This window comes from Ananas comosus, linkage group 8 (genome assembly GCF_001540865.1).
Source record: "Ananas comosus cultivar F153 linkage group 8, ASM154086v1, whole genome shotgun sequence".
NCBI lineage: Eukaryota > Viridiplantae > Streptophyta > Magnoliopsida > Poales > Bromeliaceae > Ananas > Ananas comosus.
In genome coordinates this window covers 11662057-11802469 of record NC_033628.1, presented here as the reverse complement: position 1 = coordinate 11802469, position 140413 = coordinate 11662057, and the positions used below count along the sequence as shown (strand labels likewise).

The 140413-nt window shown below is 36.3% G+C and overlaps 15 protein-coding genes across 32 annotated transcripts in view; 6 read left to right on the top strand and 9 right to left on the bottom strand.

Moving 5' to 3' along the window:
- LOC109714471 (probable phospholipid hydroperoxide glutathione peroxidase) overlaps positions 1 to 2537 on the top strand; it is a 2740-nt gene extending 203 nt beyond the window's left edge. The window contains exons 1-6 of the mRNA XM_020239112.1: positions 1 to 70; positions 433 to 509; positions 938 to 999; positions 1363 to 1481; positions 2034 to 2201; positions 2286 to 2537. The exon at positions 1 to 70 is cut by the window's left edge and continues 203 nt beyond it. Of these exons, the coding sequence (XP_020094701.1) occupies positions 1 to 70; positions 433 to 509; positions 938 to 999; positions 1363 to 1481; positions 2034 to 2201; positions 2286 to 2318 (529 nt within the window). The 3' untranslated portion in view covers positions 2319 to 2537. The remainder of the gene's footprint in view (positions 71 to 432; positions 510 to 937; positions 1000 to 1362; positions 1482 to 2033; positions 2202 to 2285) is intronic.
- Positions 5368 to 8589, bottom strand: LOC109714659 (AT-hook motif nuclear-localized protein 9-like). The gene is made up of 5 exons (XM_020239355.1): positions 8166 to 8589; positions 7525 to 7592; positions 6858 to 6989; positions 6303 to 6458; positions 5368 to 5571 (listed from the first exon to the last, which is right to left on the bottom strand). The coding sequence occupies exons 1-5, from the start codon at positions 8587 to 8589 to the stop codon at positions 5368 to 5370; spliced, it is 984 nt and encodes a 327-aa protein (XP_020094944.1).
- LOC109713599 lies at positions 12244 to 16666 on the bottom strand. Of its 5 annotated transcripts, none has more exons than XM_020237728.1 (3): positions 16492 to 16666; positions 13405 to 15321; positions 12244 to 12866 (listed from the first exon to the last, which is right to left on the bottom strand). In XM_020237728.1, the coding sequence occupies exons 2-3, from the start codon at positions 15304 to 15306 to the stop codon at positions 12534 to 12536; spliced, it is 2235 nt and encodes a 744-aa protein (XP_020093317.1). In that variant the 5' UTR covers positions 15307 to 15321; positions 16492 to 16666; the 3' UTR covers positions 12244 to 12533. The 5 variants fall into 5 exon arrangements, with proteins under 5 accessions (XP_020093317.1, XP_020093316.1, XP_020093320.1 ...); XM_020237727.1 differs by having other exon boundaries at positions 13405 to 15318; XM_020237731.1 differs by lacking the exon at positions 16492 to 16666 and adding an exon at positions 16348 to 16485 and having other exon boundaries at positions 13405 to 15318.
- On the top strand, positions 22949 to 28230 carry LOC109713772 (pectin acetylesterase 9-like). Of its 2 annotated transcripts, XR_002217160.1 has the most exons (14): positions 22951 to 23306; positions 23455 to 23537; positions 23854 to 23983; positions 24559 to 24638; positions 24771 to 24857; positions 25005 to 25129; positions 25214 to 25274; positions 25384 to 25440; positions 25532 to 25609; positions 25869 to 25974; positions 26383 to 26528; positions 26654 to 26764; positions 26882 to 27007; positions 27987 to 28230. XR_002217160.1 is itself a non-coding variant. In XM_020237962.1 (13 exons), exons 1-13 carry the CDS (start codon positions 23156 to 23158, stop codon positions 28071 to 28073), a joined length of 1302 nt encoding a protein of 433 aa, XP_020093551.1. In that variant the 5' UTR covers positions 22949 to 23155; the 3' UTR covers positions 28074 to 28230. The 2 variants fall into 2 exon arrangements, 1 of the variants encoding a protein (XP_020093551.1); XM_020237962.1 differs by lacking the exon at positions 26882 to 27007 and having other exon boundaries at positions 22949 to 23306.
- Positions 28422 to 35024, bottom strand: LOC109713908. Of its 4 annotated transcripts, XM_020238193.1 has the most exons (11): positions 34596 to 35021; positions 33832 to 33918; positions 33426 to 33581; positions 32446 to 32534; positions 31921 to 32009; positions 31316 to 31419; positions 31092 to 31191; positions 30937 to 31012; positions 30726 to 30840; positions 29780 to 30311; positions 28422 to 29180 (listed from the first exon to the last, which is right to left on the bottom strand). In XM_020238193.1, the coding sequence occupies exons 1-11, from the start codon at positions 34882 to 34884 to the stop codon at positions 28688 to 28690; spliced, it is 2130 nt and encodes a 709-aa protein (XP_020093782.1). In that variant the 5' UTR covers positions 34885 to 35021; the 3' UTR covers positions 28422 to 28687. The 4 variants fall into 4 exon arrangements, with proteins under 4 accessions (XP_020093782.1, XP_020093779.1, XP_020093780.1 ...); XM_020238190.1 differs by having other exon boundaries at positions 32446 to 33581; positions 34596 to 35024; XM_020238191.1 differs by having other exon boundaries at positions 32446 to 33581; positions 33832 to 33929; positions 34596 to 34734.
- LOC109714658 (SKP1-like protein 1B) lies at positions 37177 to 37826 on the bottom strand. The gene is made up of 3 exons (XM_020239353.1): positions 37713 to 37826; positions 37451 to 37636; positions 37177 to 37317 (listed from the first exon to the last, which is right to left on the bottom strand). The coding sequence occupies exons 1-3, from the start codon at positions 37824 to 37826 to the stop codon at positions 37177 to 37179; spliced, it is 441 nt and encodes a 146-aa protein (XP_020094942.1).
- On the top strand, positions 41382 to 45068 carry LOC109714192 (rop guanine nucleotide exchange factor 3). 2 transcript variants are annotated; one of them, XM_020238683.1, is made up of 8 exons: positions 41382 to 41724; positions 42256 to 42548; positions 42637 to 42753; positions 42961 to 43115; positions 43233 to 43307; positions 43516 to 43803; positions 43996 to 44331; positions 44538 to 45068. In XM_020238683.1, the coding sequence occupies exons 2-8, from the start codon at positions 42290 to 42292 to the stop codon at positions 44652 to 44654; spliced, it is 1347 nt and encodes a 448-aa protein (XP_020094272.1). In that variant the 5' UTR covers positions 41382 to 41724; positions 42256 to 42289; the 3' UTR covers positions 44655 to 45068. The 2 variants fall into 2 exon arrangements, with proteins under 2 accessions (XP_020094272.1, XP_020094273.1); XM_020238684.1 differs by lacking the exon at positions 41382 to 41724 and adding an exon at positions 42057 to 42140.
- LOC109714191 (mediator of RNA polymerase II transcription subunit 12) lies at positions 45382 to 60813 on the bottom strand. 4 transcript variants are annotated; one of them, XM_020238680.1, is made up of 14 exons: positions 60696 to 60773; positions 60502 to 60603; positions 59407 to 59998; positions 57904 to 57963; positions 57430 to 57535; positions 56848 to 56919; positions 55194 to 55247; positions 54960 to 55067; positions 54527 to 54676; positions 54052 to 54405; positions 51378 to 53674; positions 48232 to 50823; positions 47244 to 47577; positions 45382 to 46531 (listed from the first exon to the last, which is right to left on the bottom strand). In XM_020238680.1, the coding sequence occupies exons 3-14, from the start codon at positions 59532 to 59534 to the stop codon at positions 46082 to 46084; spliced, it is 6705 nt and encodes a 2234-aa protein (XP_020094269.1). In that variant the 5' UTR covers positions 59535 to 59998; positions 60502 to 60603; positions 60696 to 60773; the 3' UTR covers positions 45382 to 46081. The 4 variants fall into 4 exon arrangements, with proteins under 4 accessions (XP_020094269.1, XP_020094268.1, XP_020094270.1 ...); XM_020238679.1 differs by lacking the exon at positions 60502 to 60603 and having other exon boundaries at positions 60696 to 60813; XM_020238681.1 differs by lacking the exon at positions 60502 to 60603 and having other exon boundaries at positions 45382 to 46522; positions 60696 to 60813.
- Positions 63681 to 70190, bottom strand: LOC109713788. Of its 2 annotated transcripts, none has more exons than XM_020237980.1 (7): positions 69355 to 70190; positions 67848 to 68072; positions 67649 to 67707; positions 65656 to 67189; positions 65429 to 65565; positions 65065 to 65317; positions 63681 to 64728 (listed from the first exon to the last, which is right to left on the bottom strand). In XM_020237980.1, exons 2-7 carry the CDS (start codon positions 67987 to 67989, stop codon positions 64163 to 64165), a joined length of 2691 nt encoding a protein of 896 aa, XP_020093569.1. In that variant the 5' UTR covers positions 67990 to 68072; positions 69355 to 70190; the 3' UTR covers positions 63681 to 64162. The 2 variants fall into 2 exon arrangements, with proteins under 2 accessions (XP_020093569.1, XP_020093570.1); XM_020237981.1 differs by having other exon boundaries at positions 65429 to 65556; positions 69355 to 70180.
- On the bottom strand, positions 80272 to 86552 carry LOC109713953 (protein PAIR1). The gene is made up of 13 exons (XM_020238269.1): positions 86451 to 86552; positions 85638 to 86102; positions 85406 to 85556; positions 84718 to 84862; positions 84469 to 84603; positions 84227 to 84279; positions 83931 to 84125; positions 83290 to 83352; positions 83151 to 83209; positions 82590 to 82731; positions 82321 to 82402; positions 81656 to 81765; positions 80272 to 80719 (listed from the first exon to the last, which is right to left on the bottom strand). Exons 2-13 carry the CDS (start codon positions 85694 to 85696, stop codon positions 80504 to 80506), a joined length of 1410 nt encoding a protein of 469 aa, XP_020093858.1. The 5' UTR covers positions 85697 to 86102; positions 86451 to 86552; the 3' UTR covers positions 80272 to 80503.
- Positions 86838 to 94353, bottom strand: LOC109713954 (branched-chain-amino-acid aminotransferase 5, chloroplastic-like). Of its 4 annotated transcripts, XM_020238270.1 has the most exons (10): positions 94148 to 94353; positions 92532 to 92617; positions 91596 to 91770; positions 90991 to 91167; positions 90774 to 90905; positions 90477 to 90575; positions 89747 to 89863; positions 88735 to 88830; positions 88257 to 88369; positions 86838 to 87096 (listed from the first exon to the last, which is right to left on the bottom strand). In XM_020238270.1, exons 1-10 carry the CDS (start codon positions 94292 to 94294, stop codon positions 86979 to 86981), a joined length of 1260 nt encoding a protein of 419 aa, XP_020093859.1. In that variant the 5' UTR covers positions 94295 to 94353; the 3' UTR covers positions 86838 to 86978. The 4 variants fall into 4 exon arrangements, with proteins under 4 accessions (XP_020093859.1, XP_020093860.1, XP_020093861.1 ...); XM_020238271.1 differs by lacking the exon at positions 90477 to 90575; XM_020238272.1 differs by lacking the exon at positions 92532 to 92617 and having other exon boundaries at positions 94148 to 94351.
- LOC109714160 (UDP-N-acetylmuramoyl-L-alanyl-D-glutamate--2,6-diaminopimelate ligase) lies at positions 94708 to 99781 on the top strand. Of its 2 annotated transcripts, none has more exons than XR_002217251.1 (5): positions 94708 to 96628; positions 97752 to 97868; positions 98018 to 98182; positions 98509 to 98654; positions 99280 to 99781. XR_002217251.1 is itself a non-coding variant. In XM_020238623.1 (5 exons), exons 1-5 carry the CDS (start codon positions 94738 to 94740, stop codon positions 99296 to 99298), a joined length of 2349 nt encoding a protein of 782 aa, XP_020094212.1. In that variant the 5' UTR covers positions 94708 to 94737; the 3' UTR covers positions 99299 to 99781. The 2 variants fall into 2 exon arrangements, 1 of the variants encoding a protein (XP_020094212.1); XM_020238623.1 differs by having other exon boundaries at positions 98018 to 98193.
- Positions 102448 to 107391, top strand: LOC109714159 (U-box domain-containing protein 33-like). The gene is made up of 9 exons (XM_020238622.1): positions 102448 to 102850; positions 103358 to 103479; positions 103698 to 103819; positions 103949 to 104053; positions 104203 to 104653; positions 104761 to 104901; positions 104997 to 105524; positions 105871 to 106635; positions 106976 to 107391. The coding sequence occupies exons 1-9, from the start codon at positions 102613 to 102615 to the stop codon at positions 107168 to 107170; spliced, it is 2667 nt and encodes an 888-aa protein (XP_020094211.1). The 5' UTR covers positions 102448 to 102612; the 3' UTR covers positions 107171 to 107391.
- On the bottom strand, positions 110640 to 112718 carry LOC109714161 (cytochrome P450 86A2-like). Its single transcript, XM_020238625.1, has 3 exons — positions 112464 to 112718; positions 111491 to 112377; positions 110640 to 111407 (listed from the first exon to the last, which is right to left on the bottom strand). Exons 2-3 carry the CDS (start codon positions 112367 to 112369, stop codon positions 110697 to 110699), a joined length of 1590 nt encoding a protein of 529 aa, XP_020094214.1. The 5' UTR covers positions 112370 to 112377; positions 112464 to 112718; the 3' UTR covers positions 110640 to 110696.
- Positions 130905 to 139268, top strand: LOC109713790 (myosin-2 heavy chain-like). Its single transcript, XM_020237983.1, has 8 exons — positions 130905 to 131210; positions 131723 to 131920; positions 132081 to 132203; positions 133207 to 133244; positions 133331 to 133499; positions 134172 to 137528; positions 137900 to 138039; positions 138716 to 139268. Exons 1-8 carry the CDS (start codon positions 131130 to 131132, stop codon positions 138951 to 138953), a joined length of 4344 nt encoding a protein of 1447 aa, XP_020093572.1. The 5' UTR covers positions 130905 to 131129; the 3' UTR covers positions 138954 to 139268.

Below are 140413 nucleotides of genomic sequence, written 5' to 3'. Positions count from 1 at the left end.
TCGCCCAGTTCGCTTCGCGTCCTCCATGGCCAGCGCGTCCGCGACCTCGGTCCACGATTTCACCGTCAAGGTTGGTTCCTCTCCCTCTTGCTCCTCGGTCGCCGTGGATTTGTTCTGTTTTCGTGGTTAATTCGATTCGATGGTTTCTGGGTGATTTGGTGATTGGGGTATTTGAAAAGAGCGGATCTTGTTGGTGATATGTTGCTCGATTTGATTCGAATCGATGCTCTCGTTCTTCCTTTCTAGGTTTGAGGTGCTTTTCTGTGATCTGGTTATTATTCGGCAAGATTTTGATATTTATATGCTAAATTTGTCATCTTTGGAAAATTAGGGTAGGGAATTTTTTTATTTTCGGGTGGGAAAAAATTATGTTTTTTGAAGTTATACAATTCCTTATTTGCGAGGATGTGATGAGTAATAGTTTTCTTGCAGGATGCCAGAGGAAATGATGTGGACCTCAGCATTTACAAGGGGAAGGTTCTGTTGATTGTGAATGTTGCATCACAATGGTACACCTTTTTCTTATTTTGCTTTTTTTTTTTTTTCTTGCATAATTTGGATATAAAAACATTCCATATTAACTTTCTTAGGCTTAGTTTGGGATCTTATTGTGGCCAAATTTTTTTTTTTTTTATAAAGTGCTTTCAATCTTTCCTCTAATACTGTGATTATGATGGGAACTGCAGAATGTATGTAGCTACTTGCTTTTCTGGTAGAGGTTCTCACATAATTTTATAGCATTGGAAGACAGAAAGATTAAAAGCACTTTTGGATTTTTTGAGCCTTCCAAAATATGAAAGCCGGTGCTTTTAACCTAACTTGGGCCAGCTTATTGAAGTTTTTCTTTCTGTTTTTATAACTTATTATTATTGTTTTTAAACTTATTGTAGATGCATATGTTATCATGTTCTGACTCATCTGTAAATTCTTGTTTCAGTGGATTGACCAATTCGAACTATACGGAGCTGAGTCAGTTGTATGAGAAGTACAAGGATCAGGGTATACATCAATTTGTCGCCTTCTCTTTTCTAGTTTTTGTTTGAATCTAATTTGTTCTTCTAGTTCTTCTCTCATGATTTATACATCATGCATTTGTCCTCACATTCTTGTAGGTCTTGGAACATTTACATCATATGTTAGAGCTGTATTATCCTTAATTTCTCTTTTGAACTAATTATTTAGGAGCTGTTACTCTTTGTTAGTTCGTATGAGTACAAGGTTTGTACTTAAGACTGTGTATGTACTTTCAAATTGAGTAATCATAGAATGTATCACTTCTAATGGTGTCATTTTTTGTTTCACATCGATTTTCTGTCGAACTCATTATTATTTTCAATTTACGTAGTACAATGCATGATGCAGGATTTGAGATTCTAGCATTTCCGTGCAATCAGTTCGGTGGACAAGAACCTGGAAGCAATGAGGAGATTGTCGAATTTGCTTGCACTCGCTTTAAGGCTGAATACCCAATATTCGACAAGGTAATCTCTAATCAAACTATCGAGTTTCATTGCATTGGTCATGTCATATGTCATTGTTACACTTAAATAAGCTATTTCATAAGATGAAAAAATATACTACTACAAATCATCTGGGCAAAAAAAGGATGCTTATATGTTGATAGTCGTGGCTTCTCCCTGCTATCTTCATTGCTTCTCCTTCACTTTCTTGTATGTTTGCATGGGTATGTGTTTGTGTTTTCCAATCTATGAGGCGCTTCACACGTATAATTAAGTTTCAGTGCTGGTCCAGAAACTTGTAGATCTTTTGATATCTGAAAGCTGTTGAGTTGTACTACGAAATAAACCATTTTGCAACTGTTTAATGTTTAAGCCTGAAGCTGCCGAGTTCAAGGGGGAGATGTGAAACTTTGTCCACACAAAACACAACATGGCCCTTAATAGCTTCTTACTCTTCAGCATATGGCATCAAATCATATCTACTAGTTAATACTAGTTTGTTTATCATGCTTATGAGATCAACAATGCCCTTTAACTTGTACCTTTTTTTGTGTTTTGCTATTTTTGGCTCAGGTTGATGTGAATGGGGACAATACGGCCCCTCTATACAAGTTTCTCAAGTCCAGCAAAGGCAGTCTCTTTGGAAACAGCATAAAGTGGAACTTCTCCAAGTTCTTGGTGGACAAGGACGGCAACGTCGTTGACCGCTATGCCCCAACCACCTCCCCACTGAGCATTGAGGTAAAATTAGTTTAGTCCGACATTGTTTTCAGCTTCACTTCTGAGTGATAAGACTGTTAAAAACGCTTTTGTGTCCGCTTGCAGAAAGACATCAAGAAGCTGCTTGGAATTTCGTAAGCACTCTCAACCAGGTGTTGCGGTCTGTCCATTTGGCCTTAATATATCTGCAATAAGACTGTGTTGAGAAGTATAATTGTACACTCTTTTCTGTTTTGTCGAGAATAAATGTAGTGATCGTGATGTTTGTTTACTGTATGCTTTGTTTGCTTTGCAATCAGTTGTCATGGTTGTGTATTGGATGTTAGTGTTTAAAATGCAGAGTTCATCTTTACCTAATTTTGTTGCTTTTAAGCTGTTCTATATCAACATTGTAGCTTGCATCTGCTTGTCTGTGGGTGAGTGGGTCTTCTAGTTTCCAACACCTTAAAAGATGTGATGCTTAATGTGGTGAGGTGATATGATGAATTGCTTCCACTAGAGGTAGCGAAAGGAACAAATTTTGTGGCATGTTCATTTTATTTTCAGCAGTGCAGCAAGATTAGATGAGTACTTGATGTTAGACTTTAGAATGTTCAGCTGTGCACTGCACTGATGACTTTCTGCATCCAAATTCTGTTCAACTCTTGTATGTATAAAAGGAAAATGTTTGCTTACAAATAAATCGTATAATATCTTACAAACTCTACAAGTTAATGATTGGATTTCAACTTTGAAATTATAAATCATGCTTGCCTTCTTGTGATTTATAATTGTTCACCAATTTTGCTGTAAAGCATCAGTAAAATTTGTTTGTAGGTATATAGTATTACTCATGTATAAAATTAGCTTATATCCAAGCAAAGGAAAAAAAAGAATTATAAATATATGTGTCAACATAGTCACAAAACTACTGAGAAAAATTGAAGGCTACATCGTGTATACTGTGCTACCCTAATAATTCTTTCTATCACATGCTTCACCTGAGGTGGTGATGAAATTGAAAATTTTGATTTAGTAACCCCTCGGTTTGCATCTGATGTAGGATGGAATTAGGATCCTACATTTTTAGAGGGCTCAAAAATATAATTTATGAATTTAAAAATTTTTTAAAAATTTGAAAGTTTTTGAAATACTTTTTTAGAATTTTTTGTAATTAAAAAAATTTAAATAAAATAAAAAAAGAAAAAAAAATAGAAAAGATAATCATGACTCGCTATAGAACATAACTCACTTCGGGACACTTCGGGACTCGACTCACTATAGGACGACGCATTTGCAAAAGATAATCATGACTCACTATAGAACAGAACTCACTTCGGGACACTTCGGGACTCGACTCACTATAGGACGACGCATTTGCAAAAGAAAAAAGATTTGCTTGTGCGCCAAAGCTCCGAATTATCTTCATTAATTTTTTGGACAATAAAGATCTACATCTTATTTATACTATCATTAGTCTTAGATACACATAATCAACTTCGGATCTGATCTTATCCCATATGACCAACTAAAACAATCTTATTTAAAGATTAACTAAACAATAATTCTTATTTAACTAACGGAAAGATATGCTAAACTAATCTAATCTTTAAGTTAAAAAACGATGAACTAAATCGATTTAATCCGATCAACATTGGTTTATATCTATTCTGCATCATTCGCTTCCGCTGCGCAGGATCTCGTTCTCGAGATTAATTGGATTTGTAAGAAGATAGAAAACAACTAAGCATACAGAATAAAGTGATGCAGTCTAATGCTTGCATGTCGAACCGCTTGTATCATTTGAGTTTTTGGTTTGGTATTGAAGTAGGAAGAATAACCGATAAATTCATGAGATTTTGTTAGGTTTGATGCCAATAAGAAAGATGCTTTCGATGCAATCTGAAGCTCTAGTGTAGTGAACTCATATTGCTTGGGCAACAAGAATAACTCAATCAAATCTAGAACTTTTTTGCAATCAGATGGTATAGATGGAACCGAATCAGAATTGTCGACTCCCAACTGTGCTATAGGTGGCGTACTCTGTTGAGAATTAGGTTCTCCAGTTGAACTTTCAGTTGGATTAATTGATACTCATATCTGACCTTACCCATTCATCGAAAATTATCTTCAGCAATTTTAGCACCATTTTCAATATCTTTCAACCTTCAATCTTCTTCCTCTAAAAATATTATGTGATATTTGGTTTTGTCTATACCACCATCTCAAGTCATCTAGTGTTTCCATTCGAATATCATTTTTTTTCCTCTCAAAATATGACCTCTGATCGTACAACCATTCATCAAACTTGATTCTTGTCATCTCACATATTTTTTTCAATAACTCAATATGAATTCCTTTTCTTCTACCATACTTTTGAAAAAAAAATTTAAGACATTTTTTTACATTCATGATATTTTTCCCCTTTTTTTCTTTTTTTCTTTTTTTTTTTTCTTTTACACCATCTCCATTTTTTTTCCCAGACACTTTTCTTTCAACCTTTTTTTTTTTTTGTCACTCCACTCTTTTTTTTATAATACTTTTACTCACTTTTTTTTAAAATTTTTATCTTATTTTCTTCTGTAAGCTCAAAACTTTTGACGAAATAAAATCGTCAAAGCTTTGATACCAAAGCTGATGTAGGACGGGATTAGGGTCCTACGTTTTTAGAGGACTCCAAAATATAATTTATGATTTTGAAAGCTTTTTGAAAATTTGAAAGTTTTTTAAATACATTTTTTAGAAATTTTCGTAATTAAAAAAATTAAAGAAAATAGAAAAATTCAACAAAAATAGAAAAAAAATTAGAAAAGAAAATTAGCACTCACTTTTGAACCGAACTCACATCGGAACTGGACTCACTTCAGAACGACGCATTCGCGAAGGAAAAAGATTGCTCCTGCACCAAAGCTCTGAATCATCTTTATTAATTTATTAACATCATCGTCTTCTCCATACAACGAAGGTCTACATCTTATTTATACTACCATCAACTTTAGATACACATCACCAACTTCGGGTTTGGTCTTATCCTATACGACCAACTAAAAAAAAAAAAAATTCTCATTGAACTAACTGAAAGATATGCTCCACTAATCTAATTAAATTAAAAAGTGATGATTTAATCCAATCAACACTGGTTCATGCCAGTTCTGCATCAGCAGCATCAGGTGGGGATATGAAAATGTCTGCCAAAATCTGAAGATCTCTATCCGCGAGTCGAGTTGATTCCAATGTTACCAGTGTGCTTAAGATTAGACCAGCCCTCTCTTGAATGAGCAAAATTTTTAGGAGGAACTGTACTGAATGCTGTTCTTGAACTGTCTCCCACAAACTCAGAACCTGCTGCCTGCTTGCCTTTTCCTTTCTCCTTCATCCTCGTTCCGCCATAAATGAAGCTTCCAACAATAAGCTACAAGGATTAAGTAATATGTTTAGTCACAAACTCTTGATCTTATGCTACTGCAAGGAAAAACTATGAATATGCGACCGAGGATTAGTTTTTGTTCATTCGGTTCTCTACACATGTAAGAACATGAAAATGTCAGATCGTTGGCGCTAACCATTAATCCTAAAAGCTCGAGCTGTTAGAAATACACAACCAATTTATTTAAAGCGTAATGATACAGCGCCCACGAATCTCGATTGTGACTTGGCCTAATCAACCTGACGCCACTTCAAACATGGCTCGACCCACCCAGTCTCACGCCATTTCGAATATAACTCGGCCCAACATGGCCTCCTGTCACAAGGCAGGATGCTGGCCCATTTAAGCCAACAATCTCCTCTCCAGCACCTGCACATATTTACAGCAAACGAGAATCGAACCCGTGACCTCTGACTCTGATACCACTTGTCGAATCGTTGCGCTAGTCATTAATTCCAAAAGGTTAGAAATACACAACCAATTCACTTAAAGTGTACAGATATAGCGCCCACGGATCTTGATTGTGACTTGGCCCAACCAGCCTCAGGCTACTTCGAATATGACTCGATCGACCAAGCCTCACACCATTTCGAATATGACTCGACTCAACATGGCCTCCCGTCACAGGGCAGAATACTGGCCCATTTAAGTCAACGAAAAATATAACAAACATCGAGTATTGTGCAATATCTCAAAGTGTAGGGCTTAACATCTACCTGAACAGGGGCCGCAGCTATTATTGGTCCACGAACAGGACCGCCGAGCAACATACCATTAGAATAGGTGAGAAAAATGCTTAAACTCCCCGTCGTAGCTTGCGATTCCTCTGTCGATAAATAGGAGCCTGATAAAAAAAGTATGTCGAAAGGACCCTGCAAAAATGCTATTAGAACAAGTTCTTATGAAGAAACTGACAAATATACAAGCATGTTTATGTTTATCTACATTATTATGTATCTTGCGAATCAATTCATCCAGAAAATTCCTTCTGCAATTTGACTATGTTTTCTGTAATTCTGACAGAAATTTTCTGCTTCCATTCTCTGAACACTCCAACATCTAGGTGTGAGGTTAAATATAGTAAATGTAAATAATGCGACGTTAAAAGGAAACAAAACAACTAAGGTTCTTCAAAAAAACAACCATCTGGGCACATGTCAAGCAACACATTTCTGAAACAAATTAATACCAGGGATAAGTCATAGTTGGCGGTTTGGCACAACGTAAAAGTTGGATTGAAAAATATAGGATAACAACAGATGAAATCAAACCTCGTAAGTTGCAGCGTGATTAGGGGCTTCTCGGCACTGGAGAGTCGCTTCGGCGACGGAACCACTCGCTGACATAACAAAGATAGCTCTACGACTCTGTTGTGAGAATTGCGATATCTTCAATGCAATATCCTGCGTGATAAAATCACAATTCTGCAAATTATCACCATATTGCAGGAAAAGAAAAGAGCCATTGTTTTATACAATGATATATGCCTGTGCTTTGCCTTTCTGCGACACTGTCGAAAACTAGTGCTGATTCAAAATTCTCCTAATCAAAAACAAAATTGAGTAAACATTTCCACCTTGTTGAAAGAGAAAATGCGAACTCACTATCCAGCACTTGTTCAATGCATTGGAATTATGGAAACAATAAGATTGGTAAGAATATTTAAGATCTTTTCACTGAATTATAAGCTGAAACCATTTAAAGGTGTATAGGTACAGATGTATAATCTCACCCTGTGTAATTATATATTACAATACAAATACAGATGATTTAGATTTGGAAACTTGGTAACTAGAGAAGCTGCTAATGCACTTGGTTTGTAATGCTAATGGGGAAGGGATTTAGAGAAATCTAAGATCAAGATGAACTTATCTTGGTATTCAAGCCCAAAAACAAATAAATAATTTTTTTATTGAAAAAAAAAAAATCAAGTCATACCTCTCCTTTTGGAACTGTGATTACATGTGGAGTGAAGCCTATTCCAGCTGAGCTTTCAACCCATTCTCCTGTAGAAGAAGAGCATTACTCAATGGAGACAGTCGATCGACATAGTTACTTAAAGAATTCGATGTTGGTGGAGATTGCAATAAAACAAACAGCACACTGATACTTCAGATAACTAGAAAGGCCATTTTGAGAAGATGCGAAAGATGTATCATTTGGTTTTCTTTCTTGTGCGAACGCCTCGTTGATGTCTTGTTTGATTTGAAATGTACATACATTCACTGTAACACTACAACAATATTCAACTTCCTTGGCACAAATTTTGATCTCTCAAGGATTCAGAGCATAAAGTAACCGAAGTAAGCTCAAATTGGATAAACTCGGCAAAAGCAAGGAGAGACACCCCACCTGGGCTCTCCCAACTAGGTTGCGAACTCAAACATATTTACCACCAGCTCCTAGATCGATTTAAACACTAAAATTATTGGATCTGAAACTATATTGGCAGGAAAAGATCAATACTTAAAAGTACTGTCAATCACAATCAGTAACAAGATAACGCGAATTACAGTAAGAAAGAAGAAAGCAGAAAGAGTTGCTGCTGAGGTGCAACTAGTCTGCAATAGTTTGCTCACCAAGCAGTGCTAACCGCTGCTTTCTTCCTGAACCGGGCGGTCGTCCTCTTCCTCGCTTCTGACTTTGAGCAGGCGTGTCAGTCGCCTCTTGTGCTGAAACCATGTTCGCTGACAAGGAAGCTACTGTTCCATCCGATCCGTATTTCCGCGGCCTTCCGCGCCTCCTCTTTACAGACTCTTTAGGGGCCACATTGGCTGGCCCGCCACCTACATCGCTGCCATGGGCATTGCAGATCGGTACCGACGAAGACTCTGCATTAAATGCAGATCCTGGTGAACCGCTAGTATCACTAATACAAGCTAAATTCACACTGGGATTACGCAGCATACGAATCAACTTAGGATTTTCACATAAAGCGGCTGACGGGCAAGGTCTATTGGCACTTGTTCCTTCTCGCGTGAAGGGCGATGCTGATCCCGACATTGTCACTGATTCAGCTCGAAAGTTTAAGTTTAAAATTCTGTTAGCGATGTGTAACACTAACGAAACAAGTTGGGGAAAATAAGAAAATATTTAGAATAGGCTGCAAGAGCCTGTTTGGATGACAAAACAAGTTATCTAGTGATGTTTTCCGTAGTAAGAGTACTTTGTTTTGTTATTGCGATATTCTCGCGATCTTATATGTCACAAGAAATACTCTCCTTGCACAGATGTCTTAATTATCCCATTACACAAAAGATTACATAAATTTTTAACTCTCTACTTTAAAAATGTCTCGAAAATGTTCAATATTTTGAATTAATTCTTGAATTCAAATGTAAAACGTTATGAAAACAATGTGAAATATTGTTATTAATGTTTTAAGATATTAAAATATTTTGTAATAAATAAAAAGGTCAACTTTAAATACTACCCATGTGGTTTCACACTTTCTCAGTTTAGTACTATATATTTTAAAGTGTATTAATTTAGTACTTCTAGATGTATATGATGATATCTAGACAGATGGATCTTATATGAATCGTATGATGAAGTACCACATGAGTGGATATATAGGAATCCAAATCTGCCAAATCACTTGTTATGATCTTCTACATCCTAGGTCTCCCTGTTCCATCATCTTCCCATCCCGTCATCTGGCTTATGTTCTTCATGTAGCATTTAGACCGAATGACTCAATGGTTTTATTTTTCTCTTTTCATCATCTCTTCATTAACTTTTCATTAAATCATATACAAAAAAACTTCAGATTTTTACTTTAGTATCTTTTAATTTTAACCTTGTCACTGATTTAATGAAAAACTTAATGAAGAAGATAATAAAAAGAAAAAAATTAAAATCACAGAATACGAAAGTAATGCGCTTTAAACTACAGAGTAATAAAGTGGGAAAATACAAAACCACATAGATGGTATTTAAAGTTTTCCCTAAATAAAAATATAAACATCACATTATTATTATTCATAATATTTGTAAAACATATAAATTGAGGATTGTGTATGAAAAAAACAAGATTAATCATCTCGAATAAAAATTTTACCTTTTCTTCTTCTTCCGATTTTTGTGGGAGATAACCAAGAAATCCAAAAAACCCTAAAAATCCTTATGAAGTAGAACACCAGATCAGAAAAGAATGGTACCATTTACACCCTAATCGAAGGTCGCAAATAAAAAATGGGGGAAAAAAAAGAGCGCTAATTATTATATTTTTAAGTATATATATGTGTGTATATATATATATATATATATATATATATATATATTAGTTATATTTGTATGTACATACATGCAAAGTTTATTAGAATAAAATCTTGCTAACAATATTAACAAAAAAATACGATATACAGAGCGTATCTATATACGTACGTATAGGGATAATTTCGTAGGTACCACTCAAAATCTTAAAAATATCTCAACTGCTTCTAAAAATATCACTTAGACCCTGCAAATGGAACGAGTTATATAATAAATGTCAATCCCGTTTTCTCATGTCACGGAATTTAGTTGGAGACTAGTTTAAAGTAGTGAATTTTAAAATGCCAAATTTATCCTAAATAGTTTCAAAGTTTACACTTAGATTTTTTTTTTAATTCAATTTTCAATTTAGATTTTTATCTTAGATTAGCCCAAATTTAAAATTAATTTGGGCTTAAATTTTAAATTTAAAGTTTTGTTTTGGATTGGAATTTTAATTCAAATTTAATTTCTAATTCAAATTGAGATTTTGTACTTGATTTTACTTTCAAATCTAGATTTTGAGTTAAATTTATATTTAATTTCAAACTTTCATTTTGAAATTCAAATTCAGAATGTGACTTTGAATTTAAATTTCAAATCCAAATTTAGATTTGAAACCGACTTACAATTTTAAAGTTAAATTTTGAATTCGAATTTAAATTTAAAATTCAGATCTTGAATTTGATTTAAAGTTTTAAATTTTAAATTTAAATTATTCATGTAATGTATGTGTGACAATGAAATTTACTGATAAAAAACTTAGCGACTGATTTTGAAGTTATGAATAAAAGGCATAAGTAATGATATAATGGATAAGGGTAAAATAATTATTTTGTAAACTATGTCAATTATTTTGGATAGAGACTGATTTTTTTTTATTTTTTATTTTTTTTGTTTGAGAGATAGGTAGCACGCTACCCGTTTCATTTATTTCATTTAGAAATAAACTTAGCTAGAAATGTGAATTAACTAGGATTCGAACTTGGCTCTCGGATACCAACCACCAAGCCTTTCGTTAGCGTTATGTATAAGTAATGAAAGATTAAGAAAAATTATATGCATAGTATTTTATCAGATATAAAATTATTGCATTTGATTTAACACTAAAAGAAAAAAAAAAAAAACATGAAAATGATCATTTGAAAAAAAAACTATCACCGTGTGGTCATGAATACATAAGAAAGGAGAGGGATAAATAATATGTTTTCCATTTTATTTATTTCATTTAGAAATAAATTTAGCTGAAAATGTGAAACAATTAGCATTTGAATTCGGGACCCCGAGACTCAACCACCATTACTACTTGCGTCGGGGACGGTCGGTAACGTGCAGCCTATCTCAGATAGTAAAAATATATAAGATAAGAAAGGAGAGGGACAGAGGAAAAAAAAATACCTATTATTATAGATGAAGAGAGAGAAGAACGACAATGAGAAATCCAGAAGAATGAAAAATAAAACGAGAGGATTTGCAGGGCCGAAAGAGAAATTTGGAAATGTATTTATGTAATTATACTATCATTCGCGTACGGCGTACCCCATCTCCTTTCTATGAATATCGTAACGTAATAACTGCTACCTAGAAAATATCCAATAGCAAGTATTCTATAGCATAATTGTCATCGTAATATGGTGTTAATCATCGTAACGTAATTTTCACCTTTTATTTTTGGGATGGATTTGTATGAAGTTATGGTGTTAATCGTTCTAAACAGGATTGAATTGGGCCAGGGCCTAAACGAGATTCGGCCCGATGGACCACGTATATGGGTATATATCCGTATAAAGAATAGATGATATATCAGGGCCTAAAGTTTCTGCTGAAGAGAAGCTGTTGCAGAAACTTTAGGCTACCATTTCGGATCTTCTATGCTGTTGATAATCCAGAAAATTCCAGGGGCTAATCCAAGACATTGATTTCATGGCAAGAACTCTTAAACACAATTGTAGTTGAGGAACATTTCGTGTTATTTCGTCCATATCGAACATAAAAATAAAGATTTAAGAGTCCATTGGCATGGGCTGTGTCCAGTCCATCGTATCATACGGCGGCAACAAAATATCGACACGATACAACCCCAAAAAGATATCAGCATAATGCAACTTCGTGTGCCGATGGCATGACTCAAACCTTCTTTTTTTTTAAAAAAAAAGTAAATAGTTATCTCAACAAAGTACTAAAAAATTTAAAAATACATATTATAAGCAATTTGATTTCAAATATTGATGCTAAAACAATATTTATTTTATACTAATATGTATCAACACAAGTATTTTTTGATCGGCACAGCACGATGTATACTATGTAGTATCGTGCCAACAATAGTTCGGCACGATTCCTTACTAATGCACTTAAATTCTTGCACAAAATCTTAGAGAAAAATAAATAGGAGAAGGTGCAGAAATCTGGAACTGATAGGCATAATAATTCTATTTATTTCAGAAGATGGCTTCTGGCTCCAAAGTGCCACATTTGCGCACCATTCATAGAATGTAACACCCTTTTTCTCACTACAAGCTACAAAAACATATGGACGCTGCTGCCTGTGACCACTATAAATAATATGAACAGGAGTTGAAACACAAAATTCACATGAACAAAGGATACAAAAAATAATTTGAGCACCCATATCCCTCGCTAATTCTCTTCGATTCCCGCAATAATTCTTCCTCCATATATCCGTTCGTTCTCTAGACTCTTCCCATCGGAGAAAAGGGCGGGTCGAGCAAGAAAGCCGGCGGGATCTGCTCCGCTTTCTTTTTGGTCTTCTTCTTTTCTTCGAGCGCGACTGCTTCGATCAACTGTCTCACTTCTTCCTCGAGGAGCAGCTTCAGCGAATTCGAGTACAACTTGTGCTTGTTCTTCTCTTGACCAACAACAGCTGAAGAAGCTTCGGAACAGTGTAACATGGCGATGCAGATGGAAAACGCTTGTAATGCCGATAGTTGCGCATGAAAGTAAATCGAATATTGTCCTTTTCCATCGGCCATTATGGATAGTGCAGGTATCTTTTCCTTGCTTCCCTGTAGCAATTCATCAGACTGAGCGTAAAAATCAACGGAACTGAATATGATAATACACTCGTGCTTCCCTGTAGCATTTCGTCAGATTGAGAATAAAAAGCAACGAAATTGAATATGATAATACACTTAAAATGGTCCGTAAGTTCGTTCTAGTGTCACAAAGTGTTGTCGGTATAGATTGAGAATCTAGAACAGAAAAGGAAGATGATACATTCAACAAATGTTTCTATAGAACGAATAGCATATATTGATATAATTACTACGCATTTCAAAAGTTAAAGCATAAGTATCAGAGACTAGAAATATTGCACAAACCATGAATATCATAATTTGTATAAGAGCACGGCTTCTTTTAAGGGTCGTACATATATATATGCGTTGCAATTACCACTGCAAAGCTTCCAGGCACAAACACATATACAAACTTTGCAGGGGTATTTACACATTATCCATATTTGCAGAGGAAAAATATGAGCAAAAACCCTTTTGACATATACAAGAAATCTAGGAAATAATATGCTGTAATAGGAGTATTTACCTGAACAAAAAGCTCCAATGGTTTCTTGCTCTCCATTGTCAAGCAGTTAGCCCAATCATCATCACATGGATTCTCAAACACAACAACTGGACAGGACATGTCCCACCCACCACAGTCACAGCCTCCGCCGAATCTCCATCTATCTAATAACGAAGAAGGACCCGCATCGTCACCATTAGGCAATCCGTGAGGCCCGCTAGGAGTAACCACTTTTACCACATTAGGACACGAGATATTCGTGGTCGTCTCCCTTCTCTGATCAACAGAAGTGGCATTTGGTAAATTGACCCCTCGTCTCTTCAGTTCTCGTAAGCAGTCTTTTTTGTTAAAAGGTATTTGAATAACAATAGCCGCAATTTCCAGATGCGGATGTAAATCTGATTGTGACCATGGGTAAGAGGTAGAGGCAGGATAATCACAGCTACTATTTAAAGTGTCTCCTAAGTGGTGTTGCTGTTCCGATGTGCCCAAGTTTTCAGCAACACTAGATGTGGAAGGGTGAACTGAACTTGATGAGTACTGAGTTCTCTCTTCAACAGCAAAGCTCCGTCTGGCCTGAGCAATGTCGTATAAAACAAACTCGGTTACAGTGGAGTTACTCAAAACTCCATCGTCTCTTACTTCTGAGCACAGATAACAGGAGACCTGCATTTGGCCAACAATCGGAGGTGAATGCCCATGCTTATCTTTGCTAGATCGTCCCCCGCTACTAATCCTCCTGTTATAACTATGGAAGGTGTAGACCCAGTTATATGCATTTCCTGTTTTCCATGCTTTTGCAGAAAGAACATCTTCTGGGTACTTAGTGGAGAACTCGAAAGATGGGACGCCGTTGTTGAAGTCCAACTTAAGAACAGCATGTAGATGAGCAGGTGAAGAAGCAGTTGTCATGAATCGATCTTCCCCAACAGACTGATGAGTAGACTCCAAATTTTTTGTTGCCTTCGAGAAGTCGTTCAACAAAGATTTACGAGAGATTCCGTTCCTCCTGACGTTCACAGGATCAGTCAAATTAGCTGATTCCGGTTCAAGGAGAGATGAGCTTCTCATAGATTTGGACTTCATGATTGGGTCCAACATCCTCTTGAATGGGCTTGGTCGAGCTTTTGAGGTTGCATTTTTAATGACGACCTCCGGTTGGCTAGGAGAATCAACTAGTCCTACCTTGGTCGAAAATGACTTGGGAAGAGCACCTACTGTGTCTGTTTCAGGAAAGCTTTTGCCAGGGGCTGCTCTTCTGCAATGACTTTTAGTCTCCTCATAGTCAAGAGAGATCTCCAACAGTTCATCTAATAAGTGCATTTTCTGAAAACTGAAATCTGGGCTTGAAGTATCATCACCTTTCAAGCGCTTCTCAGGAAGATCACGGAATGAAAGATCAAGAAATTCCACGGATCTTCCAGTGATTGGGTGAGCTGGGTCAGAAGAAGATGACTTTGGTTCAGCATACAAGGCGACGAGAGGCGATCTGTTCTCCTTGCATAGCGGAAGTATTTCGCTTGTGCTGGGTTGAGACACTGAATCGACAATCTTAAAGGAGAGAAATGCGCCTTCATCATAAGCTGAATCTATTTTCCTCCTTCCCTCCTTGAGCTTTCTCATCCTCCTTACTTCTCTGGAGCTCTGATACATAGAGCCACGTTTTAGCACTGCGTTTTCTTCCAGATTCGGTTCGAAGGTTCTGGAAGGTAAGCTTTTGCAATGGAAATTTGGGATGCGGTCAAGGGGTAATTCTCTAAAGTCGCCATCTGAACTTTTCAAATGGTAATATCTGCTAGTTGTTTGTCTTTTTTTCTTACAATCTTCTGCTTTTTCCTTGCTGCGACAAGAGGGTTGAACAATTTTGCGAGTATGCCTTGATTGGGAATGATTCTCAAATTCCAAAGTCACATCCTGTCCCATAGAAAAATTGACCTGCTGAAGCATAAGCAAATCAAGTCAGATCCCACATAACCATCTCTCCAAATCGACAAATAATGCTCATATAATTCAGTATTTTGAACTCCTATGTACCAATACTACAAAGTAAGAAAATGAAAAATTTACTGTAAGAGTACAAAAGGTGAAGAGGAGACATGAATCGAGAGACAGTAATCTAATCTGCGTCAACCACATAGTTGGAATATGGTCTAGAGAAATAACAAGATACCCAGATATACCACACAAGGATCGCATGTTTCGAATTTGCATCAACTTCTAGAGACCGAAAATTACACGATACGAAGAAGAGAAGAGCAGTTTCTACAAAATGAAGGGGTCTTTATTCTCTAGTTACATTTTGAACAATCTACACAATGCCATTCACATGATTTTTCATCTGCTCATCCCAGCTACACCAAAATACAACAATGCAACATTGTAACATGTAAAGGGGAGTTTAGTAAGAAAACTGGGTAATATTTTGTTTTTCTTTTTTCCCTCTTTTTCTTTCCCCATCAACAAACCTGCAAGTTTACCTCTTTTTTGACAATTACCACAAGATCAAAGGCAAAATACATTCATCTCTATCACAATTAACACCATCAGAGGAGGGGCAAAAAAAAAAAGTACCCATTTTTGCACATGAAGAACGCAAAAGGCACAAATGTTGCTGTAACAAATAGCCCAATTCCTTGCCTATAGAGAAGAAAAGATATATTTCACACACATACATACACACATTGTGGCTAAATGGGAAGAGAACCCAATGAGTAAAAGCCCCACAAGGAACAAGATCTTCTCGAATCCTCCGCAATTAAGGAAAGAAGGTAAAAGTTGGGGGAGAGAAGAGCAATCAATGCCCCAAATCGTATACGTACTCATCATTCGAAAAATCCGATATGACTACTAAAAAAAATCACATAAATTCCAACCAGAATCGCCCGTACACCACCAGATCTCCCCCAATCTAACCCTAATAAGCTACCCAAAACAACTGAAAAACAGTAAAGACGCCATTTTTACCCGCAAAAATCACCATTTCCACCTCCAAATCAACTCGGGACGAAGCACAATCCCACCTACCACTATGAGCACCTCGATCCCTCGTATAAACCTCAAACAAATCGATTTGAGCGAGCAAAGCACGGAGAGGGTAATGCCAAGTACCTGGAATCGCCCAAAAAGCAATCAATCCCTAGCAATCGAGGGTTTTTGCGTCGACAAAAGAGAGAGAGTGTGTAATGGTTACTGAGGAAGAGGAAAAGCTATGGAGAAGGAGACACTATTCAACATTGGGAGTCGCTATAATCTCTCTCCCGCTTTTCTTAAAGAGAAAAAAAAAAAAAAAAAAAAAAAAGAGAAATTGGTAATTTGGGGAATAATTATGTCGATTTATTGGACCTAATTATTATTTATTATTATAAAAAATTAAGCAATCTCTCTCAAGCTTTTACTTCCTCTAGCTGCTAAGGAAAGCAGCTAATAATTAATTAGCTACAATTAATAATTAATTAATGGGGAGAGAGTGAGGTTAGAGGTAATAATTAATTATTTTTTTCAAAGCGGGTTTTGTCCTCACCAGGGGCTCTACTGGGACTGTGGAGGCCGAAATTACCGGAATACCCTTCCTGGAGCAATTGTGTGGATTTGCTAATTGCGAATTTGATTGGTGATTTAGTTTTAAATAAATAGCATTATCAGAGATAATAAAAATAAATGTGGGATAATACTAAATTTGGCAATAGTTTTTTTTTTTTTTTCAATTTTCATCGGTTAGAGAAGTTTGAATGCATGATCTTAATCATCCAATTGGTAGAAAATCAAGATAAAAATTAGAAAAAAAAAGAAATAACTAATATATATGAATTGCTGAGCTTTCAAATTAAAAAAATAATATTTAAATTCAAATATGAGAAATTTATGTTGAGTATAAATATTAAAAATACCGTTCTTTTGTAATTTAAATTTTTAGAAAAAAAACTATTATTTCATACTCTTTATCTCTGATTTTAGAGCAAAAAATTCTCAGCTAAAATTTTAAATTTATATAATTTAATAATTTACTGGGTAAAAATATTAAGTAGAATGTGTTTTTAAACTTTTTAAATTTTTGTACTGACTAGTGATTTAATTATATTAAATGCTCACTCATCTTTTAATTTTCCTTTTTAAGCATTGCTTTAGGTTTTAATCATACTTTATTACAACACACAAGTGTAGTAGTAGTCCAAAGCCGCCACAGCAGTCACTGGTCAAACATTGAAGAGGAGTTGAGGGCATAATTGTAATTTCACGTTGGGTGCATCGTCTCGTGTCGGTCGCTGTCAGCACTCAGCATCCGAGTCTCGGTGCCTTCTGACTGCGGCCGAACATAGACAATCGCGGCGAGTTGGGCCAGATTATTTGGCTGCACCCGGTGCATAAGCACATCTTGTGCACCACAATTATTTTTGTAATTTTTTTCTTTTAATTTAATGTCGAGCTTTTATTTCCACCATCGCTGATTCATAACTTGTAGCTACTTTGATTTATAACCATTTGTTGAACTTCGCATTACGATGCTGGCTTGCTATATGTAAATCGCAAAAAATTACTAATGAATTTTCAAATTTTGAATAAATTTTGATTTCGTCGGAGTTATCAAATTTATAAAAAATAAATAAATATCTTGCGGTATATTATATCAAATGCCATAAGGTATTTGAGTTCATAATTTTTTTTCTATCCCTCTTAGATGTCTTACTATTTAGATATCAATAATTTAAGTACTATAGCATACACAAGTTAGTATTTTCTATCGATATTTAGATATTTTTTTAAGAACTTTCTAACTAACTAATTTTATTAACTTTACTAAGTATTAATAAATTTAGGCTGAATCGAACTTTCATTTAAAGCCAACTCCAAATTTATTAGGCAGCGTTTGGCATGGGGATAAGAGGTGGAATAACCCCTTATCCCCCTCTTTATATCCAAACGCTAATTTTTTATCCGAGAATAGTAGTTCTCGGTTACTTATAATAACCGGGTATAATCATCCCTACCAACACCTCCATTTTCTATATATAACTATCCACTATTTTTCTTATTTCTTATTATCTATCCAAACGTTATTTTTCTTATCCCCTGAAACAACTCAATTTTCATCCAAATGCTATTTTTCTTATTCCAATATTTGTACTTATCCCTATAATAGCTAATTCTTGCTTATACCCAAACCAAACGTTGCCTTAAAGTATAAATATAGATACAAGTTTCAGATGAACTTTAACCCAAAAATTATTCAATTTGAGCTAAGACATAGCTAGAATAACATATTGTTTTCATTATTATTATTATTATTATTATTATTATTTTCAGATGAACCTGGTGCAGCGAACAATTGCAGTAACGTCACGGTCACATGACATGCACGTGGGACCCATCTCTCCCTCCCAAACAACAAGCCCCCCAAACTTTAAAAAGGAGTCACCCTCGGAGTTTGGTGGGAGCCTCTCTTTTTTTTCTTTTTCTTTTTCTTTTTTTTTTTTATTCTTTTCCGACAATCTCATTACGCATTACGTATACTCGAATCTATCTATCCCGCGGAGCTCGATCTCCCCTTTAAAAAATAACAATAATATATATATTATATTTATTTTTGTAAATAAAAGCATGTTGCTTAGATCACAATGATTTAATTAATATAATAATATAAGTTCTATAATTCTATTAGAAAATTTTTAAAAATATATAATTTTACATGCATTCGTCGTAATTACGTAGTTTTATTCGAGCAATAGTATGCTCTTATGAACATCAATAGGTCTCTTCTATGGAAAGTTAAAATGCATCGCTTATCACATTTTTTTGCACTTTTATTGCAAATTTATATTTAATAATTTAATGTAAAATGCTTGCTACCTTTATCCCTCAAAAAAAAAAAATCATATACTATAGAGTAATAAAATGATTATTTTATAACAACGTTTAGGGACCAATTAAAGTGTTCATATGAAGAAATGCAAAACTACAGTACTACAATAATGAAATAACCGAAGCGGATAGCATACTATCTTTCTCTCAAAAAATAATGAAAAAATATAAAGAAAATATGAATTCAGCTACTATATATACTATAAATAATAGAAGAACTGTGTTTATTATAAACTTTTTAACCTTTGAATGCTTAGGATTTATTATTGGTGATGGTACTAGTATGTATCAAATTAGATCTAGTTAAAAAAAATTGTAGCAATACATATTTATATATGTTCTACTTGTCCTATATGGTCAAAAAGATCATAGGAGAGGGGACCATGCATCTATATATAGTGGCTTCTTTAATTTGGGTCCATTAGAAATGCATCACTTAATTTGATTCCCTAGCCCTAACTAACTAATAATGGATCATGTTCTCACTCCCATAGGCAATGACACATAACCAACTAATAATTTAAGCTTTGTTTGTCCCTAATAGAGCTTCTGTGGAAATGCTATGAGCGTGGTACTGATACGTTACTAGAGAAACTATATATAGTATGTTATAAATAAAGCACGAAACAGAAGCTTTAGGAGTCTTTGTCGTTGTCGCGACTTTTATACAATTAATATTATTGGAATAGTCTCATTTATTTTATTTTTTTTCTGACAAAGCGGGAGATTGAGTTAGGAACTCTTATGAGTAAAACTTTTCAAACCTTTTTTTGTTCACGAAAAAACGCACACATCAAGTTAGAAAAATTAAATAGTGTGTAGCTTAAACTAAAACTAAAAAGATACTTTAGTTTCATTTTAAATTTTTGCTGTGTAACTCAATTTCTGTTTCTTAAGAAGGTCTTTAGAATTGGAAAAAATGCACTTAATTTTGCTCACTTTTTTTGTAACATTAGAGCTACCTCTATCTTTCTATAAATGTGACAAATATTGGGACTTTGTTAATTGGAACCCTAGATAATGTAACGAAGATGCATCTTCGTTTTCCCTTATCTTATAATTTGTGTTAGTTATTGTTAATTAAAGCTAAAGCTATAATTGACTTAACATCCTGAATTAATTAAACATATCTTTGTTGGGTGATCCTTTCCCTTCCAAGTGTAGTTTGACCCTAAAGAGTTTTTAAATTAGATTTGCTTGCTTTTTTTTGTTTTAAATAACAAGTAATAATATTTACTTCTCGGTATCAACTTAAGCATAGTTGCTTCATTAACTAAATACACCAAAATATTATAATATTACCTCCATAACTACTCATCTCATCATCCTATTTCTAATTATAATTTGTTACTTGCCCATTCATTGTAGTAACATTGTGAACGTCAAAACATACAGAACTTACATAAATTATTGACCATTTTGAATTAGCTACTCAATCTTTCAAAATTTGTATTTTACTATATATTTAATCTTTTACTTTGTTTGATTAATCAGCAAGCAGTGCTACGCTTCAAAGTTTAAACTAATTATTTATTTTAATAAATTTATAGTTGCGAGAATTAAATAAAATATACTAAAACTCAACATCTATGTAAAGATAAACAACATATTAAAATTTTAAAATTAAAATATCATTAATTTATTCAAATCAAATAAATTAAAATGTTGAATGATAAAATTAAAATTTTTGAGAGGTTAGATAGCCGACTCAAAATGCTCCATAATTTTTCTGAACAACTAAAAATTTGTCGTTGATGGAACGTCCATCAGAGATCCCGGCCGTTCATTAGATTGGGCAAACTGAGTTTCTCTGAGGCTTTAACTTTTATTTTATTTTCTGCAGTGGAATAATTTCCATCAAATAACTTAAAAATTTTATCAAACGAAACTAATTTAATTAGCAGCTAATGGCTAATAGAGCAGTTTAATTTGAAAAAAAAAACACTTAACTAACTTGGAAAACTTAAATCGGAAAAATTGAAGATAAGGAGTATTTAAAGACTCATTTTGGTATCGAAAACTGCTTATATTTTCTCCTGTTTTTTGACGGAACAGTAGAATTTATATTCAAATTGATGAGACCATGGGCCTCCAAAATCGAATATGTTTGCAAAGGCCCACTATTTAACCATCAAAGCTTAAATCCAGTTATTATTGTTATTACACCAAACTAATCTGTCACGCCCTGAGCTACAGCGAAAGCCCGCCGGGTGCGTGCACAGACCCGCCGTGCACACCAAAAATCACAATACACACAAGGTGTCTACAACAATCAAAGAGAATGGTAGTATAATCCATCCTGAAATATGATAATCAGAGCGAGAACATACAACGGCTAAATATAAAAATTCTTAACTAATATTTCAAGATTACAACAATTCTAATCAATGGTACAATTAATATGAATATATAGAATCTCACTCAAAATACTAATACATCACAGCACTAAACCACTAAATAAATTTATTGGTTCATCTATCACACATTGTGAGGCTCTAGTTAGTCGTTACCTCTCTTGCCCCGATCCCTAAACTTTCCTGCTGCGAAAGGCTCTGAAACAAAAACAACCAACCAATAGGGGTGAGAATTATTAAACAATAGTTCCCAGTCGGTAAGCCACCGAGAGTGGTAAAATACACCACTAGGACAATGAGGCATGATAAAATGCAATAAACTTGAGCATAAAGTTAATAACAACTAAACAGTTTCAATAATAGTTATGTCTCTACATGATATATCATCTAGCATGTATGCGAATTCTACACTATCACATGCACAAATATTTATATAAGAAATCATATATGCTTTTCCATGTTTAAGCTAAACGCCACAGATTGAATAAATCTTTCATTAATATCCCCTACATAATGTCATCATGTAGCTATAGTTCCATACTATCCAACATATTCTCATATATTCTAAGCCCTGGCGACGTTCTCACACTTCTAGTTGATATTCCGCTTTTAGTATCTGATCTGCCCAAAATATTTAAGTTAAAATTATAATTATTAGCATGTCGATCTCATATATTCTAAATAAAATTATTTTTTTATTTGACATGGGACTATTGGAGCGTTATATCACCTATGTAAACTTCTCAAATCAACCAATAATTCTTATTTAAGCGGGCCACTTTTAGGGCTTTTTGCTTTTTTTGTTTTTTGCGTTAATAGTTTTAATTTTCTTTTTACACCCGCTAAGCTTTGTAGTTACAAAATAAATAACATAATTTCTGTCAAAATCAGAGACAACGAGTTCTCAAAGTGGACGACCGAAACAAACAGAATATCTTTAACTTTTGTTCGACTTAAGCCGATTTTTGGGACAAATTTTATGGGTATAGTCCCCAAATTAGTTTGGGGACTATGCGGATCGGTACCACGTGGCCGATCCGACGGCACGGATCTCAATTACTTTTTCGCTCTCTCTCTCTCTCTAAAAATATAATTTTTTTTTCTTTCCATCCGTGGCCGTCGAATCGGGCACGTGGCGCCGATCCGTATAGTCCCCCAACTATTAGTTTGGTAAACTATTAGTTTGGAGACTATGCCCATAAAATTTTTGTCCTGATTTTTGGGCACCCGTTTTGAAACCAACCCAATTTAAATGCATTATTATCCCTAATTATTTCCGATAAATGCATATTATCCCAAATTATTTGAGATAAATGCAACTAAATTTGTTGTTACTCTCTCTCTCTCTCTCTCTCTCTTCTTAAAAACCCATAAACACTAATCCGTTCCCTTCCGTATCAGTGCCCTTTTTCTCTCTCCTCTCCTCTCTCTTTCTCTCTCGTTCTCATATTCATATTTTTTCTCATCATTTTCCCTACCCATTTAAATCCGTTTTAATCTGATCTCCATCCTCTTTTCACACCATAATAATAATATATCAAATCTTCAATTCCTCCCCGAAAATGGCGAAACGCGATTCGATTTGGATTTTATTCGCGCTCGTAATTTCGCTCCGATTCGATCCTTCTAGAAGCATCGAAGGTGCGCGAGCGAACGACACGACGCTTCTCGTCCCCATGACGCTTCTCCCTCACGCCGTTTCCATTGGAGCAGGTAAAACTACGTACAACAGTATAATCACTGTGATTATAATTTATTTAATTTAAAAACAAATAATTTTTTTTCGTTATTGTTTTTTTTTTTTTTGCTTATTTAATTAATTTTAACTTTTTATTTATTTATTTATTTATTGATTCGCAAGTTTGTATTGATGGGAGCGCCCCTGCATATCACCTTGACGGAGGATTCGGCGCCGGCGCTCGCAATTGGTTGCTACAGTTTGAGGTAATGATTGGTTCATTTTAAATTTAAATTTTTTTGAAAATTTAAATAAATTTCAAATCTAGTTATGTGAATAATTTATTAATTTTACATTTATTACTATATATATATATATATAACTTTATTATTAGATAGATTAATACATACCTAAACAAAATGTCGGTGAGCCGGGTTTTGTGGGCCTCATTTTGGGCCCGGCCCGGCCCATAAAATATCATTTGATGCTATGCCTTCCGCCGTCCGATTAAGATCGGACGGATGTGGGATCGATCAATCTGGACCGTCTGATGAATAATGGGGGTGTGGCGATGATGCGCAGGGGGGAGGGTGGTGCAATGACGTGGCATCGTGTGCGGCGCGGGCGACGACAGGGAGGGGGTCCACGCTGTACAAGAGAGAGCTGGAGCCGTTCCTCGGGATCCTCAGTAACGACCCTACGATGAACCCAGGTTCGATCTCAGCCGTTGATTTCTTTTCCCCTTTTTTTAATTAAAAGAAAGGATCTCTTTAATGCCTACTTAATAGTTAAACCGAATTTCTCATATCATATTCAAGCCACTAATTCTAATTATCGCGAACTTAACTCTGATTTCATGTTAACAAAACGCTCAGGTCGAACTCAATAATTATTGACATTATGTACGTATTAGAATTCGCGTTGTGTTAAAATAATGTGATAATATATGGTTATTTTCTAATAGATTCAAACTATCAATTTTAATATATGTCATGTGAGAATAATATTAAATAGCCGTTGTTCTTCAAAAGCTTAATTAAGCTGTTAGCAAATGATATTTTTAATATATATATTCAACATATTATTATTAAATATGTGACTAATATTCTTAAGATTGTAGATTTGTATTGCCATGGTATAGACCAGGATCAATAATGCTTGTTGCTATGATTTGGCTACATGGTGAAAATTTAGGTTTTAGAACTGAATTTATTCTATATTTCTTTGTCTTATATTTGCGTATACAAAATAATAAATTTTGTGATCAAAGCCTTTTTTTTGTATTAGATTTCTATAATTGGAACCGCGTAAAGCTTCGATACTGCGACGGAGCCTCTTTTACAGGAGATTCTGAATACTATAATGGAGTAAGATTCTCATAATTCAATGTATTCTACTCTAGTTGTTTTTCTATGCCAAAATTGTCTTTTTTTTTTTTTATTATGCAACATAACTTTGTTTTTGTAGTCTTATTGACAATTTCTTATGCTAATCCGCAGACTTCGATACTTTACTTCAGAGGCCAAAGGATCTGGAATGCAATTATTAGTGATCTTTTCTCCAAAGGGCTAATGCAAGCCGAAAAGGTTATTTCAAATTTCGTCGTGCGCTAAAAATGTCATCTGATTCTCATATCTATGTGTTGGTCATTTATAAAATCCATCACAACACCATCTTCGAAAGTTTATGAATTTTGTAGTGTGTTTGTCATTGCATTGCTTGCATAAACTCAGGCACTGCTTTCGGGCTGTTCGGCTGGGGGTTTGGCTACTTTTTTCCACTGCGATGATCTTGCACAGCGACTTCCTGCGACAGCGACGGTTAAATGCATGAGCGATGCGGGATTCTTCCTCGACACGTGAATTTCTTAATCGGCTTTAAAGGATCTTTTTAGAAAGCGAGAGAGTTCATATTAAATCACTTATAATAACCCTTCTTGCAGGAAAGATATATCTGGAAACAACACTATTAGGCCATTCTTTAGCAGCTTAGTCACTCTACAGGTTGGTTTCGCGGTTCGAACACATTTTGCAAAAATAATCGCTTAAAAGAACCATTTTTAGCATGACATATTTTGCCTCTTACTGAAGAAAATGTGGACATTTGCTGCAGGGGGTGCAAAAAAATCTAAACAAGGACTGTTTGACTTCTTATGATTATGCCTACAAGGTTGTTCATTTTACTTTACTTTCTTATTTACTAGCTTCTGGCCAATATGAAAAATAAGTATCTAACTTCGAAACCTCTTGACCTTTTGCAGTGTTTCTTTCCCCAATACGCACTACCATTCATCAGAACGCCATATTTCATCTTAAATTCAGCATATGATACATATCAGGTAACGGATATTGAGCTGGAAATTCTGAAATTCTTTTGTAAGGCTTTGAGCCATTATTTCAAACTCAATCAATGACTCATTTTTAAGCTGAAAATCTCTTTCCCTTCGAGAAATATAAACCGATAAATCTCATCATATTCAATGTGATTCATACAACCATTACTATCAGTTTCACATCTAGTTTGGTTTCGTATGAAACTATTGCTCATTGATTGGCTATGTTACGAGTAGTTGATTGAGAGTTTTTGTTGTTGGACAGTTCCATCATATATTTGTGCCACCCTCAGCAGATCCATATGGGCGATGGCGGCGATGCAAGTCCAATCCTCAAGCCTGTAGTCCACTCCAAATGACTATTCTCCAAGGTTATTCCTCAACAAATGCATCAAGTCATTGCTATGATTTCTTTTATATTCAACAATTGCATTTCTTTGTGAGCTCTTATACAAATTATGTAAGACAAATCCATATCAAGTTCAGCTTTGTTTTACATGAAAAAGAAATAAGTTTTACTATATTCTCGAGATTGTAACTTTCCGACTTGAATGGACATACTACATTCATTTGGATTGAAATTACTACAGGTAAAGTGAATCTTCCTCCTTATCAATCCTCACTATTTTACTTCATTTACAAATATATACACATGCATCATATTCCCATCAAGGTATCTATCGAAAAATAGGTACATAGAATCAAAGAAAGAAGTCAACGTTACAAATCAAAATGATTTTGGTGGAATGAAGCGATAATTTAACAAAATATTTTTGCAGGTTTTAGAATTGAGATGCTCATTGCACTGAGACCTTTTAGTGGATCAAGAAATGGCGGATTCTTAATAGATTCTTGCTTCACTCATTGTCAGAGTGAATCACAAGACACATGGTTCGCACCAAATTCTCCTAGATTGCACAACAAGGTGGTAATTTCTGAAAGGATTTTATGCTTCAATTAATGATACAAAGTTGACCCTTTTGAAATATTCTTTGAAGCAAATTAATAATAGTTTGCCACAGTTTAACGTGTGATACGTTGTAATTTCAGACTATTGCAGAGGCAGTTGGTGATTGGTATTTTGAGAGGGCAGTGGTGAAAGAAGTTGACTGCCCTTATCCTTGCGACTCAAATTGTCCAAACCAAACATCACCAAGTGAGGTATTATATGGAAGCAATTTATGAACATTATTACATATTACTTTATCAAAAAGTATACATGAATTATAGAATTTTCCCCGACTCGAGAAACAAGAAGTTAACTTCTTTCTATATCAGATGATTATAGGTCTATAACTGAGATGAGAGAAATTAAATTTGTGAAGTTGCGAGGATGTCAAATACAAGCAGTTCCATCATTGTCGTAATAAGCTAATTGAGCGTAGATTGAAGGAAACAAAGCCTGTAAGTGCACTTCTGTAGCTCTATCTCTACTTGTCGACTCTTAATATAGTAATGACTAAATTGTACAATCGGAAAGAGATTTTGGATGGAAAATGCAACAGATGACACAGCAAGATATTAGGTAAGTTCATGTTGGTAGACTGTTTAAGCGAACGATTAGGGGCCAAATTGATGTTCATCAAAAATTCAGGTAGACCACACCACAATTTGTCGAAGTTGAGGATCTACTTTTACATTATAACCAGGTCTCAAATATGGGAGGTGTTCTGAGGGAACCATAGTTGCCGTTTGGATGATTTCTTACAGATGTCAGAATCTAGACTCAGAATTAGGGTGGATGACAGCTTAAGATAATTGCTGCATTATACATCTGTACATTTACTGGTCTCAAAATGGAAACTTACCAATAGATAATGTCATGAATTCACCTATACCTAATAGTTTAGATTCAGATTTTCGCACCAGTGGACTGTTCAAGTGTAAACTGTCTTGTTTTGTTTTGTATTCGCAACAAAAGCCCTTCTGCGAAAGATAGCATTCTATTTCCACAAAGCTAAAAAATTGTCAACTACAATGATTTCAGCTTTATCACATAGTTAAAATTGTCTTTGTATGGAAAGAATTATGAAAAAACAAAAAAACAAAAGAAGTGGTTCCATGCCACATTGACCCAATCCCTTATAGAAGCCCAATGACATGCCAAATTAATGTCTTCGTGTTCTTGAAGCATTCGTACTCGTGAACTGTGATGATTGATGAATAGCCTAAATTGAGGATACGACTGTTTAATGACAATCTGAGTCTCTGATGATGCCGAAGCATGGCATATGAGTTCCTACTGAGAAGATCGTACCATGTTAATCGACATAGAAAAATACTCCCCAGTTGTGTTTCATTTGCTAGTTGCTAGAAAACTTTACATTGCAAGCGATGTCATAAGTCAGATACACTACTTATTCTTTGTGCTTTAATTTTGCAGGGTGAAGGGTTCCGTGTTTCTCCTCTTGGGTTTTTGTCCATCAACTTACTGCTACTGATCCACATTCAATTGAATTATTTAATTTGACTGTAAATAAAGGTTAGGATATTAAGTTGAGCTCGATGCAATTTTAAATTTATCAGATTCATTGGTTGCTGATAATGACAGGTGGTTTTTGAGAAATATTCTAGGTAGAAAGAAAAATTTTCTTTTAGTAATTTTAATCTCAAGTGGTCTTATTTAACAGAGCAATTCATTCCTGAAATTTCATTCTACATTACATTGGCAAAACAATTATTGATGAGTGATTTGGTTACTTCGATCACCATAAGTTGATGAATTATTGGAAATCTTAATTTGATCCGTAAAACTCGAATTACTAATTGAAGATTAAGAGAAGAGCTGATTAATCAATTAACTTCACAATCGACGGGATTATGCACGGCTAATTTTCAACATTTCATTCCCTTGAAGATGGGAGATTCATAACCAATGTATTCATTCACAAAGATGTTACAACAACAACAACAACAACAACAACAAAAACAACAACAAAAAAAAGATGCAGCACTTATTAGAAAGCTTACGGCTTACTGCAGCTTTAAATCTCCGCATGTGATGAGTAACATTATCCTCTTTCTCGAAGAGGTACCAAAGAACTAAAATCCTCAACTTCTACAAACTAAAACAAGAAGGATGCCTCATGTCCTGAATCTCTGCGAGATCTTATCCATGCCTTCCTTGCATTCATCAGCGACCCTCCTCGCTCTCTCCTGAACAGTTGACCCTAATACATACGCATTGCCCTGCAACTCGCCCACCGATTTTCTTGCCTTCGCAATCGTATCACTCCAGACCTCTGAAGAGTGCTCCAGTGTCTCGGCTGCCCGCTTCTTCAAAGTTGAGATTAAGGATACAATCTTTTGAATTATCTTTTCAATAACAGCCGAGGATCTAAGTTTGATCTCAGCAGCCATTGCCTTGAGCTTTTCTACTAGGGACTCTGCTCTATTGACTGTCTCCTCGACTTGAGTCTCCTTGCCAGCAGTGACCCATGTGACACCCGAGGAAGCAGCATCTTGGAGATCTTCATCAATAACTACTTTAATGCCTTGGCGCTCCCAGCTGTCTCTCGCCTCCTCGAGGGCTCTAGCCTGCTCCCTGGCTCTTTTCGCTTCCTCTTCTGCCCAAGCCCTGGTGATTCAAAACTACTCTTATAGTCATAGTGTTTTTTCTCAATAATACCTACATACATTTTTAGTGAGAAAATACCTTTTGCCATTTATTACAATAAAACAATAATCTGAGGAAGAAAAGACTACTAAAAGTTACATAATTGAGGAATTGCTATCATAAACTTACAATACAAATTCGTGGCCACGCCCAATAGTTCCGCAGACTAGGTAAGTACTTGGGCAACACAAAAGTATCTAGTTGCTCATACAGTCATACCTAATGAACACGTCAAGGACAGATAAAACCAATGTACACACATTTGCTTCGTGTTCTCTAGAAATCGCTATATGTTATCTGAGTTGAGCATTATAATGCTCAACTATCCTGGAATTGTAATTGTCCATGTATAAGTAATTAAACGGCTTATGAAGTTACAAGCGTTATGTTATGTATCATATATTGCTTAGCCATATACAGTTTTACAATACCAGCCTGAATGCCATCAATGTTGAAGAAAGAGAATATTCCAAGCATGCTAGCAAACAAGCAGAATAAGCAATAATAGACATACACAAATTTGAGAACTGTATATAATTCACAGTAGATGAAATCTTTACCTGGCCATGGACAAGGCTTTCCTCTCAACCTCAAGCTCATATTGTAACTGCACAATGACTTGGTTCTCATTCTCTGCTTCTTTCCGTAACTTATTAATCCTCTCCCTTTCAAAGGATATCTCTGCTTTATCGCTCATGAGGCTCTGCAATTGCTCCTCTACCTCATGCCTTAGCCTCGAAAGGACTTCCATTTCAGATTCTACTGCAGCTCGCCCCTTAATGAGAGCATTGTTTTCCTCCTCTCTTTCCCTCCTTAATTTTTCCAATTCAATCCTGGCTTCTTCGGCGAGTTTTTCTAATGCCTCTATCTTCTCTCTTTCCTTCAAAAGCTCTTTCTCAAAGCTTGCATTAAGGTCTTTCTCAACTTGGGCTACTAGAGCAGTATGTGCATTCACAGCAGTCTCTGCCAATTTCTCAGCTTCAATACGAGCAAGTTCCTCACTCACAACCTCAGAAGCATCGCCAGTCGAAAGTGCAACAGCAGCCTGTGCTTTCGTGACGGGCTTGTCTGGTTGGAAAAGTCTAGTATAACCTACAACCAAAAGTAATAGTGATTACATCACTTAGTACTTACGTGCACGTTTGGTATTTTACTGCCTTTTGTTTATTTCTCTCAAATTTTATGTGAGTAAAGGCACCTAAGGATGACATTACTTAAATTTGCTTTGCAGATTGCTAGCAAACTCAACATTCATGGGTTGGTTTGGCAACAGACAACGACAATTCACTAATAGCTTTTTTTCATGCTTCTTCATGTGTCTAGAAAGATGACTTCTGCCAACCAAGAAACAATGGCAAAAGTGAAATCAATTTCTAGGCACCTCCAACTGCACAGAATATGAGGAAACAAAAGGAAAAAAAAGGAAAACATAAACAATGGGGAGAGTCATTACCATAATTTGAAAGAGGTAAACCCAAAAAAAAAATAAAAAATAAAAAATCTTACCGAATGCAAGAGCTGTAATACTCTGTTCTCCAGCAGACAAGTCAGCAACCAAAGCAGGCCAAGCATCTGGGTTTATTTTATCAATATCTATATAGCCAGTAGACTGGTACAGAGTCTAATCAAGAAAAGGCATCATATATATGAAGTTAATACAAATATTTCGACACGAAACAAGAAGAGAAATAAAACATATTAGCAATGTTTTCCTTACATTTCTATCGACTTCTGGCAGTTTGCTTTTATCTAAAGCCATCTTCCAACTCACAAGATCTTGACGTGATAGAGGGCTGCAAATGCATGATTTGGGACAGCAATTATCAGAAAAAGAAAAAAAGGAAACATCCAACTGATGGGGACAATGTTTACCTTTCAGGACAGAAAAGAAAAGAATCTTGCTGCCCATCAGCAGAGCTCTCTATAACAGATCTTGAAAGTTTACTAGAAATCAGACCAGCTTCTGCCAAACCTATTTTGTGCAATTACACAATAAGACATCGCATAAAAGAATTTGCAATTAAATCACTTTGTAGCAATCTTGTAGGAACTAAGGTGCCTAACTAGGCAGTTAAGAATGAAATGCAACATCAAACCTTGAATGTAGGGGAAATCGGGGTCTTCAGGAGTGACATCATCAAATGCAAGTTCCGTCAAATTCTCTATATACATTGCTGGATACACTTTCGAAGTTGTGTTCCTAAGTAAGAATCCATAAAGCTAGTACTTCAAATGACCAAACAATCAATTGCTACAATCGCAGGAAGTAGGAACACATAAAATATTGCAAGAAGCTAGCTAGTCCAGCTCTCAAAAAATATTGTCCAGACATAACGAATTCCTTGAAATTAGTTGAGTGTACGAAAAATCTGGTTCCTGATTGTATGAATGGACACTTTTCGGTAATCACTTCATTTCTTTTTTCCACAAACTTGCTCAAACGAATCATCTTCATTCAATTTTGTTGTCTAGAAAAAGAAAAACTTTTCCAGATAGATGAGTCCAATAAACAAATTAGATTTTAAAACTCTGTGAGTCGTGAACAGTTTGAACACAGAAATTCTTAAATCATTAAAGAGCAAAAAAATTAACAGCCAATTGACAAACTTTAGTAAGTGAAACATGGCGCATCACACTGCAGTATACCACCAATACTAGTATGGTTCAGTTTCTAAATGAATAATTTGGAGAAAAAATGTACCTCGAAAGTGCACTGCTGCCAGATACCAACCAACGTGCATACTCACGACGAGTACATAAATCAACAGGCCGAGCATCTGCTTCAATAACCTAGAATGACAAAATTAACAAGAAATATGTTCAGCTTTCTAATTTATCGAGTTATGTGGGTAGACACAAACAGTAAGATGAGATCTACTTCTTTTCTAACACAAGATTAAGGCCCAATACAATCATAGAGAATTTCAAAAAAGTAAAAGAAAAAAAAATCTTTACCCAGAAAACCCATAGACGGCTGTATGCTAAGACCAGAATGATGCCCCCCTCACCCTTCACCCTTTAGAACCTTCTAAAATTATCCCCCCCACCCCCAAAAACCCCCACCCCACGAAAGGAATCCACTTCCATTAACTCGAGAGAAATAAGAAACTGCAATGATAGCATACATCACAACTTCATTCTGAAGAAATTTTTAGGAAGAATATGATAGAGATGCAAATCAAATAAAGCTATTCAGATGTACTGTACATGATGTGCATGAAAGTACCTTCAAAACTTGCAATGCTGCCAATGCATGCTCCTGAACCTGGTCAACTGCAGCAGGAATCAAAACTTTTCCAGGAGGCACCTGTAAAGCTGCAGAGAGTGGAGCAGGAGCAGGGATGCCAGCACGGGAGAAAGATTTCTCAGCCGCTAGCGACTCAAACAATTGGCTTTTATCAAGTTGACTTTCAATTTTTAGCACATTTTCACTTATTTCTTTAGTAATTGAAACAGGATGCCCTACAGTTACCACAGTTTCATTTACTGAGCGCCCACTGGGATGTGGATTAATTGAATTACATGGGTCCTCACCTACATCAAAATCTGAACTATTAACAATTCCAGCTGGAAAAGTTTCACTTTCTTCATATATACCACGAGAGAAACCACTAGTGGGAAGCTCCAGCATCTCAGGCTGTTCAACATCTTGATCCTTTGACACAAATGTTGCAACATCAACAACATTTTCTAACTTGACCAGGGTGTCTACAACATCATCAGATTCTAAACTCGATATATTGGATTTCAGTGTATCAACTGAATTCTCATTCTCCAACCCACTAAAGGTAGTTGATCGATCATCAACTTCAAATATTTCTGCCAGATTTATACCTCCCACCTGATGACCACTAACATGATTGGTAAGTGATGAGGAATCATAATGAGTGTCTGTAACCAGGGTGACATCATCGACAATAGATGGGCCAAAAGAACCAGAAGGTTCATTGCTGACAGAATCCTTCAAACTAGGTATATCAGATGAAAGGTCAATGGCATGGGCAGGAAATTCGGGCGAGAAGGAACTTGGCACATCATTAGCATCGGAGGTTACATTCTGGTCATATTGATCGGCATTTACAGCATCAACATCATCACTATCTGGTTTAGTGTTACTTATCGAACAAGCCTCCGAATTGTCTATACTATTAGATATGGTTTCATTAGAATCTTCAATATTTTCTACAGAAAGGTCCCTGTCTATACCTGTCTCATTCTCCGACCAGCTGTTGAGTGTCGTGCTGTTACTGTTTTGCAGCACATCATTAGAGGCATTCCCGACCTCATCAACTTTCGGGTTATCATCATTATTAATTAAGACTGATTGCTCATTGCTTAAAGGTTCCATTTGTTGTTTGACACCTGCATAAATGGAATAACCAAAGCATATTCAACAACAGATTAGATGAGTCAACAGGATTTTGTTGCTACACCCCTTTGACATGAAATTACATTGAAAAAGAGATGCTACCATTATGCGAGACTCTCTTAAAGCAGTTAAATTGCGTTAAAAGCATAAGGTACTTAGCTAAACCTTTCAGGAAGTTTGGTCCATTAGAACAAACGAAATTATACAGCATTCAAAAACATGAAAATGAAGAAAGCTTTATACCAGAAGTACTTCTCCCCTTGAGAGACAAGGCAGCGAACGTAACTCCAGCTGCAAAAAAGACTCCAGCAAGTCCTGCTCCAAGAGCCCCTGAAAGTGAACTACTATCGAAGTGTCATTAGTACTCCAAAAGAACTGAACTCTAACTGCATCTAGCTGCTTACATGGGTTTCTAGACTCTTCTAAATAACCAGAAAGAACCACAGAGAGTTCCATCAAAGACGCAATCATCTGCTTGCAAAGAACATACCACTAACTTACCTTGTCGAGAGGTTTATAAATTATGAAAAATAATTTGACATAGTAATTAAGAGTTTAAGCGAGAATAACTTGATCAAAGTTCAATCCATGCTTGCTTTCACGTTAGAAGTTCCAAATACATGCAGGTCATAAAACAGTTTCAGAACAAATATATATTTTTCTTACATTAATCTCAAAATTCGACAAGGTCTTTATGTACAATAACCAAAAATGTCAAATATTCTTTTCTTTCGATTCTTTCATGTGGTTCCTTTAATCTATCATATCTTCTTGAACATTAATTATGGCAAAAGTACACTAATTTTACCAAATGCACTCACGACTCCTGCATAAACATAAACTACAAATATATAAATATCTAAAACATTTTCTACGGGATCAAAAAAGAATCTTCATCATCACCGTTGCTTCGAAGTAACACGTTAGAACGATCTCTTGGCAAAATGATATAATACGAAACAAAGACCATGGCAACCCGAAGAAGAAGAAGAAGGCCTCGTCCTCACCTCCAAACCCACCGCTCTTCTTCGAGTCGCCCCCGCCGCCGCTCTCGGAGCCCGACCACCCCGCGAACGAATCCGGCGATCCACCCGCCGATTTGCTCCAAGAGCGATATTCGCCCCGGCCTCTATCGGCCTCTCCGCATGCGAACACGAGGCGAATCCGGCGATCGGAGGCGCGGATCTTGAGGATAACGGAGGAGGGAGAAGCCCTAATCCTGCGAGCGAACCGAAGCTGGAGGGAGCTGGGGGAAGAGGAAGGCGACGACGTAGGCGCTCTCACCGACGTTGCCATGTTCAAGGCCCCAATTCGAGAGCTCGGAGACGAGGATTTCTAGGGTTTCGTCGTCGGAGGAGGAGGAGAGTGGGTATGGGGGTGGGAGTACGAAGGGGACGTTGGAGGATAACTCACGTGTTTGGCGAGAAAGAATGAAAATAGTGCGGACGAAAACGATGAGGCGTTGCGATGGCGAGGATTTTTTTTTTTTTTTATTTTTACATGGGGGTAAATCTCTACCCAATTTATAAAAGGGCTTTTTTTTCTTTTTTTTTTTCTTTTTAAACAAATAGTCCCATCAAATTTATAATTACAAATTTAATCTTATTATTGCTACGTAGGCGCCACATTAAAGACATGGTGTTAAGTTGAATACGGTGAATCATTCACCGTGTTCAAACCGTATTTTATACGTATATTCTCCTCCTTTCTTCTTTTCAATACTTATAATTTTTCACAATCCTCAAACACGGCACAGTAAATGATTCACCGTATTCAACTTAACAGGCTGGCCCTCGCCTCACTGACGTGGCCCCTGCGTAGCAAGACTAAGGCCATTTTTATAAATATAAATTTGTTGGAGTTATTTTTAAAATAATTTTTTTTGAGAGGACCAAATGAAAAAAAAAAAATTGAGGACAAATTTAAGGTGCAAGTCAAGGATGATTTTTTCTCTTTTTTCAAGAATAACAGTTATCATATCTTTAAAAATTTTAAAAATATGATAGAATACTCTTGTTCATTTTAAAAATGTTCAAATAGACCATCGCTAGTAAAATTGAAATTTTCAAAGAGTATTTTGCAAATTTTAATAGTAGTAAGAGATATATAAGTAAAAGACCTTTCTTTTGTTAAAGATAAAATTTTAGAAATCACTTTTTATTTTGTTTTCATGTGGAGATTTTATTTGGTTTATAAACATGTTTAAAATTAATATAGAAAAATATCAATAAATCACAAAGTTTCCCGCGATTAAATCTACCCTGTAACCATTTTCACCCGTTAAATTATACTATTCAACAAATTATTCATTTTTATTCATTAGATTATACTATTCAACCAATTTCACCAGTTAAATCTATCCTTTAACCATTTGCACCCGTTAAATTATACTATTCAACCAATTATTCACTCTATCCTAGAAGATCACTATCATTCTAACAGGGATCATTATCATCCTAATCATACATATCTTTATTCAAGAATCTTAATCCAATCTAATAGCACCAAGCACTTATATTATTAATAATATAGAGTTCGTATTCCTTTGTATTTATAAGTTTTCGATCGTTAGATCTACATTTCTATCTGTTAGATTATATTATATAATCTGACCATTTCTATCTGTTAGATTATATTATATAATCTGACTTAGTACTTTTAAAAATACAGGAGCTCAATTTTATATATTCAAAGTATATTTTCGTTTTCTTATTAAGATTTTCTTAAGATTCTACTTTGTCTATAGGATTTTTATAACTGAAATTATTAATTCTCGATACGAGAAGCATAGAAATCTTGTTTATTAGAATGTGGCGTTCATATCCCTGTTTAATCAAAAAAAGGAATGTGGCATTTATATCTGAATTCTATATCAACTATTTTATTTTATTTTCGATCAAAGAGAATTCTTAAGTAATCTAATTCTTATCTATCACAGTTAAAGATAAATACAATTGAAAGATAATGCATAATAAATTTGACCTTTTTAAATTGCAAATCAAAGCTAATTCTTATTAGGTTCCTCGTCCCAGTTATTCTGAATCTCATATTTTCAAAATTATCATATTTTCAGTTGTTCAAAAATTCTTTCCGTAATAGTTAATGAGTAAACTTTTATAACTATAATAACTATAACTATATTCATTATCTGAAAAATCGAATCAAATATAAATTTACAAAAAAAAAGCCCTCCTAAAATTGCACTTCCTCTGCAAACAAACAAAAAAAAATAAAAAAAAGAAAGAAAAGAAAGAAAATTACTACTATATTTACTAAGCTGGTCTTCAATTTTGAACTACAACTTCTCACAAATTTGTGACTAGTCTTCTCCGTCCAGCGGAAAATCGTTCATGATGTCGAAGGTTGCACGCACTTCTTCTGCGCTTTTCCTTCTTATCATGCCGGCAACTCTCTCACAACACAAATCCATCAATTCTTCAATTGCCAAAAAAAAAGCCCTCCTAAAATTGCACTTCCTCTGCAAACAAAAAAAAAAAAAAAAGAAAAAGAAAGAAAGGAAAGAAAATTACTACTATATTTACTAAGCTGGTCTTTAATTTTGAACTACAACTTCTCACAAATTTGTGACTAGTCTTCTCCGTTTGGCGGAAAATCGTTCATGATGTCGAAGGTTGCACGCACTTCTTCTGCGCTTTTCCTTCTTATCATGCCGGCAACTCTCTCACAACACAAATCCATCAATTCTTCAATTGCCAAGTAATTCGACCCCTGAAACAAAAAAAAAAAAAAAAAAATCAAACAAAAAAAAAATTATGAAACTTGATTTTTTTTAATAAAATAAATTATATTGCAGATAAGATAAAATATATTGCATGTAATCATGAAAAATAGAAGCACGAACGTGGACGAGATCGTAGAGCACGTCCATCGAGAGCGCGTTGACAAAACTGCTTGTCCAGTCCTTGATCTCTGTCTCCGCGGCTTTCTTCTTCTCATCGTCGGCTGCAGGGATGGCCGCAGCGGCGGCGAAGTCGGCGTGCTTCGTGCAGTACTCGAAGGCGAGGTTTAGGGTCTCCGCCGTGACGAACTGTCAAGGTCAGGGCCGTTGACAACTAAAAAGGGCCCTGACAGAACGGCAATGGGATCGGGTGTTCGGTTCCGACGTCCTCGACGGCGTGCCTTATCAACCTCGACTGCACCGCCACCTCCTCCGGCACGTCGAGCACCGCGCCGTCGCAGCTCCTTATCTTTATCATCCTCGTCACCTTCGATTCCATCTCCAGATTCAATATTACTCTTTGTTTAAAACGTCTTGTTATTATTATCATTATTGTTATTATTGTTGTTAACCTGCATGATACTATAGAGTGGTTAAGTATAGGCAACAAACATATTTGCTGTTACAAAACTGAGCTACATATATGGGCCTTAATTTGGGTTGTAATCGGGTTTGGGCCACCGAAAGCCCAAGCCCGACCCGAAGAAATTTTGGCCTATGAATATATTTGGGTGTGCCTTAGATGTGTCCGAACCCAACCCAAAATCCGAAATCCGATTTGGATTAATTTTTTTTAATTATTGATTTGCGTACATATCGGTCTCTTCAACTAATTGGAGCCATTACATACATATCGGACGCAATACATAATGCCCACGATGCTGGCTATGTGGAAATTGGAGTAATCTCCCGAGTGATAGAACTTTTACTGCAAATGTATCCTAAAGAAAATCTTCATATTTTCTTAGATTCAGCGTCCATCGTCAAAGTTTTGCACCTTGAGAGCTATTATTCATATACGCTAACAGCTGAAGCTCGGACAAAAAAAATTCAAGTAATTCAACTTTGGATGGACTTCGAGATGTTCTAAAAATGCTATAATCGCGGAACGCTTGGCCAATTGGGGACTCACCAGCAAAATTTTTTTTTTTTTTTTTTTTTTGTCTTCTGTAGATAAGTTCTTTCAACCTGTACGACTCGATTAATTGAATCGCATCGCCCCAGGGCGTGTATTCCCTCCCAAAAAAAAAAAAAGAAGAAAGGCTAATTAGGATTAGATATGTTTCACCATCATAATTGATTTCTCAGGTGATGTACATGGGAAAAATAAGAAAAAGGGTACTCACTGATGAAATAATTGGAGCAAATGGTTTGTTGGATTAGCAATAATATTAAACATTTAAGCGTACGAATACATCAATATAATGGTTAAAATCGTACCTAAGTAACTAAGTTGTTCTATATGTATTTGAAGTAAAAGAGTGATCATAAAAACAAAAGAAAAATAATCTTAACCACATGTGCATTCAATTATCTGAAATTAGTGTTACACCTTTTTGCTTTATAAGTTGGGACAAAAATTGATCTGGGAGTGCTCTCCAAATCTTCTATTTGAGAATGTGAAATTTGTTTCTTTATAATCAAACAAAAACTCTCAAAAAAAAGCCATTGACTTTTTGATTTCACATTAAATTCAACTCGAGACAAAGAAAAAAAATTGCTTGTGCACAGTGTGTTGGAAAATAGGAATGCCAATGTCAACTCACTTTAGTTTTCAAAAAAAAAAAAAAATTGTCAACTCATTTCAAACTAGAAAAAAAAAAATAAAAAACTTGATCACATAACGGTTTATAGATATCCATAATGCACTTATGTTCCCTTGTATAATTTTCGTATTTGAGCACCAAACTTTGTACATTTGGAAACCTTCATGATCTTTCTCCAGATATTCAATGGATTTGTCGATCGTAATTCGGTGGGTTTGATCCAGTTCAAGTTCAGTTTAATTGGTTTGAGCCACTTTCGATTTTGGTCAATTTAGATTTGGTTGAATTCGCTTTAAATCGATTTGAATTGATGCATATCAATCAATTTGATTTAAGTAATACAATCTCTGCTCATAAAAGCTCTAAAATAACTGTTTCTGTAAAAAATAATAAAACAATAAAATAAATAAAATAGAAGGTCTGAAGCATAGTTTGGTCAAAGTTTCTTTTTGATTGGATGTAATTAATTACATATTTATGGTTCCCACCTGCACCAATATTAAAGATAATTTCTACCCTAAAGAATATAAGATTGGTCACGTATTAATTATATAGAAGCTAGCTACTCCTTCAACTTTTAAAAAATTTTTTTAAAATTGAGCTTTTGTAGTTAATTAAGTTAAACTTTTTGTTGCAAAATTTAAGGAAGCCCCCATAAAAATTAGTATATATTGAGTGAGCTATTTCAGAATGTTCTATTTCGATATTAAAGAAGGTCTCCATATTATTATTTAGAGAAAACTTCAAATCACCTCTGTGGTTTCGCACTTTTTTAACTTTAGCACCATGTGGTTTAAAGTGTATCAATTTAGTACCATGTGGTTTTACACTTTCTCACTTTAGTACCCTCTGGTTTAAAGTGCATCAATTTAGTACCCTGTGGTTTCATTTTGTTCTTTTCGTCGGCTCCCCTGTTAATATTTCGTTAAATTATATACAAAAAACTTCAGATACCCTACACAGGTTTATCGAATATTTACTTTAATACTCTTTAGTTTTAACTTTGTCACTAATTTTTTTTTCCTCCATTATTTCGTTAAGTTATATACAAAAAACTTCAGATACCTTATTTAGGTTTATCGAATATTCACTTTAGTGCCCTTTAATTTTAACTTTGTCACTGATTTAACGAAAAAAATTAGTAAAATTGACAATAAAAAGAGGAAAATAAAACCACATGATACTAACTTGATAGTTGATACACTTTAAACCATAGGGTACTAAAGTGAGAAAGTGCGAAAACACAGAGGCTAACTTGATATATTTTAAACTATAGGGTACTAAAGTGAGAAAGTGTGAAACCACGTGAGGATATTTTATCCTATTATTTATTTATTTATTTATTTATTTATTTTTCAATAACATCATGTGTGTGGTTGAGTTTCCACATTGTCCTTACATTGCCATTACGTGCCCATAACTCTATACCAACTCATGTTTCCACAAAAAGAAATATTAGAGCTAAGAGATCATGGGAACCACAATGTGCTCACAACTCCTCAGCTAAAGTTTCTCCATAAAATAATAAATGGTTGGACCCTAAAAGAGGTACATATTGTGACAACCTAAAACTGTTGTGCATGTATAGTACACTAATTTTGCTTCCTCTCCAAAAAAAAAAAAAAGAAAGAAAAAAGAAAAGCACACTAATTTTATATTGGTTATTAGGACATGATCTTGTTTGTTAGTAAAAAATTTCAATTTAGCCCCAAGAAAGATTTTTTTTAAAAAAATTATAAGTGTTTAATTATCAAATGACTTAGGTAAAACATCATTTATATCAAGGTGTGATGCTATAAATAAATAGATTCATCAAATATGATCACTATGTGCCCTCGATAAGAATAGATAATAGCATTTTTCAAGCTCATCAGCTAAAGTGTCGATATTATTATGCAATAGTACAGTACATGATTTAACGTATTTGTTAAGCAACTTTATCCCGGGCTAAAAAAAGGTGAACGATGCATTTTTAAATTAAGGTAAAGGACGCGCAACAATAGACTATTCTGAAACAAGCCCCTCGACTTTATTTTCGTTGATTGATTTTGTTCTCAATTTCTAATTTTGTTATTTGAGTTTTTTAGCTTAAATAAAGTCATTAAATTTGACAGAATTATCGATAAATTTAATAAAATTCTCAATTTAACTAAAAAAATTTAGGGGGCCATACATTTTGTCTTAATTAATTAATAAATAAATGAAGCCTCTATGACTCTCTCTCTCTCTCTTCTAAGCAATAAATGCCTTCTCATCATCATATAGAACACTTTGTACATCTAAGCCTTTCATCCTGTTGGTCCAAAACCCCTAACCATTCCACTATCATCAAAGAAAAAATTGTAACATTCTTCCCATTCTATTAAAAATGATATTAGTGAGGTGTCCTTAGAGCTCTTCAAGGGTGAAATATATACACACCTTTCTTTTCATTTTTATTTTTTTTCTGTTTTTTTGGGGGGGTTCATTCCTAATTAGTGCTTTTGCATAAGAGGTTCTTAGTTTAGCAACTCTTCTCTTGTTCAAAAAGAGACCCATTTCATATTTTTCTAGAGAGAGAGAGAGAGAGAAAGAAGATGATTGCAAAGCTTAAGGGGGAGGGGGAGAAGAATACAAAGTAATCACATAAAGGTGAGTTCATTTGAATGCCATGCTTGCTTCTTCTTTCAATGCATTGGGAAAATAAAAAAAAAATGATGCCTTTTTTCTGCAAAAAGCAGCAGCAGCAGCAGCAGCAGTTATTATTCAACTTTTTGTATCTGCATCTAAAGAAATGTAGAGCATGCTATAGCAAGTGACAAAAAAAAAGTATAAAGTAAATGAATTTCTCCACCACATGTTGTTTATAAAATTTGAAGTGGCTCAAAGTGTGTCTAAAATTATACCTTATCTTAAGGAATAGATTTTTTTTTTTATCTATATAAGATCAACTTTGTAGACTACAAATTTGTTAGCCTATTTCACATTGCACACCATCAGATGCTCAACAACTTAATCAGAAGAGAAATCACATGAGCTTTGAAGGACATGTTGATATACTCTTTTAGGTAACATGTTTCATGATTCCTATTAGGATCAAGTAATCAACTTGTGTGAAAAATGCAAAGACCACATGATATTTTTTGTCATTCATCATTCAAACTTTGTATGAATCTTCTGCAGGTTTAAGTGAAGAAGAAAGAAAGAAAAACAAAAAATGGAAAGCTCGTCAGTCTGCGACGAGAATTCGGAAGAGACTGGGTGCTCCACCCTGGGTGTCGATTCGATCGACTACAGCCGCACAATCTCCGACGTCTCATCCTTCTCCGAGCGCAGCGAAGAGCACAGTGGCCCCTTCGAAATGCGCAGCAGAGGATGGCCGATCGCCAAACTGGTCGACCGGCCTTTGCCTGTTCTGAGCAGGCTTAGCATGAAGCAGCGAGCTGACGTGCTGAAACGAAGACCGACTGAAGATGGTATGGCCAATATTACGCTTGTTCCGCCGTTTTTCATAGCTTTAAGAATCGAAATTGGCGCTTATTCTGATGATCGGCAAATTGGCAGAGTTGGAACTCATAAGGGAGAAATTCTCAAAGCTTTTGCTGGGAGAAGACATGTCAGGGACTGGCAAGGGTGTCTGCACTGCTGTGGCCATCTCAAATGCCATCACAAACCTCTATGGTAAAGAATTCAACATTAAAATCTCTTTTTATACCAAATCCACGAGTTCGACAAAACTCTTGCATGCAAATTTTCAACACACACACACACAAAAAGAAAGAAAAAAAAAAAGAAGATCATATATAGTGACTTACTGATCTTTGATTTAAGCTGATCAGTATCTTAACCTCACTTCTTTTCTGATCTTCTTTTTCTGTTTAAATTCAGCGACGGTGTTCGGGACTTGCCGCAAATTGGGACCTCTTTCGCGAGAGAAGAAGTCGATGTGGAGGAGAGAGATGGATTGCCTCCTCTCAGTTTGCGACTACATAGTCGAATTCTACCCCTCTTCGCAAAAATTGCCCGATGGATCTACTGTAGAGGTGAGGAACAACAATTAGGAGACCATAGTTTCTACTAATTACTTGTTAGGCAATTTCATTGTTGACTAAATTTCCTTGTCTCCACCCCCTAAATACCTTCTCTACTTTGTATTTCAGGTGATGACGACAAGACCAAGATCGGATATTTACGTAAATCTGCCCGCGCTGGAAAAGCTAGATGCAATGCTGATTGTAAGTCTGCATATGTTTCAAGAACTCGAAGATCAAAGCTTTTGAAAACCACCTCTTGATTTATTAGAAATTTCTGCACTTTATCCCCCCTCCCCCTAAGAAAGGGGCTGCAAATCTGGAAGATTATGTATAGGTTTTGATCATCGAGGCGATTAAAATTGCAAATTAGCCAAACATAGTTAGTGATTCAGAACCGAAATTGCTGCAGGATATACTGGACAGTTTCAGGAAACCGGAGTTCTGGTATGTTGATGAAGGAAAGCAATCATTTAACTCCGCCTCGCAGTCGTTCCGGAAACTAAGCCACCGGAACGAAGAGAAGTGGTGGCTCCCCGTGCCGTGTGTTCCTGATTCTGGCCTCCAAGAGAAGGGGAGGAAAGAGCTGCAAAAGAGGCGGGATTGCGCGAATCAGATCCATAAAGCGGCGGTGGCGATAAACAGCACCGTCCTTGCTGAAATGGAGGTCCCAGAATCATATCTAGCACCACTTCCAAAGGTGAGGCAATTCTACCACCATATGATTCCGAACACTAGGAATCGACTCGGTATTATTATAGTGTTCTGCTGTTAAGTCCTTGCAAAATCATATATCTGTAGTTGTAGCAAGGAAGGTCAGAGTTAATGATCAAACATAACAGTTTCTATGCTTGCTCCTGGTCTGAAAGATCTGCTTTCTTTCACTGTTCAGAGCGGCCGGTTAAGCGTAGGAGACTCAATATATCGCTACATGTCGACTCTGGACCGGTTCTCGCCGGATTACCTTCTCGACTGCCTCGACATATCGTCGGAGCACCAAGCACTTGAGATGGCCGACCGTGTGGAGGCCGCAATGCATGTTTGGCGCCGCAAAGCGAGCATGGCCCATTCAAAGTCCTCGTGGAATGTGGTGAAGGAACTGGTGGTCGACGGTGATAAGAACGTAGTGCTGGCGAGCAGAGCCGAGAGTCTCTTGCTGTGCTTGAAGCAGAGATTTCCCGGCCTGTCGCAGACCACCTTAGATACAAGCAAAATCCAGTACAATAAGGTAAGCATGTAATAAGGGCGCAAAATATAATGAGATAATTGCAGCACTGAATGAAACAGCTCTATAAAGCTGAATTGCAGGAAAATGCCTCCGTAGATACTATGACATTCACTTTTGCGATATTAGCCTATTTACGAGTGGTTTTTTATCTGACCATCATTGCGTAAGTTTCGTACTTTACGATGATATAAATCATTCTCTTGCAGGATGTTGGACAAGCAATCCTGGAGAGCTATTCGAGGGTGCTGGAGAGTTTGGCATTCAACATTGTTTCATGGATCGACGATGTTCTTTTCGCCGATAAATCCGCTAGAAACGGATAAATACAAGTGAACCCTGAGGACACTACTAGGTTCCCAGATAGCTTTTCTCCAGCTTCCTTTACCAGAAGCTGCCGCAGAGTGAACTAACAATAGGAATGAGAACATTTTGTTGACCTAGGAAATCACTGTACATTTTGTATCAATGATATCATTAGCTCTCAGAAACAATGTTTATTTCACTTGAGCTTCATGGCTAACCTAGAACTGCCAAAAAAATAGGCACTAAAACAATCACAGAAGCTAGTGCTAGACTTGCAAAATAGCTTAGTGAGTATCAGGTTAAAGCAACCCAGTTGAACGCAGTTTGTAATGTTTCTTCTTTTTTTTTTTTTTTATTCCATCGAAATACAACCACCCTTTTTCCCCTACCTATTGCAAAAAGAAAAGGCAAGATCCCACTTGTCAATTAAAGCTTACACTGAGCTCCAGCAATGTTACTATATATAAGGTAAAAGTGCTTCTGAAAATTGGTGAAGTTACAAGGAGAGCAGACAAAAAAAAAAAGAAAGAAATTTCACATTATATATAAAAAAAAGGAACTTGAGTTAAATACCCAATTGCATCAAAGAAAAAATGGCTAGTTCGGTAACAAACTCAAATGAATATTAGAAAAGAATGATAAAAATAAATAGCCTGATAAACATAAGCCGGATGAGAAATGGTTCAAAATAAGCTCAAGAGAGAATAGAAGCACCGAAGCATATACGTATAAATTAAAGAAAGTCTGTGGACCAAAAAGAAAGTAACACACGTTGACAACTAAAATTATATCAAACATTAAGTTCTGCAGTTATGAAAAATAGAAAAAAAAGAAAAAGGAGAAAGCAGCAGCGGCAATAAAAAATCGCGCAAGAATTAAACACTAAAAGGAATGACCTTTTAAAGGATTTGAAAATAATATAGAAACAGCATGCGAAGCTTAGTGGCAGCTCAAGCGAATCGAGTAAGAAGAGGCAAAATGAGAGCCAAAGAGCAGCTGTAAGCAGCAAACTGTAGAATACACTTTGAGAAGCAACAATTTTGTCAGTCCCTAAACTCATTTAAATCATTTTCGGAATTGTTCTTGCTGATGCAACATATGTTTCCCATCAGAGTCGTGGAGATTTTCCTTCCCTTTAGTAGTACATCCTGATGAAAAGACCGGAACTTACCGAGCTGCAAACCATTCCTCGCACCGAAACTCGACTCATCTCGATCGAGGAATCAATAAAAATGTTTTCTATATACAACAGCGCTTATGTAGGTCATGGCGGCAAAATAAGGGGGTTTTCACGAGGGTGCTAGTTTTATCCAACTCAGCACCCTTTTCTCGATACAAAACCCCCTCATGTATCACAATAAGAGACGAAAAATGCCTCTCATTTGACAGAAGCCCATTCAATGAGTTTGCCGCTTGTCTTCTGTTGAACAAAATGAATGTACAAAGGTCAGCTATCATCATCGAGAGCTCCCGTGTAAGTAAGATCGGTTCTTCTAACCCTAATGGCTCCCTTAAGCCAGCTACAAGCTTTGAAATTGGCATGATCCACACTGACACCCCCCATGCTGCCGTTACCACCACTGCTAGAGGTAGAAGCAGAAACTGTACCGTCTTCGAGCAGCGTCCACGGGTCGATTTCCATGTCTGGGTCCAGGGATGGCAATGCCTTGCTTCGGCCCGATAGGTTGGTTGGAACCCGCGACGCCTGCGCAGTTCTTTGTTGCGGCGCTGGAGCGAGCATAGTCGACTGAAGCGGTGAGAGTGCTGATGGGGGCAGTATAGGAGGGTGGCATGGAATAGACGAAGGAAGAGAAGGTGGGAGGAATGGCATCGCGGATTGGATACGCCGTTTGATTGTCAGTGGCAACTCCATGCGGTCCAAGTCAGACTGCAGCATCTATGAAGCCATGGTGTCAATATGAAAGAAAACTGATGAACTGAAAGAGTACTGGATATGCTGGAAACTTGAAAGCAATATATAAAACAGAAAGTAGCAAGATGATGCTGGAATACAACACACATATTACAAGAACAGGGTATCTGATTATTTAATTTAAGAGATAACAATTTTTTTTAACTAAAATAGAGACCAAAAAAGCACATTAAGGAACATAAAGAACACAATCTTGTCGAAGATAATGGTGAATTCGCAGATGCCCAGCCACAAAGTAACAATCAGACCTCAGTCCGAGTACTAGTGAATTATTATCAATTGCCGACAACAAGCAACCCCAAAATGAGGAGAAATCTCATGTAGGCAGATTCACACCAAACTGATGACAGACATCACCTGACACTATAGGTCGATAAGATCTGACAATAGGCAAGAAAAACTGCGACAGTCAAGTTAGTCTGCATTTTTTTGCAGAGAATTGCTTTCCCATAATAATCAAGAGCTAACTCGAATGCTTGACTACAAAAGAAAGACGATATAGAAAGGAGACAAGCTAATAACTGAAGACTTAAATAAGATGAAACAACTCAGCTTAGTAGGTTGTCTCACACTTCCTAACAACTTAAGCTGAGAAATTTCTATGCTTCCACAGTAAAAATTTTTAAAATAGTACCTGTTTATTTTAGGAAATAAAACACATGCAACTTGAACTAACCTGTATGCTCTCTGCTGCCTCACGATCAAACGCAGGAAAATCTCGGGGAGATTTAACGGTTGACTTGGGGGCAGACTTGGGCTTCAGCCAGCTTGGTTTGCAGCTACTGAGCAAAGCATGGAAGATGGACAAGAGCCTCTCGAAGAGGCTTTCGCCAGGACGATCAAACAAAGAGGTAACACAAGCATCCATGGAGGACTCTGCATCCCATTTTAATGCACTTGGGTTGGGAGGAGGAAGAGAGAGGTCTGCATCCTCATATACAACTCGAGAACCAAGCAAACGAAGTATGATAGAGGCAAGCGCTTGCCTCATGTTCCGTGCCGATGGTTCCCTGTGATGTAACAGAGCAAGAAATTCAGGAAAATGACAATAAGCTAATAGCTCATTTTGGGATAAGACACCTTTAACTGACAAATTAACTGAACCCAATCCAGTAATTTGACTTGCAAAAAAAAAGTGACAAGTATAAACACAGCTACCACCTAGCTAATTACAATGTCAAACATAAACTGCAGCATCAAAACGAAGTCGTTATGTTCAGTTCAGAAGGATATTATTGGTCAGTGCTCAAAACAACCAGAACACAGCAGATCAGCAACCGTATATGTAGAATGCATGCAGAATCTTGTATTTATTTATTCATTCCAAAGTAACAGCCACTTGTTGAATAGTAGAACATGACTATATCCGGTATAAATTAAATGAGATAAATAAGAGAAGATAGAAGAAAAGGGGAAAGAAGGATTAGGAAATAAGAAGGGCCACTTTGGTATTCCAGAATTTAAATAATTATTTTATCATATTTAGAAACAGTTTACTAATGGAAGAGTGAAGAAAGGGGGTTAAGAGATGATGGTAAAAAGATGAAGGGGCTTTTCTGTAGTATTTGGTCAACAAGGGGGATGTTGTGCAACTTGTAGTAGTTAAATGGAGGGTTTAGCCTACTTGAAAAGATACTAAAAAATTTAACGATTTTAGTATTTACCTGTCTGCAAAAATAACTGGAAGCAACCTTATAAGAAATTGCAAGCGCAATGAGAGAGATGCTCTTAATGCCACTGCAGAAGGCGGCACAGAATCACTAACTGCTGTAGGTCGCCGGCCTAAAACAGGGCTTCCACCACCTCGCATTCCTTTTCGACTATTGGCTTTGTTAGAAGTTCCTTCAACTCCTACAGAAGCCACACCAGCCTGTTTCATACCATTACGGGTTATTGTACTAATGTGTTGCTCGATTACGCCCATCTGCTTGATCAACTCAGTGGCAAACAAATTGCGCAGTTCACTAGAACTCCTGTCTATACATGGCAATATTAGTTCTGCAAAAGCTTTCTCAGTTATATGCTGGTAAATAGAACCGACTCCTTCAGAATCCACCGTTTGAGAGTTCATTTTGCCCAACTTTTTATGATCGATGCATTCATCCACAACTTCTCCTTCCTCAATAGCGATAGCTTCCAACTTTCTCTTCTCACCTCTATTAGCTACAGCTTCTCCCAATGAAGACCAACCCCATGGTTTCCAAAACTGAGCTTTTGTAGGAAGTCCCTTCCTTTGAGCTACGAATAGAAGTTGCTGCCTAATGGATTTACGACCCAGAAGAACATCATGTCCAGCTAAAAACCATTTGGTATCCATCACCAGAGACTCCTGAAGCAGCTTCCCAATAAGGTGAACAACTTCTGAGTAAAGAGGCGCAGCATCAGGTCTAACAAGTATTCTGGACAGAACAATTTCAGTGAACCGTTTTTCACTTTCAGTAAGTGCAAAATTTTCAGCATTAGGTGATAGGGATCTAATTGCATCTACGAATGACATGTTCTGGGTCTCTATTTTTTCAACAAGAGCTTGTTCATTCAAAAGAAGTCTTAATTCCACCCATTGCCAATGAAACTTTGCAGGTTGCAAGGTATCCAAAATTTGCAGAAGTCGCTCCAAAAGCTTTGCCTCACTTTCGGTGTTTGATCTCAGCTCACCAGATTCTGAAACCCAAGACCCATCTTCCTTCATAATTGTGGATGCCGGCATTTTGCAATCAATGAGAGCATTTAGAAACAGCCTCGCACGAAGAGGAATAAATGCCATTGTTTTCAAATGTTTATCAGGACTCTGCAATTCAAGCATCGCAGCAAACTCAGAATCACCAATGTCATTAGCTAGGAGGTCATAAAAGGTATAAGAATTTCGAAAACAGACATCGCGAAAAGGCTGATGCCTAATGGCTTCACCAATGGCCAATGATAGATACTGATAAACCGGGATATCTTCACGCATTATAACATTGCTATTAAGAATATATGGTCTCCATATGACCATTCCAAATATAGCATAAGCAGGAGGGAAAACCAAACTCAGTGGAAGCATGCGCTGAATTCTTGAAAGAGCAAGGATATAGGATTCACCCAGAATCTCTCCAACTAATCCATCAAGTACTGTTCTGCAATTCCCAACTAGGAGCCTAAACCAATGTACATATAATTCTATGCAATTTTCTGGCTTAAAAGTGCCCACAGAACGAGACATACCATTAGAACTGGACCTAGCATTCCTCATAAATTGCAAAATATCCAAGCCCTCCTTTAGCTTGAAAACTACAATCATCCTTTCCAGGCTAATGATCCCATGAATGAGAGCCCCCACAACAAGTGCAGACACAGCTGCTGCAGCTTTTGTAGCCCTTCCACCAAAGCCCTTTTGCGAGTTATTCAAAACCTCACTTGAATGGTTCCCATATATATCATGAGCCTCAGGGGACACTTGAAATTGACTGCGATGTCCCCTTGGAGGAGCAAAAGCTACTGAAACAGCTGAAGAAGCTTCAACAGCCAAAGCAATCTCGATTATTCGACTATAGCGTTCTCCAAGAGCTTCCTTGAGAAGGCAAAGAGAGACTATGTGGATACTTAAGATGTGGCGAGCACAATTTAATGAATTTTTGATAGAGGAAGGAAGATTTTGGTAGTTACTGCATGAGAAATCTGGAAGTTTTGCAACAGCAAGACCAACATTGCCAACAATGGCAGCAACAGCAGATGCCACCACTGAGGGATCGCCATCTGGAGTTGCACCAGCATTCTGCCTGATACAGTCAAGTAAACCCATAACAATATCATGGGCTATTTGGTAACTATCTTCCCATTTCTCCGGGGGGGTCCTGGGAGCAGTAGCTATATTTTTCCTTTCTTTCCCATAAAAATGGTGTAAAGCTTCCTCAACATGTCGCTGTACTATCTCTTTCATGTTTGTAACTGTTCTTGGCATTCTCCCACTTAATTTCTGACGTATATGCTCGTCGATTTCTTCTCCTCCTGCTGAGGCTCCAGAACTAAATACTGAATCACCATCAACTGATCGACCGGCATCAAGTTCAGCAAGCAGTTTCTGATCACCTGAAGCTCTATAGTTCTTTTCCCACCTTACCACACTGACTAAATCTTTGTATTTCTTCAACAAGTTTCGACCATAAGAAAAAGCCACTGAACCGTAAACCCTTCCAACTATCATGTTGGTGCTTTTGGGCATTATGGCAGTAAGAGCTTCAGGCAAAAGATCTGTAGCGACAAGCACATTCTCATACCTGCATTATTGGAAATATTAGATACCAGGTAGTAAACTAATATTAGTATAAGATGAAGACCAAAATATACAGACTAGACATTTTAATAATACAAACAAAGCAATCATTAATATCAATAACGTTATCAAACAAAGCAATCATTTATATCAATAACGTTATCAAACTGGTAACCAGAAACACAATGTTCAATCTAGACGTCATAATAACAACGTGGTTTACAACAAAAAACCAAAAGCTGCATCCTAAAACATAAAATAGAAAGGCATTTTTAATTAAAATAGAAAGAAAAGAGAGGATAAAATATTAAAAGAAACCTTCCGCAAGCCCACAAAAACATTAAAAGAAAGTGACAAACCTTTCGCAAGCCCACAAAAAAATTAAAAGAAAAGAGAGGATAAAGTATATGTGTGCTGATTAACTAACACTACAAGATATAAAAACTGCAGCAGCAAGAAATGATGAAAAAATGATTACATCTACACAAAAGCCGATCAGGAAGGAGCATTGTGAGATTTTTCTCAGCTGTCCATCAAACAAAAGAAAGTCCAGCATACCTTTGAAGGGATGACAGAAGAAATGCTTCCCCAACATGGCAAATCAGGCTTTCTCTATTCTTGGGCAGCATAATATTTCTCCCAACTTGAGTAGGATTGCTTACTCCACTAAGGGTCTTAGCTAACAACCATATGAGAAACCTGACTGCAGAGACAAAGTCACAACATATGTCAAAAATATAGAGAACTGACAACAGTTCATCTTCTCCTAGGCGCCATCTTACAGCATTCCTATCATCAGTTGACGCAGAAAAGACACTCGTAACACTAGCTTTTGAAGCTGCCTTCTCATTTCCTTCAACAAGTTGCCGTACTGATTTCAGCAACCAAAGTGCGACAGACCTCTTCTCAACCATCCTAAGCCGTTTTATAGCTTTTCCAACATCAACTGGACTTTGTACTTTCCCCCGTTCAAAATCTTTGGAAATTTCACCTTCACCAACAGATTTATGGTGGGGACAGCTCACTTTATTATCGCATACATGACTAGTAGATGCCCCTTGACTACTTTCAATCCGAGCAGCTGCCAACTGTGCCAGACTTTGGGTTTTCCGCACAATTTTTTGCCTGCCTCTTGAGGATTGTTTAGTTGTTTTCTGCGGTGGCTCTACCTTAAATGACTCTGGGAACTTGGGCCCCTTCCTTACCCACCAACTATCCTCATCATCTGACTGATTCAACAGTATTCCTTGGAAAGAACTTCTTTCATCTAACTTTTGCCTCTTTGAACCTTTACATTCCTCACATCCAGGTCTCCCTTCTGCAAAATCGACTTTTATATCTGATGAGTTTATTGGCCGCTTGACGCTCCCCTTGGATTCATCTGACCGTGCTTCAATTGGCAAGGAAGAAGAATATGGAAATCTCAGTAAATTTGAAATCAAAGTTTTCACTTGTGCAACTTGTTCCTTTGTCCTGCCATGCTTAACATCCCTAGTACCAGCTTGATGATCATTTTGCTTTTGACCAGAAGAGTTCCTCTCACTTCTATTACTCACATAATTGGACTGACCATCGGAAAGTTCGCGAAGCACAAGTCTCCGCTCAGTAGAGTAGACTGCAACAACCTCATGTAGAAGTTGAGCTTCAGCTATTCTAGCTTCTTCTAGTATATCAAATAAGCAAGAAGCTGGAAGTTGCTTCAAGATTTTGTGATGTCTTCTCTTTCTTTCCAGATCAAGTTGAGTATCGTTTCTATCCATAATTCCACTAACTATAAGCTGCCTGACATACACTTGAGGATGAAAGATTCCACTACGAATAAGCTCCAAAATAAGAACTTCAACACGCTTCAGTCCTCCAGAATCACAAATCTCATGCTGATCAAGCCAGCAAACAATGATATCGTGAAATGGACCAGGGCTCTGGAAGATATCCTTTTTATTAATTCTTTTCTCATCCAAGATCTTTGTACAACTTCTAATAAAAGAAGGATTTTCCACCACCGCTGCCTGCAATGAAGTGTCATTCAGAGAAGCACTTCTCCCACTGTTACGAATTACCAATGGAGCACTATTCTTCGAAGTCAATTGGCTGTGCATCTCTTGCACTTTATTCTTTAATAGCAAGACTGCAACATATATTTGAGAAAAATCTTTCCTTCCTGTAAATTTAACATTCTGCGACGGGGTGGTGCGCGTATCTCGATAATCACATGTAGCCCATTCACAAAGAAAAAATATCGAGCAAATCAGGGACAACTCGATGGTCCCAATCCACATTAAAGAAGCTCGTAAACAAGGGCTGACTTCAGCAATCCATCTTTCTTCCATGGCAGGATCAGATAAATCTTCAAAAAGAGAACTGTATGCCAATGTCATGCTGCCCATAGTCAGAGCTTTATCCAGAGTTTGAACAACTTTAGCTGCACTGCTACCTTGAAGGTTAGGGCTTACAATCTTTCCAAGATTAGAAGCCCGTCTTTGAATACAGGAAACAGCATGTCCACAGGACAAATACCGAACATAAGCATCACGGGTCTCAAAGTGAACAGCCTCTATGTTACTTCTACCATATATATCAGGGGCAACATGGGATGGAAGAGGAAAGCAGTCCAATGAAACAAAAGTGTCGGGCACAGAAAGTATCATGTACCGCAGCATTTCCACTAGAGTGGAAGCTACAGACGTCTTCTTTGAACTACTGATTAAACTCAAATTGCCAGAAGAAAGATCACTGAGGTTTCGAATAGTTATTTCCACAAACGTGCGTGCATACGTTTGTGAGAGGGAAATGCTCTCTATCATGCTTAGTACAATAGGCAAAAGCAGTTCTAAGGCGTCAACTGAATCCTTCTCCTGAAGGCACAGTTGTAAGAAGCATCAGTAAAATCTAAGGATCAAAATATAATTCAAGATAATATAGAATCTGAACTGGGTCGTTTAGTACACTTGCTTTTTGATTTTTGCAACTTTGCTCAACTATTTCCTTTTTTCACAACTTAAAGCCAAAACATCATTTTTGCAGATGAAAATGCCCCATGATGAAATCTGTAATATTGGGAATACAAGGGGGTATTTCAGTCATAAAGCAAGATTTCAGTTAAAAATTGCAAAAACAAAAGCAGTGGATCAAAGTTGCAAGACCAAAAAATAGAGATTTTTCCTTTTCGCCAGAACCCCTAGCATCTATTAGGGCTTCCCATTTTTTTTGCATGCAGAGGAAGAATAATTACCTGAAGCTGAGCAAAGACCCATTCAATAACAAGAGAGGGGAGAACCAATCCTTCTGCAAAATGCCATTGCAGAAGGCGCACCACATACCACCATCTGAAAAGAAAAGAAGTATCCTCTACTTCTGAAATAACTGGAGAAGATTCAGCTCTGTGTTTTGCTGAAGGAGGTTGACCCATAAGACCTGGTGACGATTGATCTCTACCGGATAAAGGTACGGCAGAGCCATCTTTCGATAAAAACTCATCCAGCAGCTGTTGAAGGTAATCTGTAATATCCTTAGTCCACTGCTCAGTCCGAGTTGCTTGTGCCTTATCTGGAGCCCCAGATGAAACACTGGTTGAAGCCGGCCGTACCTGGATGTACACAGACTTTAATACAAAAAGTAGGCTGCGAATCCTTAAAATTAAAGGAAATCCAAGATAGTTAAAGCAAATGCAAAATGGGTATGTTCTAAAGTAGAAAGCATGTCCATACCTGATTAAGATAACTAACTTTGATAAACCATGTTGCTCTTAACAATGGAACATTATGGCGAATAAGAACGTCAAAGAGTGATTTCCTTCTGTAACCATGAGGAACATGCTCAGATAGCGAACGTAACCGTTTATGCTGCTGTGATAAAGCCTGCCAAGTTATCAATAGCTGGTTATTCTAAAGCTTCACAGACGACAAAAGATCCAAAACAAACAAAAGAATAAGTGCCCAGCGCACACACCAAAAAAAGAAAATGAAAAAAAAAAAAGAAGATGGAGGAAAGTATGGCAACTCCCCAACCATAAGCCTCTATTCACATACTGTATAGTGAAAATCACATAATTGAGGGGGGAAAAACAATTTGGTGCACCACACGAAGGATTAGAAAAAAAATTAGGAATCCAAACGAAACAAAGGCATTCGTAATCTAAACCTCAATCCATTTCCTGCGGAAATCTTCACCGCATGGTCTTTGCTCGGGGAAGACACCAGGCTTTATCAGCAATGATCCAGAAAGAGGTACTCCATAAACCTGGCCAGCCTGTTGTATTACCAGAGGTCACGATTAGTAACAGCATTATGCGAAAGGTTCACACTACATTTGCTGACACAAATTGAAAACATTGTAGATCAATTGTCGACTGGACAGAACAATCGAAGTATCTACCTTCCTCTTCTGAGCACGTGATTCGTTGATAGCCCTAAAGCGTTTCCGTATAGCCTTAGCATAAAAACAGGAAAAGAATCAGTTGAGAAAAACTTAAAAAGTAAATCACAGGCTGCTTGTATCAGGATAGACACTCGACTGAGCAAGTTAACAAGAAAGTAACTGTTTCAATAGAAGTCCTCTGTATTGAGATTCGGAAGGACAATAGTTGCAGTGAAATTATGTGCACAGAGATCAGAAGACTTTGTGAATAAGCATTGACCAAATTATAGCATAGGTGAAGAGAAGTAACAAGATAGCATTGCGATACTAAAATTTCTTAGCCATATTACCACATTATTCAATGTATTACAGTGAGTGAAGTTCTAACAAAATATCTGCAGTGAGAAATTAGGTAGAATAATGCAAATGAAAGACAAGATGACTAAAGGAGAACACTCTTTAAACTAAAGAATCATAAGTTTGAGTTTGGTATCTGGCTGCTAAGCATGAGCTTCTTCTATAGTACTAGGGGATTTAGTCAAAAACTGTTCGCTCAAATATATCATCTCTACAATCAAATCAACTATTGTTATGCTATGACATAATAATAAAATTAATAGTCGGGCCCAAATACTAATGCCTAGCCCTCATTTATACATACTATCGGAGAACACGATACCAGGCAATGAAACAGCACAGCTCAATGACCATGCTCAGGCCCTATATACAAGCCCACATAGAATGTGATATCATTAAAACAGACAACTGATCGAGTGAAGGGAACCCTAACAAGCTTCTCTAAAGTCCTCTAGAGATGTCAGAGTCACTCGCCTACCCTTTCCAGGTACTTGTTGCCTAATATTTTTTCTTCTTCTTTCCTCTTTCATTTCAATCCTCAAGTATCACTGCCTACCGTTTAGCCACTCAATTAGAAGTATAATGCTAATTGAACACGAGATTTCCTTGTACAACTGGGAACATATGCATCAAAACTGCTTTTGCATCAATTCAGGAGGCAACTTCCTACAAATCAATCAATGACACTTCTCCTAACTGGTTGACGCACCAATTGTAGTTTACTGAAAAAAATATATGCAAACAGAGTAAGAATACCTAATATTCAAACACCTCCTCATCCATTGAAGCAACAAGTTAGAACTACAAATAATGACAAGAAGTGCTGGGAAAAGCCTTTTAACACCATTTGAAATCCCTATTTGATCCAGTCAAAACCATTTTCATCGTCTTTGAAGTACATCCATAATTGGCATTTCATACTGTAAATAATGCTATTTTTAACTTTTTTTTATGAAGATATTTAACTAAGTATGACAATTTCTGATATAATCCTGAACTTTCGTTTAATCAACTAAAAGTTCAACACTTATTAAAAAACAATACTGCAAAATCCTAAAATAGCATGTACAAATAATCGCAGCAAGGAACTTTCTTCATAGCAATTTTACGGGAAGTGGACAATGACACTAAAAGTCTAAAAAGTCATTTGTTTTTCTCTACTCTAGTGCTCTGATGTGTAAACTATAAGCGAAGGAGATTATATTGTTTAACTTTAAAAAAAGAAGTACAATAGAAATAAATTCAGAAAAGAAACCAATGGTAATTAAAGTTGGCAGCATTGCCAGCACATATTATTATTTGATGGCATGATTACCTCTTTGCATCTTAATGTGACCTCAGGCTTGATGAAATACCCAACTTGACTCAATATAATCTCTCTGACTTCCTGTCAGATCCAAAGTAAAAGGTGTTAGACAGATAAAAAAAAACAACAACTATAAAATAAATCACAAGCTAGACAAAACGAGAATTGAAGGAGGAGGAAAAGAAAAAATGGGGCCAAAAAGATCAGTTAATTTTATCTGACTAAAGGCAAATGATCGACCTCATCGAGAAAAGTTGGTTTTGATAAGGTAATTCAAAATTTATACTAAGAAGCTAAGAAACTGATCATAAATCTTCATTAACAGCTGAAATTCATTATTCCTGCACCAACGTATGTCATCCACTTTGTGATATCTATATCCACATGCGAGAAGAATAGACACCAAGAGGGAGTTCTGAAAGATGCAGTTGACTCTAAAATGGTGAGTGACAACTAATTGATTAAGAAAGGTATGGTTTGAAACTACTAGATACATATTACATTGCCGATAAACAGATGAAAAAGAAAATACCATATGGCAGGAAAAAGCGTGATGATAAGAAACAAAATCAAGGTAGTTCAGAAACAAACCTCAATTCCTTCAACAGACTCCTTATAACCTGATTGTAGGTATTCTCTAGTTAGCGTCTCTTCCGGACAAGTTGGAGTTTGCGGATAGAAGTCAGGTGGGCCAAGTCTAGAAAACAAATGGAAAGAGCTTCACAAAAAGTGCATGGCTAAATTCACAAATTAACACAAATAAATTGTAGAAACTATCTGCGATAGTTATATTTATCTGTGAAAACGAGACTGTAGATTTACTATGCAGCAAGCAGAAGCATATTTGAATGTATGGGATATAGTTACAGTTTTCTATGCTATTTCAGAGCTATAAGAGTTGAGAATGCAAAATTATGTAATTTTTGTAAGACTACGGAGAAGAAGATATTTCTTAATGTATGTTGAAAGAGATCGGGAGGCTTTCCAACCAGAAGTTTAGCAATTCTCCTCTCAGTATATGGCTATATGCAAATCAATGAAACTATATTGAAATTTATGCTTTACCTGCTATTAAGTGGCTCTTTTTCGCACTTTAGCTTGTAAGGAGCTAGCTGTGGCTGCCGCCTGCAGAAGAGAAGTGAAAGCATCAGAAAACATGGTAGCTCAAGCAACTATTAAGCGAAATACACAAAGCAAGTACAATGGAGAATGCAGTAGAAAGGTCTCCACATATGGCGCTAAAATTTCCTATGCAAATTTCTTAAGCGAAAAAACTACAGAAAACGAGATACACCGCCACCCAGTATATCCATCTGTGTTCAGTATTCGTTTAGAAGAAAAAACAGCTTACACATTACTAAGAATGCTGAAGCTCTATAAATGATCAAAATTTATACATTGTACCGATGGTTGTTTATGTTCTTTGAGATTTAAAGAAGGTTAATCATGAAATTTATGATTCAATCGAACTCTGTAAAACAGTAAATGCAGATGATCCTACGAGCCAAAATCCTAAAATATTTAGCTGCTTTACCAACATGAGTTCAACAACAAGAAAAAATTCCATGCTTCTTGAAATAGGTACCTCTTGCCAAAACCTCTTGAACTATACATCTCTATTTTCACAATTTTTCCGTCAATCTCAGAACCATCATTTCTTCTCCACCACTCCTATCCAAATCCTTTTGTTCCATTACTCTTCCCTGTAACGCAATGCGTCAACGCATAGCAAGAGGCTAAGCCAAATGAGTAGATGGGCCTACGTGCGGCTAAACTAATAGTGGACATAAGCGGCCAAGTGGTCTGGTTTCCTACATTTTCTTATGATACTATACCTTTACAAATGTTGCAGCCAGATGTCATGTCCATCAGATTAAAACTCAGCATTAAACATTTATAGTCCCATGATATTCTTAATAATGGCATGATTAATTTGGCAATATCAGCATTGTAAGAAAGATTGAAATTTAGTAGTATCTATATCTCAATAAAAACTAGCTTGGAAATCCCTGTTTTTGCACTGAACAGCTGTTGATCAATTAGATCACAAAAAATAGATCACTCTAAGGGAATAAGGAAAGAACTATTTAAAGGTAAAGTTTTGATCCCAGTCTCACCTGGCAATATTAAAAGAACTATGCGTATGCCATACAATGCACAATATATATGCTAATTCAGGTGATACTTATGATGGCAACTATTTACCCATGCACAAATATATCAACTATTATTTCACACTAACAAGCAAATATTCACGATTTCAAACATTCACAAGATTTGCAAAGTGGAACTTATTTGATTAAAAAAAATATCAAGGAAGCAAAAATGTAACCATGAATGAGTCGTTAGTATACCATGCGAAATGTTACTTTAGATCAGTTAAGCATGCAAATAAATTATAATGTAACTGTTCTATATAAGAAAATGTAATGTCAGTGAACAACCTTATAGAAGGGCAAATTATGAGAAACTAGAATAGTTTTAATGTTGTAATAGCATGCACCAACCCACAATAAGCATCATATAGAATATAAAATGAATAAGGTAATAAATAGCTATTCAAGATACCTTGTATTAGGGGGAAAATTTGATGATGCAAAAGGCGAGTCTGCCCTAGCATTTTCCCTTCCAGATGCCGCACCTACTGCACTATTACTAACTCCAGAACCACAGCTGGAAGCAGAGTATCTTTGCATTTCTTCCCACAGTTACTGGCATACTGCCCCAAACATCAACACCAATCTGGAGCGTCCATATTCATGCCCCGTAAAAACTGATTCACCATTAGGTCTGAGCACGAGTCGTCAGATCAGGAACCAACATTGGGTGGAAAGAACAGTAGCTAATCTCAAACTCAGTGCCACCAAATTACCAAAAGCCCCGAAAGTAAAATAACATGCACAGTCTTCAATATGAACTATCGACCTTTTCTACAGAAAATCAGTATCAATACAACACGCAGTGACAACTTCCTCAGTGTATCACCAACGAAAGTACAGTATAATGGTTGACCTCCGCCGTGAACAGCCTCTTGCAAGCAAATCGCTATCAGCTCCGCGGGTCACTACCCATAAACAACAGGTGCCGAGAGCACAATAACTGCAGCAGCTATAAGAATTATTCTTTCAACACTGAACAGATAACAACTTCCCCGGTATCTCTGCAGAAAAACATCAGATCACTGTCTTATTATCAGCAAACTATGACTCGCAGTATGAAGTATTACAATAAAGATCCAATCTTTACTTAAAACGTAAGTTCTTGAACACTATAATTCGATGAATAATAACATTAACACATAGCAATCAAACTAAAGATCGTGATCTACAGCAAAGACAAAATGGAAGTAAACTAAACATCCCCAAAACAATCGCTACGCGAAAGAAATAAAGAAAATAAACCAGATATTTGCCGGATATCCCAAGTTAGTTCACCTAAAAAAAGGGAACCATCAGAAACCCTAGCCACGGATCAAGAACAACCTCGATTCCAATTCCACCAAATCCCTACACCCAAGAACCGGGATTCCAAGACCTCAGATCCAAACCCTAAAAGAAAACCCCCCATCACCCGTTCCCTCCCTAGGGTTTAAGCCCCCGTTTCTCCACTACACGCACCCCATAAAACACGAAAAACATAAAATAAAAAAATAAAAAAAAAAACCTCGCGATCCTCCGCAAGAGAAAACTAGGGCTCCGTGCGGGGCCGAGGTCGAGTTACTCCGCGCCCGCAGCTAGGGTTTCGGGGGCCACGGGATCGGGAACCCTAGAAACGGTGGGAGATAATAAAATAAACCGTAAGGAAGAGGAGAGAGAGAGAGAAAGAGAGAGAGAGAGAGAGAGGAGCAACGAAGGCACCTTTTTAGAGAGAGAAAGGGAGCGCAGGTTGTGGAGAGAGTCGACGCCAAAGCATTTTGACTCCTTTTAGCTGTGCTGATGATGACGAGAGTATATATATATATATATATACATACATATAAACAAAAATAATAACAACAATAAAAAAATAATAATAATAATAATTAGAGGGGGCGTGTTTGATTTTCTCCAGGGGATTTTGGGTTGGTGTTGTTGGACTTTGTGTAGAGAGAGAGAGAGAGAGAAAGAGAAAGAGGGGAAGAGAGAGAGAGAGAGAAGGCGAAAGGATTTCTTTTGTGTGCGGATTAAAAGAGTTTTTTTTTATTATTATTATTATTATTATTATTATTATTATTATTAATTAACTATATACCTCTCAAAACTTTAGAAATACCTAATTTATCTTTTTTTTTGTTTTCAATATACGCCTCGTATATTCTTCCGTTATTCAAAAATATTTATACAGTTACCATCCATTAAGTTATTATAGAGTTAAACGTGAGTTAAATGTCTATTATAATTAAAAAAAATCAAAAATACTTTTACAGTTATTATCCATTAAGTTATAAAGTTAACCGTGCGTTAAATGTCTATCATATTTAAAAAATTATCAAAAATATCTCTCTTGCCCTAAATTTAAAGGTAAATAAGAAAAATTGGCGACGATAGAAAGATATATTTATTTGAAAATATTAAAAATTAAAATATTTTTTTTGCTCTAACTTAAGGGCAAATAAGAAAAAATTGGTGATAATAGAAGAGTATTTTAGAAAAAGCAAAATAATAATTTTACATAGAAAACGGCTATTGCTAATAGTTCAGTAACAGAATTTAACTTCAGGAGCATATTTAAAATAATTTGAAATGTAAAAAGTTATTTTTAATATTAACTTTTTAAGAAAAATAAATCAGAAAATCGAGAGCCTTTCAAAAATATATAAGCAATTACTCCTTGTTTTACTAGTTATTTTTAAGAACAGAGTTTTAAATCAATAATTTATATCATTAGATATTATTTAGAATTTTTAAATATTTTAAAAATCTTATTCATATCTTAGAAATAAGTTCAACTACGAATATAAGGTAAATAAGTTTTGATATTTCGGGAATTGGGGCTTTTGATATCAACCATCAAGTTAGTGATTAATTATGCTAGACTAGTGAAATACTTGCGCGATGCTGCGGATCTAAAAATATTTTAACAATAAATTTTATTTTTTTAATATTTTTATATAGTTTTATAAGTCTAATTATTAATTAAATAAAAGTTATATAAAAATTATGTAATAATTAAATCTATTTAAATAAAAGTCATTAAAATTGGTATATGTGCAAGTAATTTATACATCACTTTATTTTATAAAGAGATAAATCTATCAAAATAATTTTTAAAAAATCAATAGATAGAAGGGAAATAAATTTGTAGAAGAAATTGCTTAATAAAATTAATTATATATATATATATATACACATATACACTATATTTTTAAAATTTTTCACTTGAAATTTAAAATTATGTAATTTTTTATACAACAATATTTTACGTGATTTAAATTAAATCTATCATGTTAGATTTTATTGTGCAATTTATTACGCGTATTATTAATAAAATTAAATTAATTAAATCATAGAGTTTAGAGATTTAAAATTTTAAATTTTGAAGTTACAAAATTGGAAATAAATATTATAAGTTAAAATTGAAATTTAGAATTTAAAATTTAAAATTTAAAACTTTAAAATTTGAAAGTATGAAAATTTTAACTTTTGATATAAAAATTAAAAATTATATATATATATATAGAGAGAGAGAGAGAGGGAGAGTACGGGAGGGTTTGGAGAGTGACACGTGTCACTCTATGAACCCCCCAAACCCTCCTTTAATGTAAAAGAAAAAGAATAGAAACATGTAGAAGAATAGATGTGATGGGTACCAAAATTAACTTTTATAACAGTGGTACAGTGGATTTTATAGTTTAATAGTATAGAAGAATTAAAATAGTTGAAATATTTTTTATAAAAAAATTATTAACTATGTAGATTATGATGAATAATTTCGATCTTGTACGCAATTGGATTTCCAAGCACTTTGAATGCTCTAGATTATATTTGACGATACGCGTCGTCAATTTGGAAATTATGTATATCATTGAAGAAAATTTTCGTATTCATACGAGTACAGTACCTATATTGTATATATTTTTATATATAAGAAATAAATTTATTGAAGTTTGTGAGATAAGTAAATGGTAGTATTGAAGTAAAATAGACAAATATAGTAATATTAAAGACATAAAAAAGGGAATATTTAAGAGGTCTGTTCAATATAATTATAATTATTAAAAATTTATTTTTTGATAATTGAACTTTTGAACAATAATAATTATCTTTATAATTTAATATAATAATCAGAACAAAAGATTCACATTTTATCATAAGAAACCATACACGATTATATGAGAACCAGCACTTTACTATTTGAAACTTTTACTTTATATATTTTTAAAATAAAATCAAACAAATTGCTAATATTAGTAGATAATTTGAGGTGTCTCTTATTAATGGGAATATGGTGGACTCCATAATGCAAAACATTAGGCCCACAAAATCATGAAGGTTTTAATTTATAGTAACTTCTTGGAAATAAATATAAATAGAAAACATAAAATTCGCAGGCACAGTATATCTAAAAGTTGATACTTATCCTACAAATCCCAGTTGCTATTTTAATCTTAAAGTTTTTTTTTTTTGGCAATTTAATCTCCTCCCAGCATATCACAATACTTAAGAGAAAATGTGAACAAGAATCAATCATTAATTTTTGTTTGGTAAGTACAAAGAAAAACACTTGAAATATTGCATCATTGCTAGCATTACATCACACATTTTGATTTTGATTTTGATTTTGATTTTGATTTTTTCCCCCCCTTTTAAGAATCCATCAACTCAGAAATTACGCTTGCAGTAAAAGCTTAAAAAGAAAAAAAGTTCTACATGAAAGGAAGCACCTTCTCTTATACATATTTTTAATGTAACACAGATTGGTCTTAGTACAAGAACAAAATAAAAAGAAAAGCCAATTTACATATGATCAAGAGGCAGAAAACAGAAAAAGAGAGAGAAAAGAGACACTGGGAGTAAGCTGAAATTGCTGGAAGTTCTGTCTGTCCAGGACATAATAACTGGCAATATCAGAAAAAACATGCCCAGGACTCTGCAGATCCCCAGCAAATGCACAACCATTACTCCTTTTTTCGTCTCCGCGTAATTAAGAGGATACAGAAGGAGCAACCAAAGTTAACACAGCCTACATGTTTCATTTTCAGCATTTGGGGTATCTTAAAGTAACCGAAACACTAACATAAGATACCCAACTAGACGAAAATCCTAAAATTCCTTACCAAATCCGCAATCACTCTTTAACTTTTACTGCATAAAATACTAGGTATAATACAAATGAACTGTCGAAATCAAAGCCACAAGTCGAAAACCGCCTCTTCTAATAAATCATCGAGGAAGTCGTCACATATCTCAAGTACAATGCTTTCACTCTCGGATCGAAGATCCATCCAACTTCCACAGTCCAAATATTTTCTCACTGTCTCTTCCAACGTGCTCGGACACTTATTCTCGAGATGCCAAGAAACACCTTTGCTCACTTCCTTGAGTAAAGGAGGCCGCGTGTTGTGTTTCGCGAAAGAAGACCGAGGGGTGAATCTGAAAAAACTCTCCTTGATTTCCACGAGAACTTCTTCGATGCAGCCAAAGAGAAGCTTTGAATCATCCGTTTGATTGTACGAAATTCCTACTTCATCGAGTAAGTGAGGATCAAGTAGCTGATCATCCAAATACCATTTCTTTGAGTTTTGATCTGAAATTAAGCCGGAGGCTTCCAACACTGACTTTATGTATTCAAATCTTGCATTATTGTCCCTCAACAGATTCTGAGTTGGTCCAGAATCAGAGGAGCATGGAGGTGGTGAATAATTGTCATGGTCTCTGAAAAGATTTTTGGGGAGTTGAACAAATAGTTCAGCTGCAAATTGGAAACAGAACAATCAGGTGGTGACTTATCTGTACATCTATATGTTTATGTCTCCCTGCAAAATTATTTGCTTTTGCGTAATATTCTGGTAAAATTTGAATTTTCGTTCATACCCCTCGAATCTGTTAAAAGTGCAGTTTTATACAAAAGTATACTTCAGAGGCGCATTTTAGTCAGTAGGAAGGGTATGTGTGTAAGATATTGTTTTTGTTTTTATGGTATATATGAAAGTTCAGATTTTTCAGGGCCATATTTGTAGACAAATAATTCTTTAGGGTCTGAAAAATCATTATTTTTTAATCTATGACCAGAAATATTGGATCTTACCATGCTTTGTGGTTCTGCAACCAGAAGAGGCAACACCATCAGCGAAGGACGGTTCAAGAACAGATACTGGACTTGGCTGCTCCGGCTTTTCACTGGTGCTCTCCGGAGAGCTAGAAAAAATCAAATCAGATGAGGTTGTTGGCTCAACAGATGTTACTGAACTATGCTGCTCTCTCCTATCTATGATGGTCTCGGGAGAGCTCGGAAATATTAGTCCGCATTCACTCACTAGTTCTGCTTCGTCAACTGTAACCTTCAAAAAGTATACAAGTAATTCAGTCCTAACTCACAGATGATGGAAATTATCTCTTTGAAAAGATAAAATAAACAAGAACAATCATAAAGAGGTATAGTGACAACTTACCAGCACTGAACCTTCTTCCTTGGATCTTTCGCTTAGTACATGGCTATCACTTCCGACCAATTCTGGGCACACTTCTGAATCCGTTTTCTCGCAAATGGTATCATCTTCATTAGTAATATCTTTAGTACCTGCAGAAACTTTTATGAATTTGATTAGCATAGTACGTATGGAACTTACGAAAATGCACCAAGTTGATCTTCGCCATGACTCGCGAACCGAGTATTTACCTTCTGGGTTTATTTCTTCTTCAATGCATTTCCCCTCCTGAGCTTCAGGATTCATAAGCTCCAGCCTTGATTCACCAACTTGATTGATGACAACATCACATGTAATTCTCCCCAAATTCTGCCCTGATGGGCCTAAATGTTCGACAACATCTTCTTTTTCAAGCTGCTGTGAAGGGGACAACCTTTTCTCTTCAGGGGAGGGGTCAAGCTCCTCTTCACTTGTAGGGCTGTTTCTAGGTGATAATGAACTGTTCTGTGGCAAATAAAGCATTTTTTCCAAAGATTGTGATTCTGGCTCATTTGGCAACTCTTCAATTCGACTTCCGCTGTTTAGCATCTCAGTGAGATGTTTCATGGCCTCTTCATAAAAGAAAGATCCAGTCTTACAGGAGGTAGCATCATTCGTGTTGATTTCACCATCGTTTGGCTCCATTTCTGAGTTGAAGGCAGTTGGGTCTGAAAAATTTTCATCATCTGACGAAGCTTTTCTCGTCATACTTGCTGAACTCTCTCTAGAAAGCTCTTTAAGTGAATCCTTGTACCCATGTGGAACTTTGTGAAGAAGGCCATCCGTCGAGATGGAATCTTGCTCCTTTTTGGTCTCTCCAATGACATGCATCAATCTCCTTTTAATTTCTCTAACTGAAAAATGTGAATTAACTCTTTCGCCATCTTCCTGATCCCGTAATCTGTTGTATGACTGTTGTGAGGAACTTGCATTAGTAGCAGCTAAAGGCTTTAGAACAACTATTCTGCTAATTGGAGGAGAATTATCATTTCCTTCTGCCAGTTGTCTCCCATTTGATCTGTCCTTCTTCCAGAAAAAGTTATGCCTGTTTTGTTTATTAAACACTTTACTGCTTGAAATCTCCTGATACTGCTTCGAACCACCCTGCTCCTCCGAGCCTTCCCGGAGATGACAGATATTTTGAATATTTTGCAATATATGTGAATTTGGGTCCTGAAGAAGCTTCAAGAATAACTCCTTGTTTGAGCTCAGAATCTCCAATGCATCCATGAATTCCTTCGATTGAGTTGCCTTGCTGCCGTTTAGATGTTTGTCATCAACACAAGAATTGGAATTGCTGAGATCATTAAGCTTTCTATAAACAATGGATTTTAATGCAGGACATAGTGATATCTTATTCTTACAATCAATATGTGGGCATTGGTTGTGGAATTTGTAAATTTCTACAAGAAACGCAGCCAGGATGAACTGAAGATCTGATCTCTCTGCCGGTATCGTGTTGTCGAGTCCATTAGAATTTAAGCTTTGAGAAGTCATCTGCTTGTTGACAGAAAGATCTGATAATGCTTTTGAATTCTTTCTTGTTTTCTTGGGTCTTTTCTCTAGACGAACACGGCCTTCAGGATCGTATTGTTTTTTTTTTTGAGGAGAAGGATCGTATTGTTTTTTTTCAACTGCATTACGTGGCTTCTCCACTGGTTTCACTCTGGCCATCTCTTCCTCCATTAGTGTTTTGACGCTCTGCTTACCCGTGGTAACCCTCCGTACTTTGCTTCCATCAACATTCTGAATAAGAATAACATATCATTTATAACTTATTTTAGAAAATGGCTTTCAAAAGTGCACAAATCGTGGCAACTTAATATCATGATACTGTAACACATTCTGATGATGATAAGATTGAAGGTATTGATAGTGGATAATCATGCTTCATCATACAGTAATATGTTAGTTCCAATGAGTTTCCTTATTTTGTTCGAAGCGACAATTGTTTGATCTCACAAGGTTGATAAAAATGGGAACTGTTAAAAAAAATTTTAATAATAGAAGAGACAGAAAATTGCAGCTATGGTGTGGAAAGGGTGAGAAACTCTTTTTCCTTGACTGGCAGGATTAATCTGGAATTGGGTAACTTCTAAAAGCAAATACCACCATGTTGCATAGATTGATGCATGAATAAAGCCATTCAACACATTCTACCAAATGCCGCACTTCATACAGTATAAAGTACAGCGCAATACTTACAGCAACTTCATTATTTTTTTCCTCAAAATTGCCAAGTATGCTTCGCGGATCTCCAGAATCTGCAGAAAGTACAGTCATCAATGGGACATACAAAAGCAAAACAAAAGCACTTACTATTGTCATGCTTCCTATCCGAAAGAGAACAACCACCTTAATATTCCTTGAATAATTTTGATGGGAAGCTAGAAAATTATCTTACCATCATACGCACTACTACCATGCTTCCTATCTGAAAGAAACTTCGGGCTCCAGCGGAAGTCAAGCATGTGAAACAATCCCCACATGCAGCCAAAATTATCCTTTTGGGGTCGTGTATTCTGTTTGAAATTTCTTCTGGCCATAGTCGATGAGACGGTTTTTTGCCTATCACCCTTTTCTTAGGTCACTTCAAAAAATGGTTAAAATTCTCGGAGAACCTTGAAAGCTGAAGAAGCAATTAAATACGATTGTAATGAATCAGCTTATAGTAAAGATAGGAAAAAAAAGAATGATAAATAAAACTATAAAAATGATCACTCTCAGAGCTAATGCTCAAAGCTGTCAAATTAGGCAAAATCCAGCAGTTACTTTCAGCATATCGCAAAAGTAAATGAAAATTAAAAACAAAATGTTTCTTGGTTCGGCAAATATTAGAAACAGAATGCTGCAGATGAGAGTTTACTTTCACAACTATAGAAACATTTGGTTTGTTTAAATTATTAATATAACAAAATCAGAGAAAACAAAACAACCCTATTATAGGACAAAGGAAAAAAAAAAAAAAACTCTATTATAGGACAGGGCTATTTGTGAATGACAGTATATTTTGAATTCCTCAGAATCTACAGTAATAAATAGGGTCAAGTACTTTAGATATGTATGATAGTAATTGAGGCGGATCTATTCTGATTGTGAGAACTGAGAAGGATGTCAACCGGTAATCAAAGCGCTAGAGATGCACCATAAGAGAATCGATACGAATTTAGTAGTGGTGCGAACTATATGAGCAAAAAAAAAAGGGTCTCTCACACAACAAAAATTAGTTATTCAAAACAATACTGCAAAGCAGTAAACCAATATTTTGTTTCCTTCAAAAGAACTAATTATTAATAGAATGTGTAAGTACTTCTTACGTACATTGTTTTCTATTCCATTCTCAATTGTAGAGCATGAAGACAGCGTGTTAATATAAAAGGATGTTAAGATCTATCTGTATTCAGTTAGTACTCATACAACTATGCCTAAATTGTCAGATTGATAATCATGAAACATGAAATCTAACAAATTTTGAAGATTGAAAAGTAATGGAACAGAGTCCTCATGTTAATGTTTCACAAGGGACATGAATAACCAAGTAAGAGATTCACTCCAAACAACTCTCAAGCCCAAGATTTGGCGAGACGGAAAGAGCTTAGGCTAACATATCTACTAATTTTGTGTAATAACCCACAAATACAAGCTTGGTCTCGGATATACCATTAAGTTCATGCACACATTTTCTTTCACAAAACATGTTTAATATGCTTCAAATTGTTGCAAGCTTTGGAAGAATATCTATTTTTTGGGGCAAAACTAGAAAACAAGACAAATAAAGGTCAAATAACTGCCAAAATAGAAAATAAAAGACAAAAAAAAAATCATTATAAAAATAGAAGAATTCAAAAGACTTTTAGCTCTGGAAATTAAAAAACGAAAAAATGGTCCAAGGAGACATGAAATGGATTTACCTGAAATTCAAGAGGCCAATCCAAATAACAAGGAGGCACCTTCTCCAATGGCAAGAACAGCAGAAGAAGAATAAGAATGAGAAAGGTTTCTGAAAACACCCAATCTCTTCATCTCCACCTCCAACCAAAAAAGTCAACTCCTTTCTCTCCCTTCCTTTCGATCTCGAACAAAAGCCAATACACAAACCCGCAAAACCTTTCGGCAATTACAGCCAAATTGCCAAAGCAAAAAGCGATTTTGAACAAAGCCACCACCATCAGAAGCCTCTGATTTGGATCCCAAAAGCCATATTCCTCGAACAACAAAGCTGTTTCTTTTTTTGGGACTAAGATACACACACAGCAGCTACCTTGTAATGATCCTCTCAACGCATTTACAAAAAAGCCAACTTTTTTAGCATCCCCGAGCAATGGTGCGCGCAAAACTCCCCTGCTTTAATCTATCATTAATCTCCCCTGCTGTAAATACACATGAAGCACTCTTGACGACTAATGAGGATCGCAAAAAAGGCCCAAAAATCCGATTTTTACACCACCCCACCACCCGATTTTGATCTTCCAGAGAAGGAAACGTGAGAAAAGAACAAATACCCTTTTCTCCAAATGATCCGAGGAGAACGAAAATATCTCTGCTTTGGAGCTTTTGTGGTGGCACAAAGCGAAAAATAGGAGTGGTATATTGGGAAAGGTAATTCCAAAACACACACACACACACACACACACTCTCTCTCTCTCTCTCTCTCTCTTTCTCTCTCTCTCTCTCTCTCTATATTCATGAGAGAGAGATGAGAGAGAGAGAGAGAAGAGGAGGAGGAGGAGGTGGTAATGGTTTTTGTTTTGGACTACTTTATTAGGTGGGGTTTAGTGTTTTCTTATTCTATTTTTCGCGCTAATCTCTTCTTCTGTGCTACGTCAAGGATGATTAAAGAGAAGAGAGATAAAATGCAAGGGAAACCCCTCACCTATGCACATTTTTGTACTAGACCCGTTAATTTGTTTTTTACCTTTTTCTTTCTCAGGTAAAAATGTAGAGAAATTATCTGAACGAGCGGTTCATTTTGATTTTACTGCCAACCTTTCAATACTTTTTATTTTAATCAGTTAGTAGTACTTTGACTATAAATTAAGCTAATTCTCTTTGTACATTTTTATCTTTTTTTTTTATGCGCTTCTCTCTTGATTATTTTAGTTTATATTATCTTTATCAAATATATTAGTACTTAATTAAATATGAGTGTTATTATCTCAAACTATATTGTTCCTTAATTTTAAACAATCTCTACTCAAGTTAGTATATATTGTTTGGCAAATTTCACCCTTTTTAATAAATATTGTTTGGCAACTTTCATGATTTTTTAGCTATAAAGAATACAAATTGAAAACGATGGGCAAAACCTAATATTCGAGAATCGCGAGAGCTTACTTTAATACAAAATGATCATATTTAAATTTAATATTGTCAAAATAAATACATTATATCTAGCCATGATATTGACTTTTCTGCTTTAGCAATATCAAAATTAATTCTATAAATATTAATTTTTAATATATATTTATATATATTGAGTAATAATAATGTTATTTTATAAGAAACGGCCATCCATGAATCTCACGTACTACTGGTTATTATTATCCTTATGAAAAAAGAAAATAAAAAAAAAGTTAAACCCTGGACACATCACACATGGCATATGAGATTGCGTTGGATTGATCAAATTGTCTTTTTAATGAATTATTTGGATATGGTATTTTATTTATCACCAAATTGTCAATAATTCTATTATATCAATAAGCATCAAATACTGTGTCCTATACATTGTTGTTACATAAAAGAAAAAAAAATTGCTTATTTTTGGGAAAATCTTGGATTTTATCATCCTCCCCTATTAATTGGAGTAATTTGAACCCAATCCAAATCTCGTTTTTTAAAATTTTTTTCCATAAGGTTGCTCCTCTTCCATGTTATGCAAAATAAATCAATTGATCTTATAGAAAACGATTCATGAATAATCAAATTATTAGTTATTTTCCATTAGATCTTCCAAATAAGTTTGTGTATAATCTAAGATCGGTTTCATGTTAATGACATCTCATCCTCCTCCAAATTAAGTTCCTACAATCCTATCGATTCAAAAGACATTACTTCTCGTAGATAGATTAGTATTAATTAATTTTCGGGCATGTTTGAATACCAAAATAAAATATCCACGATAACTTACTATCTTATTTAATATTCATTCAGATTATTTTGACATATTTTTTATTTACTAAATATTTTACGCTTTTCATATAAATCGAAAAAATTTACTAATTAATATTCATGCATCCAAACAGAAATGCGAAATTTTTATTAAAAATAATAGAATAGAGTAACAGTGTGGTTGATTGGTTGGTGTATACATCAAAGTTTAGGTTTGGGTCTCCCCACCACATCACTTTTAAGGTGGGTTTGTTGGTATAAACCATCAACTAATCCCACCATTTAAATCCACCATTATCCTAATACTATATTTTATTAAGATATTAGGTAGTGTTTATCAGCCCCCCCCCCTTCCTTGAGGTGAATATTTGTACTTAGACATCTTCCTTCTCTCCTTTTTAGATTTGTATATATATTTGATTTTTTTGTCACGCTTCGCCTGTTGCATAGCGGAGGCCACACGGGCACGTGCACCAGACACGCTGAATGAATAGAATTCCATTCAAAACGTAAACAAAATGAATATATTAAATTTTATTTAGAAAAAAATACCATGATACAGTTTTATGTGAGGATATATTATAAAAGCGAGAATATAAATCTAACTATTATAATATTAGAACATTCATGTTTTTACATATATTTTATTTGTGCAAAACGGATCTATACAAGCACCCACATGAACTCCATTGTGCAATGGGGGAGGACGTGACATTTCTATTCCTTTCCCTAGTAATGGGTCTTTCTATCTGAGACCAACTTTTCTTTCTCTTATTTCACATTTTTTTTAAAGTGTGAAATAAAAAAACACAATTTAGAGAAATATTGTTTGTACATTAAAAAAAAAAAAACATTTTACGCTTCTCAATTAAAAAAATAAATATAAAATATTAGTTCTTAGACAAAAGTGTGAAAAATTTACTCTCATTTTTTAGATGAATAACGTTTTGTTAAAAAATAAATTCAGTGTTTTTGCCGTGAATCTTGCAATATCATTGAGGCTCTATGTTTCATTTATTTATTTATAATGATATTTTATGGCGCAGAAGGANGGTTTGTTGGTATAAACCATCAACTAATCCCACCATTTAAATCCACCATTATCCTAATACTATATTTTATTAAGATATTAGGTAGTGTTTATCAGTCCCCCCAAAAAAAAGAAGGACAGGTTGCTTGAGGTGAATATTTGTAGTTAGACATCTTCCTCCTCTATTTTTTAGATTTGTATATTTAATTTTTTGTCACGCCAGGCCTGCTGCACAGCGGAGACCCACGTATTTCATTCAAAAAAAAATAACATGATACAATTTTACGTGAGGATATATCTTGAAAACGAGAATATAAATCTAACTATTATAATATTAGAACATTCATAATTTTATATATATTTTATTCACGTAAAGCGGATCTGTGCAAGCACCCGCATGACCTCCATTGTGCAACGGGTCAGGACGTGACACTTTTATTCCTTTCCCTAGTACTAGGTCTTTCTATCTGAGACCAACTTTTTTTTCTCCTATTTCACATTTTTTTTAAAGTGTGAAATAAAAAAACACAATTTAGAGAAATATTGTTTGTACATTTAAAAAAAAAATACATTTTACGCTTCTCAATTAAAAAAATAAATATAAAATATTAGTTTTTAGACAAAAGTGTGAAAAATTTACTCTCATTTTTTAGATGAATAACGATTTGTTAAAAATTAAATTCATTGTTTTTGCCGTGAATCTTGCAATATCATTGAGGCTCTATGTTTCATTTATTTATTTATAATGAATTTTTATGGCGCAGAAGGAAGGTGTAAATAGAAGCAATTGTTTATATATTCTTTAAAAGTTTCTGACTTTTTAATTTATCTCCTAATAGTAAAAATATTATTTTTACGTTTCAACCTATTTTAAATATATTCCTAGAGTTAAATTCAGTTAGTAATAACTGTTATCTGTATAAAATTACTAATTTACCCTTTTAAATATATCCTTCTACCATTACCGACTTTTCTTATTTGCCCTTAAGTTAGGGGCACAAAAAGTATTACCAATATTTTTTTTATTTGTTCTTAAGTTAAGGACAAAAGAGGCATTTTGATTTTTTTAACTCTGATAAATATTTAACTCACGTTTAACCCAATTTAATTTAACGGATGATAACTATAGGGATATTTTGGAATAATGAAGAAACATATTAGAGTTGTATTGGAAAGAAAAAAAAAGTAGAAATAAATGAGATAATTTTGAAGTTTTGAGGGGTATGTAGGTAATTATTCCTAAATAATATAAAAAAAAATAGAAATGTGATGAAATTATTTTGAGGTCCAGAACTTTTGAGTGATCCTCATTTGGTCTCTAATTTTTTACATAATTGTATTTGTGCATAAACCTAAGGGAAAAGTTCAAATACCCCCTTGTGGTTTCACTTTTTCTCACTTTAGTACCCTGTGGTTTAAAGTCTACATCAAGTTAGTACCCTGTGGTTTTGTACTTTTTCACTTTAGTACCTTATAGTTTAAAGTGTATCAAGTTAGTACCCTGTGGTTTCGCACTTTATCACTTTAGTATTTTGTGATTTAAAAACCACAAGGTACTAACTTGAAACAAAAATAAAATCACAGGGTACTAACTTGAAACAAAAATAAAACACAGAGTACTAACTTGATACACTTTAAACCACAGGGTACTAAAGTGATAAAGTGAAAAACCACAGGGAACTAATTTGATACACTTTAAACCATAGGGTACTAAAATGAAAAAGTGCGAAACCACATGGGGGTTTTTGAAGTTTTCCCTAAACCTAATTAATTTCATGCAAATATTTACTATCCCTCATCTCTAATTTTTTTTCCACAAGCCAGGCATATAAATTTATGAACTATAGAGATATAAGATGTTGGATGAAATCAATTGTGTGCGGATAAAAATTGCTTGGAGATGAAACCTCAAATTGTCCATTTGAGACCGCAAGATTTGTCACCATATGTGTGTGGAATCTCACATCTCGAGACAAAATTTAATAAACATAAAAAAAAATTATAAAGAAAAAAAAAATTAAACCAGTTTCTAAAATAAATTTCTAGTTTCTGAACTGAATGTCCAATTATTTTTTAAACTCTTAAATTTTAACATTTTTTACTTAATTATTTTATTTTGGATATTTTTATTTCCTTTTTAATACTAAAAATATATCAAGAATTGTCTAAACCCTTAGTGGGTTTATCTAAAAAACTATTTTAATCTAAAATAATTTGTGAAAAATAATCTAACGTTAATTGAGAAACTACAAATTTATCATTTTTTTATAATTTTATTAATTATGTATTGGATATTGGGAAAAACTTCAAATACCACCCCTGTAGTTTCATACTTCTTTATTTTAATACCCTATAGTTTAAACTGTATCAATTTAGTACCCCTGATTTTATTTTTCTCTTTGTATTATCTTCTCTACTAATTTTTTTCGTTAAATCAATGACAAAGTTAAAACTAAAGGTAATAAAGTGAATATTCGATAAATCTGGGTGGGGTATTTGAAGTTTTTTGTATATAATTTAACGAATGTTAACGAAGGAGCTGACGAAAAAAGAAAATTAAAATCATATAGTACTAAATTGATACACTTTAAATTACATGATATTAAAGTTAGAAAGTGCGAAATCACAGAGTTGGTGTTTGAAGTTTACCCTGGATTTTTTTAAGTAACAGATTCGAAAAAATTGGGACGTCTGAGTGCCGCTGAAGTCTGAAAAATTCTATAGTAACAAATAAACCCCACATACCGACCACCCCTAGAGCAAGTGGCAAAGGACTTCATGGTTGGTATCCGAAACCCAAGTTCGAATCCTAGTTTATTCACATTTTCAGCTAAGTTTATTTCTAAATTAAATAAACGATTTATTTTTAAATGAAATAAACGAAGCGGGTAGCATGCTACCTATCTCTCAAAAAAAAAAAATAAACCCCATATGGTACTAAATTGATACATTTACTAAATTGATACATTTTTAAACTATAAGATACTAAAGTTAGAAAATGTAAAATCACAGAGGTGGTATTTGAAGTTCACCCTAGAATTTTTTAAGTAACAGGTTCGAAAAAATTCGGACCCCCCTGAGTGCTGCCGAAGTGTGAAAAATCCTATAGTAACAAATGAACAATTTGCGATTTCATCTCTAAGCAGTTTTTTTTTGGCGAGTAAGTTTCGGGGGCTTGACCGACCGTCTCTAAAGCAAGTGGCAAAGGATATAGTGGTTGGTATCCGAGACTCAAGTTCGAATCCTAGTTGATTCACATTTTCAGCTAAATTTATTTTTAAATAAAATAAATGAAACGGGTAGCGTGCTATCTATCTCTCTCTAAAAAAAAAAAAAAAAAAGTTTCAGGGGCTTGATGATTCGTAGATGTTTCAATTAATGAGATAATAATAACTCATGGTACGTTGCTTTTGTTAAATAGTAATAATGCGTCAGTTTGGTATTTCCAACTGTTCATGCAGTACAATCACGATAGGACGTACAAAAAAAAAAAAAGTTGAAGCAAGATAAATAAGACCATTACTGCATCTTCCATTGAGCTCGTACACCCAATATTAGATTGGTGTAAAAGCTTGGGGGAAAAAAAATGTACAGAGACTCTCTAAATATTAGCTTCTTTTTTTTTCTTTTTTTTTCTTTTTTTTTTTTTCAAATAGGAGTATGAGGTTGTAGTTTTGGTAATTAAATTCTTTAAATTTTATTAAATAGTTTAATAGACTATTCTCTTCAACTATAATCGCTAATTCAAGAATTAAAGTGCCCATTGGGACGGGCTGTATTCACCGTGTAGTATCATGCCGACAAGATATAAACACAATACAGCTCCTGTACCAATAGCACAATTCAAAACCCTCTGTTTTTAAAATTAATAAGTAATTTTCTCAATAAAGTTTAAAAAAATTGATAAAAATGTATAACAAATAATCAACATATTTTGCTGTAAAGAAAATAAATATTTCATGCTATTACGTATCGGCACACATATATTTTTTATGACTGACACACATCGACATGGTCCGATACTCACCGTGCAGTATGATGTCAGCAAGTTTCTAGTATGACCACGCCACTTAAATTCTTGCACTAATTATATAATTATTTTGATCGTATGTCATGTAAATAATTTTGTAAAACTTCAAACTATAAAAAAATTTATTATTATTATTTTTTTAATTTTAATAATTAAGTATAAAAATTGAAGAATAAGGTGAACCTAACTTTGAGTTTTTTTTTATATCTTAGAATATAAAATACACACACACACACACACATATGTGTGTGTGGTGTGTGTGTGTGTGTGTTTGTGTTTCGAAGCTTTATTAACTTATATGCACAAGATCGATCAAAATAGTTGTGAAAATTATAATTTCAATTGAGAAGAGGAATCTATTAAACTATCTTACAAAAATCAAATAATTTAGTTGTCAAAATTAAAAATTCAAGCACCAATTTGTAAAAGAACTGAAGTTTTAGCTCTAAACATTTTATCCTGAAATTTACACTTACATCCTTCTTACAGCCTATATTAATCCACTTGTCTTATCAATTTTACTTTTATTATTAAAACTTTTTTAAAAAAATTTGTACCTATCCTTGAATTTAAGAGCGTAAAATATATAGGTAGCATATTCCTTTTCTATTCCCTCAATTCACCGCTTCATTCTTTCTTTCTTTTTTACAAAAACAAAGAAAACAAATTCCTTTAACTGTTTTTGACTTTAAAATTGCTATAAATGTCCTTGTAAGATTCTACTAGAGATGCAAATGAATTAGAATTGATGAAACTTCTGTCCAATCCATCGAAAATGGACTAGCAAGTAGGAATCAAAAATTTAAAATAAAAATATAATCTATCCTAAATTTGCCCTGATTTATTAAAAAAATAGAGCAGAAGGCTAAAAAATTCTTTTTTATTCTTAGTTTGCCTCGATCCATAAAAATTCCGCTCTCGTCCCAACTTGTTTGAGGGGCCGTTTGGTCAGATGTAATTATAAATATAATATAGTTAGAGATACATGTAGTTGAAAATACAACAGTTATAACTACATAAATCTTGTTTGATTGAATATAGTAGAAAGTACTGCAAGTATAAATAATTTGTTTGGTTACATGCAGTTGAGAAGTAATTTTTTAAATTTTATTATTTTATATATATGATGGTGTGATTACCTCTAATGTAAAAAAGAAAAATATTTTTTATTTAAAAAATAGTAAGAAGATAAGCATATCTTTTATTTAAAATTACTTTCTTCAACTGCTGTAGTTGGAACTGCGGCCAATTTGAACATAGTTCGAACTGCTGCAGTTCGGCCTCCTCCTGCAGTTCCTACTACAGTAATTGGGTTAAATATATCAAACCAAACACGAAATTTATATTTATATGCACTTACAACTGTAATGCAGTTGCAACTATATGCAACCAAACGGTCCCTGAATGAAGTGGTATTGAGCATACAATAGAATGATAATTAACCCGCCTCGAATTTATCTTGGCACACTTATAAAAAATAGTGCCAAAGGTGAGGCACCCTCCCGCCTCCAAATTCGCCATGTTTGCATCTCTAAATTCTACCCTTAATTAATTTTGCATCGTGTTAATCAGAAAAAACCAAACTGAAAACAAACAAAAAGAAAAAAAGAAAAGAAAAAGGAAAAGAGGAGATATAAATATATACGTACGATTCCAAACATTTACACTCATAACATAAAGAAACTAACTAATGGGAAGCATCATATTTTGAGACCAAAACATCTGGTGACCATCCATCATGGCCTCGGTTGGGGGCATGGAATCTACGTTGTTTGGATCTCACGATTGCACCCAATAGAAAAGATATTGCTGTGGCTCTCTCCATGTGGAGAAATTTATTGTGGCTTACGCTGTGGACTCCAAAATGATGTGAAGTGCGTGTCAAAATGTAAAGGGGGAAAAGTGTCTTTGCAAACCACCTGGGACTGCGAGTTTGTTATCTTTTGTGTAAAATGTGTGGATAATTCCTCTACTATCTTGGGCATTGCAACTTCCCAAAAGTGAAAAAAAAGAGAGGTTAATTTAGTACAGATTCCTGCAAATATAGTGAATGATAAATAAATCTCTACAAAATTTAACTTTTATATATTGTCTCTGCAAAAGTCCTGATATTTTCAAATATATCCTTGCCGTTAAAATCCGTTAGAAAATTTTATTTAATCATAAGTTAAATACTTAATCTTGTTTAGTTTTTGATATTTTTATCCATCTTATATTATACTGTTATGATTTTTAGAAGAACACATTTTTGCTTGCTAAATTGAAAATATAAACGGTTATCTAACGGTAACAAACTAGAAGGACATATTTAAAAACATTAAAACTTTTGCAGAAACAACATATGAAAATTAAATTTTGTAGGGATATATTTGTTATTTACTATATTTATAGGGACCTGTATGAAATTAACCCTAAAAAAATGCTAAATATAAAAAATTTATAGACTAGAGTACTTGATTGAAAATTAAGGGGCGAATCAAATCGATGTAAACCCGCCTAAGGCGAAAATCGTCGGCAGAGGCCATTGATACCTCACGCAGTGGGCGTGACAAAAAATTGATTCCGATCCTTTTCAAGGCTCTACTAACAAAGAGAAAGCTCACCCATCGCCTACCAAGACGAGCCATATAACTATATTAGTAATAGAGTGATAGGGATTAGCTACGTTGTAATGATAATTGCTTACGTTTATAAAGGTCACACCAAACATAATGACCTGGGGAGGAATCCCATTTCGAAGGCAAAGTGAGAGTACATGAGACAAAGGTGTAGCCATCCCCATTTTTTATTTAGATTAAAAAACAGAGGTGATGGAAACTGGACTAAGCCACGCGTAAAAGTGGTTAAGATGTTAGTGTTCCTACCTCGCAATTTCTTATCTCCTTATGGTGGATGCGCCACTCTAGCTTTTCTTCCCCTTTTGTTTGCAGTAATATGATAGGAGTGAAGTGGACGGCTGAAAAAGGAACAAAAAGCTCTTGGTCTAGTACTAAAGAGGCCTAACTTCTAATGTCCTACTTAGCCATATCTAAATCTAGAAAACTTAGTCCACATAGTCGGCTATGTGCTTTACTGGCTCATGCCTAGAAAATTTTTGAGAGAAAGATAGCAAGTTGCATGTTTTGTTCATTTTTTTTAATAAAATAAACTCACAAAAATATAAAGTAATTAGACTTTGAACGCAAAATATTTGATATCAAATCAAGATGTTATGCAACTGTATTAGATACAGTCGATAAAATGGGTAGGGATTGAAAGTAGAGAAGAGATAGAAGAGGATTCGATAGCGCAGGTCCACAGATGGCGTGGCGGACGAGGAATAGGTACAGGCAAATATCTCCTTAAGTAATGGGTGGAAGGAGCTTTCTTTTCTTTAGGACCACTTGGGGGTAAAGTGGCCGGCTGGGCACTTTTGCTTTTTGGCAGCAGGTTTTTCCCATGGATGCTCGTCCAACGCACACGCCTTTGTCTGAATGGAAATGTCACCTTTCGGTCATCCCATTGCAGATGCAATGGTAAAGGAGGTTGTTTTGGCCACCCAAAATCATTCTTTTTTTTTTTTTCTTTTTTTTCGCTCTTTTTCTAAAGCATCTACTTCACATTGTACTAACTCAAGTTCTTTTTAGAGATTTCCTTATCCCGATACTATGAAACGATGTTGGAGAACCACATTTGGAGAAGTGTATGCGCGACGGTTTCTAGTGGCGGTCAACATCTCTATTTTGAATTTTAGAGACGAAAAGTTTCAAAGTTTCTCTAAAATATTAAAACGAGTGCACTTGATCAGCATTTTTTTTCTTGCTAGGCATGAGAGAAATGAGAAGTGCGCAATACATTACAAAGAAGCACCATGTAACTAGAAAAGCACAGCAATAATGTAATTAGTAAACTAAGAACTGCGTAGATCTTGCGAAGAAAAAGAACAATTATAGGAGTTGCGTACCTTTGTACGTGGAGGGAATTGCGGTTGGTGGAATGGATTGGTTGTTGCCGCGCTGAGGAGGGGCCGAATACAGCGACTCTGAAGCTGGTGTGGGCCAAATTCGAAACGGCAACTAAATGGGCCGAGGCTCTGCAATTGGTGGGCCCAAATTCCAAACTGATCCTAAATGGACCATAACTAGCAGTTTACCACTTTTCTTTAAGGGCATCCGAGGGAGAATGGAAGTTTTGGTGATTATTTATAACTTTCTGATCAGAAGTTTGAATTGTGCATATTGTAGAGGAAAATTCTACTTATACACTCGAGAAGGAGAGCGCAGATCTCAAATCTCTCATTTTACGAGTTTTAATAAAAAAAAAAAATTAATGTGACAAAAAGAACAATGATCCTTAAAAATACATAGTGTAAGATGTACATAAATGACATGGTATAAATGGCGTTCACATTTGGCTTATAAAGTTCACCTATTCTATTATGATTTTTAGAAAAATATTTTTGTTTTACTCTTCTCTCACAAAGGGAGGAGATTTGATTGGTAGGAACATAGATGGCGCAGTGTGACCGCCACATAAGAGACTTTCTCATTTTAGTGTGAGGATAGTCTCTATAAAATCCCTAGTTTGTGACTATAGATCCGGAACTTTGCCCAAATCAATACGGAACTTTCTCATACATTGCAATTTCACCCCTGGTTGTAAAAGGCATAAAAGTTCCAAACAAAGTTCAAAAAACTATTTTACCTATCAGGGACAAATTTGGAATATATGAAAAAGTTGCTTTAGTGAAAAGTTTTAGGGACTAACTGGCACTTTTGAAGTTTTGTCCAACAAAAACTAATCAGCAGTAAAGTGGGGCAAGTATTGAACAATGACGTTAAATAGAAATCAAGGGCTGCTCATTTGGTGTATCAGAAATTTAAATGACTAGATCAGCTGAAAAGAATAGTATGCTTCTATACAACAAATTGTAGAAGCCGTAACAATATACAATAGCGAGTTTCTGAAATGGAGATCTTCGGTTCTAAAATGAACAAAAGACGGGAAGGAACACCAAATATGAGATGACATTTAATCAGTAAGATCTTGTTAGGAATCATACCTTAGACAGATTAAATGAATTCATTTGTCGTCTCTTTCTCTTTCTTGCCTTTCTTAGAATTCGTAAACTCTCTTCGCTAGCTTCCTTCATCCAGCAGGTCTCCATCTGAGCTGTGGTACAGAAACAGTACACAAGGAAACAATGCTAAAACTTTTAACTGCTTGATCGTGTCCCTCAGGACAAGAAAAGCCATTTCCCGGCATAATTACGAGAAGTTTCTTGAATGCCAAATAATCTTGTAGTACACAAACTGATTGTATCGATACAAAAAGATTATTTTTATCTAATTTCAGCGAGCCATCCTGACAAGAAACAGACAGCACAAAGCAGATTGCTAATTGCACAGTAAATGGCTAATTCGGGTAGTCTAATATCTGAGCTAAAATAAAGATGATAAACAAAAATGATCAGTTCACAAGAGATATATCTAGGTACCAGAGAGGGTTCGTACTGTAAACTCTCAAATTTACTTACAAGCTACCGAAGGTACTAGCCTCATGATTCTTAAAAGAGAGAGAGAGAGAGAGAGAGAGAGAGAGAGAGAGATAGAGAGAAAAATAATATTGCACTTCTCTGAACCTGGAAATATTTTCTTCTATATAGAAAGTTTGCAACTTTCACTTTATCCAAGTGTAAAATGATAAGAAATAACTATTTATACTCACCTTTTTCCTTTTTAACAATTAGGCAGGAAGAACTTCCATTGCTGTCGTCATCTGAGTCAATGATTACTCTGTTATCTTGCTCCTGCATCACCATTCATTCATGAGCACGATTAGAGCATGTTAAGACAAGCATCATCACTGCCCCCGTCGGCCTACAGATAGTAAAGAGGGAGTGCATGGACTCTTATAAAGAGAATTTTCATAATTAGTAGCTCCGAAGCATATGAAATTTTTCCCTTCATCTAAAATCAGCATAAATCTGAAGTAACCTTTGTCCTGAAAGGTCTTCCCTCCCTGTTGAGAGCTGCCATATGACTAGAACCAGCGAATTTTGGTTCAAGTATTTTCGTCTCTTCCTCTACGATTGGAAATGGAATACTTCGTTTGTTGGTAATCAAATGTGTCGCCGCACTAGCAGAACAATCAAAATAAGATGAGATAGTAGTGAAAATTTACAAACATGATAACAATAGGGAAGGTAAAACAAGACCAGAATAGTTAACAGAAAATGTCTAATAGTATACAAGACCAGCCTTCTGCAATTTACCATTGTATCTTATCTACTGATTCAACCAAAATTATACTCGAAATCCCCATAATAGCCTACTTTGCATTTCAAGATGCACTTGCAGTTATCTCCTATAGAAATATAAGACTGCAACATGTCACCTCTTCAGATGATTTGTAAGCTAAAAATTGGGGATGTACGCCACTAAACTCCAACATTACATTTTGCTGGAGATCGTCCCAGTCCTGATACTCAATTGTACATTATAGTTCATTGCAATAAAAAAGGCAATAAAAGATATAGAGGATGTCAGAAAGGTTACACTTTTGTTACTGGTATCTGGCTCTTCAGAACTTGTTTAGTGCTGGTAGAAATATTATTCTGCAAACAAAGAAAATGAGTGCAAGGAAAGAAGCTAGATGCATCATTACTTGGTATGTTTAATTCTCTTAATCATGTACCGCAGGTGACCGGATCAAAACTGCATGCTTATTGTTGAAAGATTTGACAGCACCTGCCATTACCTGCATCGCATAGCAATCATGCCAGATGCTTTAGCAGACTTCAGTACTGGGAGCCATTTTGATTACCTCCAGTTCTAGAAATTTTTTTTTTTTGAGAAACTATTATTAGCTAAGATCATGCATTCATTGAGGTGAAAAGGCCTGTTTTGAGCTAAGAGGGCAAAAATGATCAGTTAGCTGATTGGTTAAGGGCAAAAGGAGTGCAACACAAGAGAGCATATTACAAGAAGATGCCAGTTATGTGACATGGTACATGAATCTCTAATTGATATCTAACGAAGCATAACAAACAAAGCACCCTTTTTCATGTTTAGATGGAAGGTTACCAGAGTAGAAGAGCACAAAGAACATATGAAAGTTGTGAGACTAAATTTCAAAGACTACCCAAAAAATGGAATAAAGAGGGAAACAACACAATGAAATTTCCCGGTACGATGCGTCAGCCTCTAACAATAACTGCAGGAGAGAGGAATATCTAACATATAAAGCTAATTCTTCAAAGTGAGTTGAACAAAATTGTATTTGGTTGGATGAAATAGAATTATGCTGATTGAATAAAACATATTGCAAATGTCTACCTCCATCTCCCTGGTGAAGACCCTGCATATGTCATTCTGTAGTTTCAATAAACGAGCTTCGAACTGCTCCGGCAAGGCTGAAACTGTTGAGTATATCTCATTCAGTTTGTTCAAATTAGAGTTTTTCATCAATTGATCAGGCAGGCTTTTTAGTCTTCCTTCGAGGAAAGATTTGATATCATCTTCTCCCTTGAGCTGTCGTCACATTTCAAGCTTTGTTACATCCGATATCTTATGTTTGTGATACATAGGAAGTTCAGGACAGAAACAGCATGTGCTCAATATCTGGTTCTTACAATTTGCTGCATTGAATTGTCCAAGAGAAGCATCTTTTGCCGTATCCCTTCCGCTGAACATAAATAACATCAAATGCAGAAAATCAGCCATATCTACAACCTAGAACTCCACTATTGGCTATGATAATTTATATTCATAACTTGGAGGAGACAGCATTTCTTCCAGTCTGGATGGTTAAAAACAGGCAGAAGTTGATATTTCATCCTCTTTTAGAATCTAAAACAGTAAGTCTGATACTCACTTTCTAGTGATACTTCCTTCATGGCTCTGTTTAGTTGCATGACATCATTCTGAACTGAGTCTAGTATCATGCACATCCTATTTATTGAGCTTTCCATCAGTCGAAATCTGTGCTCAAGTTCTTCGCTAACCTGATCTGTTCAGGAGTTACAAGTGACGTACAAAGTTGCAATAATATTTCTCCGAGATGCACCTACAATCATGTGAATACAACAACTCTTTGTATCAACCGTAATTCCTTAAAACTCACATCGACTATCTGAAACTGTGGTTGGATTCCATCGGTGCAAAACACTGTTGGATGCTCTTGACAACTGCAGTTGAGATTCTTCTCGTGTTGACGTACCAGGGGCCAATGAACTCCTCTTTGAAGAATTATCGTGCGAGAAAAATCTCTATCCAGACACAAAGAAAATAGACATGTACAAAAAACAATGAGAATATCTAGGAGATATAATTAGAGAATTAGATGCTAAATACAAATAACGCAACATCAATCAGCTCGTATGTTAGATAGGTAGCTTTCCTCATTCCTAAAGATGAAACTGCATTATGATTTGATCTGACAAAGTTTCTCCACAGTTAATCACCTACAACGGCATGTATAAATAGAAAGTGCATTTGCAATTCCTACTAAACTTCTTAAGTTAACAACAGCTTAGAATAGCTAATTAGTTTCTCTCATAGATTCAGGCGTCATCTTCCATGATTATCCCATAAAAAACAGAAGGAAATAACAAATCAACATTTACAATAATGGAAAAATTACTATCTGAGCCAATACGAAATCAAATCAAAGGAGAAAACAGAATCCTCCATCAGTTTCAACGTATCATCAGCAGATCACTTGATCCAGCTTATCTCAAAGTCAGATGAGTAATTCACTACTTCAGTCATACCAGATAAACATTGGAGGAGAGAAATCGAAGCTAGCTTACCTGATCGCTCATCAGATTCTCCTCGAGTGAAGTCTGAGAGAGCTGCGACAGCGAAGCCCCTTGCGAGAACGACTGCTGCGACTGCGATCGGGGCTGCGACGCCTGGCTCCTCCCCAAGCTCGCTGCATCGGCTCCCGAACCACCTGTCCTCCTACACAAATCAAAGCACGAATGAACAACGAACGAGAGATCGGAGATCGGAGACATCGGGAGAAGGGGAAGGTATTCGAACCTCGGAGGAAGGACGGAGATGGAGCTGAGATCGCACGCCTTGTTGATCCTTAGCTTCATCAGATCCGGAGAAAGGGATCGGGATCTCCGTAGAACGCCTCGAGGTTTCAGGGAGAGAGAGAGAGAGAGAGAGAGAGAGAGAGAAACTTCGGGGATCCCTAGAGCGATCGCAGGGGACCGGGAGAGAGAAGGGTCGAGAAGCGGAGATTTGGATTCCGCGAGGCGGGGAAAGGGTAAACGGTGCGCGGATATATATAGACGCGGAATTTGAAATTTTCTGGTCGTAATTACGAAATTAGCCTTCGGATTTTAAACTTGATGGCATTCGAAGCATCGAGACCGCTCATCAACTTGCTGGGAAATTCATCGATCCGTTGATTCTGCTATTCATATAATGCCGTAGGCTCGTAGCTCTGTGTGCTCAAATTTGAAGCTCGTACCACATCTAGTATAGTTTGGACCCAACCTGACCTCAGAAATACAGGAAATTACCAAACAAATAGTATATCAGAATTAAAACATGTGATGTCAAAGTTCCAGAAAGAGTAAAACATGAAAGTAGAACTGCATGTTTTGTACATCTTCCAGTTGCTTAAGAGCGTGTAAATGCAAAGGATCAAATTCGAGTCATGGAACTTCAACTCAAATTTGATCGAAGGCCCAAAATGTGAGCTTAGTTGAAAAACAGCTAGGGATACAACGGTTTTTTATGTGGGGTCTGTACTGTTGTATATACATTTTTTGTACAATATAAAAAGAATGCCAGAGATCCACGATTCTTGGGGGGTAAAAGTCATCAAATAAGTTCACTCACTCTGTTCCAAGGATAAGATTTCGGGGCTGAAGAAGCTAACTTCTTGGAAATACGAACCCAAAATAATATGTCAACAAATATTTCCAAAGAATCAACCAGGTTAGAGATTCAAAATCCAGTGCCCTGGAGGTAAAATAAAAAGGCAAAGAATCCACTTAAAACTCTTGGTTTGCTAAGGAAAAAAGATTATATAAATGGCCATGTTTCATTTCAAAATGCACAGATATTTACAATATTCCCTCTTTACACAATGATCATATGCATGGTCATCTTGAACTAACCAAGTCAACCCTCTGGCCTTCGATTGTTTGCATGAGATGAAATATGTCGTAAAGTACCTATTCAAAATACACAGTATATAATGCATTTTAGACATGAAAACAAAACTAACTAAAACTTAAAGAGCACCCACATTACTTTGAAGCAACATATATACACATATTCACAAGATAAAAGTTACTACGAAGTAAATAATGTCGGCAAGACAACTTTTTTACTTTTTTATTTTAAGCAAAATTACTACAACTCCTAATTTAATTTCAGTGTCCACCCCATTGTGTCCTCCACAAGACCCATCTGGAGACTAGTAAGTGAAGAATAGAGTTGTTGAGCCACAACACCAACTCCTTGGTTCCCATAATCCATCCTGCACAGATACAAGTCAGAAAAAAAAAAGATCTTCCAATAGAAGTTACAAATCTTCAAAACATCCAACGCGACCATCTAGTTCCTTGTGCTTAATTCAATGTAACAATAACAGGGCAGATAAGTTGCATGAAACGAATCAAATATAAGATGCATGTATTACGCGAGAGTAATCAGATTATAGTGCACCTCTATCGTACTATCATTTTGTCAGACAGGTACGCTGCATTTAGAACCACTTTCATATACACACCTTGAAATGATAATTTTCACCTTAATTCTGTCCGGATCATAACTGAACAACTATTTTCCAAACTATAGAATCATTCCACAAGCAAAGAATTTAATGAACAATCAAGATACTAGCAAACTAAACAAAGCTTAGGAGAGGAAAATTTCATAGAAGGGGTGAAAAAGGAACCATGAAGGACAGAGAAAATGACAGAGAGAACACTAGAAGGCTATTGAAGTCCACAAGAGAACAATAAAAAACTACAAAGAGATGATGAAGATATGCAGGTTAAATGGAAAAGAGGTAATCTTCAAATCCACATCGATGGTTCAAGACAACAGAACAGTGTACAAAGGGGATTTCTGCAAAAATTCAGAAAATAACTAGTACAAGTAAACAAAAAAAATTACGAAAAAAAAAAAGATGACAAATTCATGATTGAGGAAATTCAGAAGGTGAAAGGCATGTGATAAAAATTGCTAGACCACATGGCAATAGAAGATCTTGTTTACTCTCTGAAAAAATTCCTAAAACATAAGTTGGAGTAAAAAATCATTAGGTTTTTCTGCACGGTTTAATCCCTTCTATAACTTGGGAATGGCCACGAAAAGATCCTTTTCGACCACAACTTTCATGAAAACAAAGGATTGTTAATAAAAAACATCAATTTTGAGTCTACCAAAAAAAAAAAGGGATGATTGCCTCGATAATTATACTTAGGACTAGCAACTAGTTTAACAGCACATTATGGAACTATCAGGATATATAGATTACTTGAAAACAAAGTTCAAGTTTCTGACCAGAGGTACAGTAACTTCTAATTTAAATCCCAATTCCATTGAGAAGAAAATTCAAGAAATCACGAGATCTTTTAACATATATTCAGCAGCAAGAGAACCATTCAAATCTGTGCAATACATATGCTTTACCTTTTTCCAAGATATGTGATTATTCCCACAGGTGATACAACAACAGCTGTTCCCGTACAAAAAACTTCATCAGCATCAAGCAACTCTTCGACTGATACAAGGCGCTCCTCAACCTTGCAAGATTTTGGGATAGTTAAATGAAATATGAGAAGCTTACAATGGTTAAGTTATCCTTGCATCATAAAACAGACAAGGGAATCGTTGCCTTAGCCCTCGGCATTTGTTAAGAAACAAAAATAACTCCTGAAGCCATGCTAAATAAAACCTCAAGTAAGGAAAAGAACCCTCAAATATTTAGGACCTGATAAATGAATATTAACACATATAAAAAAGAGAATTGCAGAAATCAACAGTAGAAAGATAAAAAAAGGGATCTAACAAATTCCAGTCTATCCTGTACGAGTACTCTAGGCAAATGAACTCCATAAATGTGAAGTGAAAGTGCACACTTTCCATGATATTACAGTAAAACAGATACCTGGTAGCCTCGGCCCCGAGCAACATCAATTATACTTTTCCGTGTAATGCCAGGCAATATTGTTCCTTTTAATGCTGGTGTTGCAATAACATTATCCTATCACAAAGATAAGTAGATGGTGAAGAACATGAAGTATTTAAATGAGTGCAAAGAGCAGTTACAATAACTTTCAGACAGAGACATGACTCTTCAAAGACAACTTAAGGGATTAGGAATTTACTAGATTTGTAATTACGAAAGAGATCAGAAGTGTATCATATCCTTCATATTGTACCGATAGAAGCCTTTTGCTGAAACAGCACTTCTAACAGAGGGTAAGGAGCCATCTTGATGCAGAAAACCATTTGAGCACGACATTGCCAAGGTGATCAGATATGGCAAAAAGCCGACTAGGTCAATGACAACAGTCCAAAAGTCTTTGGCAGTTGGAATTGCTGCTTCTTCATAAAATTTTGGTGTTTTCCTATTTTTGTTCCCATGTGTACTAAAACACAGTGATGATCACTTCCAGGGGTAATGAAATTGCCAAAGAAAATGCTGACAGTCTTAGAGACAGCTATTTTCTATTGAAAATTCTAATCCTTTATTTTTTTAAGGCGGAAATGAAACCAGATATAGTAATCGCCAACAGCATGGACGGAAGATATGCAGCATACATGAGCTCTTTGGTTGGATTGTGAACTTTGTAGTTCTCTTCCCAAGGTTTCTGTGCCTTTCTTTGAGGGGAAACCCATTGTTGCAGCTACTCAGTATTATTGCTTTGCCAGTATGGTGACAACTGATGGTTTAAAAGTTCCTTCTGTTAGGCACTAGAACCAGTGATCTTAAATAAAGTAAAGAATTTGAGAGCAAGAGTTGATAAGTATAAGCACTTCACTATTCTTGGGACTATGATTGACAGACCAGTCAACAGCCGAATTAACATACTCTACATAACCAGTGTTCTACTACTAAAATTAGTTGAAAAGCATGTTTACTATAAGGAAATACATAATATATACTGAGATTATACCTTTACAATGAATACATTACAGGAAGAAACTTCTTCCAGGTATTTTTTGTGCACAGAATCCAAATATAAGACATCAGAATAGCCTTTCTCCTTAGCTATATTTTGTGCCTTCAGCACCTACATAGATAAAAAAAAAAACCACAAGCACCAAACAAGTCAATGTCTTCAATGCCAGCTCATTTATCACAACAAAACATGACATATATGTGGATACAGACCTATATTAAACAAGACTAGTTCATTTTAATGACATAAAATACACAAATCACACATTTTAAGAAAATAATTCTAAATTAGATTGCAGATTCAACAGGGGAAAATATCAGCAACATCCTTCGTTTGTGAATTATTATTCAAACCATTATAAATTGCTTTAAAGAGCATAAATGAATCATCTCTTGTTTCTAACAGTATATCCCTACACAGTAGTGCCTTCAGTTTCAGTTTGACAACGACTGGAATGGTTATTTATATATGTATATACACACTGTGGGATATTTTAAAGTTCAAAGCACTCCGAGTTTTGAAGAAGTGCAGATAAGGCAGACATTGAAACTTAAAAAGTGCAGATAATGAAATAAGAAGATGAAAACAAACCCAAAAGCAAAGCATCAAAAGAAATCCGTAATAATAAAGATACCAACCATGCAAGATTCAAGATGCAAAGGATACGATAACATAAAACGTTTTTTTTTAAAAAAGCAGACTTAGTATGGTAAATTTTACTTACCGGAGCATAATTTCCAATAGTTTTTACATCTCCAGTTCCACCAAGAGCGGCACGATGGAATTCATTTTCAATTACTAAATTTATTGGAGCTAAACCCTCCTAGGAACAGTAATAAAGTTTAGACAATCATCAATATTCTCTATGTTGGTCTTCTAATGGACAATTAGGAACAAGTAAAAGAAAAACTCTAAGAACCAAGTAAACAACTCAAAGGTAAAATAAAAATAGAAGTACACAATTTGACAAGACATAACAATAGCAATAAAGAAGACAGATCAGTAAGGTCAGTTTACCAACCTTGAAATAATTTCCAACAGGAGAGACAAAGACAAGGAAAGTATGTTCAGGAGCAGGTGTAAGACTAAGCACAACACCACTTCCTATAAGCAGCGGCCTAATATACAAAGAACCTTTACCTGTTGGAGGCACCTGAATCGAAAGTATTGAAACTTATTTGACAAGAGATGATTCAAACAATATGCGCATGAGAGTTTAATCGAACACAATTACTTACCCAACGCTTATTTGCTAACACAGTTAGCTTTACAGCATCAACAAATTGCTCAACAGTCGGTGAGGGCATACACATCCGCTCTGCACCCAATTTCATCCGCAAAGCATTTTCCTCTGGGCGAAATAATAAAACTGACCCATCTTCTTTCCTATACGCTTTTAGACCTTCAAACAACCCCTAAAAAGCAAAACAACGTCGCAGTTTTTGCATACATGGAGAACATCTGCATTTGTTTGTTTCAAATGGGATGATAAGTATGATGATGAAAATTTCTGATGTCAAGGTGTACCGGGAATCCGGGATAATAATCTCTGCTAATGTTATATTTTTATACTCGACACAAGACCTTGACCACCAGAATTCCATACTTATTCTGACAGGTGAGAACAAAGGACAAGAAGCTAGATGAGGCTGCAGATCAGAGTTCAAACAGTGTCTAAAAGTAACAGGCACTGGTTTCTCCAGATCTCCAACCACTATAAAATGATTCAACTAAAGATTTATCACTATTAAGCTAAAGTAGCACAACAATAGACCAAGTTTGTGAAACTTCAGCTCTTTCAGTCCGTGAGAAATAATAGGGATAAGATTTCAACATTGCTAACCTGCCCATAATTTAAAACTCCAGAAGATGGGCTTAACTCGATAGGCCCGAACCGCAGCAACTCGCCTTTGGTAAATATTCCATCAGAAGAACATTTCATCATATACATGTAATCAGTTGGCACCAGTCCAAATCCAAGATTCTCCCAATCCAAGTCAACTATGTCAGCATCCGTGCTGAAAAACAAGACTTGCTATCAGCATTCAGAATTTAAAAAAATGAAAGAATTGAAGCAAAGCCACCAGAATAAAATATGCACAAGCAGCAGCTAGTTATCACATTATAGTGAAATGACGAGCAGGCTTTATAAATTTGATCTATTATCAAGAAGGATGGTGTATTTTTAAAAATAGTATCACCAAATATAGGGAGATGGCTAGCATAGGGTCAAATTCAAACAATCAGGATAAGTGCACATTATTGTTTAATCAAATGAACATATTTTCTGCAAAAGTTTTAAACAGATATGTCCAACAGGACAAACATGGCTGAACTCACATACATTATACAGTAAACAAATAAGAACAGCCAAGTGGCAAACCACTGAACCAGTGAGCATAAGTCAAGCACTACTTGATAAGCAGCTTTTAATCCAACATATGGTTGACACAAGTATAATGTCTTAACAATTTTAAAACATGTGGGTTGTATATATATACACACACACACACGCTATCACAAGATCAAAACAGCCTTGACAAAGTGATGTGTTATCTTCATGCAAACTTATGAGAACTTCAATAATCACCATTGCCAACTCATAGTTTTTCTTTTTTCCCCCATCAAGGGGACACCTCAAATTTGAGAATGTTCCAAAAATGATCATAGTGAGAAAATAAGGTTTAGAATTATAGATTGCATCAAACATGCTGTCATATTAGGCTACAGTGGTCATATATATGTCAATATTTGATAAAGATGCAAGTCATATACATACTTGTAGATATTTGATAAAGATGCTTCGCATCTTGTTGTGCTAGATGCCTCTAGAGAAAGCGACATTGGCAAAATCTGGTTTTGGATCTGTAAGCATTGACAGCAGAACATAAGCAATTTTTTTTAAATCATTACGCATACTTTTGACATCTAGCAATTGAATATGATTTTAAGCATGTGCAAGGGTAAGTTTTGGCAGAAAAAAGCCCCTCAAGAGTAGCTTGGTTTTTTTTAAGAGTGAAAGGCCCTGGAAGAGCAGCCCAATTTTCTTGTGTACATGCTACATAAACAGTTAGTGAAGAATGGCAGTGTAGCACTGCTTTAGAAAGTATGATAACTGAAAGGAAAATGCGAAAAAAATGGAAAGAACAAGTCAAGGTAAAATCATACATCAATCTGTATTGATGAACCAGAATTCAAATAGCTATGGATAACAACACAGACTAGAAGAAGCAGAAAGCTAGAAGTTTGCTGACTACACGGAAAAGAGCATCAATCTAAGCAGAAGTACGCAAATCATCTCGATTTTGACAATCGCAAGCTTAAATGAATGGGACAGAAGACAAAATCTCCAGATAAAGTCAAAATCATCACAATATGACATGTTTTAACAGAATGATGGAAGTCAAGATCATCAAAATATGACATGTTTCAACAGAATGACGGAATACTTAGAATGATCAGTCGCTTTGGTCCTCTGGATAATTTTTTTAACAGATGAATTGTGGGTTAATAAGCTTTCCTTTAGGCATGTGAATTCAATTATTACAGGAAATAACACACAATAACAATGCACACCCTTTAATCAAGAGTTCTTGCTTCTCTAAATATGTTAATGCGTACCTCAAATCCTTTCCAACCACCAAATAAATCAGGCAACTAGGACTAGGAAGAAAACCTACTTTGAGAATTAAGATGCAAATGAGGCAGATGCATCCAAGAATTAAAAAATTAAGTTAATAGCAGGGCGAAAAGAAACGTAGCATCAAGATAGATAACATTCATGCTTTCCACGCTTGACACACCAAGATTTCTCTATAAAGAATGAAACCTAAGTACGACCTTATCAATTTGAGGAATCAAAAAGGTGCCAATCGAGGAAACTTCAAGAAATACAAACCAATAACGAAGGTAACAGAAAGAAAGGGACTTTGAAGGATCGTGAGGACAGGAAGAGGCCCCACCTGCGTTACGTCAATCATCATAATATGACAAAATTAACAATTGTGCATTTAAAATTTAGATGATGAAGCTTCTTTTAGCTATACCAGATCCAATGATCCTTAGCGAAAGATGCACTTTAGTTAATAAGCTTTTCTTAACAATCAACACAAGTTCTTGCTTCAGCGAATAAGCGCAGGCATACCTCAAATCCTTTCCAAACGCCCCCACGTAATCATGTTACAAGAACTAGGAAGAAACCCCAAATTCGATTCAAAAAGATCGTTAGATATTAAAACCAAAGGTAACAAGGAAATAGACAACAAAATCGCCGTAAGGAATCGAAAACCGCATGCAGAAAAAACCTAATCGCCTCAAAGAATCGACATGAATCGATCGACAAAGCTTCAAGAAACGAAGATCGAGCACGTATGAGGGGGAAAAGAATTAAGGGACCTTGAGGGGCGACGGGGAGGAGGAGGAGGAGGGGGAGAAGGGGCGCCGCGCGCGGTGTGCGAAGGGATCGGGGGGGTATGGGGAGGAGGCGATGAGGAGGGCGCCATTGTAGGCGCGAGGGGGATGGAGAAGGAGAGTGCGATCCATCGTCTCTCTCTCCTACTTCGGGTTTGCTCTTCGGAGTGACGAGGAAATAAAGTGGACCGACTCTGTATGATCGATCAGCCATTTATAGGGCGGCGTGGGAAACGGGTTCGCAAACGCCGTAATATAATCCGACCGAATTTAACCGGTTTGTTGACCCGGTATAAGCTAGACCACCTGTTGCTCGCCGGCTCAGAATTTTAAACCCAATTTTTATTATAATTTTAAGCCGGACCAATCATTCGCATTGAGATTGGGGTCAGGAAAGCCGGACCCACCCAAAGTCCGTTGTTACCCTGCCATCTACGGATTCGGATCCGAAGCTTCGACTCCTCCAATTTCCAACGGCCGCTCCGACCCGCCCCGTTTGCATCGGCCCTCCTTCACAGTCTCCCTCGTCCACACTCATCACGAGAGCACTCACTAAACCCTCTCTTGCTCTCTCCATGGCACTACCCTTCACCTCCCTTATCCCTTCCACCGCTTCCCTTCTCAACTCCCCTCTCCTCTTCCTCCCTCGCCCGTCTCTTCCGCATTTGCCCCCTCCCGTCCGCTGCCGTCGCGGCTTTTCGGCGCTCTCGGCCGTCGGCGGCGACGGCAAATTCGAGCCGCGCCCGTCCGACGACGACCCTCCGGAGGCCCCCGAGGACTCCTCCCACGGCCTCTCCCGCTTCCAGCAGCTCGAGCGCCACGTCGAGCGCGCCCGCCGCCGCGAGGACGCCCAGCTCAGGCGCGACCAGCCCCTCCTCCTCTCCGCCCTCGGCCTCCAAAACGACCCCCCTCCCTCTCCCCCCCACTCCTCCTCCTCCTCCGATCCCGATGACCTCTTCGCCGACATCGACCGCGCCATCGCCCAGAAGCGCCGCGAGTTCGTCGACCAAGGCCTCCTCCCCCCCAACCCCCCGCCGCAGGCGAAGGAACCCGTCATCGAGGGCCTCGACGAGCTCACCCCCGAGGAGGTCCTCGACCTCGACGAGATCCGCGAGCTCCAGGGCCTCACCATCATCTCCGCCGACGGCGACGGCGATGCGGATTCCCCGCAGGGGAAGAAACCCCCCAAATCCTCCTCCTCTGACGATGACGACGATGGCGTCGGTTTGGATGCCGACGTTCTTGAGTCGAGCTCGAATGGTAATTCGCTCCCCTCTTTGTATGGTCTCGATGTGGATGAGTTTGGCAAGTCGCGGGCGCGGATTCTCGAGCTGACATTCAGGATGAGCCTCGCGGAGCTTCTCGATGAGAGCAAAGTCGTGCCCGTGTCGGTGTACGGGGATTTGGAGGTCTCGATCACCGGAATTCAGCACGATTCGAGGGAAGTAAACGCCGGCGACCTCTTTGTCTGCTGTAATGGATCATCGGCCGACGGGCTCGGTTCCCTAACCGAGGCCGATAAGAGAGGGGCCGTGGCGGTGGTGGCTGATAAGGAGATCAATATAGATGAAACACTGGCGTGCAAGGCTCTCGTAATCGTGGAGGACACGGATTCGGTTCTCCCCATCCTAGCCGCGTCCTTCTATAAGAATCCGTCAAAGAGTTTGGCGGTGATTGGAATAACGGGAACGCACGGAATTACTACGACGACCCACTTGATCAAGGCCATGTATGAAGCCATGGGGCTGAGGACGGGAATGATGGGAATTCTCGGGCACTATGTTCACGGGGAAAACAAGCTGGAATTTGCCGATGTAATACCTAATGCAGTCGGAGTGCAGAAGCTAATGGCGAAGATGGTGCACAATGGGACCGAGGCGGTCGTCATGGAGGGTTCCTATAACGAGGTAGATTATGATATCGCCGTCCTCACAAACCTAAGGAATGACCATCCCGAATTCCAAGGGAGCGAAGAGGAGTATATGAATAGCAAAGCCGGGCTCTTTGCGAAGATGGTCGATCCGATGCGCCATAGAAAAGTTGTCAACATTGATGATCCCAACGCCCCCTTCTTTGTTGCAAAGGGGAATCCCGATGTGCCTGTTGTGACCTATGCCTTGGAGAACAAGAAGGCTGATGTGCACGCATTAAAGTATGAGCTCTCGTTGTTCGAGACCCAGGTCTTGGTTCAAACACCTCATGGGATACTCGAGATCTCTTCTGGTTTGCTTGGGAGAGAGAACATATACAATATTCTTGCTGCCGTGGCTGTTGGGATTGTAGTGGGTGCACCTTTGGAGGATATAGTGAGGGGAATCGAGGAGGTGGATGCAGTTCCAGGCAGGTGTGAGCTTATAGACGAGGAGCAAGCATTTGGGGTGATCGTGGACCATGCTCGCACGCCAGATCAGTTATCAAGACTCTTGGACACCATAAGAGAACTGGGTCCACGGAGAATCATCACGGGTAAGCTGATTCCCTGCTTCATCTTCGAGCATTTCTACTTTCAAAGCATAATAGCGTTCGTGCTTCAGATAATGCATATACAGTTCAAAGATTAACTGCAAACCGAGTTTTACCTACAGGCTCCTTTTTGGAAATGGAAGAGATAAGGTTCCCAAATTACGTACCGATAGTAGGATAAGTAAGTTAGGCTTTGTCATTGTAAGTATAACTCTGAATTTCTCTGATTTACGCTACTCAAAAGTAAAGCCGCATATAGCTGCAACACAGCTCTTTTATGCAACACTCCATGTAAGAACGATTACGGCGATATTTGATGCCATGGGCCACAACTTATAAAATTTGGATAGAAAAGAGTTTAAAGTGAGATTTATATGGGAGTGGACTCATGTAGCTCCCTTTTTTTTTTTATCTTTCTACATTAGCAATTTTATGATAACAGTGATACCACTAATTTCTTATGAATCTTCTGAAACTTGACGCAAGGGGAAACTTTTTGGATGTTTCGAATTGTATGATTGGATCATCTTTTGTTCTGATTTTAGTTTTTACTCTCTATAGCCTAATTCAGTATGGCATTAAGAAATGCCTTAAAACAATGTGAGACATTTTTTTAACTCATAAATTAGATTGATAGGGTAGCTGCTTATTCCCTTCATGTTGACCTTTTCGTATTTGGATTGCCTGAATGCTTAAAGAAATCGAATGGAGTCCAGATGTTGAGGTTGAGGTTTCACCATGTGGTGTTCAGATGTTGAGGTTTGCTTGTATAGTGTTGCAAAGAGAGGACTATTTGCCAAAGTTTACTTGTATAAATGCTATGTTTTCTAAAGTTGAGGGTCTCCCACCAAACTCGTGGTGTAGCATTTTTCGCCGCATAGCACTTAGCTCTCATACTTCCGTCCGGTATGCGTCTCTGACACTAACCGTAGCGACTCGACCCATTAACAACAATAAACCGTTGGGTCCAAACTTCTGGTCAAAAATACTTAAGTCCAATTATTATTATTAGGATGTGTAACCTCTTATATTCTCAATCAGTACTCTTTTCTCATCCAATGTGGGACTATTGGGGTGTTACAATACTAAAATAACAAAAGATATCTTTGTCTTGCACCATTTGCAGTCATTGGATGCTGTGGGGAAAAAGAAAGGGGGAAGAGACCGTTGATGACAAAAATTGCTACAGACAAAAGTGATGTGGTTATGTTGACATCCGACAATCCAAGAAGCGAAGATCCATGTAAGGATCCTAGACTAACATTTGAAGCTCTGAGATTTGAGTAGACATTTATATGTTTGAGAAATTTATACTACTATGTTTTGATTTGAATTTTATTTTCCCGCCAACTTTAATGCGAAGTTAATATTTGTTTATTCTGTTTTGATCAGTGGATATCTTAGATGATATGTTAGCGGGTGTTGGATGGACCATGCAAGACTATTTGAAATATGGTGAGAATGATTATTATCCACCCCTTCCAAATGGCCACAGGCTTTTCCTACATGACATTAGAAGAGTAGCTGTGCGAGCTGCTGTTGCAATGGGCGAGGAAGGTGATATAGTTGTACGTAACTGATGCTTCTCAACTAAAGAAGTTTCTTTTCGACTGTTATCTGTACACATCAGAATGGACTGTGCCATGATTCTTGCTACAGAGTTACATGAAATACATCTGTCACAATAAGTGCCTACATTTGTAACCGGAAAGCTAAAGGATTTATCGGATTTTTCTATTTTGAGCCCTTTCTATGCTTCATTCTTTCCTCTCTTCCTTTGACAACTCTGCTTTTTGCTCATATAAGTGCTTCAATTTGAATTTTCCTACATTGTTTTTCCACTTTTTCCGTATATTCTGACCATAACTACAATCATACTGCAGGTTGTTGCTGGCAAAGGCCATGAAACATATCAGATCGAAGGTGATAAAGAGGAGTTTTTTGATGATAGAGAAGAGTGCAGGGAAGCATTACATTATGTTGATGAATTGCATCAAGCTGGAATAGACACCAGTGAATTCCCATGGAGGTAAAATTTTCAATGGCTACCAGTTACATTGATCTATGCTGTACAATTGTTTGATTTAGTTCATACCATTTATTGTTTTGATGCATCGATAGCAAAAACTAGATACCGGAAGATGAAGTCAAGTTTGGATACTTTGCCGGAAAAAATAGTTCTTGGATGTATTTTCTTTCGAAATCCAATTCCCTATAATGGCAGTTGGTCAGACTTGTAATTTTCTTTGGCTATCTGAAATTTGAACATTATCGGGATTAGCAGCAGTCATAAGCTGGTTCTATATGTCCATATGCATGTCAGGTTTCATAAGCAGTATCCTATACCTGCTATTACAGACATGATCTAGTCTAGATACCATAAATTATGCGAAACCTTCACTTGTCTAATGGTTGGGCAATTGTATGGATATGTTTATGTGAAAATCCAGAAAATTTTGGTTTCATGAGTTCATTCCGTAAGACTATACACTACAGGCCTACAAGGCATTCCTTATCTTCATATGTCCATTTAATCTTATAATTATCTGTTTTGCTATGATACCAGCCTTTCAGCAGCACTTATCAAAAATTTGCAGCAAACTAGTTTAATTACTATATTAATTGAATTTCTCTTGTTCACTTCATTTACACAGGTTACCAGAAAGCCACTGATTTCACTGCATTTTGCATTACATGAGTGACAATTCAATGGCTCCTCGCATCGCTTTCGGCTATGGATCGGATGCCATACTTCGACCTACAAGCTTTTGAGGGCTCTAGCAGGTGCGTCAACTGTGATCGAATTAGCAAGGAGCCGAGGAAGAATAACTGGTGTATGCCGATTGCTGCGATTCCCAAGTGAACAAAAACATGGTAGCGAATGAAACTCAAATATGTCTGAATGCTATCGAGGGAGAGCGGATGAGACCAAAGTTTCTTCTTTGGACAAGCAGCAAGATCAGCAGATGTGGCTCGACGCAGTTTCCTCGCCCGACGGTCGTTTGTCTAATCTTTAAATGTTGCTTTTGTGTTGACCTCACTTCGTCGAGGTATTGTGTGTATGTATATCTGTGTTTGCAAGGAACATAATTACCCGGTGTAGCAGTTTAATTACCTTAATAAAGCAGCCCCTTCTAGTTGGAGTTCATTTGATTAGTACTTCTCTTTTTACTTAATGCCAATCAAAATTCATACGTAATTGCTATTGCTCTACAATGTTCCTATATATTTGTTCAGTCCTTCAATCTACAAGGAACTTCATAGAAATAAATATGCAACTTTACTGCTTTATTATTGCGTCTTATTTTGTTCATTATATCCATCCAATTTAATTATTTTCTCATATATTGTTCCATCTTTAATTTTCGTGCCGTGTCAACAATGAACACGCGGTTTTGTATGTACCCAAGATGCGACATGTAATTGACGACCAAGTTAATTACTACAAGTGGGCCTTCTCATTGACCGAATAGTTTCTCCTCATTTGGAAGTGTTTCTCATCAGTGAAATTGACCTTGTTGGTGCTTTAAGAATGAATAGTGAGACAATTATTGATGTACGAGATTCATCTCTATCGAACTAACCTTTTGTCCGATGAAAAATTTATTAACCTAAATTAATGCTAACTGGCCCACAAGTGGGCTCGAATCAAACCACATCCTAGCTTACCTTGCGCTTGATCTCAAACTCGCGAGTGCCTTTCGCAATCAGAGTTTCACGTAATCAAACATGCCCTTAATTTTGAGCGGAGCTGAGATCAGCTTAAAAGTGTCTAGTTACATTGTGCACCAATAAATTATTAACCTGAGTAGGGGAGCCATGCTCGAATTAAACTTCATGGGATTGGATCGTAATGTACATCCAATTTATGAAGGGGGGGGACATTGTCATAGAACTAGTACTCCAAGTTGACTACTTGGCTATTTTTTTAATGCCTAAAAAAAAAAAAAAAAAAAAAAAAAAAAAAAAAAAAAAACACATTTGTGGTGCCCCATCCATGCCTAAACAATCCCCACGCCTCGCTTTCGGACACTAAACAAGTATCATTCATCAATTATGTCACAAAGAATACGATGCACAAAGATAGAGACCTTTCTCACCATCTCAAATGATAAATTCATATATAATACTAAACCACTAACTAACTAATAGGATGATCTTTTATATATATATATACTGGTTACATAAGAATATATATTATATAAATAAAACTTTAAAATGCAAAGGAGTAGCAAGGAAGTTAATGTTATTTAATAAAGATTGAAAAAAAAAAAAAACTGTATCACAGAATTTATACACAAATCCATGATGTATAATAGAGTGTAGTATGCGTGCAGATCTTAATATAATAATAATAGGTATTAAAACTTAGACCACATGTATCAATGTATGGGACATACGCTGCACCATACGCAATGAATTAGAAATACACATAATTTTATCACGAAACCGCGTATATGTGTTATTTTGGGGGTATTTTATTATTCGTGTACAAATTTTGTATGCTAGACTCAAATTCTACGCTCATTACATTGTAGACGTTTAGGTCGCGTCAACAGTTAAATTTATAATTTAATTCTGTGTGTTTGAACAAGAAATGTATTAATTAATGTACTATAATAAAATAATGTAAATGGTGTTAGGGCATAACGAACTATATAGCTTTTACGTTTTCTTTTTTTTTTTTTCCGTTCGTTTCTTTATTTTTTTTATTTTACTTGCTTGTTGTAAAATATGTGTACTGTAACGGCTAATATTATAATTAAAAAAAGTTGCATGTAATGAGCTGATTTATTTAATGAGAAGCATATTCGTAGCACCCTGTGTAATTTACGAGGATTAACTTAGCTAAAGCATCTTGGTTTTGTCTTATTATTACGTTTTTTTTTTCTCTAAACGTTCTTTCATGTACTCCTTAGTAGTGCAGGCCATGCCTTACGACAGCGAGAATTATAAATATTTAATTTTATTTTAATAAGAACACAAATTTTGTTCTATTCAATTTTTTTTTTTTGTTTACATATGGCGAGTCTACGCTCGGTTTTATTCATTTTTATAATCATTGATTTTGAATAGCTTAATATTATTTGTACACCTAAAAATAAAGTATAAAATTAACGTATATTCTATGAATGGTTAGGATCTATCTACTAATTTTATCCCCTTTTTTTAACTAAAAATTGAAGAAAGTTTTCTCACTCTATTTTTTGACGACTCGAGACGGATTCAGGATAAATTAATTGTTTTTTTTTATTCTTATTTACTAATCAATTAGGAGCGTCGATAATTCTTTAACAGATGAAAGAATCAAAAAAAGAAAAAGCTTTTCTACCTTCTACTTTCTTTCTTAATGTGTCGGGACTGATTTTGGACAGATTTTTTTAAAAAATTTTTTTTGGCTTTCACCTACTTTTCTATTGAGGACGGATCAGATCAAAAGCGCGATCATCCCGATTCACTTATTACATTTTTACATGTAATAAGTATGCATGTATATATATAGTATGTTTCTTACGGAGAATATTACATTATTATATGTCGTTTTCTGAAGTAACCTAATTAATTTAATTTTTAATTAATATTTTTTCCAAAAAAATATTAAATTCAATCAAACTAATTTTTTTTTTAATTTATAAAATAGTAATATTAAGATGGTGGTAATTCCAGAAATAAAAAGTTGAGGGGCATCTGAGAATGGACAATTTTACCTTTTATTACCAAAAAAAGAAAAATGATAGCCGTTGACTTGGCCATCTCCTTGAAGTCATCTTTACCTCACTACTTCCTTTTCCTTCATGCCTAACTACTTCGATATTTTCCGAACATCATCATCCCCAATCTCCGAAGCTTCTTCTCCGATTCAACTCTCTCTCTCTCTCTCTCTCTCTCTCTCTCTCTCTCTCTCCAAATCCCCATTAATTCTCGCGCGGAGCCCGCGAGGATGGTGTAATAGAGGCTTCGGAGCCTCTTTTGGGGAAACGGGGGAGATGGAGGGGAACCGGAGCTGGGAAACGGCGAGCAACCGCAGCGGGAGATCGTCGTCGGCGAGCCTCGCCGCCGCCGCCGCCGCCGCCGCGGCGGAGGGGGAGGAGAGGGTTTACGTGGCGGTGGCGGAGGAGATCAAGTATGGGAAAAACACTCTGCTTTGGGCTCTTCAGAACGTTTCCAAGGACGCGAGGATCGTTATCGCCCACGTTCATGTCCCCGCCCAAATGATCCCCTTCAGTACGCTTCTCTCTCTCTCCCTCTCGCACACTTCGCATTCAATTTCAGGAAATAATTTGTTGCTTTTGTTGAATATTTTGATTCTTCTCTAGTTTGGGGTAATCTAAGATAATAGTTTAATTCTTTAGGGATTGGCGAATAACTATGAGCGGAGATCGCTTAACTCTGGTCAATTTCCTTCTGATGTACAGTTATTTGAATTTTGGGCAGATTTAGGATCTCAATTGCAACTGATCTTAGTCTGAAAACTCTGACATATTAAGCCCTAATATCTGTTCGAAGCATCTGCTTCTGTTCTCATGTTTGTTCCTCGTCTCGCATAAGCAACCTAATGCTGCAGAATATGCGCGGCATCTGGAAAAACTCGATTCCGACTAGTGACAAAATTGGCTTCTGCCACAAAGACTCACTGAAAAGGGCTTTTCGCGTCCCACGCTATACACTACTGAAAGATAATCTTTGCTATGAGCTGCTTCTAACTGCAGTTTCGCTTCACATTGGTTTCAGTGGGGGCCAAGTTCCACGCAAGCAAACTAAAACCGCAGGAGGTCGCCGCATACAGGCAGCTTGAAAGGGAGAAGATGGTCAAGAGTTTGGATCAATACCTCGTGGTATGCTCGAAAGTTAAGGTGCGATTTCCGCTCCCTATCCACCATTCTTTCTTTCTAGTAGTTCTTATAATCATCTGCCGGTGCTGTATATTTATATTTACAACGAAGACACCGTGTCCGGCGAGTATTCGGGACGTATATTCAGCGCTACATTAGGAAATTAGACGAAAGATAAAATCTACATATTGCGGTTACAGATTGTGGTTGAAAGAAAAGTTTTCGTTTCCGTTGTTCAGGTTAAAGCTGAGAAACTAGTGATCGAGATGGATGATGTTGCTAAAGGGCTTCTGGAGCTCATTTCTCTTCACGGAATTACCAAGCTTGTCATGGGTGCAGCAGCAGACAAGCATTACTCAAAGTATGTCACCAAGAGTGTGTAACTTCTTTGTTATACAATAGCAATAGGTTTCTTAGTTCTCAGATTCAGAAAAAAAAGAAAAAAAACAGTTATTGAATTTCAGTCTAAAAGGTTGTTCTCAAATTACAGGAAGATGAATACACCGAAGTCCAAGACGGCAATTGCGGTGTTGCAAAAGGCTGATCCATCATGCAAGATATGGTTTGTTTGCAAAGGGAACTTGATTTACACCAAGTAAGATCAAGTTTTTCCAAGGGGACCCTTTTTGATAATTATTCTTTATAAATATTACACTCGATTTGTCATGTCTGTATAATCTTCTGGCCGTTTAGGACCTCGTATAACTCTAATTAGTTGTGCACATTGGATTTTTCTCTCAACAGGGAGGCAGGTTTCGATGCACCGGGTATAGCGCCTTCACCTTTTTCTAGCTCAAGCTCAATGTCCAGCCTCTCAGATAGGTTGAGGTCATTAACACTACCTCAGGGGCAGGGGTCCACTCCGTTGTCGAGCTCGCAGGGAAGCATTAGGCAAGATTATTTCACGCAGAGGTCGAGAAACGACACGCTTGCTGCTCTTCCTGCAGGGCTACATCCTCGAGGGCCTGATCAGGTAACACTAGATCGTAGGTTAAGCACCAACAGTTCAATTGATCCTTGGGAAGGGATCTCGAGGAGAACTTCGCGCACGTCATCATCTACGAGCGATGAAGTGGTTAGCAACTTGGGTCCAGTGCAATTAGCTCGGGAAGAGGAGAGTGAAGTTGGGTCGGTAGTGTTGCCTTCGGTGCACGAGTCCGAGGAGGATCATTTTTCATCTCCGCGCCATGAACTGGTGGGTGTCATCTTCTTTTTTGCTCACTAATGTTTCTTAAATGGTGAGTAAATGGCAAAGATAAGTCCCAGTAAAGATTTATTATAACTAATGGTTGATTTTAACAGGATGACATGGGGTTGGATGCTGATGTATATGATAAACTCAGAGAAGCCCTCGCAGAAGCTGAGAACCTAAAGAATGAAGCTTTTGAGGAATCGCGCAGGCGTAGGAAAGCTGAAAAAGATGTGATCTTGGCTCTTCAGAAAGTAATTCTTTTTATTTTCATTATGTGCCTAATCACGAGTTGCATTGTGTATATATACCATGCAAAGTATGATACTGAAGCGGATTCTTCTTGCAGGTGAAAGAATCTGAGAACTTATACAAAAAAGAGGCAAAAAGGAGGAAAGAAATCGAGGAGTCTCTTGCAAAAGAAATGCAGGAGATAGAACTGCTCAAAAACCAGCGAGATGAAATCGCCGAACAGCTCCAAAAGGCAAATGAGCAGATGTTGGCACTGGAACAGCAGATCACCAGTTCTGATTATGCTACCAAGGATCTTGAAGAGAAACTGTCGGCAGCAAGGGACCTCCTCCATTCGCTGCAAGCAGAGTTTGATAATTTGCAGCGCGAGCGAGATGATGCTGTTAAAGAGGCCGAAGAATTACGCAAGAAGAGGGAGCAGATGAGTTCCGACTCTCATGGGGCCTTGAACTCCGAGTTTTCCTTGTTGGAGCTAAAGCAAGCAACTCAAAATTTCTGCGAGACACTGAAGATAGGAGAAGGCGGCTTCGGAAGCGTTTACAAAGGCTTTCTACGCAACACCACCGTGGCTATAAAGAAGCTGCATCCTGAAAGCTTGCAAGGCCAATCAGAGTTCCAACAAGAGGTCTTTTAAGTCCACTTAGTTCTCAAAAAACTTATTGCCCCAATATTGCAAGGGAAATATATTTCGGTACCGTCTTAATGTTTAGATAGTCACATAGAACTACCTAAACTTTTCATTGTTTAAAGTAAACTACAGGCTTCAATCAACCACCCACCCCTCCCTAGACATCAGTCTAGTTGACCTAACTGCCCTTAAACACACCTAGCCCTTGATAGAAGTAGCTTCAAAATAGAAATTTCATGTGATCAGATATCGGCAAGGTCCATATAATTTTTCCCTTAGTAATTGATCAGATTGTGGAAATCTCATCGCACTGCTGAATGGTATGAATTTTTGTTGTTGGCAGGTTGCTGTCCTCAGTAGAGTGAGGCACCCGAACCTCGTCACCCTGATCGGAGCATGCTCGGAAGCATCGGGCCTCGTCTATGAATATCTACCAAACGGAAGCCTCGAAGACCGTCTAGTTTGCTTGAATAACACTCCACCCCTCACATGGCAAGTCCGCATCCGGATCATCGGGGAGATTTGCTCCGCGCTCATCTTCCTCCATTCCAACAAGCCCCACCCTGTCGTCCACGGGGATCTCAAGCCCAGTAACATCCTCCTCGATGCTAACTTCATCAGCAAGCTCAGTGACTTCGGCATCTGCCGCCTGCTGATCCAATCGAACACCACCACCACCACCCTTTACCGCACCACTAACCCCCGTGGAACGTTTGCTTACATGGACCCTGAATTCATTTCCACTGGCCGGTTGACTCCGCGATCCGATATCTACTCCTTTGGTATCATCATTCTGCGCCTGTTAACGGGGAAGCCTCCCTTAGGGATTGCAAGAGAAGTGGAGGACGCCGTGGAGGACGGTAACTTGCACTCGATGATTGATTCGACGGCTGGAGACTGGCCTTTCGTGCAGGCCAAGCAGTTGGCACACATTGGATTGAGGTGCGCGGAGTTGAGCAGGAGGCGGCGGCCCGATCTCGTGGAGGAGGTGTGGAGAGTGGTCGAACCGTTGATGAAGGCTGCTTCGTTGTCTGCATCGCCGCCGCCGTCTGGATCTGTCTTGGATGAGCACCGTATACCGTCCTACTTCGTCTGTCCAATCTTTCAGGTAAAGATGAATGAATCCCTGTTCAAAATTTCATAGTCTCTACTAGTAGCTTATACTTTCTCTCCTTCAATTGTTTACTAGTAAACTTAGCTGTCATACTCGAGTTCGTTGAGAATTAGTGTTACTTACGTTAGTGTTAACCTCAAATACCTTCTCTTAACACCTCAAATGCTTTCTTTGAGACCAAATGTTTCATCTTCATGGTCTTCTTGTTTTGCATTAACTACAAATGCGTCTATAATTACTCTGCGACGCATATAAACTCGCTCCAAATATTGGTGAAAACAATTGCCCCAGTAGTTACTAACGTACGGTTCTCTGTGCATAAACACAATATCAGGAGATCATGAGGGATCCGCACATCGCCGCGGATGGATTCACATACGAAGCCGAGGCTATAAAAGGGTGGCTCGACAGCGGCCACGATACGTCGCCGATGACTAACTTAAAACTTCCCCACTGCGAGCTCATTCCGAATCACGCCCTTCGTTCCGCCATTCAGGAATGGCTTCAGCAGATGCAGCTGCAGCTGTGATTGATTTTTTTTTTTTTTTTTTTTTCGCTTTTCCTATTTCATCTTTTGGAAGTTCCTTGCATTTGTTAAATTTGTTTCCGAGTCTCTGCTCTCCTTTTTCGTTCTTTTTAACTTTGCACTAAACATGTCAAGTGTGAATATTTGTATAGGAAAAGAAAAAAGAGTAGATTGTTGTATTGTGTGACTTACAATTAAATATGTGCGCTTTGGTTCAACTGCCACATAAGAAAGAATTAATGCAGCGAAGTCACTAGCGTCCTCAATTCAAGAGGAAAAGAAAGTAGAAGGAGAGCGAACGAAAAGAAATCCTGGTGGGTACAACCCACGAAGGTCGGTCGCTACTTCCACCCGTATCGACGTGTCGCACTTCTCCATTAAAAAAAATAAAAAATAAAACAGTAATTCTTTATATTTATTTTTTTCCATCTCATCCTCGTCTGTCGCGCAACACGTGTCGGCAGCTGAGCAACAGGCCCGCGAGATCCCGCCACGCGTCCTCGGTCGTCGCCCCCCACCGCCCCCCCCGCCACCTCATCCGACTCCACCGTTCTCTCCCTTTCCTCTCCTCTCCTCCACTTGTTGGTCTTTGTTCTTGTTGCTGCTGCTGCGCACTCCAGTTGTTCCTGATCCTGATCTTCATTCTCTGCTATTCTCCTCTCTCTCGCTGGTGGTGTGACTGAGATTGCGATTGCGATTGCGATTGCGATCGATCGATCAATCAGTAGATTATGTCGGGCGGCGTGGGGCCCACGGGGGGCGGGGGGATCGAGGTGTCGGCGGCGGGGGCGGGGGCGGAGGCGAAGGCGGCGGAGGACGACGCGCTGCTGCGGCCGGGGCTGCAGGCGCACTCGCCGCGGCGGATCCACCGGTTCCTGTCCTTCCGGCAGCTGAACGCGCTCGCGACCCTCGTCGTCCTCGCCGCCAGCTCCACCGTCCCCGTGGCCGACCTCGCCTTCGCCCTCCTCTCCCTCCCCTACCTCTACCTCCTCTCCTCCCTCTCCTTCCCCCCGCTCTCCCCCTCCCCTCCCCCTCCCATCTTCGGCCAACGCAACCCCCTCCTCGCCGCCTACGTCGCCCTCGGCGCCGTCCTCGGCCTCCTCCTCCCCATCGCCTACATCGTCGACGGCGTCCTCGCCGGCGACAAGCACGGCCTCGCCGCCGCCGCCCCCCACGTCTTCCTCCTCGCCGCCCAGGTCTTCCTCGAGGGCGTCACCTTCTCCCACCACTTCTCCCTCCCCATCCGCGCCTTCGTCCCCGTCTCCTACAACGCCCGCCGCCTCTTCACCCTCGCCGACTGGCTCCGCGCCGAGATGCGCAAGGCCGACCTCGCCCCTCCGCGCCGCCTCCTCGCCGGCCGCGCCCTCGCCCTCGCCAACCTCGCCTTCTGGACCTTCAACCTGCTCGGCTTCCTCCTCCCCATCTACCTCCCCAGAGCTCTCATGCGCCATTACTCACACTCCGCAGATAATAATAATAATAATAATAATTTTGGTAGTAAGGAGAAAGACAAGAAGAAGCTGTGAGGGTTGTTTAATCACTGCTATTGCTATTGCTATTATTATTGTTGATGATGATGATTAGTGCCACTGATATTTTTGCTTCTTTTTTTTTTTAGTGGGGAGAAATTGAACTGTCCAATAAATGTACTTGCCTGTTTTCCATATTTCTGTGTGTTTGTTAATTAGCGTGTGATGTGATGTGCAAAAATTTGTGTTTGAATTCTTGGGGATGGATTGATATTATTAGGTTTGATTAAAAAGTCTCTTTTGAGGAGCAATTACTAATGTGTGTTTATCTCTAATCTTAGACATGAATTTGTGGAGATCTAAGATTTTACTATAACACAAATATATACAAAGTATAATGTTCCATGATTTTGAAGTGCAAAATAGTTCTTTCACCATTAGTAAACTTGCCTGAAGTTTTTAGTAGAAATTGTTGCCTTTGCCCAATCTGAAGCTTTTAGTTTTTGGAGAGTTGGGAAAAAAAGATATAATAGTCCTAGTATTTGCAATTTAGATATTTTTTTTTTCAATATTGGATATGTCTGGAATTTTGAAATTACAAGATTTTCTAATCTTATTTCTATTTGATTATTTCATCAAGTTAAATTCAAATTATGTTCAATTTTGTTAAATTTGTTGTTGATTTTAATAGATTTGTATTCTTAATTGTATTAGAGTTTAACACTATTATAAGTATGTTCTTTATTGTAAATTGCAGCAAAATGAGAGAGATTATAAGTGTATTTTTGAAATTTGTTTGTACTCTATTTTAATTATAATGAAAGTATTCACTCTGTCTTTATTCGTGGATATAGATCAATGATCAAACTATATAAATATTTGTGTGTTCTATTTTTTATTCTCTTTTTTGATTATCTTTTAATATTTTTGCTGCATTCCATAAGCTAGATTTTCTTTGCTTTTGTCATCATATATATTGTGTATCAAAGCAAATCTGGTGTCAAAGTAACTAGCAGATAGATTGATAACATTGGGCATAAATAATCATCCTCTTCTTCTACTCCTTGTGTCCTTTCGTCTACCATCACTGCTCAGCGACTCCGGTGTGCCATAAGGTCGAAAATTTTTTAACGTGATGTGTATCGTGTGTTATAAATTATAATGAGTCAGTTAAGATATATTTTTTAAGTCTCATCACAAAATACAAGAGTATATTGATATATATATTTTTCAACTCTATTTTATTTATTAGCGGAATAAAGGTGGTAGCAGCGCGGACGGCACCATGGGCCTTGATTGTTGCATCAATATGATTTCATCAATTTTTTGAGCCCAATCCGTTGAGCCCATTCTGTTAAGAGAATCCAATGTGAGATCTGGTTACTTAAATGTCAGGTGTGAGGAGAGGCTTTTTTTTTTCTTTTTCTTTTTCCTCCACAAACCAAGCACAAATTTCCTAGGATCTAACTTAGTTATAGAGATTGATCCAACGATGTGATCAATTTTTTGGGCTTGAGATGGAAAAAAAAAAAAGGCACTTGATAAGGAATTAAGCTATTGGGTGCGTTAAAAATCTAATTAAGAATAATACGGTAATTTCGTGATAAGAAGTCACCTAAGAAAAATTTTGCTCTTCTAATTTTATTAGATAACGGAGACAAATTTGATTAAATAGTAGTAGATTTGGCTAATTTCTCGACTTTTTATTTAAAAATTAAAGTCTCTTTAACTCTCACAAACTAATCCTTAGTGTCTGCATGGCTAATATTTTCTTCCTAATGTCACTTTACAATAATCTTAAAATTTTCATAATTAAGAGTACGTAGTAAAGTTTAGTTTGCATGCAGGTTCAACAACTAATAACATTTTAATTGGAAATTATACTAAGCCAAATAGCGACAGGGGCATGCACTACGCGGACTATGTATAAATTTAACTACTTTTACTTATTCTGTGTTTTCCAACTACGTACTCGTACCAACGCCTATCTATGTATCTACATCTAATTCAAACTTGAGCACTCCAAATTTATTAAATTTGAGATAATTAAAACACAGAATTTAAGCAGCAACAGCATTCCCCTCCGCCGTCGCCGGCAAAGTCGGCCGGAGCTTGCCGACAATTGAGCCGAGGTCACGATTCTCCACGCTCATCCTGAGCCCGTGCTTCATGAAGAGCGTCAACGACATCTTCTGCTCGACGCGGTGGCCGGAGACCACCGCGAGAGTGTACCGCAGAAGAACCGCGGCGGCGACGGTCTTCATTTGCAGGTACGCGAGGTCCTTGCCGAGGCAAATTCGCGGGCCGGCGTTGAACGCGACGAACTTAAACGAGTCGTGCGGATCGTAGCTTTTGCCGTCCGGGGTGAGCCACCGCTCCGGACGGAACTCGAGGCAGTCGTCGCCCCACACGGACTTCATGCGGCCCGCGGAGTAGATGGAGTACGTGATTGACGATCCCGCGGGGACGAATGTCCCGTCGGGGAGGATGTCGTCGGCCACCACGTGTTTCGAGTCCTCGGGGACGGAGGGGTACAGCCGGAGGGTCTCGGATAGGGCGGCTTTGAGGTAGACGAGGCGGTTGGCCTCCTCGAAGGCCAGCGGGGACGCGAGCCACGCGGTGGTGTCGGTTCCGCGGGAGGCGGAGAGGACGGAGGCGAGCTCCGTGAGGATGCGGCGCTCGACGGCGGGGTGGGTGGAGACGAGCCAGAAGAACCAGCTTAAAGCGACTGAGGAGGTGTCGCGACCAGCGAGGATAAAATTGAGCGCCACCTGATAATTTTATATTAAAATAATATTATATAAAATTTTTTGATTGGATATTATTATTTTTATATGAAATAACTATTCTCTACCTCTTGAAGGAAAGAGTCAGAGTAAGAGCCCTTCCTCATGAAGCGGGAGAGAAGGTCGTCGTGATCGGCGCCGGACTTGAGCTCGAGCCTGCGTGCCTCGATCACGGCAGAGAGGTACCGCTCCACGTGCTCGACGCCGTCGGCGAGCGCGGACTCCATCCCCAGCCGGAACAGCTTCTTGAACCGCCACACGAATTCCGGGAATATGAAGCGGCGGAGGGTGGCCTCCGTGGCGCGGTCGAACGCCGCAGCGAACGCATTCTCCCGCAGCGGCGGCGCGAGCGTCTCCGGGTCCCTGCCGAAGGCGAGGCCGCAGATGTTGTCGAAGGTGAGGCGCAGGAGCAGGTCCTGGAGGTCGAGGGGGGCCCTTGCGTCGGCGGCGTCGGCCAATATGGGGAGGAGGCGGAGATGGACGGAGCGCGAGACCCACCGCGACATGGCGTGGCGGAGCGTGCGCGTGGTGAACTCGAGCGCCGCCGTCTTGCGCTGCAGCAGCCACGCCTCGCCGTCGGTGTTGAAGATGCCGTCGCCCAGCAGGTCCCCGAACACGGCGTGCCACGTCGGGCCCTTCGGGTAGTTGTCGAACCGCGCCTTCAGCACGTGCTCCAGGTTGCGCGGCTCGCACGTGACGGTCACCAGCCCCGCGCGCCGCGCCACCCCCGGCACCGCGCAGATGCACGTCTGGTACGTCCCTCCCGTCGCCTGCAGGTTCCCGGCGATCCACTCGTGCATGCGCTCCGCGTTCCGCACGAGCCCCGGCAGGCTCCCGACCAGCGGCCACACGCGCGGCCCCCGCAGCCCCCTACGCAGCCGCAGGAACCACACCGCGTAGGCCGCCGTCGCGCAAATTGCAACCGCCACCGGAAAAGCAAGCTCCATTATAATTCCTACAAAAACAACTGTGTAATTAACAACACTATATATAGATATATATATATATATATATAACATTTAATTGGTGGGAACACCGTACGATGTTTTGTGTCTTCCTACGAATTAAGATTCAAAGTGGGGCGTCATGGCTAAATAAATATAAATAAATTTGAAATGGTGGGTTAGGCATTGCATGGAAAAATGGAAATCCCTCCTAATAAATGAGAGTCGGGGAAAGATGGGGAGTGATCATAAATAGGGAGAGAGAGAGGGGGGAGGAGGAGGAATGAAATTGGGCCAGCAGGTTTAGTAGCGTTGGCGATCTGATTTTGCGCTTTTGGGTGAGAAGTTTTTTTGATGAAGCGATCGAGAGAAGCGAGAAGTAGCAGTGTTTGGATGCGACGGTTTAAAGTTGGGTGAGCGAACCCACCAACGGGATTCGATCCTGTTGCCTTTCTAAATCAACACTTCAATATTTAAAAAATTAAATTAATTCTTTATAAAAATATAATTTAAAATTTTTAGTTGTTGTGGGCTTATTGACATTAACTCGGTACCTCGAAATCTAAATAATGTCAAATACTTATTTATTTTCAATGAACAATATTTTATGTATTATATATACATATATATAGAGAGATGGGGGGGGGGAAGAGCAGGACTATTGTGCTTTTAGAAGCTTCGTTTTTGATGATTAAATTCTTGGATTGACAATCGGTTCTATTAGATTTGATCTAGCGTAATTGATGTATTTAAAAAATAAATTTTGTGATTTTTCGATATTATTTATCTAAGAATTAAAAGAGTTCAAAATCAATAATATTTAATAGTTGATACCTGCCATTTTCAAGTTTAACGGTACAGAAGCATTCAAATTAGATAAAATTTTGATAGAAAATTCTTTATACTATCTACAGCAAGATCAATATATCTGATCGAAAATTTCAGTACTATATCACCACTTTTTGTGAAATTTTTTTTATTTTCAACTGTTAATTTTGAATCATTTCGATCATTAGGTAAATAATATCGAAAAATTATAAAATTTATTTTCTAAATATTTCAAATATACTAGATCAAGTCTAACAGAGCTGATCGTCGAATTGAAAGTTTAAACATCGAAAACGGCTTAAGAGCACGAAGTCCTCTATACTCTTTTAAGAACATAACAGTCCTGCTCTCTCTCTCTCTCTGTCTCTCTCTCTCTCTCTCTCTACATATATATACTTAAAAAATTTGAGCTAAAAGTTTGATTATAAAGCTTAATAAATCATCACAAAAAAAAAAACTTCTTATAAGGCACTTTTCACACCATACTTAGGGAGAGCATTCCTATATTATGGCAAATATCGACGTTTCAAAAAATTAATATAAATATTTATTATATCAAACTAATTTATTAAATAATAAATTTTATTATTATTTTTAATTTTATAATATTTGAAAGTTTCAGAATTCAAAATATATTTTATCGATATTTGGTATAAGCTCTCGGCGCTTTCAAATGTAATGATAGTTTACTTTGAAACGCATTCAAACATTGTTAAATATTGAAAAAAATATATTATTAAATATTTGGTTTTAAAAAAAAAAGTACATGATACGTGGCATGTTATGTTGGATGGCTGTAGTGCGGCATAACCTGCTTGTAGGGAAAGTAATTTTCTGTGGATTTAGGAAGCAGTTTTAGTCGGAGCTAGCGTAACTGCCATGATCGATGTTGGGTAGCCAGCCGGTTCAGACTTAGCATTAACGGCTTCAACTGCCTCGCAAATAGCGAGCTGAATTGGCACCCCTAATTTATCTAAGAGCTTGATATATAGTTGGTATCTGAGGTTTTTAATTCGATTTTATTTCTTAAACAATGAATGAAGTGAATAATTTGCAGCTATATTTGTCTCCCCAAAAACAAAAAAAACTACGTTTTGTTATGCAACACAGTTAATCCATCCGAATTAAGTTTTTTTTTTTTTTGGACAAGCTGAATTAATCCCTATACGCTTCGTTTGGTTTGGGTATAAGTAAGAACTGTTTATTTCAGCGATAAGTACAAGTTTAGATATAAGTGAGAATTAGATCAATCTTGTGTTTGGATGAAAATTAGATTGTTTCCGGAAATAAGAAAAATAGTATTTGGATAGATAAAATGGAATAAGGAGAATAATGAATAGTTATAAATAGAAAATAATTATATTATCCCTCTCATTATATTTGAATTTAATTTTTTTAAATTTTACATTTATAATTTTAAATTTAATTTTTAACTTTTAAAATTTAAATTTTAAAATTAAAATTTAAAATTTAAATCTTCAAATTTAAAAATTTTAAATTTGAAAATTTAAATTTAAGACCAAATTTAAATTTGAAAGATATAAAATTTTTGATATTTTAAAATTTAAAATATTAAAATATCAAATTTAAAATTTAGAATTTAGAATTTAGAATTTTAATTTTTATATTACAAATTTTAAATTTTAAAAATTTAAATTCTATTTTAAAACAGGAACAAGCTCGGTGGAAACAAGTTTGTTCCCACCCTGGGTGGGAACTAACCCAAAAAATTTTATTTGGGTACAAAATGGGGTATAAGGACCTTATACCCCATATTGTAGCCAATCCAAATGGGCTCTTCAGGTGTTGAGACTTTGTCCTAGCTAGTCTAACTAACTTCACTTCAATATACTTTAGTGTCGCTGACCGTCCCTAGAGCAAGTGGTAAAAGGCTTGGTGGCTGGTACCCGATACCCAAGTTCGAATCCTAGTTAATTCACATTTTCAACTAAATTTATTTCTAAATGAAATAAACGAAGCAGATAGCGCGCTACTTATCTCTCAAAAAAAATATATATTTTAGTGCCTGAGATTTATCTCTAAAAAAATAAATATATACTTTAGTGCCTGAGATTTTTACTTATAATATATGTTCCATTAGTCTTTGTATCATACCTTTTCTTGCAAAAGGACTGGTTTATTCTTCATAATGATGGGGTAATAAAAGGAACTTTTCATACATTTTTATCTAACAAAATCACATGAGAGTGCAATAACTCTTAGCTAATTTTGATTGATGTTTTTTTGTTTCTTCTTGAGAAAAGATATGCTACTGTTTTATTTATTTAGAAAATAAATTCGGCCACAGATTGAGCCAGCTTGGGGCTTCGAGTAAAAATGAAAAAAAAAAAGACAAAAGAAATAAAAGATTAAATGCAAAAACGTTTCCACAAATCTCTGAGCACTCGGATCTCCGTCAACAAACATCCCAACGCACGTTTTGATTTCTGAAAAAATCTTCCATTACGCTCTAACCAGATTACCGACCACATGGCAGCGATGGTTGCCAGCTCCTTATCCCCCTGAAAAATTTTGATTGATGTTTTTAATTGCATGCACCTTATACCAACTAATTAGCTGATCGATCATTAAACATAAAGAAATGCAACAGAAACTACATGAGCACCCACTGTTTGGTAAATTAGCATTTAATAGCTTGAAACTGGTAGTTAAATGTAGTTTTTTTTTTTTGTTTTTTCTTTGTCACAGTTGGTAATTAGGCTTTCATTTAATTTCATCTTTTCCCAATAGAGTTGCAAATTTCCACGGAAGTGGTAGGTTTGGCAACATGCAGATGCTTGCATTGGAGGTTTTTGTTATTAGATGTTATTAAGTGTACAAAGAGGTTGTTGTCAGAAATAGTAATATGATAACTTATAAATTTTGTTTATAAACAAGCTATTAACTGGTTCAAAAACAAGCTATTTTTGTTTATTCTTGGAATATGTATAACTTCTGAGATAGATAGGAATTAATTCAATTTTGTGTTTGGACAAGAATCGGGATATTTAGAGGAAAAAGAAAAATTACGTTTGGTTGATTGGGTTGGAATAGTAGGGATAAGAGTAATTATGATTAAAATAAAAATAATTTATCTAAATAATAAGCATCTAGGTATTAGTAAGAAAATATTTTAATAAGTTAATAAATATATTAATCAAAATTACTTTATAAATTAATTAAAATTACTATATGAGATGACAAAGATGACATTAATTAGTAAATAACTAAAAAAATAATCCAATGTGTTAATATTAATTAATTATTTAATCATTTATATTTTTAGTTAATATATTAATTATATAAATTAAAATATTAATTATTTAACTACTAAAATATTAGTTAATAATTGAATAAGCATATCATATGGCTAACTATTTAATTAGATAAATAATAATAAATTATAAATAAATTGTTATTTAAATATTTATTAATCTAAAAAGTTAAATAATTAATTAGTCAATTATTAAAAAATTAATTTCATTAATTAATTATAATTTATAATTATTTATAATTTAATTAGTAAAGGAATAAGGTAGAGAATAATTTGTTCCACCCAATAGGTGGAACTACGTTATTCCGGAATAATCCGTTAAGAGGAGAATAGTAATTTTTGGCAATTTTTAATACCGTTAGGAAGAATAAGAAGACTATATATTTTATTCTTTTTTTATCCTTTAAACCAAACATAGCCTAGGCTTCGTTTGGGTAGGGGATAAGTAAGAACTAGTTATTCCAGGGATAGAGTTAAGTTCAGGGTTAAGGTGGGGTTAAAGTAATTTTGTATTTGGTTGAGAATTGGGTTTAGTCCAGGTATAAGAAAAATAACGTTTGGTTGGAGTAGATAAAATAAGAAGAATAGTGGGTTGTTATAAATAAAAAATATTGATTTTGCTCTAATTTTTATATTTGAATTTAAATTTTTTATTTTATATTTCAATTTTCAAATTTAAATAGATAACTTTCAAAATTACAGAATCCAAAATTAAAATTTATTTTTAAATCTCGAATTTAAAATTTTAAAATTTTAAAATTTTAATTAATTAAACAATAAATATTAATTTTAAGATTGCAAATTATACATTTTTAAAATTTCAAATATAAAATGTCAAATTTAAAATTTAAACAATTAAAAATAAATTTTAAATTTTAAATTTTAAATTTAAAAAATATTAATTTTAATTTTAAGATTACAAATTATAAATTCTTAAAATTTATAAATTAAAATTAAAATTATAAATTTATATTTAGAAATTAAATTGGGGTGGGATTAACTAATTAATCCCACCCCAATTCTAGAGGGATGGGGTTTGTTAACCCCACTCTTAACGGATTATTTCAGGATAACCCGTTAATAAACTCCACCCCCAAAAGTTTTCGTTTGGGGATAAAAGGGGGTTAACCCCCTAACCCCTTTTTTATCCCCGAATCAAACGCTAGCTTAGAGTTCTGTTCAAATACGTTTGTTTTTCTTAGTACCCTTCATTAGTCAATTTAGATGTAACATGCGGGCAGTGACAACTTACTGTAACCGGTTAATATCAGGCCGGTTCTCAGTCACTAGAATTCAAAGAGAAAGTGTCTCTAGTTAATTTAGAGCTTCAAATTTAAAAAGAAAAAGACTAGACTAGTAACTTATGACCCTAAGGTTTTGAATAGTTTTAATTTTATATATATATATATATATATAGAGTTGGACTGGGCTACTATTAGTAGCAAAATTCTATTGTTGCTACCAGTTTTTTAGCCTTTGTATCAACTATTTTCATCATTTCTAACCATTGGATTAAATACTAAAACCCAGTGGGGACCACTCAACCTTAGGGGGACCACTCAACTCTAACTGACTAATATCATCCTAACTCTATAATTTTTCATCCAATGGTTAAAATCTTGATAGCAAAAAGAGCATTTTACTACTAATAGTATTCCGGCCTATATATATATATATATTATATGATATATAATAACTATAGTGTTTTTAATCGCGACTATAATATCTAGTGGTGATTAGACTCAAAAAATTAAAAAGGTAAAGATGCTCGATATATAGTAGTTCTAGGAATGGATAACTCTCTGAATATCTTTTCTCATCTTTCACATCTAACTTATAATTTAGTGTCCACCGTTATTTTGAGTTTTGTTGAACACGTTGTTTTCTTGAACCCTTCATTTTATGCAAACTAAACAGTTAATTTAGTTAATATATTAATTATATAAATTAAAATATAATTATTTAAATAATATAAAAAATATTAGTTAATGATTGAATATTAGCATATCATATGGCCATATGGCTAACTATTAATTAGATAAATAATAATAAATTATAAATAAATTATTATTTAAATTATTATGAATCTAATAAGTTAAATAATTAATATAATCATTATTAAAAAATTAATTTCATTAATTAATTAAATTTATAATATTTATAACTTAATTAGTAAAGGAATAAGGTAGAGAATAATTTGTTTCACCCAGTAGGTGGAACTACTATCTTCCTCATTAACGGTTATTCGGAATAATCCGTTAAGAGGAGAATATAATTTTTGGCAATTTTTAATACCGTTAGAAGAATAAAAGGAATAAATTTTTAATTTTGCCTTTATTCTTTAAGCCAAACAAGCTTTGGCTTAGTTTGTATTGAGGCCTATCTAACGCTATTACATAAAATAGAGTTGAGGAAAAAGCATATAGGAATATGTTATGTGTTCTCCGGTTGGACCGCAGAAAATATATTGTAATCGACTCATCGCTCGATATGCGAAAGGCATTTTACATACGAAAATAAATATAATATTTTTTCAAACGTACTTTTCATCACACGTAATGTAATCTCTCCGTAATCCCAAAGAAAGCCTTTAAGTTCTGTTCAAGTACGTTTGTTTTCTTATAATAAAGAACCCTTCGTTAGTCAATTTAGATGTAACATGCGGGCAGTGACAACTTACTGTAACCGGTTAATATCAGGCCGGTTATCAGTCACTAGAATTCAAAGAAAGGTGTCTCTGGTTAATTTAGACTTTCAAATTTAAAAAGAAAAAGACTAGTAACTTATGACCCTAAGTTTTAGAATATGTTTAATTCTATAATATAATGAGAGAGAGAGATATCTAGGCTGCTATACTATTGGTAGCACAGACAGCTCTGTACTTATCAAATTTTTTCAAATGATGCCGCTTCCAAATCGACGATCGGCTCCGTTAGACTTGATCTACACTATTGAAAGTATTTGGAAACTAAATTTCATAATTTTTCGGTATCATGTATCTATCAAGCGAGTAGTCTAAAAATGAACGGCTGAAAATAAAATTTCATTAAGAAATGATGATAGAAAACTTTAATTTAAGATCAGAGGTACTGATCTTATTCTAATAGTAAAAAAAAAATTTATAAAAATTTCATCAGATTTGATTATTTTACACCGCGTTAAATTTACAAATGCATCACATCTACCTTTAAAATTGTTAATTTGAGACCTTTTTGATCACTGGGCCAATGATGTCGAAAATTCTGAATTTAGTTTCCAATACTTTCAATATGTAATAAGTCTAACGGAACCGATCGTCGATTTGGAAGCCGCATCATCGAAAACAACTTGTGGCATGGAAGTCTCCATGCTACCGATAGTATAGCAGCAGGACTTATATATATATATATTATAATATATATATATATATATAATATATATATATATATATTAATGATATATAAAACTATGGTTTTTTAATCCGATAATAATATGTTAGGTGGTGGTTAGACTCAAAAAGTTAAAGAGGGTTAAGAATGCTCGATATAGAGTAGTTCTAGAATGGATAACTCTCTGGAATATCTTTATCTCATCTTTGACATCTAACTTATAAATTTTAGTGTCCACGCATATATTTTGGAGTTTTGTTCAAGCACATTGTTTTTCTTAGAACCCTTCATTTTATGCAACTAAGAAGTTAATTTAAATGTAACTAAACAGTTAATTTAGATGTAACATGCAGTCAGTGACAACTTACTATAGCCAATTAATATCAGGCCGGTTATCAGTCACCATAATTCAAAGAAAAAGTGTCTCTGGGTTAAAAGCAATTCAAAAGTTTAATTTTAGTTTTAGAAAAATTTCGATAAAAAATTTAATAATAAATATTGTAGAGAAAAGTATTAAAAAAAGTCCTGTGGATCGAGACGTGTAGAGTACTGTTCTAGAAGCGAAATTGTCTCTCCACGTGCGAGGCTTTATGGTAATTACTTTCAGTAATACAACGTCCACGTTCCACCCCGTCGGCACGCTTTCAAGGTGGCGCAAAATGAACCAAACAAGGTTTAGGAGATCCAGCGAAATACTATAAAGCTCGGTGAAAATTAGCGCAAAAGATCAATGGCGAGAAACAGAGTTACGGATTAGGATTTTGCTCTCAGATATGCCTCAATTCTGATTGAACTCATGCAATCTCCTCCAATATATATATTCAAGGTAAAAATCTTGCTTCAACGCGTCAATTACGTATGGCGCAAGATAAGCCTAAAATATACGGGATACGGATTAGAACTCCCAAAAGAATTAGAACTCTGAAAATATAAAGATAAAACCAAAAAATTAAAAAATAAAATAAAAGAAATTGGGTGCTTGAACCGCGCGCGGCTGCTCGGCCTGGCCCAGCTCGTGCCATGCATGTGTTTAGTCGAGACTCTCATTTTCTCCCAAAAAACTAGTTTGAAAATAAAGGAGTATATAAATAATAACAATATAATTTTAGTTTCCATGTGGGACTAATTTTTACATATGAAAATCTTAGTATGAACTCCGAGGTAAGGCCCATCAAGTATTAGGCCGCCCAAGAAACTTAATAAATTTTAAATCACCAAAAAGCTCAATAAAATCTAACATTTAGACCTTCAAATTTTTTTTTTAAAAAAGACTAGTAACTTATCAATTATCATCCTAAGATATATTTAGAATAATCTTTTATATATATATATATATATATATATATATATATATATATAAGAAGCCCGCTAGGACTTGTAAAAGCCCAAGCACTTGCTTTGTAAATTATTATCGCGCTAACTACATCTTTGATCATTCATCCGTAACATACAGTAAACAAACCACCACTCAACCTAGGGGCCCACTTACTGCACTAACCGCAACATTCCTTAATCCAAGCCGAAATTTTACAAGCACCAATAAAGTGAGCTTCATTCTATATAATATATATATAGAAGAGAGAGAAGGAGAGAGAAGAGAAGGCTGTACTTAGGGAAGCACGGAGCCCTCCATACTCTCAAGTTGTTTCCGATGTTCGTCACTTTCGTAATCGACCTAGAGTCAGGCTCTATTGGAGTTGTCTAAGTATTGAAGTACCTAGAAAATAATTGTATTTTCGATACATTGCCTAAGTGATCGATAGGGCTTCGAAATCAATAATTTTAAAATGCGGGTAATCCGGTTGCAATTAACGGGTACAAATATCCACATCAATATGAAATTGATCAGAAAATGATTATAAACCATCATAAAAACAAGATCAATAACTTTGATCTAAAAATTAATGTCATATCATCATGTTTTGTAAGATTTTTATTTTCAGCCGTTGATTTTGAACCACTTCGATCACTAAGCAAATGATATCGAAAAATCGCTAAATTTATTTCTAGATACTTCAAATACTCTAGATCAAGTCTAACGGAGCCGATCGTTGATTCGAAAGTCCGAACATCGAAAACAAAGTGGAACCGAGCCCTCGTTCTCCATAAGCATCCTAGCCGCACTATATATATATATAGAGTCCGGCTATGGTGCTTGTAAAAGTACCAAGTATTTGGTGTTTGTAAATTTTTTATCGTTAGATCTACGCCTTTGATCATTTTCACCCGTTAGATTATACTATTTAACCAACCACCTACTTAACCCTAGGGGCCCCACATCATCTTAACCGCACATCCCTTAATTCAAGGGCTAAAAACTTACAAGCACCAATGACTTGGTACTTTTAAAAACATAGGAGCTCAATTTTATATATATATATATATATATATGATATAATAGGACTATAATTTTTAATTCGGCTATAATATATTAGGCAGTGGTTAGACTGAAAAAGTTAAAAGAGAAGCTGGTGATAGAATAGTTTCTAGAATGGGTGACTCTTGGGATATCTGTCTCGTCTTTTACATCTAACTAATAATGTGGTCAACCATATCAAGATTTAAATACTTAATTTTGAAATTAATATAGTTTATTTATTGAGTTAATTAGTTTAATTGGTTGCATTCAAAAAATTAAAATCAAATATTTTATTTGAGAAGTTCTCAAAATTAAATCAAATTATTTTTAACAAAAAACAGAACCATATTAAATTAACTAAAGTTGTTGGTTCTGTTTAGCTTTGTATACTTAGTTTTGTAGCTTATCAAATCCAAAATTATATCAAAATTTTTTATTTAAAAATTTGTCAAAATTAAACCGAAGTTTTTATTATGTTTGACTTTGCAATTTTTTTTTTCCCCTTACCCCAACCTTTCTCATTTTTTAAAAAAATCTTTTTTCTCTCTTCAAAAAAGAAAAACTGGGAACTAGATTCTTCTATATTCTTTGAAAAAAAAAAAGAAAAGTATTGAAGCGTATATCTATATTTTACTATCATATTAATTTGACAACTACTTGTTTTAAAACTAATTTTATTTCAAAGGGCTAGATTTTTACATTCATGGCCACAGATTCTCTGTGTGTGTGTTTATTGACCGTAGTAAAAATACCGTTATCTGATAATTTAAAATTTTCAAAAAACAACAACTAGTTTACATAACTTAAACATAGTAAATTGAAGATAATATAAGGAGGATACTGAATATAAAATATTAAAATACTGTTATTTAGGAGATTCAGTTTATGTAGATTACCCGTTTTTCCAAATTTTTTCCATTTTTCTCATTACATTTGATAGTTGTTACAAATAGTACAGCAACAATATTTCTCTCTCTTTAATTGACATATATACAATGTGAGAAACTAAGGACACAAAACACTTCAATATTATATCAAGCTTTTACCGAATGAAAGGGCTACGCTGTAATTGTGTTCTAGAGAGGGAAACTATAGCTATAGATTTGTACATGTAACTTAAACATGCAATATAAATTTCTTAATACATGCATTAACAATTTAAAAAGAACTTTCTATAGAAACCCAAAGCATCTTTCTTGTTAATTCAACCCCCATGGGTTAGGCTAGCTCCTATAATATCTATAGTATTAGAGCTCCTGTATTATAGTTTTGTTTTTTTATTTTAGGGTGCTTAAATTAACAATTCATATCGTTAAAACTAATCTAAGATATTTAAAGATTTTAGAAATAAAATTTTATATTTTTTCGATATAGTTTACTTTGTGATCAAATTATTCTAAACTTGTCAATTTTTAATGGCTATTATTGTGAAACAACCGTTGTACTCTAAAAGCTTAAGCTGTTCGAGAACGGTGTTTATATAATTTTATATTTAACACTCCCCCTCACGTCTGGGCTTGAGACTTTTTAGTTGGCCCATGACATGGACTTGAATTAAATGAGAGGAAATTAATATGTTAGGAGCCTGGCGTGACTCGAACTCAGGACCTCCTGCTCTGATACCATGTGAAACAACCGTTGTACTCTAAAAGCTTAAAAGCGTAAGCTTTTAGAGTACAATGGTTAGATGCCTTAATGGCCAATGGAACATGGGATTTAGGGCTCGTTTGGTTCGAGTTATGTAATATTACAAAGTATCTCGACATATCCAGGTATCTTGGATTTCGGCGTGAGATTACTACTAATGTTACATTAGAGCGTTTGGTTTAATACAGTAATGTAATACTAGATTACAGTGTTTATAGCATTAATATGTTTGGTTCAGTTTATAAAATTTAGTAATCCTAACATAAAAGTATAGTTTTTTCCAAAATTGCCCTTGTTGTGGTCATTTGAATATTATTTTTTGCGGAAATGACGAATGGAGGGAAGGAGATCGTGATGATTATTTGGGAGGACGACGCAATAGAAGATGATAGGTGTTCGTGTGAGAGAGAGAGAGAGAGAGAGAGAGAGAGAGAGACGTCCAGAGAGAGAGAGCGAGAGAAAGCGGCGTGCGAGAGAGAGGGCCGGGGGGAGGCGAGATAGAGATGAAAATAATGCTGTTAATTAGATTTGGGGTTGTTGGAGGGTAAAATTGTCATTTTACATAATATGTAGTATTAACGGGTTTCAGTAATGCAAGATACACGACCCCCCTCCCATTAATATTTTCGATGTAATCCTGCTCGATTTGTAATCCTACATTAACAACTAGATTACATAGCGGATTAACCAAACATAGTTATCCTGGCAGGATTGCCTGTAATCCTGCCAGGATAACTCGAACCAAACGCACCCTTAGTTCCACGATCACAAGCCACTAATGTCATTGGTTGTAAATGGATTTATCGTATTAAAACCAAAACTAATGGTTCAATTGATCGCCATAAAGTGAGACTTGTTGCAAAAGGCTTTCATCAATGGCCGGGCGTGGACTATATTGAAACCTTTAGTCCTGTCATTAAACCAGCTACAGTTCGTCTCATTTTATCCATTGCAATCAACTCTCGTTGGCCCATTCGTCAATTAGACGTATCAAATGCCTTCCTACATGGGACTCTTGAAGAGCCAGTCTACATGGAGCAACCCCAAGGCTTCGTCGATTGAAATCTCCTACATCATGTGTGTTCTTTAAAGAAGTCCCTATATGGATTAAAACAAGCTCCCCGAGCTTGGTACTTTTTGCCTTCTCTAATGCGGATTGGGGAGGTGACACGACTGATCGAAAGAGTACCTCTGCCTATGCTGTCTTTCATAGCCATAATCTGATCTCATGGAGTTCAAAAAAACAAAATACAGTCGCTCGATCCAGCACCGATTCTGAATATCGTGCCTTAGCATCAGCTACATCTGAAGTTTATTGGTTACAATGTCTTCTTTAGGAATTACAACAGCCCCTTCCTACCACTCCCCGAATATGGTGTGATAATGTCTCAGCTACATATCTAGCAGCAAATCCAGTTTTCCACGCTCGCTCAAAGCATCTTGAGCTTGATTTTCACTTCGTCCGAGATCAAGTCCGCAAGAAACAACTTCAAGTTTCATACATTCCCACTGCTGATCAGCTAGCTGATGTCTTAACCAAACCGCTGTCGAAGCAACGGTTCCTGGACTTAAAGGACAAACTAACGGTCGTTCCTCCCATCTGTTTGCGGCGGGAGGGGTGGGGGGTGTATTATGGAAATAGGCAACAAACCCCCTTAATCAACAATGCCAAAGGGTCTGTTGTAACAGCCTTACTAATTTGGGTTCCCAATACTAAAGGATCTGTTATAACAGCCCTACTAACTTGGGTATTTGACTTTATGCATTGTACCAAGTGTATATATATCTGACAGTAAAAATGAAAAGGGTGTGGGCAATATTCACACACATTTTAAATATCTTTAATTATGATGAGTTTGTAGTTTAACTCGACACTGCATTGCTCTTGAGAGTTACACGAACTCGACATCGCTCAGCTCGAGCGATGCAACTTTGAAAGTTGTTTGTGAGAAAGGTCGTATGTGGATCAACGCAAAAGTATTCGAACGATGACGGTTTCAAGTTCACTGCTCACATCAGTGCCACATTTGAGTACACCAAAAATGTTTTACTTTCAGTGGCCTAGTTAGGAATGCAAATGGATCGTCATAAACGAGGGAAAATAAATAGATTCTGGGCAAGAAACGGAGTGATTTTTATGATCCGAGGCCGATTCGAGACAGAAAACGAGAAAAATCTTGACCTGCTCCGAATCCGCACTGAATCCGCCCGCTATGATATGCTCCGAATTTGCCTCGATAATTATTTATATTTTTCAATAGATCTCTAAAATAATATATTTATAAAAAAATTAATTATACATAAGTTGGTGCTCTAATTTCTCAAGTTAGTTTTTTAAATTTAATTTTAATAGGCTTTTTTTTTTTAATATGCATGTATTTGGATGTTTCGAATTTTGTTGTAAATTGTAATTGATATTTTTGATTTTCATAGTTGATACTGTTAATTATATATAACTTGTTAATATTATCAATTACTATTAAAAAAATTTATCGATTTATATTTACAAAACATTAATAATATTATAACTTGTAAATATATATATATATAGAGAGAGAGAGAGACAGTAGGGTTACTGTACGCACAATAGCCCATGTACTTTTAACTTTCTAACCATCCATTTCTAATCATCCATCAAAATTGATGAATGATTACGAACTTAGGAGCTACAGATGCTATGCTCCTAATAGTACAGTAAGCCTCTCTCTCTCTGCTCTCTCTCTCATCTCTCTGCTCTCCTCTTCTCAGTCATCTCTCTCCTCTCTCTCTCTATATATATATATAATATATACTCTCTATATATATAGATTATGTATATACTATAATAGAAGAGAGAGGAGAGAGAGAGAGAGAGTCCGGCTGAGATACTATCGATAGCACCAAGGGCTTGGTGCTATCGAGTTTTTCACCGTTAGATTTAGCCCTATTTTTACCTGTTAGATTATACTATTCAACCAACCACCCACTCAACCCTAGGGGGTCCCACATCATCCTAACGGCACATTTTTTAATCCAAGGCTAAAAAACTAATAGCACCAATAACTTGGTGCTATTAATAGTATTCCAGCCTAGTTCTATATATATATATATACTAGTTTTGGGCGGAGTGGATTATTAGACGGGGAGGATTTGAGATAACTTTTTTTTATCTGTCACGAATTCGGGGTGTATATATATATATTAGTTTCGGGGTGAATTCGAGGCACCGGCGGGGTGGATTATTAGACAGGGAGGATTTGAGATAACTTTTTTTTTATCTGTCACGAATTCAAGGTGGGAAGCGGGGCGGGGAACAGCTCCCACCCCCAGATCCGTTCCGTTTGCATCCCTAGGCCTAGTGGGGTCCTCTTCATGGTCCAAACGTAGCCCATGAAATGAAGGGCCATTTATTGGGCGAGGGCCATTTAAACTTTTTGTTGGGCGAAGGCCCATCATTTTTTTTTGTTTTTTGACCTTCAAATTGCAGTTGTTTTGGATTTCTTATTCCACTCTATTCCGCGACTCAATTGAAAACCTCTCCTTAGTGATTGTTCATGCGCATATTTTAAATAGTTTTGTTCCTTTTTGGTTCTCTACTACCATAAAAAAAAAAAAAAAACTAAGCAAATTAATTAATAAAAGGCCCCTGGAGAATTAGCACATGCATGTTGTTTTGTTAAAAGCTTTAAGATTCTATTCATGGGCATATCACATTTAGGCAGTTTAGCTATCATCATCCTTCATCTACTATGACCTGTTCCAACCAACCCTACCTATTTATGGCATATCATTCTCTTTTTTTATTTTTATTTTATTTTATCTTCTTTTTTTTTTTCATTAGAGACATTAATTAATATTATTTGAAAGTGACATTCAACCGAAGAATATGTTTCCGATTTTGCGTAAATACAGACCACAATTATAAGAGCATGCATAGGAGATTTTTTTGTATTTTCCAACAATTTTGGGGAAAACTCTGAATCCATTTTAACTTTTATTTGAGTAAATTACACTTCTGGTCCTCGAATTTTAATTTGTTGTAATTTCCGGCGCAAATTTTATTTGACTAAATATCGATAAATATCGATAAAAAAGTGATCATGAATCATAATACTTTCACGTTACTTCTATATTAACAATTTGTTAATATTTAGACAACTAGATTGGATTGTAGGACTTGACTACTATAATTCATAAAGTTTCAACAAGAACCTGTAATAAATTAAACTTTGAGAATCAAAATACGATGCGCCTTATATAGTTTGAGGACACAAAGTGTAATTTATGCCTTTTAACTTTGATATTTTTGGAAAATTTACTAACAACAATAATTTGTGAAACAAATCAATTATTAATGTTTAACTTTTTTTTTTATAGAAATAAGTAGCACACGACCTGCTTCAATCATTAGAGAGATGAACTTGGTTATATGGGTGAGGCAACAACGACCTCGGAGGGGGCAAAAAAAAAACAAAAAAAAACTACTACCAACTACAAACTACAACTGAGCCTCCGATTTGCTCGTAGAAACAGTTCCCAAAGATGCAAAAGCTGCTTAATCCTACTAGATACAAGGAGGGGATCCGGCCGGGCCTTTCTAAAGATCACGCCGTTCTTAGTCTCCCAAATAACCCACCAACAGGCGACCAATCTGGTTATCTTTGGCCTCGTCGAATGCGATCCAATCCTAGCAGTCCATCTGTCCCACACTGACGTCACATCATCTCCCCAATCAGTAGGCTCGGCGTTATCCAAGGACGTCATCAGTAGGAATTTCAAAAAGACGCATGCACCGTGTGAAAGGATGGTCGACAGTTAATGTTTAACTGTTGATGCAATCTTTTTCAATGCAATACCACAAGAAATGTCTTGCTGTTGCTGTTAGAGAGCTCGTAGCCAGATTTTGTAGAATCAAGATGGGGCCAAATGGAGAGATTATTGCACTAATAAATTATATTTAATAGGTAGGCCATGCAATTTGCTATTAGGGAGGAGAAAAACAATTTTAGATTTTATAATATATATATATATAATCCTTTTACAAGTATTTTTTTTTATTGATTCTTATCCAAACAACTATGTTTCTTTTACATTTGTAAGTTTCAGATACTAATTAAAAGTAACTTACAGTTCACCTGAAGAATACAATAAACTATTATATTATGGATTGGAAGCTGAATTTTTAATCGCTCATTGCTTCTTAAGTAAAATAATTAATCGGCGGCATAATAATGAAACAAGTTTTAAATCATATTTATTTAATATGAGCGGGTTAATCAGCGACGTAGGTTGAGGCTTTGTAATCTCCAACTTTTTTTATTAATTTGTCCTTCGCATAAACCATACTCGTGCCTAACCAAGAGGTTAGGTTAAAGTGTACAAGCACACCAATCATTCTTTTTTATAGTTTCTCGTACAAAACGAACACACCAAACACCAACTTTATTGCGCTCGCTGAGTTATGCTAAGATTAATTAATACAGAATTATTTCCTACTTCATTAATTTTTCAAATAAAATAACGATCTTAAATACGTTTTTTTTTTTTTTCGAGTACAAATACTATTAAAACATGCCCCTAACCTGAGAAGGGGGTTAATAAAGCACAATCTTTTGCATACTCGATTCCAACGAGTCGAAAGAGTGTTTACTACACAAATATTTTAAGGAAATTATCTCTTATAATTTTGTGATGCTATACTTTCCAGAGACTTGGACATATTCACCGTTCAAAATATTATAGTCGAGTTAAGAGATTTAGTTTTATTCTATCTTATATATGACTACTTTAAATTCTGGAGTCTCACCGTGCTCCGCCGATAATAGTTATCAATCAGAGAGTCCAACTCTGTCCGCTATATAATCTACCTCAGCCAAAAGACTCATTTCACATATCCGGCTGGTAATTAGGTTTGAAACCAACTGTGACGTCTCATTTTCTAGAAGGTCATCCATTCTAAGACTATTTTAGCCCTAACGTTTAACTCTTTTAACTTTTTAGATCTAGCCATCATCCAAAATATTATAGTCGAGTTAAAAAATTTAGTCATATTATATTTATATATATAATTATTCTAAATTTTGGGTCTCACAAATTTAATTTATCGTCCGATATACACGAATAAGCACGGATCACAAAAGCATGATGGACGAAAGAAAAGACTTTTTATTGTGAGGGATTACCCCTACAGTATTTTTGTCTGCGTCTATTTCTAACTAATCTGGCCAAAATCAAATCAACCGTTAATTTCTATTAGCCGTTACAGCCTCAGTTATTCTTTTTCTTTTCTTTTTTTTTTACTTTATTATTTGACAGCCGTTCAATTAATCTAACCAATTTTTATTTACTTTTTGAAAAAGCACCATGTCTTTTTCAGTGTATGCAAAATTATTATTATTATTATTTTTGGATAGCAATAAATAATGTGAGTTTCACTTTAACTTTAGCTAACCAATTTTTATTTACTTTTTGAAAAAGCACCATGTCTTTTTCAGTGTATGCAAAATTATTATTATTATTATTTTTGGTTAGCTAAAGTTAAAGTGAAACTCACATTATTTATTGCTATGTATAAATTTTAGATTAATATTTTAAATTGTACACTAGAGCAAGTGGTAAAAGGTTTACTGGTTGATATTCGAGATCCAAGTTCGAATACTAGTTGATTCACATTTCCAGCTAAGTTTATTTTTAAATGAAATAAACGAAGCAAGTAGCGTCCTATCTATCTCTCAAAAGAAAAAAAAAAAAATTATACGAGCACTTTAATTTTAAAAGTAAACGTAATTATACAATTTTTTTTTTTTTTTTTAACGATAGACTTTTCACAAACGGCCAACCCCTCGTGAATCTGCGGGCAATACAAAGTTGCCAACGGTGCTAAAATTAGGAGCTGTGTTTTTTTTTTTTTTTTCTTTTTTATTTTCTAAAAAAATATATATATTTTTTATTTTTTAATTATTTCATGTTAATCGACCTTTTACGCTCTTGACGAAGCTTATAACGCCAAAAACCACCTTAGAAATCTCCAAAAAAAGTAGTAGTAATAATAATAATAATAATAATTAATCAATTAAAAACCCCCGTCCCCTCTTTCTCTCTCCTCTCTCTCTCTCTCTCTTTTTGCGAAGAGATGTGAGAGAAAGAGAGAGGCGATCTCTCCCACTTCAAAGATTCGCACTTTTCTTGTTCTTTTTCTTGTTTGCGGTTCCAATGGCGTGTTAATTTATTCGCTTTTAAGCGAGTGAGGGGAGGGGAACAATAAAGAGGAGGAGAGAGAAAGAAGGGGAGAGGGGGAGAGAGAGAGAGATGTTCAAGTTACACAGGCACAAATCGGATCGATTGGGGGAGAGATTCGAGTTCAAATTCTCCAATTTTCGGGCTCTTCAGGTAGTTAGATCCTTCCCTTTTTTTTTCGTACAATGCGTAACGGTCGATTTGGATTTGGATATTTGGAATTTGTTTGAATTGCTTGATTCATGCGGGAATTTAGCTTTTTTGGTGGGGCATCTTCGTTAAAGTGTCGATATTTACCGTTATCTGGATCACCCGTTGTTTTTAGCTTGGAAAAATGTGTTCTTGTTGTTGCTATTTGAACCCCTTATGTTCCAATTCTAGGGTTTGAGAATAGTACATTTTGCGTTGATTAAATTATGATAATTTGGTAATTCTATGTCGCCACATTGCATATTTGATAAGTTTTTGATGATGAATTTTGATAAATTTTGAAACTGCAGCATTGACTCTGCATCTTAATATTTCAATGTTCGTATTGAATTTATTATTCTTATGATCGTATTAATGTTCATCACCTTCGCTCGGTGAAATCCTTTTTCGTTCGACCTTTTCACTCATTAATCCTTTAACTTTCTTTGAACTTCTTGCTGTTATGTTATCTACAGGTTCCTAATGGATGGGACAAGCTATTTCTTTCCATTGTCTCGGTAGACACGGGAAAAGCAATTGCTAAGTCTAGTAAAGCGAGCACCCGCGATGGAACTTGCCTATGGGCTGACTCTATATCAGAATCAATATCGGTTTATCAAGATGTTGTTTCAAAAGAGATGGAAGAGTGCCAATTCAAAATTGTTGTTTCCATGGTCTGACGCGTAATTTGCATTATCTTTTGCATAAAATTTTCTTTGAACCATCGTAGTATTGTACTCGTGGTTTTTTATATTTGCATGTCAAGAAGTCTCTCGCCAATTTCTATTTGCTGGTAGCTAAGGTTGTTGCGATTCTGTCTGTTTATTATTGCAGGGATCAGCTAGGACTGGTATTCTTGGAGAAGCCATAGTAAATCTATCTGATTATGTACATTCAAGAGATCCTAGTCCTTTATCTTTGCCGTTGAAGAAGTGCAATTATGGGACTGTTTTGCAGGTCAGTCTGTTTCTCAATATATTATCGCTTCTTTTGTTTTTCATGTCTTTTCTTTGAGTTGCTTATTTTGTACCTAGGCTATCTTGACTTTTACTAGACATAAAATCTGTCAACATTTAACCTCTGCTCTTGTTACTGAAATAATATTTTGATTGAATTATTTCTTTTTACTTTTCTGTAAGAAGGTTTATGTGACGCCCCAACTTCCCAGGGGCTCACCCATCCTAGGACTACTCCCGTCCTAGCACGCTTAACTCTCTTAACCTCTTGGGTCTAGCCACCACCCAAAATGCTTAAGCCGGGTTAAGAGTTTAGCCCTATTATATCTCATATATAGGACTATCTGGGGTCTCACAGTTTATTAAATTTAAGGTCATAAAGTGGCCTTTATCAGAATAATCGAACCTTAACCCAAAATTTAAGTCCACCATCTTTATCTTGAAACCATGCTAGTTAGTTGTATATTCCTTTTGAAAGCAGCATTTAGTCTATCATGATTCTTAAGTTTGTGTTGATGGACTTGAAACTGTGTCCATTGTGAGGATTAAAAACGCCCCACATTTGAACCCATCCCTTATGTGCAATCGGTAAAACTGCTATTTTCTTCTTTTTAGTTTTTGAATGGTAAGATGAGGTGTATGAAATGCGGCAGAGTAGACGTGTGAAGTTAATTAAGTGCTATTAAACATTTCTCCAATATAACAGCCACGACCTAACCATGATTAGACCTGCTGACTATATTTTTGCGTGATATGATAATGTTATGACTGATGGAATGACCAGTGAGTTATTTCTCTCAGTAGGTGTCTATAACGTGTGGCAGGTTAGACGCGTACGATTATTTCATCATCAATGTATACATCTTCCCTATGAATTTTTATAATGTGGACACTCTATATCTTGCATATCGTACATAACTGTGCAGTTCGATTTGATATTTAAATCCACTTCATTTTTCTCCGAGTATGTTGTGATGATAAATTTATTTGATCGTTATATGCAGCTCAAGATTCAGTGTATATCCCCAAAATCTAAATTCAGGTAGTTTATTCTGTACTTTCATGTTATCTTTTGACCGAGATTCTTCTTACCATATGCAATCAGTAGATCTTATGATTTTAATATAGGGATGGAAGATCATGGAAGGAAACATCTTCCCGCCTCGAAGAATCGAAGACTAATAATGAAGATATTGACAGCAAGTCAGATGGATCTGATGGCATGTTCAACAGGAGCATTGGATCTTCATCTAGTAATCATTTGGGTGTGGCATATCCAGACGAACCTGGAATGAGGGTTCGAAGCTCTTACTCAAAACAAAATATGATGCTTCTCAAATTATTTTTCTCATTGTTTCACAAAGACACGTCATAATGCCTTTTATCCATGAAAATTTGTCACTTAATTTAGTTTGTTCACTTTATCTACTTGTATTACCCCATTCTTTTACATCTGTGCATTCTCATCTATGTTGTAATTCTCATACCATCTCAAATGTCCTCTTGAGATTTCCCCCTCAGCTGACCATGAAGTATCTTCATTCTAATCCTAACGTTTTTTGTGCTATAACAGCTTATTTCTTTTTTTACCTTTACTACGCCCCTTTTCTCTACATCGTGGGTCAACATTTTCTATAACTATTAGTCATATTCATCAATGATTTGTGTGTCTTTGTGCAAACACAGTAAGAAGATTTATGTATTTATTTAATTATTTATTTTGTAGCGAAGAAAAAAAATCTTTTTGAGTAGAAAGTAATAGATTTGTTTCTGTTCATTAAAGAAAGTAGATTCATGTGCCGAACTGTTAATGTTGGATGCTTTTCTCAAGACAAAAGAAAAGAAAAAGAAAAGAAAAAGAAAAGAAAAAGTTAATCTGGATAATAATTTATCTTCGTTATAAATTTGTAGTTATTCTGATTAATACCTTTTGACATGTTTGGTCTCCCCGTCGTTTGTTTTCTTCCAGAACACAAGTTTCTCAGCATCAGGGTCACACCGCAGTTCTGATTCAGGAGACAGTTCCTTGGACAAAACGATGTTCTCACCCAGAAACAACTTAAATGGTGGAGGAGCGTACATGGGCAGACAAGATTCTGCCGGATCCAATGTTAGTGCAACAAACAATGCACTACGTGGTGATAATCTCTCTAGATCGAATAATTCATCCTTCGGTTCTAAGGCCTCTGGCTCTTCTACTCCTCACGAGAACTCCATGCAAGCATTCGCAAATGGCCTTTCTCACTTATCCTTGCGGCCCTCTGATTCATCTAAAGATCTTCTCGAAGCTGCTGAAGAGACGATTGAAGAACTTCGCGATGAGGCAAAAATGTGGGAGAGACATTCTCGCAAGTTAAAGGTTGACCTCGAGATGTTAAAGAAAGAAAGTTCTGATAAATCTAAGATTCAGGCTGAGCTGGAAATGGAACTCTCGACTGCACGGGCTGAAAGCAATACATTCAAGCAAGAAATCGAACAATTAAAATCATCATTGGCAAAATTATCGTTACAAGAAACTAGCATGGAAACTCCCAAAATTGAAGACATGATCAATGTGCACAAAGAACTGGAAGATGAGGTGAAGTTCCAGAAAGAGTCGAATGCTAACTTAATGCTCCAGCTAGAGAAATCCCAAGAATCAAATATAGAACTCGTCTCTATTCTTCAGGAGCTGGAAGAGACGATAGAGAAGCAGAAGTTGGAGATCTCGCAGCTTTCACATGATAGCTATCTTGATGAGGGCGAGAAGGGCCCATTTCATAAAGGTTCCAACAGAAGCCATGCTGACCTTGAAAAAGAAAACGAAGTCCTAAAGGCTAAATTACAGGAGCTTGAGAAGGATTGTGCGGAGCTTACTGATGAGAATCTAGAACTCCTATATAAGATGAAAGAGTTGAATAAGGTAACAAAAGAGAGTGAGGAATTTTGTGTTTCTGAGAGTGCTGAGACAGAAATTGCTGTACCTTCATCACATATACATCAACTTGGGGAGGAGCTTAGAAGGACGGAGATGTTGCATGGAGGTATAATAGAGCCTACAGCTATCAAGAATCTGGAGATGAAGTGTGCTGATCTTGAGCTTGAGCTGCAAAATTTTAGGGACAAAACTTTTGCTCTTGAAAAAAAACTCCAAAAAAGCCAAGCGAAAGCAGAAGAAAGAAACCTAGAATTATCTGAGCTACGACAAGAACTTGAAAGCTTAAGAAGAATGGAGTTTGCGAGTGGTGACACAGAAGTCAAATCTTGGAGCACTTCAGAATTGGCAAGTATACTGGCTGAAATGAATAAAGAAATTCATGTTTCTCTAACTCTTGCAAGGAACCTGTGTTATAATTGTGACTCCGACACATATGCTGAAAGCGAAAGTAATATTGATTTTATAGCTCCAATAAGTACAGATATTGACGGTCAAAGAAAGCAAGCAGAGGCTATGGCAAAAGATCTTTTTAAGTTGAATGCTTTATTGCGGGAAAACTCTCCTGGAAACTGGAAGATACAACCTAAGACCAGAAGCATAGACAATTGTGGGGAGTTGGAAGAAAGCAAATGCGAGATAGACAGGTTGAAAGCCAGCCTTTTGTTAAGAGAAAATGAGATTAGTTCTCTGGTACAATCCAAAACCGAATTAGAAGGCCTCATTTATAATATTCAAAAGGAGAAAGGCCAGTTAGAGGAAAGTTTAAAAATTGCACGTAAAGAGAGTAGTATTACGTCAAAATGTTTGGATGATGTACGGCATGATCTCACAGTTCTAACCAACACGGTAGATACTCATGTCGCTACTAATAAGATGCTTGAAAGGAAGTCCATGGAACTAGAGATCTGCAAAATTGATTTGGAGTTGCATATTTCTGAGTTGGAACAAGAGAATGTACAATTATCTGAGCGTATATCTGGGTTAGAAGCTCAGCTAGGATATCTGACTGATGAAAGGGAGTCTAATAGATTGGAATTAGAAGACTCTAGAACTCTTATTCTGGATCTTAAGGATAAAGTTGAAAGACAGCAAAGAGAAATGGAGGCACAAAAGCTTGAACATAAAGAAAAGCTGCAAGAAGCTCAAAAACGATTGATAGAGGCACAAGAGGAATCCGAGCTTCTCAGAAGATCCAATTCGAAATTACAAGCTACCGCGGAGAGTCTCATTGAAGAGTTTAGTTCCCTTCAAACAATAACAACTGATTTACGAAAGAAGAAATTGGAGCTGCATGACCATGTTACGCATGTAGAGCTGGAATTGGAGGAATCACAAAAGAAGAATACTGATTTTTGTAGAAAGGTTGAGCTTTTAGAGGTAAAACTTTCTTCCCTGCAAAAGGATATCTCTTCTAAGGAGAAATCTTTGCTTTCAGAGCTAGAAAGTATATTCCAAGAGCACAAGGAACATGAAGAGAAGATAACCCGCGCACATCTCATGTTAAACAAGATGGAAAAGGAAAAGATAGTTGAAGTTGAGAATCTTGAAAGAGAGGTTGCGAATCTCACCGCACAGGTTTCCTCTACTCATGATGAGAGAGAAAGAATTGCATTGGATGCCATTCATGAGGTCTCTAGCCTGCGCTCAGATAAGGCTAAACTTGAATCTAATCTTCTAGATGCCAATACCCAGATGAAGCTTTGTGAAACTGAGCTACAAACACTCCGTCAAGAATCTAAGAACAAGATTCAAGGGTTAGTTGATTTGCTTAATGCTTCCAAACAAAGTGAGGAAATGTTGATGACTGACATTGAGCATATGCAGAGGTTAATAGAGGATGTAAAGTCTAGTGAAGAGAAATTTAGAAAGACGTCAAATGAACTAGAAATAAAACTTAAAACCACTGATTATGAAAAACGGCAAATAATAGAAGAAATTTCTGAATTAAAGGCTCAGCTGCAAAAATCAGCTCATCTTCAGGATGACATCATGGCGCTTAAAAGTCGTCTCGACGAGGCAAAGTTTGAGAAAGAGAAACTAGATGAATTATTACAGTCAGCATCTGAAGAGTGTGAAGAATTGAGGACGGAAAGAGTTGTTTTGATGGATAGAGTCTCAAGTATGCAGAAAGCTTTGGACAGTGGAGAAGATAACAGGCGTAGCAAAATTGCCCTAGAAGCAAAGCTCCTAAGGTTGGAGAGTGATCTTTCCGCCAAAGAAGCCTCATGTGCTCATGAAACAGAGTTAAAGAATGAGCTTAGTAGGATGAAGAGAGCAAATAGTGAGTACCAGAGGAAGATGCAATCTCTTGAGCAGGAGAAAGACGAATTCATGAGGAAAGCTCAACTCATGGAGAAGGAAGTGGTGCTAAAGAAAGAGCAAGACTCGGATGAAAAAGTCACAAGTGAGGTAAGCAATATAGAGGTCCCAATTTATATCAAATCTTTTCATTTGATATTTCCAGTAAATGTTTATATGTTTGAGAGAGGAATTTTTTTAAGTACTAAACTTCCGATTTTTTAACAGCAGTTTGATGTCAATCAACAAGATTTATATATATGAATTGTGATATTATTATGATACTCTTGATCAAAGTTTTCCATGACATCCTCTTGAATATATACTGCATGTATTATCCTCATAAATTCATAATTCAGGTTTGTGCTCTCAATGGTGACTTTCTGCTGTGAAAGAGAGATTTTATTGTTGTTTTGGAAAAAAATAATTAAGTCCTGAGATTCATTTTTTACTTTTCTAAGGTTGGTTAGCTGTTTTTGTAGGGTGAAGATATGCCCCCCAATCACACTGATGGCTCACTAGTCAAAAGTGAAGCCAATCTTCATTTGAAGATCCAATTGCTTGAAGCTGAACTTGCTGAGGCTCGGGAGGCTAGCAAGATGTATAAATCGCAACTTGAAAGGTAAACTGATCTGTGTATGTGTGAGATAAATAAAAATTGTTTTGTTAAAAGCTTTTAGACTTGTTTTGTCATGACATCTTTAGATATGTGATTAAGGTCCATTTCTAGGATTATTTTAGTGTATACTAAAAATTAATTTCTTGATAGCTATAAACTGGATATGTCATTGTGAAATAGATTAGCAGAAATATCGCCAGTAACGACTTTCTGAATGTCTCTCTTTTAGGTATTCATAGGTTGGCAATTTCATTAATCTGTTACAGAACTTCTGAAGTTCAGAATGTGTCAAATTATATAATAGACTTGCCAACCATAGCTATTAGGTGCCAAAATCTGTAATTTTTTGGAGTAGATTGCTTCAAAACAGCTTGATTTTGAACATTACTATTCCACAGTAATTCACTACCCTAGAATTATGAAACCAATTAGATAAACCACTCTATATCTGCAATTTATGAATCATATTAGATGGTAACTTAATCGCTATTTAAGAAAGTCTGCTCGTTTTGTTCTTTGACAAATGGAAAATTTTAAATTCTGGGGCTCCTTATTCATGTAAGCATTCATGTTACAGATTGCTGTCATATACTATAGCTCAAGCATGGATTATTTGATCGTAAACAAATTGTATTAATTATGACTTTATTTGCTGAACAAGCCATGACTTTATCTGCAGTTTTCTCTCTGAGAAGCGATCGGATAACGGTGAAATTCTCAAAAAAGCCATGAGCGAGAATGCTATGAAAGTAGGCAATGCTGGTAAGGTAGCGTCATTAGAGGCGGAGTTAAAAGATATGAAGGAGCGCTACCTCCACATGAGCCTCCAATATGCTGAGGTGGAGGCGCAGCGTGAAGAACTAGTAATGAAGCTCAAGACCATGAAAAAGGAAAAGAGATGGTTCTCGCGAGAGTAAGAAGGCTCCATCTGGTCATCTCTCACATCTATAGCAGGGTTACCTCCTTCACATTCTTTTCTTTTTTAAATTAATAGTTATAATTTATGCCTATCGTTAACTCTTGTATGTTAAGGTATAGCTAGCAAGAAAACTGCATAGATAAATCTAAGCAGACATCAGATTGAGCCGTAAATAACTTTAATAAGCAATTAGAAGATCCAAAGAGCATTTGCTGACGGCATCGTGCATGTAAGTCCTGTTAATCCTGACGGCGTCGTGCGTGTAAGTCCTGTTCTAGAATTTTTACTCTTGGCTCTTCCAGAGAAGTGCTGCGGAATGTCCTACGAATCGACAGTGGCTTGACTGAAGGTCTCAAAATTCTTAGAAGGATCTCTTAGACTTTGTAGAGAATGGGGGTCTGGAAGACAGATCTAAGTTTTGAATTCTATAGATGTAATTCGAAATTCAGATTTGAAGTCGACTCGAGACACAGGAGTGAATTACATTTCAGAAAACATAGACGAAAAGATAACTCATATCATTTGTGTCACCTTTATAAGCTCGTACTTAAATTGAATTATTTTGTTCTCAACTAAGAAGAATCAAAAACCTGTTACTTGTGGACCTGCACCATAGTATCGTAGGGCACCAACTGTTCACTGAAAAGCTATGGCAAGGCTTTGTTCTATTAGTACCACCAATTTCAGTAGAATGGTTCATGCTTAACAAGATAATCTTATCCATGACTTTTCATTTTTCCAACATTTCCTGATGTTAAAAATGTACAAAGACCCTGTGAACTTAAGCTTTTTTGTAAACAGGCGCCTGGACTTCCAATTTTGGCGACTATGCTTCCTAACGCCTACAAGCAAAAGAGCTAAAGTTCATAGGGTCTTTGTACATTTTCCCTTTCCTAATATGGGGTTTTAGGGGGTAACAAGAATTTTCCATTGCATGATTATTTGAGGTGTGACAAATTCACGTAGTTTAAGCTCCAAGGAACTCTTTGCTCTTTGTTCATATCAGCTTTTAGACTTTTCGTGTACCAGAAAAGCTGGCTCATATAGGTAATATGATTGCCATATAATCACACTGTAAACCTATAATTAAACCACCTACTCATCATTCTCAGAGCCTATGGGTTTGGTTTTGTTTTGACACTTATGTATCTACTGAAAATAATGGCTTATGTGGTCATTGCAACTAACCCACTTGTCCCAGGGACCTCCATGGGTATAATCTCCATATGCTCATTTCGATGATGAGATTATTTTAGCAAAAAAGACTTATTAGTCATGATTACATGCACTCTATCATGCCCAAAATCTTATGAATTTGCTTAGTTTGACTAGCATACAACACCCTTGAAAGCAGGGGCTTCTGCCTCTCCAAAAAGCACTTTTTAAATGCTAAAGCGAAGCCGCTTGAGCCGTAAGCATGTTCTGTGCTTTCTCTCTCGATCCACGCTTTGTTTAGCT

Coding starts and splice junctions, on each gene's coding strand:
- LOC109714659 (XM_020239355.1), bottom strand. CDS start 8,589: ATGTCGGGATCAGCATCGCCCTTCACGCGAGAAGGAACAAGTGCCAAT. Junction 7,593..8,165: donor GCAGCGGTTAGCACTGCTTG/GTGAGCAAACTA, acceptor CTTCTTCTACAG/GAGAATGGGTTGAAAGCTCA. Junction 6,459..6,857: donor ATCACGCTGCAACTTACGAG/GTTTGATTTCAT, acceptor GCATTTTTGCAG/GGTCCTTTCGACATACTTTT.
- LOC109713599 (XM_020237728.1), bottom strand. CDS start 15,306: ATGGGACAGGATGTGACTTTGGAATTTGAGAATCATTCCCAATCAAGG. Junction 12,867..13,404: donor CATTGGAGCTTTTTGTTCAG/GTAAATACTCCT, acceptor GAATTGCTACAG/GGAAGCAAGGAAAAGATACC.
- LOC109713772 (XM_020237962.1), top strand. CDS start 23,156: ATGGCGAAACGCGATTCGATTTGGATTTTATTCGCGCTCGTAATTTCG. Junction 23,984..24,558: donor CGACCCTACGATGAACCCAG/GTTCGATCTCAG, acceptor TTTTTGTATTAG/ATTTCTATAATTGGAACCGC. Junction 25,441..25,531: donor CTTATGATTATGCCTACAAG/GTTGTTCATTTT, acceptor GACCTTTTGCAG/TGTTTCTTTCCCCAATACGC.
- LOC109713908 (XM_020238190.1), bottom strand. CDS start 34,884: ATGGCAACGTCGGTGAGAGCGCCTACGTCGTCGCCTTCCTCTTCCCCC. Junction 31,013..31,091: donor TTTCTTTTCTGTCCTGAAAG/GTAAACATTGTC, acceptor ATGCATTTGCAG/CCCTCTATCACGTCAAGATC. Junction 30,841..30,936: donor TGCCAGAAGTCGATAGAAAT/GTAAGGAAAACA, acceptor TTTCTTGATTAG/ACTCTGTACCAGTCTACTGG.
- LOC109714658 (XM_020239353.1), bottom strand. CDS start 37,826: ATGGAATCGAAGGTGACGAGGATGATAAAGATAAGGAGCTGCGACGGC. Junction 37,637..37,712: donor TAAGGCACGCCGTCGAGGAC/GTCGGAACCGAA, acceptor TGACCTTGACAG/TTCGTCACGGCGGAGACCCT. Junction 37,318..37,450: donor TGCTCTACGATCTCGTCCAC/GTTCGTGCTTCT, acceptor TTTTTGTTTCAG/GGGTCGAATTACTTGGCAAT.
- LOC109714192 (XM_020238683.1), top strand. CDS start 42,290: ATGGAAAGCTCGTCAGTCTGCGACGAGAATTCGGAAGAGACTGGGTGC. Junction 42,549..42,636: donor ACGAAGACCGACTGAAGATG/GTATGGCCAATA, acceptor GCAAATTGGCAG/AGTTGGAACTCATAAGGGAG. Junction 43,804..43,995: donor ATCTAGCACCACTTCCAAAG/GTGAGGCAATTC, acceptor TTCACTGTTCAG/AGCGGCCGGTTAAGCGTAGG.
- LOC109714191 (XM_020238679.1), bottom strand. CDS start 59,534: ATGCAAAGATACTCTGCTTCCAGCTGTGGTTCTGGAGTTAGTAATAGT. Junction 55,068..55,193: donor CACGTGCTCAGAAGAGGAAG/GTAGATACTTCG, acceptor GTAATACAACAG/GCTGGCCAGGTTTATGGAGT. Junction 53,675..54,051: donor GGGTCTTTGCTCAGCTTCAG/GTAATTATTCTT, acceptor CTGTGCCTTCAG/GAGAAGGATTCAGTTGACGC.
- LOC109713788 (XM_020237980.1), bottom strand. CDS start 67,989: ATGGCCAGAAGAAATTTCAAACAGAATACACGACCCCAAAAGGATAAT. Junction 67,190..67,648: donor AAAAAAATAATGAAGTTGCT/GTAAGTATTGCG, acceptor ATTCTTATTCAG/AATGTTGATGGAAGCAAAGT. Junction 65,566..65,655: donor AGAAGAAATAAACCCAGAAG/GTAAATACTCGG, acceptor AATTCATAAAAG/TTTCTGCAGGTACTAAAGAT.
- LOC109713953 (XM_020238269.1), bottom strand. CDS start 85,696: ATGAAGCTAAGGATCAACAAGGCGTGCGATCTCAGCTCCATCTCCGTC. Junction 83,210..83,289: donor TTTTGATCCGGTCACCTGCG/GTACATGATTAA, acceptor CTTTGTTTGCAG/AATAATATTTCTACCAGCAC. Junction 81,766..82,320: donor AATTGTTAAAAAGGAAAAAG/GTGAGTATAAAT, acceptor TCTGTACCACAG/CTCAGATGGAGACCTGCTGG.
- LOC109713954 (XM_020238270.1), bottom strand. CDS start 94,294: ATGGATCGCACTCTCCTTCTCCATCCCCCTCGCGCCTACAATGGCGCC. Junction 91,168..91,595: donor GAGTTTTAAATTATGGGCAG/GTTAGCAATGTT, acceptor TTTGCTTTTTAG/GGGTTGTTTGAAGGTCTAAA. Junction 87,097..88,256: donor ATCACATATCTTGGAAAAAG/GTAAAGCATATG, acceptor GTATCTGTGCAG/GATGGATTATGGGAACCAAG.
- LOC109714160 (XM_020238623.1), top strand. CDS start 94,738: ATGGCACTACCCTTCACCTCCCTTATCCCTTCCACCGCTTCCCTTCTC. Junction 96,629..97,751: donor TCCACGGAGAATCATCACGG/GTAAGCTGATTC, acceptor CACCATTTGCAG/TCATTGGATGCTGTGGGGAA. Junction 97,869..98,017: donor TCCAAGAAGCGAAGATCCAT/GTAAGGATCCTA, acceptor TGTTTTGATCAG/TGGATATCTTAGATGATATG.
- LOC109714159 (XM_020238622.1), top strand. CDS start 102,613: ATGGAGGGGAACCGGAGCTGGGAAACGGCGAGCAACCGCAGCGGGAGA. Junction 104,054..104,202: donor GGGAACTTGATTTACACCAA/GTAAGATCAAGT, acceptor TTCTCTCAACAG/GGAGGCAGGTTTCGATGCAC. Junction 105,525..105,870: donor AATCAGAGTTCCAACAAGAG/GTCTTTTAAGTC, acceptor TGTTGTTGGCAG/GTTGCTGTCCTCAGTAGAGT.
- LOC109714161 (XM_020238625.1), bottom strand. CDS start 112,369: ATGGAGCTTGCTTTTCCGGTGGCGGTTGCAATTTGCGCGACGGCGGCC. Junction 111,408..111,490: donor CTGACTCTTTCCTTCAAGAG/GTAGAGAATAGT, acceptor TAAAATTATCAG/GTGGCGCTCAATTTTATCCT.
- LOC109713790 (XM_020237983.1), top strand. CDS start 131,130: ATGTTCAAGTTACACAGGCACAAATCGGATCGATTGGGGGAGAGATTC. Junction 131,211..131,722: donor CCAATTTTCGGGCTCTTCAG/GTAGTTAGATCC, acceptor TGTTATCTACAG/GTTCCTAATGGATGGGACAA. Junction 132,204..133,206: donor ATTATGGGACTGTTTTGCAG/GTCAGTCTGTTT, acceptor CGTTATATGCAG/CTCAAGATTCAGTGTATATC.